The 144,179-nt window shown below is 39.0% G+C and overlaps 3 protein-coding genes and 1 long non-coding RNA gene across 8 annotated transcripts; 2 read left to right on the top strand and 2 right to left on the bottom strand.

The window, feature by feature from the left end:
* Positions 1 to 2,226: 2,226 nt before the first annotated feature.
* Positions 2,227 to 44,462, top strand: TM7SF3 (transmembrane 7 superfamily member 3). The gene is made up of 12 exons (XM_004006767.5): positions 2,227 to 2,529; positions 13,991 to 14,145; positions 18,129 to 18,279; positions 21,927 to 22,047; positions 22,978 to 23,149; positions 29,544 to 29,721; positions 34,144 to 34,230; positions 36,084 to 36,164; positions 36,785 to 36,937; positions 40,032 to 40,129; positions 41,087 to 41,249; positions 42,502 to 44,462. Exons 1-12 carry the CDS (start codon positions 2,439 to 2,441, stop codon positions 42,762 to 42,764), a joined length of 1,713 nt encoding a protein of 570 aa, XP_004006816.4. The 5' UTR covers positions 2,227 to 2,438; the 3' UTR covers positions 42,765 to 44,462.
* A 12,882-nt stretch (positions 44,463 to 57,344) lies between these two features.
* On the bottom strand, positions 57,345 to 80,154 carry FGFR1OP2 (FGFR1 oncogene partner 2). 2 transcript variants are annotated; one of them, XM_004006768.5, is made up of 7 exons: positions 79,914 to 80,154; positions 70,180 to 70,316; positions 67,512 to 67,629; positions 66,297 to 66,439; positions 63,881 to 63,994; positions 61,831 to 61,944; positions 57,345 to 59,473 (listed from the first exon to the last, which is right to left on the bottom strand). In XM_004006768.5, exons 2-7 carry the CDS (start codon positions 70,312 to 70,314, stop codon positions 59,336 to 59,338), a joined length of 762 nt encoding a protein of 253 aa, XP_004006817.2. In that variant the 5' UTR covers positions 70,315 to 70,316; positions 79,914 to 80,154; the 3' UTR covers positions 57,345 to 59,335. The 2 variants fall into 2 exon arrangements, with proteins under 2 accessions (XP_004006817.2, XP_012030535.1); XM_012175145.5 differs by lacking the exon at positions 63,881 to 63,994.
* A 176-nt stretch (positions 80,155 to 80,330) lies between these two features.
* INTS13 (integrator complex subunit 13) lies at positions 80,331 to 112,933 on the top strand. 4 transcript variants are annotated; one of them, XM_004006769.6, is made up of 17 exons: positions 80,331 to 80,879; positions 81,869 to 82,104; positions 84,148 to 84,222; positions 90,310 to 90,512; positions 90,894 to 90,974; positions 94,549 to 94,639; positions 96,203 to 96,331; positions 98,048 to 98,132; positions 102,556 to 102,645; positions 102,856 to 102,945; positions 104,255 to 104,433; positions 105,393 to 105,563; positions 105,805 to 105,959; positions 106,276 to 106,506; positions 108,074 to 108,213; positions 111,729 to 111,864; positions 112,589 to 112,933. In XM_004006769.6, exons 2-17 carry the CDS (start codon positions 81,880 to 81,882, stop codon positions 112,626 to 112,628), a joined length of 2,121 nt encoding a protein of 706 aa, XP_004006818.3. In that variant the 5' UTR covers positions 80,331 to 80,879; positions 81,869 to 81,879; the 3' UTR covers positions 112,629 to 112,933. The 4 variants fall into 4 exon arrangements, with proteins under 4 accessions (XP_004006818.3, XP_060269279.1, XP_042103307.1 ...); XM_060413296.1 differs by having other exon boundaries at positions 111,729 to 112,933; XM_042247373.2 differs by lacking the exon at positions 104,255 to 104,433 and having other exon boundaries at positions 105,439 to 105,563.
* Positions 112,934 to 137,608: 24,675 nt separating this feature from the next.
* On the bottom strand, positions 137,609 to 144,007 carry LOC132659473 (uncharacterized). The gene is made up of 2 exons (XR_009599981.1): positions 143,711 to 144,007; positions 137,609 to 140,657 (listed from the first exon to the last, which is right to left on the bottom strand). It is a non-coding gene; the product is annotated as an uncharacterized LOC132659473 (long non-coding RNA).
* Between the last annotated feature and the right edge of the window lie 172 nt (positions 144,008 to 144,179).

The raw sequence follows: 144,179 nt of genomic DNA on the forward strand, positions 1-144,179 counted from the left end.
AAATCTACCAATCTTTTTCTTTATGGCTTCCTCCTTTGCTTTTTTGCTTAGTAAGTTCCTCCACTTTCATGCTGCCAGATTCCAAGAGATTTTTGCTTAAATAAATTCTTAAAAGAGTGGGAGATCTGAGATATATAATTTAGTTTTTGGTTATGCTGGGTCTTCATTACTTCTAGCCATCTTTTCCTAGTTTTGAAGAGTGGGAGCTACACTCTAGTCGTGGTGTGCAGGCTTCTCATTGTGGTGGCTCTCCCCTTGTTGAGCACAGGTTTCAGTAGTTGCAGCACCGTGAGCTCAGAAGTTCTGGCTCTCCTGCTCTAGAGCATGGACTCTGCAGTTGTGGTACATGGGCTTAGTCACAGCTTTAGAATCCTCCTGGACCAGGGATGGAACCCATGTCTCCTGCATTGGCAGGCAGACTCTCATCCACTGTGCCATCAGAGAAGTCCCAGTTTTTCAAAACACATATATTTCCTCTAGCTCTTTTAAGATCTTGTGACAATGTGAGAGTTGTAATCCTCCCTCTCTGAAACAGTTAATCAGTTATCAGACACAGTTTATTGCATGCTCGATAGGTGGATTCAAATGCTACTCTTACAATCGCTCCTATTATCCTCTTGGTATTTCATCTATTGAGAGTTACTGGAATGAGGACAGTAATAAAAACCATAGGAATAAACAGTAGTACCGCAGCTGTGAACATTTAGACCAGGCAGAGGAAGGACAGAAAAAGACTTGTGCCTGTTAATATTATGGTGATTGCTATAGGTTTTTAGTTTGCTGCTGCTGCTGCTGCTAAGTCACTTTAGTCGTGTCCGACTCTGTGCGACCCTATAGAGGGCAGCCCACAGGCTCCGCCGTCCCTGGGATTCTCCAGGCAAGGACACTGGAGTGGGTTGCCATTTCCTTCTCCAATGCATGAAAGTGGAAAGTGAAAAGTGAAAGTGAAGTCGCTCAGTCGTGTCCAACTCTTCCTGACCCCATGGACTGCAGCCCACCACGCTCCTCCGTCCTTGGGATTTTCCAGGCAAGAGTACTGGAGTGGGGTGCCATTGCCTTCTCCCGGTTTTTACTTTAGTAGTGGATTAACCAAATATGTAATTTTCAACATGATTGTTCATTGAAATACATAACTGAAAAACTAAGTGAAGTCGCCTAGGAGTGGGTTGCCATTTCCTTCTCCAGGGGATCCTCTTGACCCCAGAATCGAACCCGGGTTTCCCACATTCTAGGCAGATGCTTTACCGTCTTAGCCACCATGGAAATCCTCAAAAAAGTGAAAGAGCAGGAAAAATAAAGGAGGGCTGCTGCTGCTAAGTCGCTTCAGTGGTGTCCGACTCTGTGCAACCCCATAGGCGGGGGCCCACTGTCTCTGGGATTCTCTAGGCAAGAACACTGGAGTGGGTTGCCATTTCCTTCTCCAATGCATGAAAGTGAAAAGCGACAGTGAAGTCGCTCAGTCGTGCCCTACTCTTAGCGACCCCATGGACTGCAGCCTACCAGGCTCCTCCGTCCATGGGATTTTCCAGGCAAGAGTACTGGAGTGGGGTGCCATTGCCTTCTCCGTAAAGCAGGGCATTCTTCCCCAAATAACTTTGAATCTATAAACCTAATTCCACCATCGTCTCGCGAGCCATTTAATCACAGGGACCATTGTTCTTTAAACAGCCCTCGGGTATAAAATTTGAGAGGAAGTTCAGATGAAGGTCTCGAGTCTTCGAGGATATTTCGCTTGGAGAAAACGAAACCTCAGTTTTAAACGTGGCGCTCATCATTATCGCAATAAGTACTACAGACACAGCATCGCCCCCACATTTTCATACTAACCTCTCCCTGGCGGCTAAGGCAATTGCGACAGGGAGAAACGATCATCTCTAGCGTTTTGAGCACCAGATTCCTCTTTTTTTCCCTTTTGCAAAGGACCGTTAAACGTGGTACCGGGAGACGTTAGGCCGCAAAAGAAAGGTTTATTTTTTTTCCTCGAACGGTGGCTTTCGTAAGTGCAAAGATACCAAAGTTGAGAGACACAGGTTACACCAGAGAACTTCCTGGGGTCGCTGATGGGTGGGAGTCTGAGAAACTCAGCCAGCCGAACCGAGGCTCGCGCTGCCGGGACAAGCCCCTTGATCCCGCGCGGCTCCCGGCCCCGCCACGGCCCGCCCTTGGCCCCGGCCCGCCCTTGGCCCCGGCAGCCCCGACCCAGGCCCCGGCCCAGGCCCCGCCCCCAAGGCCCAGCTGCCATGACGTGAAGGTCGGGAGGAGGTGCGAGGCCGCGCAGCGGGGCTTATTGCCGGAACTGGGACTGTCTGCTGGGCCCCCGGCGCGCGGGCTCTTCGGGGCTGGCAGGTGTGCAGCGAGTGCATCTGGGAAGTGATGGCGCCAGGCGCGGGCGACCCGGGGTAGCGCTGGCGAGACGGCGGGGCCCGGCCCGGGCAGCCATGGGGCTCCTTCGGCTGCTGCTTATTGTGGTGCTGGCTTCGGTAACCCCGGCGGCCGGCGGAGCTGAGATCGTCGGAAACTCCAGCGAGGGTAAGGTCGGGGGCGCCTGACTTCTGCAACCCAAACTTGGTCTTGCATTTATTGCAGGGTCAAATCCGCCCTGGGGTCAGTCCGCTCCGCGGGGGAGGCGGTGCGTTCAGAACTGGCAGGAATGGATCGAGGTCCTTTCCTGCAGGAGGCAAGTCCTATTGGCTAAGAAGGCCCTACTGTCAACCTCCTAATCTATACTGGGGAAATGGGAAGAGATAGAAAACCCGCTTGTTCAGACACATTATTCTCTCCCTTAGGGCGTAGCCATGTTTGCAGGTTTAATTTAACACCGTAAAACACCCGCTTGCTCGCAAGTGGCTCATCTGAACCTCTGGACTGCGAAGCTTGATAAAGCCAAGCTGCAGCGGTTCTTGTACTCCCCCAATCTAGATGCTTTTCAAATTCGTTATCCTCGGCGGAGTTTCAGAGGAAAAGTGAACCCAGAATGGGACTTCAGCTCATAGGTCATGTGCTTGGTGAATGGATCTTAGCACTAGTTGGTGTTTTGTTAATGTAAACTGTAAAAAGCACTAATTGTACCAAGCTGATAATCATGTGCTTTTCGGTGTCGTGAGGTCAAGCTTATTTTGGTTATGTATTGAGCTTAAGAGACTAGTAGTTCTGAAACATAACATTTTCTGAATGATGTGATTGTGCTTCTCATCTGTGAAACGCTCTGTGCAAACTGAATCCTAGAATTTTTGCCTAGGACTTAAGACCAAAGCTGAAAAGGGCAGTTATACTTTTGAAGAAGAAAAAATAAAAGCCTTGTTTCTAACAGGGCACTCGCATTCACTGCGTGCAGTGTGTGCCAGGTGCTTTTCATGGCAGTGTTGTTTACGCCTCACAACCCTATGAGATGATAACTGTCCCTCACTGGTGGAGGATGAAGCTGAGACCCGGGGTGACGCTCACTACCGGAGTAAACAGCTCAGTGGGGCACAGGTAGCTATGAGCCCCTGTGTCATGTAAACTTCATGGTCCTCCCCTTCTACAAAGCTGCCCTCCAATAAGAATGCTGTATTTAGTATGGTGCTTTACCCTTAATTCTTCTCTGCATTCTTATTCCTTGAGATAGAATCTCTTCTCCCTTCCTCATCAGGCCAGCTCCATTCTTCCAAGGAGAAGAGTCTGAGAGATTAGAGTGTGCATATGATCAGACTCGTGAAGTAATTTGAGAAATTAATGTTTTTCAGATGCTGTTTCTCACCTCTTTTCTGTGATTACAGCACTAGCATTTCCTCAGCCACGTTATTCTTCTGCCCTTGCACCAGTATTGTTGTTCTGGGTAGGAGAAGGGCAGCATGTGGGAACTTGACTGCTAAACAGTAATGAAACCTGATATTCTCCACATCTGTCAGGTAGAGATGGGAGTGGGAATTAACAGAGACACTTCAGCACTTTCCTGATCCTCCTGGAAAATGGCTGGATTGCTACTGGGAGATTCTGATAACTTGAGTGAAGTGAGTGAGTGAAAGTCGCTCAGTCGTATAGTCCATGGAATTCTCCAGGCCAGAATACTGGAGTGGGTAGCCTTTCCCTTCTCCAGGGGATCTTCCCAACCCAGGGATCTAGCCCAGGTCTCCCGAGTTGCAGGCGGATTCTTTACAGCTGAGCCACCAGGGAGCAAGTGCTATAAGTTAGAAGGATTTACCCATTTTATAGCAGGATAAGCTAACCTGACACCCTGTGTGGTGTTTTAGAAGCTAAGGGAAATTTTAAAGGTGGCAGATTGAGTTTGTAGAATGTCTGAGGATGGTGACCAGTGGGGCACAGGAGATGAATCATACATCTAAACAGTTTTCCCTTCTCTTGGAGTCCCGGTTCCCTGCTGCCCTTAACACTTTTAATTCAGTATTATTTCAGGTTCATATCCAGTAACTCACATGGAACTTACCCAGTAATTGGAGTTTAGCATCGTGCCCTTTGAACCTTCTCAAGTGCCTCGCAGGCCACTTGTGTAGTTAGTTGCAAGTGTTCTCTTTCTCTCAAAAGTGTGTATATGTTTGTGTTTCTTTTCATCTTTTAGGGCTAATGAAAATTCATAAGAAGGTATCAGTGAGAAATTGGGAGGGCAGTTGAATGCCAGCCAGCTCAAGTGGCTGAACTATTTTTAATACTCCATCTGAAGAGAATTATGAAGTGTTGACAGATCTCTCCTACAATTTGTTGTGTTAAAGCACAAACATAAAGAGATGTGTTTTAGTAAAATAGTAAAAAGGAAGAGTTGGAAAATGTTAAGCTTGCACATTTAGGTTATGATTGAGAAAGAAAAGGAAAATATTGGGATTAGGCAGCTCCTTTTAGAATGGTATTATTGGAAAGAAGGCATTCCCAGGTGGCTCAGTGGTAAAGAATCCACCTACAATGCAGGGGACGTGAGTTCAATCCCTGGGTCAGGGAGATCCCCTGGAAGAGGAAGTGGCAAGCCACTCCAGTATTCTTGTCTGGGAAATCCCATGGACAGAGGAGCCTGGTGGGCTGCAGTCCATGCAAAGTCAGACATGATTGAGCCACTGAGTACACACACACATTTTTTTTTTTCACACACACATATTGAAAAGAAAAAATGACTCTGGGTAGGAATGGAGGAAGACTATGAAAACAGAAAAGGATCTCCTGCTGTGGTTCGATGGCAAAAAACATTTTTGGCAGAAAAGGCAGAGGTACTGCTTTTTAGAGAAGAGCTACAGCCCGAGTGCTCTGTCTCCTGGTAGCCATTTGCCTGTAACATCCTTTGATGTGCCGTCTTTCCCACCCACCCCCAAGTCATAAGACCTAAATATCCCTCATAAAATGTTTCTGATGCATCCTTTTCCAGACGACTTTGAGGTGCAGTGAGTTCCTGTTAACCTCTCCAGGATGTGTTTTGTATGCGTGTCTTCTTCTGCCATATATGTTTTTATGAGTAGTGATTGAATGCAGTTTCTGCCAGGCAGGGTTGTTAAAGTTGTCTTGACTTTCAGTGTGTTTGCCTGTCACGCTATGGAAGTCACTTTCTCAATGCTGTTTATAATGGATGTGCTGGGCATTTATCTGTGTTAGACTGCCTGCATATTTTTTTTTCTTGGTGACTACATGAACCTCTGAAACATTGGAAAGCTAATGGAAGTTAATAATGATGTTTTGTTGTGCAGTATTGGATAGTTTACAAATATTTTTCCCATTTGATACTTTTAGCAGCCATTTGATGTATACAGTACAGTTGCCTGCATTTTACCATGAAGGAACTGAGGTCCAGAGGAAATAATTACTTGCCCAAGGTCACAAAATTCAGTCATCATTTACCAAACACTTATCATGTGCCAGTCAGTTGCCTGGGACTGTTTGAGGCCCTGGAATATCAAATATGACAAAGCCCTGCAAGTCAGGGCTCAAACCATAATTGGTTTATTTAACATGCAACCTTCTATAAAAATTGTGAAATGGCTGTTGGATTGCCTGTGTAATGCTGCCAAAGAATTTTCACACAGAAGTTCAAGGTAACTAAGGATAGGAAAAAATATAATTATCCTTCCCTAATTCATCAAGCATTGTGTTAGGAGTTCTCACACCTGGCAGAACATTAGAATCACCTAGAGTGCCTTGAAAAAAAGGCATGTTGATGAAGAGACAACTAGAAATTGAAATATAAAATAAAAAGCAAGTTTATAATACCATCAAGAAATATTAAATATTTAGAGATGATTATAATGGAATATGGAACAGTCTCTACACAGAAAACTATACAATGTTCTTGAGATAAATTAAGAAACTTAATAGAGGGATATCTCAAAATCACAGAAGAATCCTGCGTTATAAAGATATCATTTCTTCCTAAATTAATACTTTCAGTGCCATCCCAATCAAATTTCTACAGGTTTCAGTTTTGTTTTGTGAAAATTGACAAGTTGCTTTCTAACATTTATGTGGAAATGAAAAAGGGCCAAAAATAGTCAAGACAGTCTTGAAGAGGAAGAACAAATTTGGGGCAGAAATTAAGACTGTGATATTGATGTTAGGATAGGCAAATGGACCAATGGTACAAAGTTAGGAGTTCAGAAACCCTCACCTTGTCACTTGACCTATGTCAGAGGTGGAATTTCTGAGCAGTAGGAAAACTACTTTCAACAAAGTCTATGTCAGTAGGATATTCCTGTGGGAAATGAACCTTGGCTCTAGCCTCACACCCTATGTAAAAATCAGTTTCAGGTTGATTTTAGACTTCAATGTGAAAGGTAGAACAAAGTTCTAGCGGTTAACATGGGGAATGTGTCTTTATGATCTTGAATTATGTTGGCAGATAATTCTTTAAAATAATAAAGGAAAAACAAGAAACGGGACTACATTAAAACAAAAACTTCTGTTCATCTCAAGGTAACAGGAGAGTGAAAAGACAAGCTATAAGAGTGGAGAAGATATTTGCAACATATTTGACAGAATGCTCATATCAGTGATGTCTACAGAGTTCCTAAAATTCAGTAAGGACAGACGATCCAGTTTTTCACATGGGCAAAAGGCTTGACTAGACTCTTTCATTGGAGAAGAAAATGGCAACCTACTCCAGTATTCTTGTCTGGGAAATCCCATGGACAGAGGAGCCTGGTGGGCTACAGTGATGAGGTCACAAAGAGTTGGACACAACTGAGGGACCAAACAACAAGACCCTTGCACAGAGAGGATATTTAAATAGCCAATAAGTAAAACAAACTATTCTTACCAAGTGTTGGTGAGCATCTTGGATTACTGAAATGTTCTCTCACGGATTGATAGGGGTCAAAATTGGCAAAATGATGTTGGATAACTCGGAGAGTACCTACTAAAATTGAACATAAGTAAACCCTGTAACCTGATAATTCTACTCATAGGTTCTCCTTATAGAAATGTGTACATGCACACCAAAAGATACATACCAGAATGCCTAAATGGAGCTATTTATAATTATTCCAAACTAGAAATAATCGAAATGTTCATTAACTGAATAGATAAATACATTGTGGTACATTTATTTCGTGAAGTATACAACAATGGAAGTGAGTGAATAGTGGTTACTACAGCAACTGGGATGAATCTCACAAATAAAATGTTGATTTTTAAAAAGCTAGACATAAAAGAATTCATGCCATACGAGTCTGTTTAATTAAATTTCCAAAAGAGCCCATCTGTGGTTTTAGAAGTGAGGATCACGGTTACCTCTGGGAAGGAGGGACGAGACAGTGACTGGAAGGAGAGGTTAGAATGCTGTTTCTTGACCTGGTTGTGTAAACTTTGTGCCCTTATCTGCATTTATTATAATAAATATTTGCTTTGTAATTAATACTTGGGCCCTAACCCCAAGGATTTTGATTTAACTGATCTGGAGAGGGACCCAGGCAACAATATCTTTAAAAAAGCACCTTCAGATAATTGTAATGTACAGCTTAAAATTGCTTTCTAATAAGGATACCTCATGAGTACTATAGAAAATATGAAAAACAGGAAATGTGTAAAGAAAATATTATTTAAAGTATACCCCAGAGAGACATGCTTTTAATACCCCTACTTACTTGTCAAGTGACTGGTTTGTTAAATATTTAACCAGTTTGTTAAATGTAGTGTCTCTCCCCTTTGTTCTCTGGCTTCTGCTTGGTTCTTGCCAGAGGCATTTGACTGGGGGAAGAGGATTGGTGAGGCATCATCTTCCTTTTGGAAGCTTTTGGAAATCTGGAAAGTAATAGATGAAAGTTGTAATTGTTTCTGAAATGCTACGTGTTTTTCTTGAAGAAGTCAGAAGCAAGGGCTGTCACTTACTGTTTTGGTCCTGGTCATTATATTTTCTCACAGAAGCTGTTTGTTTTCATTTCTCATTTTCTTAAGGAGAACAAGACTTCTTAGGTATTTTAACCATTTAGGATTGAAGGTGATCTGCTACACTGTCACAGCAAAAACCTTCTCAAGTAGGTTTATTGCTGATATACACACATATATGTGTATATATATATATATGTAAAATATATATACAGTGATTTTATTTCTTGCGCTTCCCAGGTGGCTCAGCGGTAAAGTATCTATTTGCAATGCAGGAGATGCAGAAAACCTGGGTCGATACCTGAGTCTGATTCCTGGGTTGGCAAGATTGCCTGGAGCGGGAAATGGCAACCCGCTGCAGTTTTCTTGGCTGGAAAATCCCATGGACAGAGAAGCTTTGTGGATCCATGCTGTTACAAAAGACTTAGTGACTATACAACAGCAAAATTTTATTTCTTATTTCTTATTCATGCTGGAATGGTAACAGCATAGATATTTATTAATAAGGGATTAGTTGGGGACTTCTTGGCATTCCAGTGGTTAAGACTTTGCCTTCCAGTGCAGCAGTATGGGTTTGATCCTTGGTTGGGCAGCTAAGATCTCACATGCCTCTCAACCATAAAAACCAAAACATGAAACAGAAGCAGTATTGTTACAAATTCAATAAAGACTTTAAAAATGGTTCGCATCAAAAAATAATAAAAGACTGGTTGAATAATCATGGTGACATAGAATGTAATATTTTATAACCTTTAAACTAGTAAAACTAGGATTGTCTGTTGATGTGGAAAGATATCTAAGATCTAGAAGATGGGCTATACCAAGACATATTTGTGTTTTTCCTTTTCCCATTTACATGGAGATGCTTATGCTGATATCCCCTAAATCCTGAAAGATTATACCAATCTGTTAATAGTACGTTTTTTCTGCACAGTGTACTTGCTGGAGAAATTAACTTTCTCTACATTTCTTGCATTTTTGTTGTTGTGTCCGACTCTTTGTGACGCCATGGACTGCAGCACACCAGGCTTCCCTGTCCATCACCAACTCCCGGAGCTTGCTCAAACTCATGCCCATTGAGTCAGTGATGCCATCCAATTGTCTCATCCTCTGTCATCCCCTTCTCCTTTTGCCTTAAGTCTTTCTCAGCATCAGGGTTTTTTCTAGTGTCCAAAGTATTGGGGCTTCAGCTTCAGCATCCATCCTTCCAGTGAATATTCAGGGTTGATTTCCTTTAGAATTGACTGGTTTGATGTCCTTACATTCCAAGGGACTTTCAAGAGTCTTCTCCAGCACCACAGTTCGAAGGCATCAATTCTTTGGCACTCAGCCATTTTTATTATCCAATTTTCACATCCATACATTACTACTGAAAAAAAATCATAGTTTTGACTATACACACCTTTGTTGGCAAAGTAATGTCTGTGCTTTTTAATACGCTGTCTAGGTTTGTCATAGCTTTTCTTCCAAAGAGCAAGCATCTTTTAATTCCATGGCTGCAGTCACCATCTGCAGTGATTTTGGAACCCAAGAAAATAAAGTCTCTCACTGTTTCCGTTCTTTCCCCATCTATTTGCCATGAAGTGATGGCATGATCTTATTTTTAAATATGATCAGCCTTTTAAAATATGGTTATATATGATCTGAGAAAATATTACCATTCTGAGGGAAAAACATAACAAGTGACAGAAGTGTTGAGAGTGTCACCTTTTTATGTAGGTTGGCTGTGTCCCTAGTTTATAAGTTTCAGATGAAGAGTTAAGGTAGAACTTGTGTTTTGAGTGCCATCAAAGAAGGAGATTTTCTCCAAATTGTGCATTTTCTTTCTGGTAAGAACACCTCATGATCACTATAGAAATTTTATAAACAATGAAATGTGTAAAGAAAAACTGAGGGAATTCTCTGATGGTCTAGTGGTTAGAACTCTGCACTTTCAATGGGGAGGGCCCATGTTCAGTCCCTGTTGTGGAACTAAGATCACATAGTCAAAAAAGAAAAGAAAAATCAGTTAGCATACATTCCCAGAAATACCTACTTTTATTACCTCTAGTTATTTTGTTAAGTTACCAGTTGTTTAGTAATATATTTTCATTTCTATGGTTGTGTCTTTCCCTACTGTCTTTTAAATCACTGGAAGTTTTTGCTTCTCCAAGTATTTCTGAGTTGTGATAGATTCAGGAAAGGTTAAGAAAACCAAGATTTCACTAGTTGATAGCATCAATCTCTTTTAGGGTTTGTAAAGGTTATAAATGGTTTTTCCAGTAGTCATGTATGGATGTGAGAGTTGGACTCTAAAGAAAGCTGAGGGCAGAAGAATTGATGCTTTTGAACTGTGGTGTTGGAGAAGACTCTTGAGAGTCCCTTGGACTGCAAGGAGATCCAACCAGTCCATTCTAAAGGAGACCAGTCCTGAATATTCATTGGAAGGACAGATGTTGAAGCTGAAACTCCAATCCTTTGGCCACCTGATGCGAAGAGCTGACTCACTGGAAAAGACCCTGATGCTGGGAAAGATTGAAGACAGGAGGAGAAAGGGACAACAGAGGATGGGATAGTTGGATGGCATCACCAACTCGATGGACATGAGTTTGTGCAAGCTCTGAGAGTTGGTGATGGACAGGGAAGCCTGGCATGCTGCAGTCCATGGGGCCACAAAGAGTTGGACATGACTGAGCAACTGAACTAACTGAAAGGTTCTACAGAGTATTTTGATTCAAGGCTCATGTAATGGGAGACAGACATAAAGATTATCAAAAGAGTTTCCAAGACAGGCTTAGGGGCAAATTTAAGTGTTAAGTGATAATAACCTTCATGAATTTGCTTACATCAGTTTTGGTCACAATACCCAAGAGGCAGAGAGACTAGCTCAGCAGAATACTTAAATAAATATCTGTCAAATAGAGAAAAGGGTGGCAAGGCTCTGAAAACACAAGAACTGAAAATGTAACTCGAAAATGCAGGCCGGTAAATGAACTGAGTGCTCTTGACAGTTCAAGGATGGAAATCTAATTAATTCCTAGGAAAACAAACTGATCCTGCTCTTTAGTTTTGCAGACTAGAATTTATGGATAGTTTTAAGACTTGGAAGATGGCGGATAGATGAAACCAAAATTAAAGTGCAAAACATGAAAGGTTTTTAGGGCCATTTACTGAGATCCAGTTAATTGTATACATAATTTTGGTTTCCTTGTAAAGTAATCTGGAGACGGAAATGGCAACCCGCTCCAGTGTTCTTGCCTGGGTAATCCCATGGACAGTGGGCTACCATCCATGGGGTCACAAAGGGTTGGACATGACTTAGAGACTGAGCACAATAGAGTAACCATGGCGATGGGAAGGCCTGGGATATATTAAAGTGCTTTCCTTACTCCCTTTAAAAAACAAAACAGGAAACTCGCCACTTTTTCCAGACTTCCGTTGATTCTAGTAGTCACTTCTTAATATTTTTACCTCTATTTGGGCTGGAGTTCTGTTCCACATAAAAGATGAAATGTCTTTCTTGTCACATAAATAAGAAATACACCACATTCATTAAAATTTTCTCTGGATTTTTAGAAATTAAATTGTAACCACAAATAACCTTTTGTCTTCAGTTAAAAAATAAAGTTACAATGGTACTATCGAGAATAACTTTTATTCTAGGCTTCCCAGGTGGCTCAGTGTCTGCTAAGCAGGAGACATGGGTTCGATTCCCGGGTTGGGAAGATCTTCTGAGGAAGGAAATGGCAACCCACTCCCGTATTTTTGCCTGGGAAATCCCATGGACAGAGGAATCTGATGGGCTACAGTCCAGGGGTTTGCAAAGAGTTGGACTCAACTTAGGGACTGAACAATAGCAACAAAAACCTTTATTCTCACCCACTATTTATATGTTCTGTTTGGCTTTCTTGGTTAGCTTTTCTTAATAGTCTTTCTTTTTTATAATCATCCAGATGGAGTACTTGTGTTAACAACAAAAACAGCAGAAGGTATTGAAAAAGTTCGTTTTATTTGGAAATGGTACATAAGAATGAGTTAGAAAGTTATTTAGTGTCTGGAGTGTTTCTTTCAGCTCCAACTGACTCAAATTTCTTTCTTAAAAAAAAAAAAAGATTGTTCCACTCTAAGATTCTGGTGAATATAATCTTTACCTCATCGACTCCTTTTCATTTATATTAAATTGAAATCTTTTTGTTTATTTTTAGACTCGGACACCCAAGCCTGCTCATGTAATGCTTGCGAACTCTGCTGTTTATGCAGAGATACACTGACTCTAGGGCAGAGGGTAAGATGGGAACCCAGAACCACACAGAAATCAAAGCAGCCTATTTAGTGGATTCCTTGAGAATTAGGTTGGAAAAGGAAAGAAGTGGTGAGCAGCTACAAGAAAGCCACACAGAGTGAATGAAATACAGCCAGACAGTGGAGGCAGGTCGGCAGGTGGGAAAGCCTAGAGGAGGTGTTGGAAAACTTGTTATAACCTACCTTTTATGTGGACTCTGAACTTGATCCTTCTGCAAACAAACAAAAAACTCGTTGAAGTCCTGTTTTTCATGAAGTACCTGGTGTGGACCCTCAATAACACATTTTTGCCCACGTTGATGGGCAAAAATTTACAAGCTGGGTAATATAGTCCTATTAGACAGATGAAGAAATTGAGGTTTAAGGGAAGTAAGTAACTTTTCTGAGATCACATAGCTAGTAAAGGGTGGGATAAAACGAAAGCCAGATGCGTGTCTCTCAGTTCAGTTCAGTCACTCAGTCGTGTCCGACTCTTTGTGATCCCATGAATCGCAGCACGGCAGGCCTCCCTGTCCATCACCAACTCCCAGAGTTCACTCAGACTCACTCCATCAAGTCGGTAATGCCATCCAGCCATCTCATCTTCTGTCGTCCCCTTCTCCTGCCCTCAATCCCTCCCAGCATCAGAGTCTTTTCCAATGAGTCACTCTTCGCATGAGGTGGCCAAAGTACTGGAGTTTCAGCTTTAGCATCATTCCCTCCAAAGAACACCCAGGACTGATCACCTCTAGGATGGACTGGTTGGATCTCCTTGCAGTCCAAGGGACTCTCAAGAGTCTTCTCCAATACCACAGTTCAAAAGCATCAGTTCTTCAGTGCTCAGCTTTCTTCACAGTCCAACTCTCACATCCATACATGACCACTGGAAAAACCATAGCCCTGACTAGATGGACCTTTGTTGGCAAAGTAATGTCTCTGCTTTTCAATATGCTATCTAGGTTGGTCATAACTTTCCTTCCAAGGAGTAAGCGTCTTTTAATTTCTGGACTGATTTCAGAATATATTGTTTAGTACCAGTGCATTTACAACTGGTACTAACTCATGAGGGTTGTTAATCCTTAAATTCAGGGATTCTGTTCTGAATAGAGTTCTTATTGCTGCTCTGGGCTCTGGAAGCCAAGCACCTTGAACATCCTGTGTTTGCATCTTTGGAAATACCTTTCTTCCCCTTCAGTTCTCAATTCCACCCTTTCCAGATGAGCAGTCACCTTGGGTGGGGGTGGGGGGAGGTTTATGAGGGCGTGGGGGGTTGCTGCTTCTGCCTTTTGAGCTTCATTGTCCTCATTAGTGAATAGAGCGCAACAGTTTTTTCTGAGGACTAAATTAATCTTGCATGTGTGTTTAAGTATACAATTCCTGCAAATTGGTTACAGAGAGGTATGAATGTTAAAATGAAACATTTCTCCTCTTGTAGGTCTTCTGGAATTTTCTGTGGGGAAATTTAGATACCTGGAGCTCAAGAAGCCCTTTCCAGAGGAAGCTATTTTGCGTCATATTTCCAGCAATGTCACTTTTGTTATTTTCCAAATACACTCACAGTATCAGAATACAACAATTTCTTTTTCTGAGGTAAGTACAAAGAATTACTGCCATAAAAGCCATTTCCACAGTTTGGTATTTAGTGTGAGCATCAGAAATTAATGCCTCTTGGAGGTGGGAGGGGGTTCATGTTTGGGAACGCATGTAAGAATTAAAGATTTTAAAATTAAAAAAAAGAAAAAAGAAAAAAATACACGAACCCCAGTCTTCATTGTAGCACTATTTACAATGGCCATAATATGGGAGCAACCAAAATGTCCATCTACAGATGAGTGAATAAAAAAGTTGTGGTATATTAAAAAAAAAAAAAAAAGAAATTAATGCCTCTTTATGTGTTAAACTTTTAAAAGATCAAGATTGAGTCCTGTCAAGTTAGTAATTTAGGCTGGCTAGGAAGTGACTATTTCAGGCCTTTCTTGAATGGTGACCTTTGACCTAAAAGAGGGGTGATGCTGCTGAGTTTGGCAGGGGTGGCTTGTACCAAATGTCTCCTGCCTACAGTTAAGCTTTCCCCATATTTCCCACCTTTTCTTTTTCTTAACCCTACTGGGTCCTCAGTGATTTTTTACCTGAGAATTCATTTTAATGGATTTCTGTGGTCTTTTAGCCATTTAGCCTTAAAGTTTACTAAGACACCTAATAGGATCAGCTTTATTCTTTAGAGTTTCATTGAAAGAAAAGAATCCTAACTCTTAGTTTAACCAGAGCAGTGCTGTGCTCGCAGCAGCATTTGGGACCCTCTTACAGAGGTCCTCACTAAACCCCCGAGCCTCAACCACATCTCTGGGAAGTTTTCAAATATCCTGAATCAGCTGAAGCCATTAAGGCTTTGCCATTTCTGCTACCCTTTACAGATCCACTTATTTTTGGTCCATGTGACCCCTTAGACTAATACATGAATTACACTCTGTATGAAGTTGTGCTGCATTTTTATCTGTCCTCAGCCTACCTCCTGGCTTCCCTTGTAGCTCAGAATCCCCATGGACAGAGGAGCCTGGCAGGCTACAGTCCATGGGGTCACAAAAAGTCTGACACGACTGAGAAACTCAGCACAGCACAAGCCTACCTTCTAATATTCTGGAATTTGCTAAACGAAGCTGTCTTCGTCCAGTCTCTATATATTTTCTGGACATTGGTCATTGTATCTTTCACACTAAGTGTTTTATAATTTTTGTTCCTGCCTTCCTGCCCCTACCACAAAAGTTTTGAAGATGTGTGTGTTTATGTGTGTGTGTGTAGTGGTTTGATAGACTAGACATGGGGGCTTTCCTGCTGGCTCTGTGGGAAAGAATCCTGCTAACGCAAGAGACGTGAGTTCTGTCCCTGATTCAGGAAGATCCCACACGCCATGGAGCACAACTAAGCCCGTGCGCCACAACTGTTGAGCCTGTGCTCTAGAGCCCGGGAGCCGCAGCTAGTGAGCCCATGTGCTGCCGCTGCTGCAGCCTGAGCACCCTGGAGCTGGTGCTCTGCCACAAGAGAAGCCACCAGCACAAGACGCCTGTGCACTGCAGCTAGAGAGTAGTCCCTGCTCGCCACAAGTAGAGAAAAGCCCGTGCAGCAGTGAAGACCCAGCACAGCCAAAAAGTAATAGACTAGAAGTGGAAGAGCTTGATCGAGGAAAAGAGGAAAGAATAAATTCTACTAGTTGAAGATATAATAGGGTATATGACCCATTCATTGATTTTGCGGGAGTTCTTTGCAGCCAGAGCAGAAATCAAAGCATGGTGAATTTCATAACTTTCTTAGAAGGAAAAAACATTCTCATTCTTCAGGGGGAAGCCACATTTTTTTAATGGGACTAAATTCAAAGGGAAACTTTCTATTCAGGCACTTACCTAGGAGACACCGTAAAATGGCACATAGATGATTTCCTTCTTAATAACATCACAGCAAAGACAACGTTTGAAGGAAGAGACGGGATGGAGAAAAAACATGCAGTTGTATTTATTGCATGCCCAGTGTGTGCTAGGCCAGTGATCCTTGAGCTCCTGGGGCCAAAGACTTGGTGTCTGCTGAAATTGTGGACTCTCTACCTGGCAGAATGTATGACTACATCTGTATAATTTCATGGGGGTCTCTGGAAATGCATTGAGCCTCCTAGTGAGGACCCCTCGCATTTGATTTTCCATGTAGGTAATTTAATTCTTAGAACAGTTTGTCCAAGTAGTCCTAATGTTTGTCTCTACTTTTGAGGAAACGGAGGTTAGGTGAAGGGGTACCTGCGTGACTGATGTGACAAGAGTGGCCTGGATGAGCAGCATCTTGGGTCTCAGTTTTCATGCAGAAAGGATCTTAGTTATCCTTAAAGATAACCGTGTTCCTTTCCTGGGCTGCCTTTAGTTCTCGCTATATTTATACTGCTGAGAAGATGACAACCAGAACGGTGCATAATTCTAGGAGGGAGCGGTCTGCATGAAGAGAGCTGTTTCTGTTGTAACTTCCTGACGACTTGTGGCATCTTGGAGTTTTGGGGTCATCTTGGCAGTGAGTTAGTTCTTTGAAACTTTTGACCCCTAAGTTCCTTGGTCATTCTCTCTTACGCTTGTCAAATTGAAACCCACGTGGCACATTTTTCTTCCATTTCCTTCTTGTTCAGTTGCTCAGTCGTGTTTGACTCTTTGCAGCCCTCCAGGCTTCCCTGTCCTTCACTATCTGCCAAAGTTTGCTCAAACTCACGTCCATCGAGTAGGTGATGTCATCTAACCGTCTCATCCTCTGTTGCCTCCTTCTCCTCTTGCCCTCAATCTTTCCCAGCATCAGGGTCTTTTCCTTAACTTTAAGGAAACACTCTGAATCTACTACCTCTCAACTTTAGTACTTTGTTATTCAAAAAGCTTTCCCAGCCGATGGAGGGAGGGGATGAGAGAGTATGGGGGTGTAAGGAAGAGTAAGAACAGGGCACAAAGAAGATGATCTCTGTGTTCACTGTCTTGGTGATGGTTTCCCAGGTGCCTGCATTTATCAAAACATATATTGGTATACTCTATGTGTAATTTATAATCTGTAAATTATAACTGTTTTTTAGAAAACTTTTCAAGGACCAAACTCTTTGGGGGCAGAGCTTCTATTTTTTATCTTGGTAGTGGTCAAGTTAATTTGTATATCAGGACCACAAATGGAGGCCACTCTAGTGACTTGGTCCACGTCACAAATCTAAGCCTAAGACTGCACTTACAGGGAATGCCTGTCAAGGAAACCTAACTTATACCGATCACAATCCTCCAGCTCAGCTTAGCCAGCTTACTTTACCCTAGAAAATAGGACTTGCTCGTCTTCTGACTAAATCCCAACCTCCTAACCGAGCATGCTCTTCTAATGCTCTAAAAAGCTAGTTCATGCCCTACATCCCTTGGGAAGCATGCACCACATCTAGTGAGGCACTGTCCTCCCCCAGTCCATCAGTGGTGTTCCGTTGAATAAAGGACATCAGACTTGTTACTAAATTGTTTTGTTGTTGTCATTTCCATGAAAGTCCTTAACCCAGTAGTCTTAGTACTTGAAATGCGTGCTAAGTCAATTCAGTCTTGTCTGACTCTTTGTGACCCCATGGACTGTACCCCGCTAGGCTCTTCTGTCTATGGAATTCTCCAGGCAAGAATACTAGAGTGGGTTGCCATCCCTTCCTCCAGGGGATCCTCCCGACCAGGGATCGAACCCCCATCTCTTATGTCTCCTACATTGGCAGGCAAGTTTTTACCACAGCAACACCCACGAAGCCAAGTACTTGACATAGTAAATTCTAACTGAAGAGACTGAAAAGCTTGGGAATGTTATTGTGTATCTGCTATTCCTGGTCAAAGAGTGTATATTTTAAATAATTCCTCCGTGTATATTTGTGGGCACATGCACATAGAGGTGAAAATAATTCTTTCATCATCTAAGGAAAGTCGTTTTTACTCCTTTTTGGTTTTGAGAAGCTTTGGAATAGGGCATGCACGCTACATTCACTCTGGCATTGAAGCACTTTGTTCAACTGCTGATTCGCAATGACTCTTCTTTCCTCGTTGCAGACTCTCCTTCCTAATGCCTCGGTGATGGGCACTGACAAAGGACTGGTTTCCATTCTTAGACCAGAGCAGAGTATGTGCACTTGGCACTTGGAGACATTAGACCCTGAGCCTGTCCAAAATGTGGCCATTCCACTGTCCTACTCGGAAAGCGGTAACCTTTCTATCATCAACTCCTTATTACTGTCCAGAATGCAGGACTTGTGGGTGAGAATTTAGAGATAACTATAATCCTATTAAAAGTGTTTATTATAAGTATAGTTCTTCGAATTAGAAACGTTTTAACAGCGGGGGAGTCAGAGAATTAGCATGATGAGTGAAAGCCCCGAAAGGGACTAGGATTAGAAGAACACATGTATTCATTTGGAAAACACTGAAGGAGCCCTTGGAGGAACTGTAACAGAAAGACATGTCAAGAGGAGAGGTTGATTCATGTTGATGTATGGCCAAGACCAGTGCAATTATCCTTCAATTGAAAATAAATAAATTTTAAAAAAGCAATTATCCTTCGATTGAAAATAAATAAAAATTTTTAAAAAAGACAAGACATGGTTCTCACACATTAGTTGATGGTTCTAGGTCAAGGAAGGTGTGGGAGAAAAATAGGGTATTTGGCGGATGGTGGACAGTGGGTGTGGCTGGAGCCAGAGTGGGAAGGTCCTGGTATATAATGTGAGGTCTGCATTCTTTGCTGAGGCAGCATAGAGACTTTTGAAGCAGAGGAATGACCTGATGCCTTTCCTGTCTTAGAAGGTTAACCCTAGAAGCAATGTTGGGAGTGGATTGGAGGGGGCATAGCAGAGTCAAGACAACACAACTTTCAGGACTCAAAATGAGAAATGAAGATCTGAACAGAGGCCCTGAGAAGGCGGTGGAGAGGACAGGCTGGATTTGAGAAATTTGGAATATGGAATTACAAGATAACAATGACCAGTGGTTATGAATTGTTAAAAGTGGGGAGCACTGACTTCCCATTTGGCCAGCTGGGAGATGATCAGAATAGTGATCAGATGGGGTGTTTATGGTGCTGGATGTTCTAGGTGGTTGGGGCGGGGTTAGATGGTGACTTCAGTTTGGCACATTGACTCTGAGACACTTGTAGGACATCTAGATGGACGTGCATAGTAGGCAGCTGAAAATAAGGACCTAGGCTGGAGGAGTGGGGTTAGACATCCAACTGGACAGCTGAATAGCTGTTAGTAAAGTCATGGAAGTGAGTGAGGTCATCCAGGCATGAACTTAGAGATTTAGGGAGGAAAATTATAGCAAATAATTTCCTAGTGTGTTAAGTTCCTTTAATGATCCAGAGCCTGGTGGTCCGAAGTAGACGGTAAGAAAGTAAAAGAGAGAGAGAAAGAGGCTGATATTCCTGGGTTTACGCAGAAAACCAATAAAGCTCTTGGCATAGAGCTTGCATCACTCATGAAAGCACTGGGCGCCCTCTCGAGGGGGTGAAGGCACAGTGCTCCTTCTCGAAAGGGTCTTAGAAGCCCAGGCAGGAGAGTGAGCGTGATGGGTTTCTACGCTCCAGAGAAGAGAGAGAGAGAGAGAGAGAGAGAGGGAGGGAGGGAGAGAAAGAAAGAAAGACACAGGGACCCAAGCTCTGATGGAACAAGGGTGTTTTGTTCAACATAGTGTGGGTATATATACTGTCTTACAAGGTAGCTATTTTCAGCAAAGATAAAAATCAAAAGTCCAAACTTACAAATTATCAAGGAAACGTCAGGTAATCCATATCAAAGAGAGAGCATTGTAAATAATCACTTTTACCGCATGGTTCATAAAAAGGAACAGGGTGTAAATAGTTACTTATCACCATATGGAGCTAACAAAGGAAATGCATGCATTCCTCAGCCCCTGGAGCGGTTTGCCAACTCCTCTTAATTCCTGAATATTCAGGAATTAATAAGGGACAGCGGATTCATGACAGACCCCAAACAGCACACAGGAAGCCTCCTGTTAAATTGCTTCCTGACACTAGTGCCTGCCACAGTTTCTGGGGGATGCTAACTGCTGAAGAATAATTAGAAGGCTAAGGAGTAGACAGGACAGTAAGAAGAGAGACTGGATGCCCAGCATTGTAAGAAGTGGTAAATAGGACTTTGCAGAGAGGTCAAGAGAGTGACTGAAAATGTCCCTATGGTGGCACAATCCAGAGTCAGTGGCGGCCTTTAATGAGAGTCATTTTAGTGACACCATGAGGATGAAAACCAGATCGTAGTGATTGAGGAGTGAAGCTGAGGGGAGGAGATTTACATTCTCTTGAAGTTCGGTGGTAAAGGGAAGGCGAGGTTGCAATAACTAGGAAAGGAGGTAGAATTCCAAAAAGTGATGGGAGTTGAAGAAAAACATATGTAGCCAAAGGGTAATTATTTGATTAAAAAAATGACAGATGTCAAGTTTTCATCAAGGTCAGTGTACAAAGAAAATTAATGAGCAGTGGAGTATCAGTTATAGTACACATGCTTTTCTTGGGTGTGGTAAATGTTTGTAAATACAGGAAAAGAAGAGTGTGAAAGAAGAGCATAGGATTCTGAGGAGGAGTCCACTGGGAAGCAGTGCAGACTGGGTGTCTCCATTCTGGAGCTGCAGAATTCTAGCAGTTTATAGAAATTAAGAACCAGCTGTGGGAACGATTGAATGAGTTTATGAAGCTGAGATCTTAAAGTACTTTAAACTGGTTTACCTTCTTGTGTCTTGACTTCTCCTCTTGAGCCCACCATACACAGTTCTTTGCATGGAATTGAACTAATGTCAAGTGACTTCTTTAAATTTTGTCTTGGTTAAAGGTTATGAATAGGATTCCTAATAAGAGCTGTTTTAACCATATTATGAATGTAAATTAAATACCCCAAGGGGATTCCCAGGTGGTGTTAGTGGTAAAGAACCTGTTTACTAATGCAGGAGATCCCTGGGCTGGGAAGATCCCTTGAAAGAGGGCATGGCAACCCACTCCAGTATTCTTGCCTAGAGAATCCCATGAACAGAGGAGCCAGGTGGGCTATGGTCCACAGGGTCACAAAGAGTCAGTCACAACTGAAGCGGCTTAGCACGCAGGCATGCAAATACCCCAGATTTATTTTGTGTTCAATTGTGCACATGCTGTGTCTAATACATGATCCTGGGGTTCTTGAGATCTTTTATTTTTTCCTCTCTTATGTATACACAAAGACTCTTCCAGCGAGGAGGATGAGAGGTTGACACCATCTTTCTCCCTGTTGAAAGAGTTAAGTGAAAAGTGGACACCCTTTTTCTACTTACCAGGATCTAACGAAAACTTCTCAGAATCTAAAGAAAATGTGTTTAGGAAATGCACGTATTCAACAGTTGACATACAATTTCCAGGTGTTCACAGGGCTCCTGAAACCCATTTTTGGACCCCAGCTTCAGAATAGCTGTCTCTTCTGATGTTTTCAACTCTAGAGCAGAGGTTGGCAAACTGCAGAGCACAAGGCAAAGCCAGCTCATGGCCTGTTTTGTGCATAAGATCTTATTAGAACACAGACGTTCACTTACATATCATCTGTGGTTGCTTTCCTGCCACGGGGCAGGGTTGAGTAGCTGCCACAGAGACCAGAGAGTCTGAACAGCTTCTAAAACATTTACTATCTGGCCCTGTACAGAAAAGGTCTTCCACAGTCCATCACCTCATATAACTTTACCTTCAGTCCATGAGGTGGTACAAAGCCTGAAGCTCTCCACTGAACTTCTATGTTAGGTGTTATAAGAGTGGGGTTCTGTTTTTCTGAGTATGCTTTGACTATATAAGAATTCTAAGTAACTTCCTGGTTTCCCATCCAGATCCTATCCCTGGTGGCTGTAATTTGGAGTTTGATGTAGATATCGATCCAAACATTTACTTGGAGTATAATTTCTTTGAAACAACTATCAAATTTGCGCCAGCAAACCTAGGCTATGCGAGGTATGTCTGTGTCCGAACTCCCAAAACTCTTTTTAGGATAAGCATGACCCACTGTTGTGTAGACTGAGTAAATTCTCTCAAAATCCATAGTTCTCCTTAGCAGAGTTGAACTGCTTATTTTTTTTCCAAATAGAAGTAATTTAAGCTTTGTTATTAATATGTAAAGTGTAATTTACAGTTAGTATTGTTTCCCTCCTTTCTTATGAAGAGCTAGATGTTGTCCTTATTAGGAGCTTAGAAGTACATCTTAGTTTTTGTAAAGACTTTTAAATATGGAAAGCATTTTGGGACTCCCCTGATGGTCCAGTGGCTAAGACTCCGTGCTCCTAATGCAGGAGGCCGGGGTTCGATCCCTGTTCAGGGAACTAGACCCACATGCCTCAACTATGAGTTCACATGCTACAACCAAATATCCCATGTGTGGCAACAAAAACCCGATGTAGCCAAATAAATAAATATTTTAAAAAAGAAAGCATTCTGTAGCTGTGAAACATTCCTATGTTTGTAAGGATTTTATCATTTTAATTAAAACTCTGCCCTAATTTCTACTTTAAGAGTAATGATAGGTAACATTTGAACACTCTCTGTGTATCATTCACAGTGCTACTGAATATGTTCTTTGTCATTTAATCCTTAGAATTTTATGAAGAAGGGGCTGTTGTTCTTATTTTACAGAGCAGTGCCCTAAGCGTTGTTGAGATCCAGTGACTCGCCCACATACACACGGCCAACAAGTAGCTAAGCTGGCAGTGGACTCAGCCTGACTGATACTCACATCTGGTTAATTAATCATACCTACCGCTTCTCTTTCCTTAGTGATGCCAAACTGGGAATCGCTGTTGCAGAGTTGAAGTTTTGATTCCTTTTTACATTAGTAGATGAGATTTGTAGCATGAGAGATTAATGTTCAGCTTTGTTGGTTGATTTTAGAGGTGCAGATCCTCCATCATGTGACGTCAAGACGGGCCCGGACTCCAGGTGGAGGTTGCAGTATGATGTCTATCAGTATTTTCTGCCCGAGAACGACCTCACAGAAGAGGTGTTGCTGAGACATCTGCAGAGGATGGCCGAGGTGCCTCAGGTGCAGGCCAATGCTGTCAAGGTAAGTCTGATGCCTGTAATTCCGGTAGCCAGATTGTGACACCTTTGTAGAGCTGAGAAGGGGAGAAGCTACCAGGAGCTTATTATTACTATTTTTACTGTTTTCTTGGTCTTTCTGGGATTCTCATTTTATCCTCTTTGATTTCATTGTCATCTTGGGAGTCAATGCCAGTGACATCCCAGAGTAACATTGGCTTTTGAGGAGGTGCATGTAAATTTTGTTATGTTTTGTTGTAGCCCTGACTGTGGCTGGTGATCTTGAGCTATGGGTGGAAGTGGGTGGTCATTTTCTATGTACTCCCATAACTATTAGATATAAAAAGTTGGGAAATATGAAGTGTATAGTGTTTCGAGAAAAAGTAATGTGAAACTATTTAAAGATATATGCATTATCCTTACTATTTAAATGCAAGTACAAATTTGTAACTTGCAGCAAAAATTTTCTCTGAGCTTTTGAACCCCTGAAAACTCTTGCTATTCCTCAAGTGTGGGGGTACAGGCTGGCAGCACTGGCATCACATGGGAATTTGTTAGAGTCACAGACTCTTAGGTTCCACCCCAGACCTACAGAATCAGCGTCTGTATTTTACGATCCCCAGGTGATTCCTCTGCACATTAAAGTTTGAGACTCATACTCTCGATCATTTTTGTGGAGGGCAGGATTTTGCCTTTATGTCTTAAAAGGTACCTGATATCAGTCTGATAAACAAGGACATCTGTCAGTCTGGTAGTTGGTGAGGAGCATTTTTCCAGACTTATAATCTTCCCAGAAAGTTGCAGACTACCAGATTATATAGAAGGAAGCAATTGAAATAGGCCAGCTTTGGGCTTTCCCTGGTGATCCAGTGGCTTCTGATGCAGGGAATCTGGGTTTGATCCCTGGTCAGGGAACTAGATCCCATGTGCTGCAACTAAAGATTCCATGTGCCACAACAAAGAATGAAGATCCTGGATGTCGCAACTAATACCAGGCACAGCCAACAATAATTAATTAAATTAAAAAATATTGTGATTATTCGCAAATTAGGAGCTCAATTTGAAAAGTGTGCCTTTGTACACAGGAAATTTCGAAGACCACTTTTATTTTCATGAAGAATATAAAACATTACATAACAGAGTCTTTTTAGGTTCAGTTCAGTTCAGTTGCTCAGTCGTGTCCGACTCTTTGCGACCCATGAATCACAGCACGCCAGTCCTCCCTGTCCATCACCAACTCCCGGAGTTCACTCAGATTCATGTCCATCGAGTCAGTGATGCCATCCAGCCATGTCATCCTCGGTCGTCCCCTTCTCCTCCTGCTCCCAATCCCTCCCAGCATCAGAGTCTTTTGCAATGAGTCAACTCTTCGCATGAGGTGGCCAAAGTACTGGAGTCTCAGCTTTAGTATCATTCCTTCCAAAGAAATCCCAGGGCTGATCTCCTTCAGAATGGACTGGTTGGATCTCCTTGCAGTCCAGGGGACTCTCAAGAGTCTTCTCCAACACCACAGTTCAAAAGCATCAATTCTTTGGTGCTCAGCCTTCTTCACAGACCTGCCTCTTGAGAAATCTGTATGCAGGTCAGGAAGCAACAGTTAGAACTGAGCATGGAACAACAGACTGGTTCCAAATAGGAAAAGGAGTATGTCAAGGCTGTATATTGTCACCCTGCTTATTTAACTTATATCCAGAGTACATCCTGAGAAACGCTGGACTGGAAGAAACACAAGCTGGAGTCAAGATTGCTGGGAGAAATATCAATCACCTCAGATATGCAGATGACACCACCCTTATGACAGAAAGTGAAGAGGAACTAAAAGCCTCTTGATGAAAGTGAAAGAGGAGAGTGAAAAAGTTGGCTTAAAGCTCAACATTCAGAAAACGAAGATCATGGCATCCGGTCCCATCACTTCATGGGAAATAGATGGGGAAACAGTGGAAAGAGTGTCAGAGTTTATTTTTTGGGCTCCAAAATCACTGCAGATGGAGACTGCAGCCATGAAATTAAAAGACGCTTACTCCTTGGAAGAAAAGTTATGACCAACCTAGATAGCATATTCAAAAGCAGAGACGTTACTTTGCCGAATAAGGTCCGTCTAGTCAAGGCTATGGTTTTTCCAGTAGTCATGTATGGATGTGACTTTTTTTGGGGGGTGGTGGGCTGTACTGCACAGCTTAGTGCAGTACTAAGTTCTTAGTTCCCCAACTGGGATTAAACCCAGACCCTTGTCAGTGATAACCCAGAGTTCTAACCACTGGACTGCCAGGGAATTCCCTAGGTTACTTTTTAACTTTTGGTTGAGAGTTAGAACATTGTGTGCCAGAATTCAAAGAAACACAAATTGAGGACATGACAAAAAGACTATGGACCCTGTTTGAAGAGGCTCACACTGACCAACTCTGGGGCAATTCAGTCATCAAAAAGAACATGATCGATTAAGCCTTCAAAAAAGAAGAACATCTTTAGTCCATCCTGATACTAAAATAAAAAAAAGAAAAAGGAAAATTCCTCAGTTGCTACCTACCGTTGGAGCAACTTACATAAAATTACTCTGAAAATTGATAAAAGGGAAGGAATTTACTTTTAACAAAAGAAGGATGTGAATTCACCCCCAGTTGATAAGAGAAGGCTCCCCTTCACTTTTTTAGTATTCATTCATTCATTTTGGCTGTGCTGGGCCTCTGTTGCTGCACGCAGGCATTCTCTAGTTGCGGTGAGCGGAGGCCACTCTCTGGTTGCGGTGTGTGGGCCTCTCGTTGCCGTGTGTGGGCCTCTTGTTGCAGTGGTCTCTCTTGTTGTGGACCACAGGCTCTAGGATGCGTGAGCTCAGGAGTTGCAATTCACAGGTTCAGCTGCCCCGTGACATGTGGGATCTTCATGGACCAGGTATCAAATCACTGTCCTTTGCGTTGCAAGGTGAATTCTTAACCACCAGACCACCTGGGAAGCCTCAGAAAGCTCTTCTTTAAGAAGAATGCCAGCTAGTGACTGCATAAGAATAATAGAATTAGAAAATCACCATTTTATGACCCTCAGTGAAATAATTTAGACAAGGATCTCCAGGTAAAAGAGTGTTAGGGGGCAGGATAATCCCAAAATGCCTAAATAGCACCCTGAAGTTCATTCTAATTACAGAGGGAAAACTACTTTTAGAATGGAGTGATTCAACGGTCTGTACCTTATCTGTGTGATCAAAGTTAATTTTGCTGATGAACCTGCATTATGTGCTTAAAGCAATGTAGGCTGACTTTATCACCATCACTTATGGAATATTCTGGTGAAACAGGTTCAACTTGATTTCCTGTTTATAGGAGTTTCTGTTTACAAGAAATCCATGTGATGAAAGTACAAATTAGATACCCTGAGTACAATCTGATAAATTCAGATTGGAGAATAATCTGTAAAATAACTTCCTTCATCTTTGAAAGGTGGGAGAAAGGTGATTCCAGATTAGAGATTGGAGATAAACATATATGGAACTTGGTTGGATCTTGGTAAAGGGGGAGAAAAGCCATAAAAGACATTTGGGGAAATTTGAATATGGACTGTGTATTAGATAATAAGAAATTGTTAATTTTCTTAGGTGAGCTAAGGTATTGTGGGCACGTCAGAGGATATCCTTATACTTGTACTTGCTATTCAAAGTGTGGTGGGTGACTGCATAGCATTGCAACACCTGAGAATTTCTTAGAAAAGCAGAACCTTGGGTACTTCCTCTGACCAGCAGAGTCAGAATCTGCCGTGATTCATAGACCATTAAATTTGAGAAGCACTGTGTTAGGACATGCACGCTGAAGTATTTAGAAGTGAAATGTCATGATACCTGTCACTTACTTAAAATATATATATATGGGAGAGGAGGGAGAAAGAGGGAAGGACAGAAAAGCAAATGTGCTAAAATAACAACAACTGTTGAATCTAAGTGGTGGTATATAACTTATTCATTGTTATTCTTTTAACAGTTCTCAGGTTGAATGTCTCATAATAACAACTTGGAAGAGTAGAAGCTAATGTTAACGGCATTCTATTGGACTTGACTAGTCCTTTCCCCAGAAAACATTATTTTTGAAGGCTAAGCACTATATTTAAACCGTAGAAGTTTTCTAGGAAGCTTCTAATTATTCACTCCTAAAACTCTTAATATTTAGTTTTCTCTCTTCTATTAGTAGGAACCTATCTGTGTATGAGGGCTAAGTGGAGCTTTTGTTTTTATTACATGTATCCCCTATCTAAAAGAATGAAACTAGGACACCTCCTAACACCATACACAAAAATAAACTAAAAATGGATTAAAGACTTAAAGGTAAGGCCAGAAACTATAAAGCTCTTAGAGGAAAACATAGGCAGTACACTCCTTGACATAAATCAAAGCAAGATCCTCTGTGACTGACCTCCTAAAGTAATGGAAATAAAAAAAATAAATAAACAAATGGGACCTCATTAAACCTAAAAGCTTTTGCAGAGCAAAGGAAACTATAAACAAGGTGAAAAGACAACCCTCAGAATGGGAGAAAATAATACCAAATGAAATAACTGACGAAGAATTAATCTTCAAAATAAGCAGCTCATGCAGCTCAATACCAGAAAAACAGACAACCCGATCAAAAAGAGAGCAGAAGAGCTAAACAGACATTTCTCAAAAGAGGACTTGCAGATGGCTAATAAACACAGGAAAACATGCTCAATATCTCTCACTATTAGAGAAATACGGATAAAAACTACTCATGAGATCTCATGGCCTGAATGGCCATCATCCAAAAATTAACAAATAATAAATGCTGGAGAGTGTGTGGAGAAAAGGGAACCCTTTTGCATTGTTCGTGGGAATGTAAATTGATATAGCTCAGCATATAACCCAACAATCCCACTACTGAGCATATACTCTGAGAAAACCAGAATTTAAAAAAAGACACATGTACCCCAGGGTTCATTGCAGCCCTATTTACAATAGCTAGGGCATGAGTCAGTGCTAATGAGGTGGATGAACACCTATTACACAGAGTGTAAGTCAGAAAGAGAAAAACAAATATTGTATATTAATGCATAGATATGGAATCTAGAGAGATGGTACTGATGGACCTGTCTGCAGGGCAGCAGTGGAGATGCAGATATAGAAAACAGACTTGTAGACACAGTGGAGAAAGGAGAAGGTGGGACGACGAATTGAGAGAGTAGCATTCAGACATATACATTACCATGTGTAAAAAAGATAGCTAGTGAGACTTGGCTGTGTGATGCAGGGAGCTCAACCCTGAACTCTGTGACAACCTAAAGGGCTGGGAGGTGGGAAGGAGTTTCAGGAGCGGGGGACCTGTGTATAACTATGGCTGATTCATGTTAATGTCTGGCAGGAACCATCATGGTATTGTAAAACAATTATCCTCCAATTAAAAATAAATACAATTTTTAAAAAGCAACCTTTAAAAGGGAATTGTTGAAGTGAAGGACTAGAAGATAACCCGGCTATATGTAATTTTTCTTATTTCAGAGCCTGTTAGACAAAGTAAGTGGGTGCTCACTGTGAGCTGTTAACCCCCATGACCTTTGCTGGTGCTGGCTCTCAGTGATCACTAATGTGTTTTGGACCCTTACGCTGTGTGGAGTATTGACAGGAGACTCGTGAGCAGGATGTATAACGTTTCTGCCCTTATGTCTTTTATAGTCTAGCAGATGGGAAAAATTCTTTTACTTCGTCCTAACTAGCGCATTTTACTTAATCATTATATCACATTTTACTTAAATTATTAACATATGCAAAGTCTTTCGATGTTTTGTGTAAGAACTTGATCATGTCAGCACAAACAGACTGTATAGGGTAATCTTTCGACAAACCCAAATGAGTTGGCAAACTATTATATATAGGATGGATAGATAACAAATTGCTCTGTATAGCAAGTGCATGCCTGCTAAGTCTCTCCTTCAGTCTAGTCCGGCTCTGCAGCCCTGTGGACTGCAGCTCGCCAGGCTCTTCTGTCCATGGGGATTCTCCAGGCAAGAATACTGGAGTGGGTTGCCATGGCCTCCTCCAGGGGATCTTCCTGACCCAGGAATCGAACCAGTATCTCTTAAGTCTCCTGCATTGGCAGGCGAGTTCTTTACTACTAGCACCACCCAAGGTATAGCACAGGGAACTATATTCAGTATCCTGTGATAAACCAGAGTAGAAAAGAATATGAAAAAAAATATGTGTGTATAACTGAGTGACTTTGCTCTATAGCAGAAATTAACACAACATGGTAAATCATCTGTACTTCAGTACATTAAAAAAAGTCAAATGGCCTGGTGTAGGTTTTAAACAAGAATGATGCTTTCGTATTACAATTTAATAGCACATGTAGCTGGGGTTATAATAGAAAAGCTTGTGGGGTTTGATTTTTTTAACTTAAACACTAATCATGCATTATTTTTGGCTTCAGGTGGTCACCCTAACAGCTGACGATAAGACAAGTGTTTCCTTCTCCTCTCTCCGGGGACAGGGTGTCATTTACAATGTCATTGTTCGGGATCCATTTCTAAACACGTCCACGGCTTACGTGCCCACTCACACGTACGCTTGCAGCTTTGAGGCAGAGGAGGGTAATTGTTCCTCCCTTGGTGAGTATGTAGATTTCAACTGTGAACTTTCTTCTTTGGCCTTGAAGAGCTTTATCAACTAGTAAAGAACTTCAGGATATTTACAAGTGCTTTTGTCTCTTTTATTCATTCATGCATTAAGCACATGCCTCCTGAGCACCTGTGTTACTCTGCTCTCTGTTCTAGGCACTGGCATAGAGGAGTGAATAAAATGGGCATAATACTTGCCTTCCTGGAGCCTGCATTTTAGTGGTGGGGGGAACGAGGCAGACAAAAGAGATGTGTAAAATACACAGTACCTAAGATAAGTGATGAGGGCTAAGGAGCAAGAATTAACCAGTGAGGAGATAACCAGTGAGGGCGAGAGAATTTGAGAAACTAGCTAGGGAAGTCCTTGCTGAACTGGTAGCATTAGGGTGGAGACCCATGGCAAGGCAAGGAGCCATGCCCGTGTCTGCGGTGGGGAGTGGGTTGCCAGGCCGAGGAGACAGCCAGCGCAGAGCCCTCAACTGGGAGCCTGCTGGTGTAGCTGCAGGAGCAGGCAGCCTTGGAGGTCCTCCTTTGAGCTACAGCTTTTATTCCGAGTGCAATGAAAAGGCATTGGAGGGCCTGAGCAAATAATACTATGATCGGTCTCATATTTTAATGGGATCACTCTGGTGCTTTTCTTGAGAAAAATCAGGGGCAAGAGCAGAAATAGGGGGATTGATGAGGAGGCAGTCATAGTGTCTAGGAGAGAGAGGACAGTGGCACTCGGGGTGTTGTAACATCATTGTGTGTGTGTGTATTTAGCATTTTATTCTGAAACAGTTCCACAGAAAAGATGTAAAAATAATTCAAAGAATTCTGTATAATCTTCACCAACATTCCTCAAATGTTAGTTAACATGTTTGCTGTTTGCTTTTCATTCTTTATCTAGACATACACGCATATCTACATTTCTTCCCCCTGAAGCATTTGAGAGTAAGTTGCAGACATAAAGACCCTTTTGCCCTAAAATATTTCTGTTCATTTCCTTATATAGCCATAGTGACGATGTCAAATCACAAAATGAACACTGATATACTACTGTTACTTAATCTATAGATGTTATCAAATTTCATTGTTTGTTCCACTAATGTCCTTCATACCCAAAGGAAAAAATTTTTTTCTGGTCTGGGGTCCACTTCGGTATCACGTGGTGCTTTATCTTCTTCAATCTGGAATGATTTCTTAGTCTGTCTTTGTCTTTCAAAAAACTACCTTTTTGAAGCATACAAGTTAGTATTTATTTTGTAGAAAGTCCTCAGTTTGGGTTTATCTGACATTTCCTCCTAACTTCAGATGATGCGTTTTTGGCAGGAATACAAAAGAAGTGATGGAGTGTCATTCTCTGCAGACACCTGATGTCTGTTTGTTCCATTCCTGGTGGTCATAATCCTGAGTACTTGGTTAGGGGTGTCTGCCAGGTTTCTCCACTGACAAGTAACTATTTTTCCCTTTAAATATCTTTTGGAGAGATACTTTGAATACAGGCAAATATCCACTTCTCAAACTCTTCACTTGCTGGCTGGAGGATCCAGTGAACTTCCCTGAAATCCTTCCAGCGGGTTTGCCAAATGGCAATTTGCTCTATTTATCATTTCTTTCATGTTTATAGCTGTAGGAAAGGAGGGGGTCTCGGGACTGAGCTGATGGGCCAGCTAAGAAAGAGACTGGAAAAGGACCTTTGGATTTAGCAACAACTAGAAGCTACTGGTGTCCTTGGGAGCGTTTCAGAGGAGCCTGATTGGAGTATGTTCAAGAACAAATAGGAGGAAAGAAATTGGAAAAAGAGTGTGAAAAGCTCTTTCAAGGAGTTTTCTATAAAGAATAAAGTCTGTTGGTTGTGGGAATTCCCTGGTGGCCCAGTGGCTAGGACTCAGCCCTTTCACTGCCGTGGCCTGAGTTCAGTCCCTGGTTGGGGAACTAAGATCCCACAAGCTGCACAGTGTGGCCAAAAAATAAATAAGTAAATAAAGCCTGTTGGTTGTGTTCAAGCAGGGATTAATTTTTGCTCTTCTCTGCTAGAGCTGTGTCCCACCCAGTCATCCAGTGCCACATGCGAGAGCCTTGAGAGGTACAGTGCAAGAAACCAGGCAGATATAAGTTCTGTGATTTGACAGCTAGGCTAGATCTTTTTGGGTTTTTCTGTTCCTTTTCCCCTGAACTCTTTGCACCAGGGCCCTCCTGATCAGAGCACTCTGGGCCCTGTCTTTCCACGTTAGGTGGAAGAGAGGGAAGGGTCCCATCTGATTTTTCCTTCAACTCAGGGTGGAACCCTCTCGGTCATGTGGGTTCTATCACTTTCCTTTTCAAGCTCGATGCACACTAAGATGACCTTCCTGAGCTTGAAGTAAGGAGGATGTATCCACGTTACCTCATTTAAAAAAAAAAAATTTATTGGCATATAGTTGCTTTACAGTGTTGTGTTATTTTCTGCTGTAGAGCAAAGTGAATCAACCATACATATATACATGGATCTCCTCTTTTTTGCCATTTCATTAAAACCTTTGCCTATGTCATTACCTATAGCGATGCTGTGATGACTGAAAACACTGTAAACGTTGGCTCTCCTCCATCCTCCCATCCCACTCGCTATTATACCTCTCAGTTCTCCTTATGAAACCTTGTCTCCTCTCTGATTTGCTTATATGTTTGACTTTCTCTCTCTTTCCTTCCTGGTATTGTGATCGGAGATTCTTAGTTCCCCTCTGCTGTCTAATGTCCTGGAGGAACATATCTAAACTGGGTCAGTTTTTATTGGGCTGCTTGCTGTCTCTGGTGATTGTACTTGTTGGAAACTTCCGCTAGATTTTCACTTGAAAAAAATTATCCCACTAAAGAATGCATGTTTTTGTTATAATGATTGAATCGTAGAGCAGCAGTCAATCACAGGGCAGGAGGAGAAGGGGGTGACAGAGGATTAGATGGTTGGATGGCATCACCAAATCAATGGACATAAGTTTGAGCAAGCTTCAGGAGATGGTGAAGGACAGGGAAGCTTGGTGTGCCGTAATCAGTGGGGTTGCAAGGAGTCGGACATGACTTAGTAACTGAACAACAACAAATAGGTCTGAAATAAGCAGAATGTGGCAGTAACTCTCATTTCATCTTTCCTTTCATCTCTTCATTTGCAGAGAAATTGCTATTTAGGTATATTTTATGCCCTGCAAGTTCTGGCCTTCTATCTTGAGTTCTTTATCTAAATGTAGGTCTTCATGGTATCCACTGGAATGCTTGAGTATTTTATGTGTTTTGACTTGTAGTTGGTTTGTAATACCTCACATAAGTTTGTGTAGGTGCTGTGTTTTTATTTGTAGTTCAGGAATTATTTTCTTGTGTTTATCTCAGAGGATTCATGATGATGGTGAATTTAGTGGGCCTATTTTCCCCTTCAGTAGGATTTATCTTTTGGATTCTAGTTTTTGGATTTAAGTTTGCACTGCTTGAGGATCACAGGATTCGATTCTTCTGCTTCAGGGAGCACATTGTGCTTTATCATTAGTTATTAAGCTATATTTTTATGCAGAGCAACATGCATAATTGATAAGATTGGTAGTGACTTGTTCACGGGTGGCTTGTAGAATAATACATGTTCTTTTATTTCAATGTGGTTTTTGGTTAACTAACCTAACTTCGTTTGTTAGGGAAGACTTCAGTGAACTTCCATATACCATTATCCAGCCTTAACAATTTTGATTCATGGCTGTTATCTTGTTTCAGTTGTACACCCACCATGTCTCTGCCCCTCCACCCTCCTTTATCACTGGATTTATTTAGAGCAGGTACCTGATGGTCATTTTGCTTATGGAATTTTGGTATGTATATCTTAAAGAAAAGGGCTATTAAAAATAAATAGCCACAGTAGCATTAATACAAGTTTCAGTGAAAAATATTGAAGATAATTCCTTAATGGCATCAAATTAACAGCCAGTGTTTACATTTTCCCAGTCTTGTTTTTCACAGTTCATGTGTGTGAGTCAGGTTTCACATGAGGTCTGTACATTACATGCAGTTGGTATGTCTTAAATTCCCTTGACACCACAGTTCTCCCTCCCCACTCTCTCCTGTTTTTTTCTTCTAGTTTCCTTTTGAAGAAACAGAATTATTTGTTTTAGGCACACTCTCTTTTCTTCTCTTTTCCACCATTCCCTCCCCCAAAGGTGTCGCAGGTAGAATTACAGACCCTTATCAGGAAGCAGCGTTGTCTGATTTCTCTTTCTGTAGGACCTGCAGCCATTGGTATTCATCACCCACATAAAGTCACTAGGGGTGGCAAGAATGTTTCTAAAATAACTTATATACCTGTGGAATAAGTTATTACTTCATTCTACTTGTTTTTCATGAAGCTTTTGTTCTGTATTAAATAGATATAACATATCAAATTGGATGTATTATCCACTTAATTTTTACTCTTTTTAGGAAGAGTATCTACCAAAGTCTTCTTCACTCTTTTTGCCCTGCTTGGCCTCTTCATCTGTTTCTTTGGACACAGATTCTGGAAAACAGGTATTTTGTCTAAAATAGTTGCTACTTACATGCCTCGTGTTTTGTTTTTTTTTTTTCCTGAAATGCTGCTGGGGAGTTTATGATCTGTAAGGAGAGTAAGCAACTTATTATCTCCACTATTTCATTGATTTGTAGCTGGGGTCTTTTAGTAAACATTTTACTGAATTACAGTACATTTTTAATTTTTTCTCTTTTCTCCACTAGGGAGTACAAACTCCTCTTATTAAGCAGGGTATAAAGTTTGATCTGTGCATCCACCTTTATCAATTGCTAGAATGACTAGTTGACCAAAGATTACCAGTTAGAAATCAGAATGTCTGTGTACAAAATATATGTGGATTTTGGTGATGGTGATGGACGTGGTTTTGCACAAATCAGGCTGCAAATCAGTGAGGTTGAAATGTCTGCACAACCCTGGGAGGTTTAAACAGCAAATGGGAACGCCACGATCTGCTCAGTGAAACCCAGTGAAGGGAGGAGAATATGAAATGTGCTTGTTAAATTGACTTGAATTCTTTGGATTACCTTTTATATAACTAACATTTGCGTGAGTGCTTAGTCACTCAGTCGTGTCCAACTCTTTGCAACCCCATGGACTGTAGCCCACCAGGCTTCTCTGTCCATGGGATTTCCAGGCAAGAGCACTGGATCACGTTGCCATTTCCTCCTCCAGGGGGTCTTAACTCTCCTGTGTTTCCTGCATTGCAGATGGATTCTTTACCCATGGAGCCTAATGTTTGTAGTTACTGGGGAAAAAAAAAAAAATGAATCCTTCATGTAATTCATTAACAGGGGATATAATGGTATTACAAGGGGAGAGTGAATGTAATCCTGATCTTAGGAAACTGTTTCAACTGATAAATTGTTTGAAACAGCAACTCCTTTCCTTCCATTGCTACCTTTTTTATCTTGATTAAGAAGAGAGTATTGTGAAGAATATTTAATTGCTCAAAATGTAGAATGATCCTATAGTACAGAATTTAATTGTTAAGCTGTATGTAGAGTTTAAAAGATAAGGAAATGACAATCCACTCCAGTACTAATGCCTGGAAAATCCCATGGACAGAGAAGCCTGGTAGGCTGCAGTCCATGGGGTCGGGAAGAGTTGGACACGACTGAGCGACTTCACTCACTCACTCACTAGGTTTTTATGGTTAAAGACAGTAGTCAATGTTCATATTAAACGAGAGGATGAATTAAAAGAAGACATAAAAGTCACATTTTGCTTTGGAATAAATTTTTTTAATCTTTCAAATCCTATTTTTGCTCATGTAATGAAGGGCTCCCAGGTGGCGCTTCCACCTGCCGATGCAGAAGACGCAAGAGATGTGGGTTTGATGCCTGGGTTGGGAAGATCCCCTGCGGTAGGAAATGGCACCCCACTCCAGTATTCTTGCTTGGAAAATTTCATGGGCAGAGGAGTCTGGCAGGCTGCAGTCCATGGAGCCACAAAGAGTAGGACATGGTTGAGTGACTGAGCACAATGAACTGAAATCTAGTGTGTAATTTCAGATCAGACACAATAACAAAAGTACTATTTCTGTTTTAAATTGGAACTATAAATATACCAAACCAAGCTATGAAATTAACAATTAACTGATCAATTGAAACTGACCTATATACAAAAAATGTATCCAATAGTTAATACTTTAATTTGTACCCATTTAATAAGAATATTTACTCCCAATGATGTCTGAATTTTTCCTGCCTTTTAGATACTTATTTCTTTTCTTTGAATGCCCTCATGTATACATTCTGGGAACTGAAGAATGTGTTTGTAGATTAGACATTTAAATTGCATTTACTAACCATAGCTTTTTTTTTTTTTTTCTTTCTTGGTGGTCTGCTACTAGAACTATTCTTTATAGGCTTTATCTTCGTGGGATTCTTCTTTTATATACTGATTACAAGACTGACACCTATTAAGTATGATGGTAAGTGAACATAATATAGTTTGATGGAGGTTCAAAGAGCAAGGTGCTGTGTTTGCATCCCTTGTATAGGTTAACCAGTACTGAGCGTGCTATCCTCTTATGTGTGTAAAATAACTGGCCACCTATGCTCTACACATCTTTTCTGAACTACTCCTTCAAACCTTCTCTCCGAGGTTTTTAATCTGCATGGAGAAGTCCTTGGTACTCAGGGAAATGAAGGGCCATGTGGATTATAAGCCTGTGTTCCAGCTATGTGGTATATTGACAATATGACATTTACAACAGAGTGTTAGGATTTTCTTTACCTCAGAACAAACACAAGCCTCCTTCCTTGTCATGTTGAACAGAATCCTTGTCACCCCTTCTTCCACAGTCCCAGATAGAGGTTGTACCCAACCATGCCTATCACTCATCCTCAGAGGCTTAGCTCCCCAGCTGGTTTCCAGTCTCAGACCCTCCCTAGAGAGGGCCTTTCCACGCTGTTTTCATGGCACTGCTGATGCACCCTTGGTGCCCGACTCAGAGAAAGGGTAGTCTAGGCTGGCTTTGGTAACGTTAGCGTGTCTGAGCATGCATCTGAGAAGCTCTGATTTAACTGTCCATCCGCTCCCCTTGTGCAGTCCGCCTGATTGTGACAGCCGTCGCCGGAAGCATCGGTGGAATTTTCTTGGTAGCTGCTTGGTGGCGATTTGGAGTCCTCACGCTCTGCATGCTGTGTGTCGGACTGGTGCTGGGCTTCCTCGTCGCGTCAGTGGTTTTCTTCACTCCCCTGGGTAGGAGATCCATTACTCATGTTATGTGTGTGCAGTTCATTTGTCAGACTTTATTTCACCTTTCCAGGACACGTCCCCCCCCACCGCACCCCTTGTCAGGGATTTGGGGCCTCTCCTGAGAGTTCTGGAAACTTGCACTGATAATGCGCCACTTTAGGGAAAACCAGTACCAATAAGAATCCCCCTTTCCTCAAAGGCGCCCTATGTAGATGAATTCTGGAACATCTTCAGAGGTTGCCTTGGACCTACGTGTCATAGGGGTCTGTGTGTATTTCTGTTGGTTGAAATTAATGGAGGTAAAGGGAATTCTTTATATATGGCAGAACAGTGGTTTTCAGTTTTTAAAACCCTGCAACTGTTTCTTCAAGTGAGTTTTAAGCAGAAGCCTGGTACAACCCACAGATAAATTGGCACTACTCTGATGGCAGCTGAGCCAGGGAGCCTGGTGCTCTGTTGCCAGTCTTCTCTTGTACCACTAACCCCTGCTCCCACTCCCTGCAAGCCCTGAGTGTTCCTGAGGTACCTACTTATAGTCATCCTAGCCAGTAACACAGGGATGGTTTGGGGGGTTTTAAATTATTCAGTTTCTATCCATTTAAAAAATCTAGGTAATGTGTAAGTTAACTCAAAAGGGAGGAAAGATTTTCCTTTTAACCTTCTAGGTTCTTTGGCTGCTCTAATAATTCAGTTGACATAGGACAGATTACTAGGAGAAAACCAAATTTAATTCTGTAGCACTGGAGTCGAATAAAAATAGAAGACTCAAAGGCAGTCAGGCAGTTGAGGCTTCTCTGCCATCCTGAGCTAAGAATTCAGATGGAGTCTGAGGCTTCAGAGAGGTGGAGGGCACTTCACAGGAACATAAGAAGGGTAGGTGTTTGGTAACCAGGTGTCTGCCATTGCAGATAGAAAGCTGTCTCTGGTAATTGCTTTCATTCTGGGCCAGGCCTGTGATCTACATTCTTTTAGGCAGTAAAGGGAGAGAAAAGTTTCCCCCAAATCTGCTGGGTCTTGATTGCCTTCAGCTCAAAATAATCCACATGCCAAAGGGGCCCATTCTGGGGTGCCTGTTCTGCTGCCCTTCACTCTGTAGTTGTATGATAACTTACATTTCTTCAGTGGTGAAAATCCTCCTGCCAGTGCAGGAGAGACAAGAGAAGTCAATTCAGCGCCTGGGTCAGGAAGATCCCTGGGAGAAGGAAATGGCAACCCACTCCAGTATTCCTGCCTGGAGAATCCCACGGACAGAGGAGCCTGGTGGGCTACAGTTGATGGGGTCACAAAAGCCAGGCACAGCTGAGCGCACACACACTATACATAAAATAGATAAATAACAAGGACTTACTGTATAGCACAGGGAACTATATTCAGTATTTTGTAATAAGCTATAATGGAAGATACTTCAAAAAAGAAGTGTGTGTGTGTGTGTGTGTGTGTGTGTGTGAGTGGGTGGGTAGGTGTATAGCTGAATCAGTTTGCTGTACCCCAGAAACTAACACGGCATTATTAATTAATTATATTTCAAGAAAAAATAAAATTTTTAAAAAGGGTGTCTATGGCCAGAAGTACTCTACTAGGTTATTTTTTACTTCTGATAATGTTTAGTTCTTTTATTAAAATTTTTTAGATCAGAAAGAATTGGTGAACTGTGTATTTACTGACGATTCCAAGGCCCTTTGCTCTGATTTTAGCAAACCTATAGCCAAGTTCATTCCAGGCCCCCTTACAGGTAGCTCTTTATCTACCTGCAAAGTAGCATTGTTTAGATTCGGCTAAATCACAGACTCTCAGGGATGTTTATTGAAAATGCAGATTCAGAACTCTACTCTAGAAGTGCTAAACCAAATACTATTTGATGAGCTTCCTTTTTGTTAGTCTTTAGAAGATGGAGGGATGGTGGATTAGAACCTTTTGTAGTTAATATGTTGAACTCTCTTATTTTTAGTAGTTAATGTATGAACTATCTCATCCCTCAAGGACATTTAGGGTAAGTGTGACCTTAATTAGAGTGGGTACAAACTCATATTTCTAAGCACTAAAATTTGGAAAAGATTTGGTTGACTTCTAGATTTAATGAAATTACTGTTTTTCACTTTATTATGTGTCTTCTGAGTGGGTCCTGGCATCATAACTACTATTGTTAATCTCTTGTATTCCTTTTTTTAAAGTCACATGTGCATGTTGTGAAGGATAGCATTGGTGAACTGGAGATATGATCCATCCATTCACCTCACTGAAGCATGGTGCAGTTTGCTTTCTGAGAATATGGGGTCTCCAGGTCAGAGCCCCTCACTATGGACCTCCAACTCTTTCAGGATACGTGGGTCTCAAGATACAGGGACGTCTCCATTTGGACTGAGGGATGGTGCCAGTGTCAGTATTAAATAATTGTCAGATTTACATTTTTGTTATTTAAACATAATTTATAATAGAAGTGCTAATATATCCATCCTGGGTCACCCCAAGGTGCACTACACTTTAGAGAAGGGTTTAGTAGGATGGATTAGCTCACATCTTAGCTAAATGATTAGCTCACAGCTTTCCTGATGCCTGAGAAAAAGTCACATCTTCCAGTGTACAGTGGGTAAACAGGAAACGCACTGATGGTCAAAATCGACTAAACAGAATTTGCTTCTTATACGGGATTTCATATATCATATGATCACTCTGAATGCCATTTATATTTTTTACTTCACAGTACAAAATCAGGGAATTATAGAAATTTATAGCTAGAAGGGATGATTTGAAGCTTGGAGATAAAGTGGTTCAACCTTTTCATTTTAAGGATCAGGAAACAGGCCCAGCATCACAGCTGGCGAATGATAGAGCTTGGGCTAGTCCAGCCTCTTCTGAGTTATCCTGTAATAAATGCAGAGCATTACCTGCTTGATTTTTCCTCCTACCCCTCTACTTTCTTAGGACACATCCTTCAAAGAGGATTGTATTGATAGTTAAGTGAAAAGAAATCAATTCATTTCATAGTGCCTGTTTGTTACTTTAAACCTTCAGAGTATGTCTATGTTCACATGTTGAGAAAATGAAATTCCAGTTGGCAAACCTGTTGTTTACTCCTGATTTCTTTCTGCTTTTCCAGGAAACCTAAAGATTTTCCGTGTCGACGCAGTATTCTGGGTGACCTTCTCTTGTATAGCCATTTTCATTCCAGTGGTTTTCATGGGCTGCTTAAGAATAGTAAGTGTTTCATCAGGTCAGGATTCACCCTATTTTCCTGGGCCTTCCTTTGTTCACTTATTGCATCATTTTGCATTTCTTTTCCCTAGAGACAGCTGTCTGTCTGTATCAGATGATTGATTTTGAATAGCCTTGTTACTGTGAAAGCAAGGAAAGTTCTCGTTACAATGGTCACATTATTTTTTCCAATAAGTGGTGCAGGTCATCACACTTCTAACAGCAGGAGCAGAGAAGGTAGGGCTTATGGTGATGCAGCCACTTGATGGATTGTTCATTTCTGCTGTCTCTCCAGGAGATTCTTCATCTACTTAGAATTTATTATTGAAGTAATTTCAGCAGGAAGACCTTTTCTATGACGAGGGACACTGTGTTTTATGAACCATAGTTGTTGAAAAGTTTTTTTCAGTTTATCTTCTTTTTTCCATAATTTTTAAAATTTATTTTCCAGCCAAAATAAATTTTAAAAAGCACTGGGTCTTCATTGCTGCAAGTGAGCTTTCTCTAGTTGTGGTGAGCAGGGACTTCTTGTTGCAGCGTGCAGGCTTCTCATTGCGGTGGCTGCTCTTGTTGCTGAGCACAGGCTCTCAGACGCTCAGGCTTCGGTAGCTGTGGCGTGTGGGCTCAGGAGTTGAGGTTTCCAGGCTCTAGAGCACAGGCTCTGTAGTTATGGTGCACAGGCTTGGTCGCTCCAAGGTATATGGGATCGTCTCGAATCTGGGATTGAACCTGTGTCTCCTGCCTTGGCAAGTGGATTCTTTACCACTGAGCCACCAAGAAAGCCCCTAGTTTATCTTTTCAGGTAACCTTTATTCAGTTCTAAGATTTGGTCCCTTTTCATATGCCCTGAAGGAGCAGGAGTGATTCCTGGCTCCTCAGGGTTGAGGCCAGTGATGAAAGCTATAAAAACTATTATTGTTCTACCAGAGGTGATGCCTAAACACTTCTGCTTTTCCACAGCTGAACATACTGAGCTGTGGATTCGTTGGCTCCTATTTGGTGGTCTTGGCCGTGGACAGTTACCTGTACACAAGCCTTTCTTACATCACTTTGAACATACTCAGGAGAGCACTCCATGTGGATTTCCGCAGAGCTTTCGTGAATGTGCCTTTTCAAACGAACGGTAAGACTCGAAATCCAAGAACCAAGTGATGGTCAGGTAGGAATATTGGCTTACCTGTGCTAACAAGAGCTCTTCTAACCAGATTGAAAGAAGGTTAACGGGCCATAAGGAGGAAATTCACACCATGCAGATGGTATTAGAGCCCTGTGTTAATGATTACTTATGATCACAGGAGCAAAGAATTTAAATTTGTAAGGTGGCTGAAATTCATACTTCTAAAAATCTAATAAATGAACTTATTAAGAAATTTCTAAACCAGGATTACTAAGGTTTATCTAGTCATTCCCGGTTATCAGAAAAATGCTGAGAATAAAGCTGTTTGGCACCTTATGAGTTGAGGGTAGGGTGAGGGGTGAGAAGGACAACCTGATTTTTTAAGTTATTCCCTTTTTTCCTTCCTATGAAGAAGCACATAATTTGCTAATAAAAAGAGAAAGTGGTTTTCAATCAGTAGTTGTGTTTTTCCTCAATTGTAAGAGTCAACCCATTAAAGATTTTCCATTAAGTTTTTGAAGGAGAAAAATGATTACTAAATCAAATGTTCACAAAGATTGCAAGGTATGTTGGTTTCAGAATGTTAAAATAGGGAGGATGGTAAAGCAAGACTTAGAATTAAAGTTATAGAAGCATGATTGAAATTGTTATGAATATTTAAGGTCAGCTTTTTCCCTCTGCTCTCCTGAACCTGCCCTCATTGTTTAAGAGGTTGATGGTAGAGACCTTGAAATCCACGTGTCGTAGAAGTGGATTTTACTGAAAGCTCAGTACAATTTGTTGAATCTCTTCATGCATTTCTATATCTACTCTATATGAGTGGGGTGGGGTCCCATACAGGATGGAAAGCGGAAAGAAGAGCATGGTGGTCTCTGATGTTCCACGTTGTATGTCTGTGAGATCACTACCTTTCCTCTCCACTCTGGAAAAACACAACAAACAACTCTGCCTTTGAGTACTATCCCTGTAGTCATAAAATACTGGAATGCCAAGGCTCCAAACAACTGATTCCTCTATAACTCTGGACTTTCAAATGCCTGTAGTAGGAAATTCCTATCTTGAAATGTAAAACCATAGTTTCCTTGCTTATTCCCTGGCTTGTAAGTGAGGAAGCACACATATATTTGGACATACTCACCATAAAGTGTAGTATTTAACTGAGAAAAGACAATACAGATTGAGGCTATAAAATGTCTTAACATCTAGAGACCAGTTTTAAAATACAAGAGTTCAGACTGTGCTTTCTACTGTTCTGTAGACTTTATTGTCCTGGCAGTATGGGGGATGCTGGCTGTAAGTGGAATTACGCTACAGATTCGAAGAGAAAGAGGGCAGCCATTTTTCCCTCCCCACCCATACAAATTATGGAAGCGAGAGCGTGAGCGGAGAGTGACGAACATTCTGGACCCCAGCCACCACATCCCTCCACTAAGAGAGCGACTCTTCAGCCGATTAGCCCAGATCAAAGGGCTCTTCCAGAGGGAACAGCCAGCGGGAGAGAGAACGCCCCTGCTTCTGTAGATGCCAGAATGCTTGGTCAGGGCAATATAGATGTACAACCCAGGTACCATCTCAGGTTCGGTGATGCTGCCTGGCTGCTTCAGCAATCTCTGGGGCAAGTCTGCTAAGAAACCGGCTCTGCATCTGTGCTTTGTACAGTACTGTGGTCTCTTTATTGAAAGAGGGTAAGGACATGCCTGGGAGATGACAATAATTCTAAGTGAGAGTGAGAAAGGTGGTCATAATGGTGGTGGTAAGGAGGTTTTTCTTTATTACCAAATGCTTAAGAAATTACATTTTTGATTTATAGGTTATGTGTCAACTTACTCCATTAAGTAGATACACTTTTTAAAAAATTAAAAATTAATTGTTGTTCTGTAAAGCCATGGTGGGTTTTTTGTCTTCTGCTTTTTTTTTTTTTTTTTTGTAACTTCTTGAACAATTCTCTCACCTAAGTCTGTCTAAACTTGGGGACCAGGGCACGGAGGGCAGTTTTATTTAAATAAATTTTTATTTGCCACTGTGTTTGTAGTTTTGGGGATTTGGTATCACACCTTTGAACTTCAGAGTACAAAGTGGGGAGAACTAACTTATTTTCTGACTACAAGCAATCTGATTACTTAGTTGCACATAAATATCATATATTATCAAAAATTACCCTTTTGTTTATCTTTGTGATAAAATACATATTTACCCTATCGATCATTTTTAAGTATATATATAGTTCAGTTGGTACTCCTCATCTTTGCCTTTTATTGCTTAAAATAGTAATTGAAATAGCTGAACTATTTCAATCATTTGAAAAGAGGTCAATTTATGTAGATAATAAAGTTCTTATATGGATGACTTATTTATATTCCAGATAAAAAATGACTTTTTTTCCTTTCAAAACCTTTTAAAATAGTTTTGACAGCCGATTTCTAGTTTAAACTGCATTCAATGACATATAAGTTGTTTTATTTTGGGGAGATAAATTGGCCCCTAGCTTCATCTATAGTCCCATTAATAAAGAAACCTTTAAAATATTTGCGTTTTGTAGTTCTTTCTGCTAAATTAGTTATTAGAGCATTGGTACAACTTCAAAAATATCAGTATGAAGTCTTTGTCCTATCTGTGTTGTAAATTTGGTGAGGAGAGAGAAAGGATTTAGGTGTTGAATAAAGCTGCTTTCAATGAGGGCCCTGGATTCTGTAAGAAGAGTCCCTTCAGTTCTGACTTTGTTGCACCGCAGGAAAGCACCCAGATGCCCTGGGCCGCATCCTTGCTCCTTGTGGCCTTCTAACAACTGTCAGAGTCTCTGCCAGGGTTCTACCTTGTATCTGAAGCTAGTGACTGAGATGCCTGAGTAGCTGTGAGGTTGGTTATGGTTGCCCTACTCCTATTTGTGAGTTAACCACTATTTAAACGATGCTGCTTTTACAGGTTTTTCAATATACAATAGGTTTTTGATGCTTCCGGTAACTGGAGACTTTTCAGCTTTGCTCTTAAAAGTGTCATGGAAAGGCTGAGACAAAATGAAAAAAAATGTATAATAATGTCTTGAATTGAAAAGTTGAAATTACACAGGTGTTTGTTTGCTATGTATTTTGTAATCTTCACTGTTTATATAACTTCAAAAAACACTCGAACATGAAGGAAAAAAATGTGGGCTTTTTTTTATGATTCTGTAGAACCATAGAGATTCTGTATTCTGCTATATCATAAATTCTAACAAAGTGACATGGAATATTTGTGTTTTTTTTCTATACATCAAAATGTCTGCCAGTAAAGATTATAAAGACAAAACATACTTTCTTGGAGGGGGGAGACAAATTGTTTAAAATTTTTCATGATAATTTGTGAGAAATAAGCCAGTTTGTTTAATTTTTTAATAATAAGTACCTATTTTGAAACAAATGCAAAAAAGTCTCATTATTATAAAATTCTTATAAAATTTTTATCATCTGTATTTGTACAAAAGTAATAAGACATGAGGACAGTTTCATAGCTATAAACAAAAGTATTTAACTTGGGCGAATAATTCTTCATTTCAGAAAATCAGTTTAACAGCAACAGAATCACAGACTTAGAAAACAAATTTATGGTTGTAGGACAGTGTTGGGGGTAGTGGGTAGGAAGGTTGAAGCGGAGGTATAGTTAGGGAGTTTGAGATATACATGTACCCAGTGCAATATTTAAAATGGATAACTGGCAAGGACCTACTTTATAGCACAGGCAACTCTGCTCAACATTACATAACAACCTAATTGGGATAAGAATTTGAAAAAGGAGACATGTATATGTTAAAAAAAATCAGTTTAAGCATAAATGGAATGATAGGAAATCTGGGGTAATGTGTTAAAGGTTATATCCTTTATTAGAAGGAAAGCTGTTGTCTTTAACGCATTAGTTTGTGTTGGTGTATTAGCACTTTAGTTGGGTCAAACAGAAAAATAATAATGTTGTCAGAAACTTGTTTCTACCAGTTAAATGTTTTAGTTCTGATTAACCTATTATGGATTAGCTATTAGGTTGCCAAACCACAGCAGCTAACCAGTGCTATAAACCTGTTGAGTTCTATATAAAGTGGGATAGAAAACTGATTCTAACAAAGAAATTGCTACAATGTTTGAGCAGGAATGGACTTTAGATACAATAATATCTGATCTTAACATGTAATCATGTTATTTTGTACTTGAGGAAATTCTTAAGGAGTAAATTATATAAAGTCACAGTTATCAAATAATAGTGCCCAAACCAGAACTTGAGAACTCCCTATCCAAATGTGCTTTACACTCTTATTGTGATGAAAATGTAAATCATTGATTTTTTTTCAATTTTCTTCTGTTGTTAGTGAATTCTTAGGAAGCTCCTATGCTCCTAATATTGCCATGATCTCTTCTTCTAGGAAGGTGTTAATTTTGCACAGTGAAAACATGTTTTTCCAAGTTATGGTCATGGACCATTTTATGCTCATTATAAAGTATATAATAGATATTTAGTTTCCAATTCCATAAGTATTTCACCACAGCAGCATTTGTAGTGAATTTTTTGGTGTCAAGTTCACTCCTTGATGATGTACTTGATACCTGTTGTTAACCTTCATGAAAACCCTAGAATTCTTTGCTCTCATTTCCTGAAAACTGTAGGCTTTCCCACTGTGATGTTCAGTCCTTAGGAGCAAGGCTGCCTGTGTTTTCCTTTTTGACATGCACTGCATTTCTTGCCACCCACCCAAAAATTATATGTTGAATCCCTTACCTGCCAGTATTTCAGAGTGTGACTGTATTTGGAGAGAAGTGAAAAGTGAAAGTGTTAGTTGCTTAGTCGTGTCTGACTCTTTGGAACTCCACAGACTGTAACCCACGAGGCTCCTCTATCCATGGGATTCTCCAGGCAAGGATCCTGGAGTGGGTTTCTATGCCCTCCTCCAGGGATCAAACCCAGGTCTCCTGCATTGCAGGGTTCTTCCACATTGCAAGCAGATCTTTACCGTCTGAGCCATGGGGGAAGCCCATTTGGAGAAAGGGCTTTATTAAGGAGTTAATTAATTAGGTAACCGAGCTTCCCAGGTGGCTCAGAAGGTAAAGAATCTGCCCACAATGCGGGAGGCCCTGGTTTGATCCCTGGGTCAGGAAGATCCCCTGGAGCAGGAAATGGCAACCCACTCCAGTATGCTTGTCTGGAGAATTCTGTGGACAGAGGAGCCTGGTGGGCTACAGTCCATGAGACTGCAAAAAGTCAGACATGACTGAGTGTTAACACTTTCACTTAGGTGAAAATGAGGCCATCAGGGAGAGTCCTTAATCCAATCTGAAAAAGATTAGAACATACAAGGACTCTGGGACAAAGTGGGTGTGAGCACACAGTGAGATGGTGGCCACCAGCCAGCAGAGGAGAGCGGCCTCAGACAAAACATACCTGATCTTGGACTTGCAGCCTCAGAATTGAGAAAATTTCTGATGTGATGCCGCCCAGCCTGTGGTATTTTTGTTATGGCAACCCTGGCAAATGACTATACTTTACAAGTCCATTTAATCCAGCTTGTTGATTGGGAGACACTTGTGTGGTCTGGCTACTGCTTTTGCAAGGACTACTCTTTATGAAACTGAGGTAGAGAGGGGCTCAAGTTAGTGGATACTTGGACTCACCAGGGACCCTATAATCACAGCACTGGGGAGGCTGGCAGTTCTGGATCAAGCTACATCAGCATCAGGGACAAAATTTAAAAAATTGTAATACCGCAATACTCTGATTTGGACCTCACCTTCACTCATCCATGCAATATTTTGTTAAGTTCCTAAGTGCCAGGCATTGGCAAAAATCAGGCCCAGTCCCTGCTTCAGGGCTTAGCATGTGATGAGGCAGACACTAAAATAGTTACACAAAAGAAATACAATACACAATGGAAATTTACCATGGAATTGGAGGTAAAATCTGGGATGCCAGGGAAGAATTCCTTGAGGAAATGACATTTAAGTGGAGACTTGGAGTGGAGGATGATCTTTGTTTTTTGAATGTTGAATTTTACACTAGCTCTTTCACTCTCAAGAGGCTCTTTAGTTCCTCTTCACTCTCTGCCATAAGGGTGGTGTCATCTGCATATCTGAGGTTATTGATATTTCTCCCGGCAATCTTGATTCAAGCTTGTGCTTCATCCAGCCGGTATTTCACATGATGCGTATAAGTTAAATAAGCAGGGTGACAACATATAGCCTTGAAGTACACCTTTTCCAATTTTGAACCAGTCCATGGAACAATGGACTAACTATTGCTTCTAACTATTGCTTCTTGACCTGCATACAGGTTTCTTAGGAGGTAGGTAAGGTAGTCCTATCACTTCATGGCAAATAGAGGGTAAAAAATGGAAACAGTGACAGACTGTCAGGCTCCAAAATCACTGTGGATGGTGACTGCAGCCATGAAATTAAAAGACGCTTGTTCCTTAGAAGGAAAGCTATGGCTGAACATAAACAGTGTATTAAAACACAAAGACATCACTTTGCTGACAAAGGTCCATATAGTCAAAGCTATAGTTTTTCCAGTAATCATGTACGGTTGAGAGAGTTACACCACTATAAAGAAGGCTGAGCACCGAAGAATTGATGCTTTCAAACTGTGGTGTTGGAGAAGACTCTTGAGAGTCCCTTGGACAGCAAGGAGATCAAACCAGTCAATCCTAAAGGAAATCAGTCCTGAATACTTATTGGAAGGACTGATGCTGAAGCTGAAGCTCCAATACTGTGGCCACCTGATGTGAAGAGCTGACTCATTAGAAAAGACCGAAGATTGAAGGCAGGAGAAGGGGACAACAGAGGATGAGATAGCTGGATGGCATCACTGACTTGATGGACATGAGTTTGAGCAAACTCTGGGAGATAGTGCAGACAGGGAAGCCTGGCTTCTCTGTCTGCAGTCCATGGGATCGTAAAGAGTTGGACACGACTTAGTGACTAAACAACAGCTAGAGGATGAGGGCTTCCCTGGTGGCTCAGATGGTAAAGCATCTGCCTGCAATGTGGGAGACTCAGGTTTGATCGCTGGGTTGGGAAGATCCCCTGGAGAAGGGAATGGCAACCCACTCCAGTATTCTTGTCTGGAGAATCCCATGGACAGGGAAGCCTGGCAGGCTCCAGTCCATGGGGTCACGAAGAGTCGGACATGGCTGAGCAACCAATAGTTTCACTTTCACTGGAAGATGAGTTAGGACTACAGGGAGGCACAGTGCATTCCATGTAGTAGAGGAAAAACATGAACAAATCCTGGAGGCCTTCCCTTTTCATTTTGGAGATGCCCCAGTGGAATCTTACTTGTACGCCCACCAGTCATTATAGCCCTTCATTTTGGTGCTTGGCAGAATCAGCTCTCCCATTCTCAGCTCTTGTCATTTTGAGCAGCTGATCCAGACAGGATGTTGTCATTTTTTTTAAAATCGAGTTACAAATGATATATAACATTGTGTAAGTTGAAGGTGTACCATATGCTGATTTAATACATTTATATATTACTATATAATTATCATTAGAGCATTAACTAACATCTCTATCATGTCACATATTTCCTTTTTGTGGTGAGAACAGTTAAGATTTCATTTATCGGCAACTTAGAGTATTGCTGACTGTAATCATTATGCTGTGAATTAGATGTCCAGAATGTATCTATTACCTTCTCATTTGAAGTTTATACCTTTAAACATTCTCCCCAGCTCCCCTTCCCCCTACCCCTGGTAACCACCATTCTGCTTCTGTTATTAGGAGTTTGGGCTTCATTAGATTCCACAGATTAGTACCATAGTTGTTTGTCTTTCTCTGCTGACTTATTTCACTGAGCATAATGCTGTCAGGGGTCATCTGTGTTGTCACAAATGGCAGAATTTCCTTCTTCCCTATGGTTAACTAATATTTGATCACATACATATGCAACATCTTTGTCCATTCATCCAATGGAGGACACTTAGGTAGTTTCCCTACCTTGGCTATTGTGAATGATGCAATAAACACAGGCAGAAAGATAATTTTTCAATATCCTGTTTTCCTTTGTGTGTGTGTATCTAGAAGTAGGATTGCTGGATTATATGATAGTTCTGTCTTGATTGTCAGTCTTCTCTTCCTCATTACATTTTAATTGTTTTACAAAACTGCATGGAGCACACCTTGCCTTTTTTATTTACCTTTTTCCATTCCTCCCAAGACCCTAGAATTTAGTGATCATTCCCTGGCAGGTAGGTCAGAATCCCAGTGACTCATAAGCCATGACCCTTGGAATCACTCCTTCTATTCCAGAGTCTTGTACACACAAGTATAACAATATATGACACTACTTCCCCTGGAAGGAAGTTAATAAATGGCCACATTTTTTTTTGAAGTCTTTTCCCTTTGAAGTCCTTAAGGAGGAAAAACCCTATTTCACATGAGGTTTCAAGGCTTCTCCTCTAATGGATTATCTTTTGCCCAGATTAGCTTCAATGTGCTCAGCCTGCCTGTAGTCATCGTGCAGGGTCTGGGAGCTTTGAGGAGAGGATCAGAAGCAGCTGCAAACAGCAAGGAAGAAAATATATTAAGCTCCCTGCTTCTCCATGGGTGGTGTATATCACGTAAAACACACCAGTGATTTTCTTTCTACTGAATAGAGATGTTTTTCACCTCTTGCATAATATGTATGTCTAGAGTCTGCATGAGCTGGGAACAAAAACCTTACAATTATTGAGACAGGTCTTAAAATGAATGTATTCTCAGTTCAGTTGCTCAGTCGTGTCCGACTTTTTGCGACCCCATGAATCGCAGCACGCCAGGCCTCCCTGTCCATCACCAACTCCCGGAGTTCACTCAGACTCACATCCATCGAGTCAGTGATGCCATCCAGCCATCTCATCCTCTCATCCCCTTCTCTCCTGTCCTCAATCCCTCCCAGTTTCAGAGTCTTTTCCAATCAGTCAGGTCTTCACATGAGGTGGCCAAAGTACTGGAGTTTCAGCTTCAGCATCATTCCTTCCAAAGAAATCCTAGGGCTGATCTCCTTCAGAATGGACTGGTTGGATCTCCTTGCAGTCTGAGGGACTCTCAAGAGTCTTCTCCAACACCACAGTTCAAAAGCATCAATTCTTCGGCGCCCAGCCTTCTTCACAGTCCAACTCTCACATCCATACATGACCACTGGAAAAACCACTAGCCTTGATTAGACAGACATTTGTTGGCAAAATAATGTCTCTGGTTTGCAATATGCTATCTAGGTTGCTCATAACTTTCCTTCCAAGGAGTAAGCGTCTTTTAATTTCATGGCTGCAGTCTCCATCTGCAGTGATTTTGGAGCCCCCAAAAATGAAGTCTGACACTCTTTCCATGGTTTCCCCATCTATTTCCCATGAAGTGATGGGACCAGATGCCATGATCTTCGTTTTCTGAATGTTGAGCTTTAAGCCAACTTTTTCACTCTCCACTTTCACTTTCATCAAGAGGCTTTTTAGTTCCTCTTCACTTTCTGCCATAAGGGTGGTGTCATCTGCATATCTGAGGTTATTGATATTTCTCACATCTGCTGGATCATGGAAAAGCAAGAGTTCCAGAAAAACATCTAATTCTGCTTTATTGACTATGCCAAAGCCTTTGACTGTGTGGATCACAATAAACTGTGGAAAATTCTGAAAGAGACAGGAATACCAGACCACCTGACCTGCCTCTTGAGAAATCTATATGCAGGTCAGGAAGCAACAGTTAGAACTGGACATGGAACAACAGACTGGTTCCAAATAGGAAAAGGAGTCCGTCAAGGCTGTATATTGTCACCCTGCTTATTTAACTTATATGCAGAGTACATCATGAGAAATGCTGGGCTGGAGGAAGCACAAGCTGGAATCAAGATTGCCGGGAGAAATATCAATAACCTCAAATATGCAGATGACACCACCCTTATGGCAGAAAGTGAAGAAGAACTAAAAAGCCTCTTGATGAGAGTGAAAGAGGAGAGTGAAAAAGTTGGCTTAAAGCTCAACATTCAGAAAACAAAGATCATGGCATCTGGTCCCATCACTTCATGGGAAATAGATAGGGAAACAGTGGAAACAGTGTCAGACTTTAGTTTTTTGGGCTCCAAAATCACTGCAGATGGTGATTGCAGCCATGAAATTAAAAGATGCTTACTCCTTGGATTCTGCTGCTGCTGCTGGTGCTAAGTCATTTCAGTCGTGTCAGACTCTGTGCGACCCCATAGACAGCAGCCCACCAGGCTCCCCCGTCCCTGGGATTCTCCAGGCAAGAACACTGGAGTGGGTTGCCATTTCCTTCTCTCCTTGGATTCTAGGGGAAGTTAATATTTGAGAAATTCATTCATTTTCTCTCATATCAGCTTTTGGTTTGACAGGACTGAGCACTTCATCCCTGAGTGGTACCAAAATCCGAGATAAAAATCCTCTGGCATTGAAGGTAACCAAGGACGACTAGCCCCGTTCATCACCTATTTATTACAAATCAAAGCAAGGTACTGAGGTTCAGGGTTACATACAAACATGATAAGGACAAGCGCTTAGGGAATGCTAATTCTAATGAGCTTTCTTCTTTGTTTCAGTTCAGTTCAGTCGTTTAGTCATGTCTAATCCTTTGCAATTCCATGGAATGCAGCACACCACGTTTCCTTGTCTATCACCAACTCCTGGAGCTTGCTTAACCTCATGTCCATTGAGTCCGTGATGCTACCTAACCATCTCTTTCTCTGTCGTCCCCTTCTCCTCCCACCTTGGATCTTTCCCAGCATCAGGGTCTTTTCCAATGAGTCAGCTCTTCACATCAGGTGGCCAAAGTATTGGAGCTTCAGCTTCAGCATCAGTCCTTCCAATGAATATTCAGGATTGATTTCCTTTAGGATGGACTAGTTGGGTCTCCTTGCTGTCCAAGGGACTCTCAAGAATCTTCTCCAACACCACAGTTCAAAAGCATCAATTCTTTGGCACTTAGCTTTATTTATGGTCCAACTCTCCCATACATGACTACTGGAAAAACCATAGCCTTGACTAGACGGACCTTTGCTGACAAAGTAACGTTTCTGCTTTTTAATATGCTGTCTAGGTTGGTCATAACTTTTCTTCCAAGGAGCAAAAAGCTTCCAAGGAGCTTCTAACATCATGGCTGCAGTCACCATCTGCAGTGATTTTGGAGCCCAAGAAAATAAAAGTCAGCCACTGTTTCCATTGTTTCCCTCTCTATTTGCCATGAAGTGATGGGATCAGAAGTCATGATCTTAGTTTTCTGAATGTTGAGCTTTAAGCCTATTTTTTCATTCTTCTCTTTCACTTTTATCAAGAGGCTCTTTAGTTCTTCTTTGCTTTCTCCCATAAGGGTGGTGCCATCTGCATATCTGAGGTTATTTTTATTTCTCCTGGCAATCTTGATTCCAGCATGTGCTTCATCCAGCACGGCATTTTGCATGATGTACTCTGCATATAAGTTAAATAAGCAGGGTGAAAATATACAGCCTTGATGTACTCCTTTCCTGATTTGGAAATCTGCATACAGATTTCTCAGGAGGCAGGTAAGGCGGTCTGGTATTCCTATCTATTGAAGAATTGTCCAGTTTCTTGTGATCCACAAAGGCTCTGGCATTGTCAATAAAGCAGAAGTAGATGTTTTTCTGGCACTCTTTTGCTTTTTCAATGATCCAGCAGATGTTGGCAATTTGATCTCTGGTTGCTCTGCCATTTCTAAATCCACAGTTCACATACTGCTGAAGCCTCTTGGAGAATTTTGAGCATTACCTTGCTAGCATGTGCTGCCACTGCTGCTAAGTCGCTTCAGTCATGTCCGGCCCTGTGCGACAACTCCATAGACAGCAGCCCACTAGGCTTCTCTGTCCCTGGGATTCTCCAGGCAAGAATATTGGAGTGGGTTGCCATTTCCTTTTCCAATGCATGAGTGAAAGGTTAAAGTGAAGTTGTTCAGTCGTGTCCCACTCTTTGCGACCCCACGGACTGCAGCCTACCAGGCTCCTCCATCCATGGGATTTTCCATGGAAGAGTACTGGAGTGGGTTGCCATTTCCTTCTCCTACTAGCAAGTGAGATGAATGCAATTGTGCAGTAGTTTGAGCATTCTTTGGCATTGCCCTTCTTTGGAATTGGAAAGCAAAATTGACTTTTTCCAGTCCTATGGCCACTGCTGTTTTCCAAATTTGCTGACATATTGAGTGCAGCACTTTCACAGCATCATCTTTCAGGATTTGAAATAGCTCAACTGGAATTCCATCACCTCCACTAGCTTTGTTTGTAGTGATGCTTCCTAAGGCCCATTCGACATTACATTCTAGGATGTCTGGGTCTAGGTGAATGATCACACCATCGTGGTTATCTGGGTCATGAGGATATTTTTTTGTATAGTTCTTCTGTGTATTCTTGCCACCTCTTATCTTCTGCTTCTGTTAGTTCCATATCATTTTTGTCCTTTATTGTGCTCATCTTTGCCTGAAATGTTCCCTTGGTATCTCTAATTTTCTTGAGGAAATCTCTAGTCTTTCCCATTCTATTGTTTTCCTCTATTTCTTTGCATTGATCACTAAGGATTTCTTTGTTAGAAAACTCAAATGTAGCCTACTGATACTCAAGAAGTAGGCCCTGTGTTTCAAGATCAGTGCATTTTTATTTTAGGCACAATCCTATCCATTGATATTGACTTCAATATAGTGAATTTTCTGAAGGCTTTTGGTTACTCTACAGTGGCCTTACTCTTTCCCTTTTACTCATGTGGAAAAAGACTTACAAGGGATATCATTAACTGAAAAGAAAAACCAAGGCGAAAAATCAAGGCAACTTACTAGACATGGGTTTTAGGATGAGGTTGACTACTCTAAATTTTATATTTTCCATATGTTGGATTTTTTACCATGTACAGTTCTTTTCCCTTTATGTGAAAAATAAATAACAAAAGTGAACATAATCTAACAAACCTCTGGGAATTTATACACCAGACATTACAGTACAAAAGCCTATATATATATGTTTATTTTTTTATATAAATGTTTAATGCAGCATTTGTTTTAACAAAAACTGCAAACAATCTGAATAAACACCAATAAGGGAAATAGTTGAAAAAATTATAATGCATTTACCCAATGATGGTTACAAAATACTGGTTTGTAGGTTAAAGAATTTAGTTGGCTAGAGTATGTTAACAATAGAATAATTTGTTAGAATATTGATGTTATTTGCTTCTGGACATTTCTCCCATGCATTTGATTTTTCAGTCAGTTTAGTTCAGTTGCTCAGTTGTGTCTGCCTCTTTGCAACCCCATGGACTTAGTTATTTTATGTGCAATTTAGTATTAAGCTTCTTATGCAAATTTAGGCACATATTTTTTTCTTCCTGTTGTTAGAATCAAGCCACAGTATGTAATAAACCTCATTGAATAGGTATCAATAATTTAATTATTAAAAAACTAAATTTAACTCTTTTCCTGTTGTATTTAGGTTGAATGCAGTTTAACTCAATCATTATCGTAATGTGGCTTTAGCCAGTGGAAGCAGTGGTGATGCTGAGAAATGGTAAGCTTCTGATACACAGTTGACCCTTGAATAACAGGTTTGAATGGATTTTTTTTTTCAATAGTAAATACTACAGCAATACATCATCCATGGTTGGTTGATCCACAGATTCAGACCCTCACAATACGGAGGAACACTGGATATAGAGGGCTGACTCTTATACTCAGATGTTCAACTGTGTAGAATCAGCACTACTAAACCCCATTGTGGTTCAAGGGTCAATCGTATTTAGAAGGGAGATTCGACAGGATTTGTTGATGAACTTGGTGCAAGATTTAAGACGTGGAGTCAAAGATGCCACCAAGGATTTGGGCTCTACGAGTTGGAAAGATGGAGCTGTCATCAACTGAGATGGGGGAAAAATACGGAGAGATCTGAGAGTCAGCAGGGGAATTCAGCTTTGGACATCTTAAGTTTGATATTTCTCTTAGTCACAGTTGGAGGAGTCTAGAATTAATGAGGTCTAATGAGAGCTGTAAATTTGGCAGTCATCTAGCATATAGGTGGTACTTAAAGTCACAAGACTGGATGAGATCAGCAAGGAAGTGAGTTAGATTCAGAACAGGAATAAGAACCGAGCCCTGTGGTTCTCTAATTTTAAGAAATCACAAAGAAAAAAACAAAGGAGAATGAGCTGCAGCCAGTGAGTTAAAAAGGAAACGTCCCCTCAAACACCAATTAGAAATTCTTCTTCATCAACAGTTCACTAAAAATTGTACGCTTGTTTTACTCTGAAAGTCAAAAAAGGTAGTAGTCACCACAAATTAAGGATCTGTGATCTTCCATTCATTATAGTCAGTTTAGGAACACAACATTTTGGAAGATATCTTGATGTTAAAGAATATCAATTTGAGCAGAAAACATTTTATCTGTGAGCCTGTACATAAGTAGTTTTTCAGAATTGTATCCCTTTTATAAAATAACATGGTGGATAGATGATAAATAATAGATGATATATTCATTTCCTAAGTCTGCAGTGACAACTTACTACAGGCTGGTACAGGCTGCGTGGGAAGCTTAACAGAAATGCATTCTCTCAGAGTTCTGAAAATCAAGGCCAGAAGCCTGGAATCAAGCAGGGCTGATCCCTTTTGGAGGGCCTGAGGGAGATGAGGTCATTCCATGCCTCTTTCCAAGCCTCTGGCAGCACCTCATAAAACTTAAGTTTCCTTGATGTGCATAACCCTCTGCCTCTGTCTTCATGTGACTTTCTCCTTGTGAGTTTCAAATCTCTTCTTTTCCTATAAGGACACTAGTCATTGGATCTAGGATCCATACAATATCCAGGAGGATCTTATCCTGAGATCCTTAAACCTGTAAAGACTGTATCTGCAAATATGCTCACATCCATAGGTAGAGCAGTTAGTACCCGGACATATCACTGGAAGACACTTTTAAACCCACTACAGATGATCCAAAGGTCTGCAGAATCAGCAACAAGTTGCTGGCCAGTTCCTAAGGAATACAGGTAGAAGCTGTTGCCAAGTACTAATTTTGTGGGAATACCAGACCACCTGATCTGCCTCTTGAGAAATCTGTATTCAGGTCAGGAAGCAGCAGTTAGAACTGGACATGGAATAACAGACTAGTTCCAAATAGGAAAAGGAGTATGTCAAGGCTGTATATTGTCACCCTGCTTATTTAACTTATATGCAGAGTACATCATGAGAAACGCTGGACTGGAAGAAACACAAGCTGGAATCAAGATTGCTGGGAGAAATATCAATAACCTCAGATATGCAGATGACACCACCCTTATGGCAGAAAGTGAAGAGGAACTAAAAAGCCTCTTGATGAAAGTTAAAGTGGAGAGTGAAGAAGCTGGCTTAAAGCTCAACATTCAGAAAACGAAGATCATGGCATCTGGTCTCATCACTTCATGGGAAATAGATGGGGAAACAGTGGAAAGAGTGTCAGACTTTATTTTGGGGGGCTCCAAAATCACTGCAGATGGTGACTGCAGCCATGAAATTAAAAGACGCTTACTCCTTGGAAGAAAAGTTATGACCAACCTAGATAGTATATTTAAAAGCAGAGACATTACTTTGCTGACTAAGGTCCATCTAGTCAAGGCTATGGTTTTTCCTGTGGTCATGTATGGATGTGAGAGTTGGACTGTGAAGAAGGCTGAGCGCCAAAGAACTGATACTTCTGAACTGTGGTGTTGGAGAAGACTCTTGAAAGTCCCTTGGACTGCAAGGAGATCCAACCAGTCCATTCTGAAGGAGATCAGCCCTGGGATTTCTTTGGAAGGAATGATGCTAAAGCTGAAACTCCAGTACTTTGGCCACCTCATGCGAAGACCTGACTCATTGGGAAAGACTGATGCTGGGAAGAATTGGGGGCAGGAGGAGAAGGGGACGGCAGAGGATGAGATGGCTGGATGGCATCACTGACTCGATGGACGTGAGTCTGAGTGAACTCTGGGAGCTGGTGATGGACAGGGAGGACTGGCGTGCTGCGATTCATGGGGTCGCAAAGAATTGGACTCGACTGAGCGACTGAACTGAACTGAAGGATAAACAAACAGCCTTAAAAAAATACCTACAAGTAAGAATAAATGTAAGTATTGTTTCCAAATTAACTTGGAGACCATACCAATTTTAATTATTCATCTTTATTGATAAAATAGGTTCCTAGCAGTACATAGTCTCAGACATAAATTTACGGGTTTTACTTAAAAAAAAAAAAGTATGGGATAGAACACTTGCTATATAATAAAGTACATGTTTTTAAACACCAAGTTCTTAAAATAATATCCAAGTAAGAAGACCAAGAATAAATTAATTCAACCTATTTGTTTATAAAAATAATTATTTGTCAAGTAATTTTTATAATAGAGCTGCCCCAACAAATTGCCTCAGACTTAATTTCAATTGTGTAGCTAATTTTAATTCTGACTTGGGATAAAAACTCTATGAATGTGCCATCAAATTAAAGGATACTTTCCCCAAAACCAATAGAAAAGTTTAAAAATAAAATTTATTACTTGTTTACAAAATACCAATCAAGGCCTCTGAATGAGAAAATAAATCTGTTTAATGTTGGGCCCATTTTCTATTCAATCAGTCCCCTCAACTATTCCAAACTTAAGATAAAAAAATTCTGAAGTGAAAAGCAGTTTTTAATTTTACCATATATGAAATTATACATAAAAGTTACCATGTGATTATTAATTTAACAAATTATATACTCCAAAGTAGAATGTTCTATCATGCATATTTTAATATATATTCAATATAAATGAGTACAGTATATTTAATAGTATTTGACATTCCTACTTTTTCTTCTATAATCACCACAAAATATGAAAAATTTAAGATTTTGATTGATGTCAGCACATTTCTATTTCTAGTGGCTTTTAAAAACTTATATATTAGACATACATTTTGTAAAAAATAAAACAAATACTGATAAATCCAGATTTCCCCTCCTCCCCTGGCACTCCCCAACCCTTTGACTGAAAGATTACAAGAAATACCTTTTGCTTACGTTTATGAAAACCAGATGGAGCTTTAGACCTAGCAAAAAAAATTTTTAATTTTAATTTACTGTTTCTGTATCTCTTAAGAGTAATTACTTTAAAAAAACGGTTCTGAGGCAGAGCAATTCCCAATTTACTGTGAAATTACCACACCTAGCTGGCTGTATCAAACATTCCAACTGTTAGCTAAATGAGCTGCATAATATCCTTAAAGACCAACCAGAGAAGAGAAAAATCTCATTACTGATTTGGAGCCAAAACTTATTCAAAGAAGTAGTTTAACCTACTAAATATGTCTCTTATAAGCTCTTCTTTCTTAGAAAGTAGTATTCCTTCTCTTTCATTCCTGAAATGATATCTCATGTACTTACGCAAGTCATGGACAATTGTCAGCTCATTATTATGATAAATGAGCTCAAATTAAATTACCTGTTTTATTTATGGTGCATATAAAACATTCCTAACAGCCTTTTAAACTGAACTTTGACAAAAATTTAAATTAATGAGAAGGTAGATAGGCAATCATTAAAGCTGAAGTCTCATGGTACATAAGCTATTTGTTAACTTTCACCAAATAGGAAGAAAATAATTTAGTATGACGATTTTTCCACTCACAATACTGTGGCAAAATCTGTATATTAAAATTGGGATTTTTTTAAATGAATTCCAAGACATTTGTTGGGAATATTCATGTGTATCTAAATGTCAACCGAAAGCCAACAGCACCGCTGAAAGCTCTTGTTACGTTCAGTAGTTGCTGTGAAAATCTTTAATTTTGCCAATTACATTTAATTGGCAGAATTACAAAATTCTTATAATTCAAATTTTGTAATTATAAAAATTACAAAAATCTTGTTCGCCAATTAACAAAGGTTTAATTTCTGCTTTTCAATTATGTTTTGGAATAAAGTCTATGACCATTAACTATGTATTTTTTCACTGCTATCTTTTAAATGTCCTTGCCAGTGCACGGTACATATTATAGAAAAAACAAAACATAACAAAGGGTAACTTGAGATGGATTTTGCTGTTAATTCATTCACTTAACAAGCCAGTCCCAGTGAGTGTGTTGGAACCTTGTAAGAAGTTCACAGATTTAAAAAGCTCTTCAGCTCTTCCTCAGACTGAGGTCACTACTGGTTACTAACGCTGACAAAGATGTACTTTCTGACACATCCTCTTTCCTAAGGTTCAAAAATGATTCTCGAGTTATTTGAAGAATTTCTCTCAAGCCTTTATTTTCTTGCTATAAGAAAGCAAACAAAAAGAAGCAGTCAGCACAGTGGCTATAATATTAAAAATGTATCTTAAGAAAAACCAAACATATGAAGATATGATAAATAAAAGCAAGTACTGTAATTGGCAGAAATGTATTAAATCAGTGGGTCCCCAACCTTCTTGCCAACAAGGACCAGTCTCATGGAAGACAATTTTTCCATAGGCTGGAGGCGGTGGGTGGGAGGGAAGGAGTTGGTTTCAGGATGATTCAAGTGCATTACATTTATTGGGCCCTTTATTTCTATTATTATTACATCAGCTCCACCTCAGTTAATCAGGCAGTGGATCTTGGAGGTCAGGGAACCCTGTATTAAATGATATATGCCTTTACCAACTTGAATCCAGAGAACACGTGTTCAGTGTCTTCCACCACTGTGAAGACTTTTTATTTATGTAGCTTCAATTACAGAACTTCAGAAACTGCCTTATTTTATAACACAGTATATATAGCTGAAGAGGAGCTCTCCTGGTGGCTCAGTGGTAAAGAATCTGCCTGCAATGCAGGAAACGTGGGTTTTGAACCCTGGGTCGGGAAGATCCTCTGGAGTGGTAAATGGCAACCCACTCCAGTATTCTTGCCTGGGGAATTCCATGGATAAATGAGCCTGGTAGGCTACAGTCCATGGGGTCTCAAAAGTGTCAGACACAACCGAGTGACTAAACAACAACACAGATGAAGAAAATAACATCTAGATTTTTATTTGTGTAAACTCAGAAAGTCTGTGAATAATACCCTGGGGCTAACACCTCGTAGTACTTTACTACTTTTATTATTTTCCATGATAGCATGGAATGCAGGGCAAGCCTGATTTGCTTTACTTGTGAGGATTTAACAGCAGCAGGCTGGCTGAATATATTGTGCTGTTTAAGAAGGAAAATAAGCGACCAAATTGAGCACTAGTAAACGACTTTGCCCTTGTCTTCTAGATGAGTTACTGTAAGTCCATGGGGTTGCAAAGAGTTGGACATGACTGAGCGACTGAACTACTGTAAGAAATTTTAGACATTTAAGAGTAACTATCATAATTTATTTTCTACAGCCTTGTCTTTGGTCTTACTTTCTAAGTTTCAATGGTAGAAAGCAGGCATCAGCAAACTATGGCCGTAATTGAGGCCTATTATTGTAAACTAAACTGTACTGGAACACAGTTGAGTCCAATCTTATATTGTGTGCGTATGGCTGGTTTTTCGTTTCAGTGGCAGAGCTGAGTACCTACAACAGAGACTGCCTGGTCTTCAAAACTGAAAAGATTTATTATCTGGCCTTTTACTGAGCAAGTTTACTTGCCTTAGTTACAAAGAATGAGAGAACTTTGTACAGTTAGAAAAATCATTTTTGGTCCCCTATAACTAGTTTCTCCACCATGATTTCAAAATGAAGGTTTTAAAATTATAAAGGTCACCTCTTCTACCAATTTAAGCTATTCAACAATGACTTGTGCTTTTGCTACCACAAAATAAAGGACAGATGCGATAAAAGCTTTTATGTGAAGTGTTAGTTGCTCAGTTGTGTCTGATTCTTTGCGACCCCATGGACTGTAGCCCTCCAGGCTCTCTGTCCATGGGATTTTCCAGGCAAGAATACTGGAGTGGGTTGTCATTCCCTTTTCCAGTGGATCTTCCGACCCAGGGATTGAATCCAGGTCTCCTGCATTGCAGGTGGATTTTTTACCATCTGAGCCATCAGATGGTAAGAAAGTTTTTATATCCCCTAGAAAAATACAAGTGGCCAAAGAATATTATTTGTGGATTAAAAAAAACTCCCCCCTGCATCATTGTGATCTCTGATAAAATAGAGATAGTTTAACAAATTACTGCTACTGCTAAGTTACTTCAGTCGTGTCCAACTCTGTGTGACCCCACAGACGGCAGCCTACCAGGCTCCCCCGCCCCTGGGATTCTCCAGGCAATAACACTGGAGTGGGTTGCCATTTCCTTCTCCAATGCATGAAAGTGAAAAGTGAAAAGTGAAAGTGAAGTCGCTCAGTCGTGTCCGACCTCAGCGACCCCATGGACTGCAGCCTTCCAGGCTCCTCCGCCCATGGGATTTTCCAGGCAAGAGTGCTGTTCACCTGATAACAGAAGCAACACGGGATCAAAAAAAAGTCAATTTTCTCAATGACTGGTGTAAGTCTGCTACTAATCTTAGACTCCTACATTACTATATAAATGGTTTTGCATCATTCACCCAAATAACCAGTACCCAGATTAGGAAAAAGAACATTACTAGCATCCCAGAAAGTAAATATTTAAAAATGAGAGATATTTTCTGGCATAAATCTTTGTACAAATAGTTTTCACCGACATGTGCAATTTAAAACTTACTTCAAGTTGAAATATTCGTTCCTGTTCCTTGCAACCCTGTTGCTCATCAATTTCAATGGCTTTCCTCATTACTGCTGCCATTTCAGTTATCTGGTCAACATGTGCTTGTAATTCCTAGAAAAAAAGGAGATGGAAGCTGTAAATCAATGAAACATTTTTTAAAAAGCCTCTTTTTATGAAATCTACATTACTACTTGATATGAATGTTAATACCTTTACATAAATGTAATATATCAAACAGATATTTACAAGACTGTTGACTGAAGATAAATGTCCTTGTGAAGTCAGATTTCTGTTAGGACTAGGATTAAGGATAAGCAGCACAAGATATCTAAACCCACAAACAGGAAGAATACTCATTTCACATTCCTCTCACCATAAATGATAAGCAACATTTTCTTTTTCGTACCTACATGCCCCATGACCAAACTAATGGGAAAGATGTATATGCAGTATCTATTCCTTCCTGAAGTCTTCATGATTTATAAATATATCCTATGTTGCTCACTGGCAACTGAGGGTTACTTTGTTACACTAAGGCCAAAACTTAAATATAGAAGTTGATAGTTTCCCACATAAACGTTCAGTCTCTTAAATAGTTGTATATACTCTGTTTGGAAAAAGGATTTGAACAAGACCCCTCAAAACCTACAACACTAGTAAACTGTGGAAGGACTATAAATATTCAAACAGACAACAAATAGGAATATCTTTAGCAAACCACAAGTTTAATATCTTAAGTAACAAAAATACAGATCCTTCTATTATTTTAACATAATCTATACAAACCTAGTACACAGAAAGAAGCCAAAATAAATTACACTGTTCAGTACAGTGCTATTTAAATTGAAATTACTGGAAGTCAAATACATTTTAAGATATTAACAATTCAGCCCCTCAGTTGCACTGCTGACATTTAATAGCCACATGTGGCTGGTGGCTTCCAATTTGAATAGCACAGATAAAGAACATTTCCATCACTGCAGAAAGTTCTATTAGACAGCTCTGGATCAGACTATGATGGTAAGAATGATATCAAGACAAACAACTGTCATGTCCTATAACAATTTAAAAAAAAATTACAATCCCTCCTACTATAAAGGGAGCCTAACGTTTAAAAGCAAGTCAAGTACAGGTAACTGCAGCAGCAAGTCAGATAAGGATAATGAGTAAAAATTTTGAATACCAACAGCTTTCTCAGTTTATGATTTGATGTCTTATGGCAACTACAAGGAAACGAATAATCATTTGCCTCTACAATGGAAGAAAACAAGAAACTACATTTTTCAGTACAGTCTGTTCTAACAAAACCATCATAAGAAAAAAAACAACTCAATACAAACAGGATATTTTTACAGGCCTGGTTCCTGGATGATCCACTTATTACAATATGATCTTTAGGGAAATATAGAATCTCTTAAAAGGCACAATAGGGCAAGATCTGTGCTTTCAAAATGTTTTAAAAGCAAGACGTGCTAGCAACAAAATCTTTGCACCCTCGTGAAATAGCATTCGAGGAAAAAAAAAAGACAAAACACAACAGACACAATGGAGAGGTTGCTTCTATACTTAATTGTAACACCTAAAACAGGTAATTTTATTTTATTGTGAATGCAAATTAAAGGACTATAAACTATGGAAAATCTGAATTAAAACAGTTCATTTAATTGTTTGACTGAACAAAATTTTTACAAAGTCAGATTAAAATTACTGTCAAGAAAATGTCTTTGATGTCCAGAAAAAGGACAACCATTTGAAGCGTCCTAAAATTTTGCAGCTACAGTTAACTAGAACAACAAAATGAAAGGCTGGCCTAAAGAACCTTTAAAGCCTACAATTACCTAACAGGCTAAGTATAATGCAATATACAGCAAATTCATGACATAAAGTTTCTACACTGAGTATTTTTGCAAGGCTATCAAAAGCATAGTGTTTTTTAAAAGCAATTTCATTTATTTGCTGATTTAATTTGGGAGAATTCAATGTAAAAGAACTTTTTAAATGCCCCCCCAATCCACACCCCCAAAGTTGACTGTTTTATTTAGTGTACATTCTGATTTGCTTCCAAGTGCCTCCTCTCCAGTCCATGTTGAGGTGCTTCAAGGATGTGTCGAGATGCACCAAGGAAGAATCCTTCGGAGCTGTTACGATGCACCATGTCAATCTGTAGTACAGAGTCATTATAATGTTAATACGGACAATATCCGTAATTTCAAAACTGAATGAGTGTTAGTTCATGCGAGTTAGCCAACTGTTGGAAATGTTTGTTTTTTTAAGATTTCCAAAAAGGTAGTAGTTCAAAAATAATGTAAAAATGAGTGTTTGAATGAAAATGAGTTCTCCTCAAACTTTTTATTGGCTTTTAAATGTGTGCTCAAAAACTTCTAGGTGAGGGCAGAATTCTGTTACAGTAGTCTCAACAGAGCCTCTTACTCTAAAATGCTGTTAAGTGTAACTCTGTGTTTTACCCAGAAATGTGTTATAAAATTATTTTTGCGTTTAGGTGTATCAGAGCACTAGTTCTTAAACATATTCTGGAAGCTCATACTTCTCGTGCAAGTTTCTCTGCTCACCCATTTCTGCTTGTTAAGCCCCCAAATTAATTCGAGGCTAGATTTAGATGGATTTGCTAGCTTTCCTTGCCACTTTCCCAGATTCTCCTCTTGAGAACTAAACTTGCTTCCTCTAGTACTCCAGTAATAATCCAGGTCTCTATTTAGGATTCATCACATCCTACCTTATGTTAGATAATCATGTTTGTATCTGTATCTCCCAATGCATTGAAAGGTCCTATGGTAGAATAATAAAACTTAGTCATTCATCTCATTATGATAACTAAGCCAGTGCAAGTGTTAATAAATATTTGTTTGAATCAAAGCATCTCCTTTTTGGGAAAAATCAAAATCACAAACATTAATATGTATTAGTTAGAATTAATAACAAGTAACCAAACTGTTATTTCATGGAAGGCAAGAATCAGCACTTAGAAGAAGAATTTCATCTGCATAATGAAAAAGAATGGCTTACAGCTATCTTAAGATATGTTTAACTTGCTAATTAATAAAACAGCTGTAATGAATGGTAAAATCTAATGTGTTTTAGAAAACATTTGCTTCTGACATAGCTGCTACCACAAGGGACTAGTTACCTTCAGTATCTTATTCTTAAGCACTTGCTTGCCAGAGTATTCACTGTAGATCTTAAAAAATTTGTTAGGTTGTTAAACACAAGGGCCTTTTGGAATGTCTCAAGAACATACTTATTTTACCAATAATTTTAAGTCAGTTCATATTTGTACCTTAAAAAAACCTCTTAAATTACATATTCAAAATAAAATGTTTTTATAATGATATTAACAATAGATACATTTTATACTCAAAAGATTGCCACTTGACTATCCAAGGTTCCTTTTGGTTAGGAGATAAATAGCATAATTAGATAATATTAAAACTACATTTGTTAACTTATTATTATACTGTTTGACACAAGAGCTATTACTAATAGCTTCCTTAATATGGAAAGTTGAATTTACATGTTAAAGCAATTTACTAGATATTTATTTTTAGTAGAATTAATAATAAAAAATACCTAAAAGCACCAAGATGGAATAAATATTTTAAAGAATCTAAAAAGTGTTTTAATAATTAAGAAAGATAAAAATACATTATAACAGTCAATACTTCTTAAATAACACTCATTATAACTAATAAAAAATAGCTCATCATTATCCAATAGAGATAATGGCCTTGTAATCACAATCTATTCTAAAAATCAGTTTAAAATAAAATGTAAATGGTAAAGGACTATGCTATCTTTTCACAGCAGCTGCTAGCAAACACAGGGATCACAACTAGTAAGATGAACAGCAGAAACAACGTTGATTTCTAGCCAGTTCAGCTCTGTCTCTAAAAATGTTGTTGAGTGGTATGTGATGGAGGATGGGATGGGTGGGAAGGCAATATATATAGTATATTGTTTCTTTTCCTCCCCCCACCCCTTCGTGCTTCCATTAATAATCAGGAGTATCTATAGTCTGGATGAATTAGCCTCATTCAGAAGACAGTCTTAAAAACAAATCTAACTTTAGCTGTTTTGGGGTTTTTAAAAAGATTTTGGGGCATTTAATTTTCACTTTTGCAACATATACCAATATACAAGTTAGAAGAAATATTTCTTTGAAGCAGGTAACATTATAATTTTGAATAATTTGAATTGAATAGACTTACCTTTATTTCCCAAATAATGTTTACTTTTTAATACATATTTTAAGCTACTAGGGAAGAATGGAAGTTTAAAGACTAAATCAAACAGAAAATGACACATAACATGAAAAAAATAAGGAAAAGAAGAAAATGTCAAAAAGAGAAATATTCAATATCATGTAAGACACCTGTGATTTTTTAAAAATCTGAACACAAGTTAATTGATTGTTCTTTTTTCAAATTATATTTACAGAATGGGATTACCTTAGTGTGTTGCTCTTTTAACTTCATTATTATTCCTGGATCATCTTTTTTGCTAGCCATTAGCAATCTAAACATTTGCTCTCGATACTTGCTCATTATAAGTTCCAAGGCAGATTGATGTTCTTCCAGGGATGTACGTAATTCTATCAAGAGTAACAGTATATTTTATTTAAACTTGAGTTTAAAATGCACAATGTATTCTCTTCCACATCATATTTTTTAAAAAGCAACTTATAAAGGGGGTATTTCATAAAGAAAATATGAGGTACAAAAATCTAGCCATATGGAAATAAAGGACACCAAATGGAGTCCTTTATTAGTTTTCAAAATAACCATTTTAAGCTCATTTTTTTGAGAATCATTTTAACAACTACTGAACAACAACTGAGGGTCAGATCATGCTCTATATTAGGAATACCAAAAGGCCATAAAGTTCAGAGTTTAGTGGAGAAAACAAAACATAAATAATTATAACACAGTGTGGTAAGTGCAGAGTGGAACTCTACCCTAAAACATATAAACATATAAAAAGTCTGTGAGGAAAAATTGGTGGCGGCTTCACAGAAGTATAGTAGTGAGATGAATGTACATTCCTTCAGTTGAAAAATAAAGAACAGGGCAGTCTAAGCAGGGAGGCATGAAAGTGGATGGTATGTTCAGGAACCTGTTCAGGGTGGCAAGAGCAAAGGTCTCATGGAGAACGGAGGGATGGGAAGAATACGAAAAAGAAGGCTTAGAGTCAACTTTGAAGGCCTCTGGATAAGGAAACAGTACAGTGATGGTTCTTAAGCAAAAGAACAACATGACCAGATATGTTTTTGTAAAATCAGTCTGATGACTGTGCTGAAGATGGACTGGAGCGGAAAGAGACTGAAATCAAGGAGACCAATGAGAATACTTCAGGCCGGAGACTATAAACACCTAAGCAAGGGGCTGCAGAGAATGAAACTGAGTTATTTCACATGTAATAATTTAAGTGGTACAAATGGATATTGAAGGTGAGAGCCTAAGATGATTCCAAGTAAGGTAGACAAGCATTCATATGCAGGATAGGATAAAGAGAAATATATGTAATTGAAGCATAATGGACTAGCGAAAGGAACTTTAACTGGCTATTTTCCCATTTAAAAAATATTAACTGATCCAAATTCAATAGTGCAATTGGCGATTAAAGCTCACTTTTGAGATGCTATAATCAGTGATAATATAGCTTGCCTTTGTTCTCTTGTTGCAGTTCTCTGATCTGTCTGTTTTCTTGCTGGATTCCCATAACTAATGTGGACCGTGGCCGATGTCTTGCAACTTCATTAAGTTCTTGAATTTCTTCTTGATACTAATGAAAAGATTTTTTTCAAGACATAAGAGAATATATTTGAAAATACGTATCTTATATATGTGTATATATGTGTGTATATTTCATATTTCACAGCTCAACAATAAAAAGAAAAAGAACCCGATTAAAAAATGGGCAAATGACTAAGTTCTGAAGATGCAATGGACATCATGGTGTTTAAAGTTAACAATACTATATTATATATTTGGAATTTGACAAGAGAATACATCTTAAATATTCTCACCACATACAGTAATTACATAATTATGTGAGGTGACAGAAGTATTAACTAACCTCATGATTAGTAGGTAATGATTCCACAATATATACATGTGTATTGTATATCTTAAACTTACACCATGTTGTACATCAAGTATATCTCAATAAAGCTGAAAAAAATGGGCAAAGGATTTGAAGAGACATTTCTCTAAAGATGATACACAAATGGTCAATAAACACATGAAAGATACTTAACATCATTAGTCATTAAGGAAACACAGCTCAATGTAACAAGGGGATAGCACATGACAGCCACTAGGATGACCTTCAAGTATTAAAACAAGTAATAATAATGAGTTTAACAGAGGATGTGCAGAAATTGCTATCACCTATATATTGTTGATGGGAATGTAAAATGACATAGCTGTTTTGGAAAACAGATAGGCAGATCCCCAAAAAGTTAAACACAGAGGTATAAGACCCTTCTATTCTACAGCTAGGTATATACCCAAGAAAACTGAAAACAGATGTCCACATAGAAATGTATATACAAGTATTCACAGCAGTATTATACATAACTGCCCCAGAAGAAAAACAATCCAAATGTTCATCAACCAATGAATAGAAAAACACAAGGTGCTATATCCTTACAATGAATATTATTAACATTTAGCAATAAAAAGGAATGAAGTACTGATACATAATAGAACATAGATGAAACTGAAAACTTAAAAAACCAGTCACAGTCAGTCACATATGGTACTATTTATTCCGTTCATACGATACGTTTAAAACAGGCAAACCTATAGACTGACAGATTCATGGTTGCCAGGAACCAGGGAAAGGGAGACTGAGGGAGCAGCTTTATGGGTAATGAAGTGTTCTAAAATTAACAGTGATTATGGTTGCAGAGCATGTGAATATACTAAAATTCAATCAACTGCACCCTTCAAAAGGGTGAACTGTAGGGGACTTCCTTGGTGGCCCAGTGGTTAAAACTCCATGCTTCCAGCAGATGTGGGTTCGTTTTGTGGTTGGGGAACTAAGATCCAGCATGCCATGTGGTGCAGCCAAAAAAATTTTTAAACAGGGTAAATTTTATGGTATGGTTCTTAACTCTGGTTGTCAACCCCCCCGCCTTTTTTACAACTCAGTACAAGACATGTATGTTCACTGGAATGCATGAGTCAAGCTAGACAGGGAGGTATGTAACGTGTTCAGGGCAGCAGAACTGCAAAACAAAATATGGGGCTGGCCAAAAAGTTTAGGCTTTCCCATAAGATGTCATGGAAAAGTCCACATGAACTTTTCGGCTAATCCAGTAGGTAAACTTGCTTCACTTTTTCAGCAACTTTGTTAAAATCAGTACCCCCAGGTTGCTGTCTCCTTTTACAAAAGAGATGTGCTTCATGAGACTAAGCTATAAATATAATTTTCCTACAGTGATTTCCATCATAGTTTCAGAGATGCTATAGTTCTCTTAAAGTTAAAATCTTAACTTAAAGTTAAAATCAGAAGAGGGCTTAAAATAGTAGTTCAACTTCACAGCCCACTGGAAAGCTCTTATACACAATGGTAAGGATAAGAAGAAGTGAAGCCCTGTTCATTCCTTAAGGTAGCAAGTATAAACAAATAGGGCTTCTCAGGTGGCTCAGTGGTGAAGAATCCACCTGCCAATGCAGGAAATGCAAGTTCAATTCCTGGGTTGGGAAGATCCCCTGGAGTAGGAAATGGCAACCCACTCCAGTATTCTTGCCTAGAAAATCCCACAGACAGAGGAGCCTGGTGGGTTATAGTCTATGGTGTCACAAAGAGTTGGACACGACTGAGCACGCACACACACACACAAATGCAGTAACTGCAAAAGGTGAAAAGAAGATATTGCTTTGCATCATCTTCAAAAACTATTTTATTATTAAACAGCACCACCAAAATATTCTCATTAAAATATTTCTACATTATAAAAATAGGAGACAGAACAAAGAATGTGTCACTATTAGTAAAAGATATTATCTTGCCTTTGTCAAATGTATTTAGACCTAAAAAAATTAATGTACTTTCCAAACTCAAATCTGCATCACTGTAGGAAATTAAGTGATCAAATCTATGGTTTTAGAAGATATATATATACATACATACATGTCAGTTGACCTTGACAAAATTATATTTCAATCTAAAGTAAACTAAGACATATAAGTCAACTACTTTTAAACTTCAGAAAACATTAAAAATAAAATACTAGTTAAGCAGAAGTTTGTAATAAAAGCAACACATAAATGTCAGTGACGGTCTTTTAAAAATAGAATCAACAGGGGGAAAAAAAAATCAAACCTGCTTCATAGCCTCTACTCGCTTATTGAGAGCAGTGGTTTGCTCAATCAAAGATTCTGCTGCATCGTCGTGGTCTCTCAACCTTTCAACAAGGGCTTTAGCGTCAGCAAGTGCCTTCTCAATGGTGCAACTCATTTCTAAAGGAATACACAGGGTTAAAAACGAAAAACAGATTCAAAAGAAAGCTGGCATATCAATCTTATTCTAGTTCCACTTTAACACACATTATGCTTAAGCTATATTTGTTACTGAATCGTTCACTGTCTCAGGATGAAAACCATCTAAGAACACATGTGGTTTTGATCCTGTTAAGATGGAACAAACTTGAAAGTGATTTTATAATATTCAAGAAATTATACACAACATATATAAATATATATAATTATATACTACATATATACATATATGTGTTTATATATACACATTATATATATATGTATGTGTGTGTATATATATATATGTATGTATGTATGTATGTATGTATATATATATACACACATAGGGCTTCCCTGGTGGCTCAGAGTTTAAAGCGTCTGCCTCCAGTGCGGGAGACCTGGGTTGGGAAGATCCCCTGGAGAAAGAAATGGCAACCCACTCCAGTATTCTTGCCTGGAGAATCCCATGGACTGAGGAGCCTGGTGGGCTGCAGTCCCCGGAGTCACAAAGAGTCGGACACGACTGAGTGACTTTACTTACTTTACATATATATATATATACATATATACATGTATATATGTATATATATATATATATATATAAGTTTGAGAACAAAATCAGAACGTATTTAAAACACCCTGAATATACAGTGGGGACAAAAGTGTACATTCACTAAATACATTTTATGTTATATAGACTCCTCTATTCATAGGATTCTTCAGGCAAGAATAGTGGAGTGGGTTGCCATTCCCTTCTGCAGGGGACCTTCTCAACCTAGGGATCAAACCCATGTCTCCCGCGGCTCCCACATTGTAGGTGGATTCTTCAGCGCACTGAAGAACTGATGCTTTTGAACTGTGGTGTTAGAGAAGACTCTTGACTTGGACTGCAAGGTGATCAAATCAGTCAATCCTGAATATTCACTGGAAGGACTGATGCTGAAGTTGAAAACTCCAATACTTTGGCCACCTGATGGGAAGAAGTGACTCACTGGAAAAGACCCTGATGCTGGGAAACATTGAAGGCAGGAGAAGGGGACAACAGAGGATGAGATGGTTGGATGGCATCACCGACTCGATGGACGTGAGTTTGAGCAAGCTCCGGGAGTTGGTGATGGACAGAGAAGCCTGGCAGCTGCAGTCCACGGGGTTGCAAAGAGTCGGACAAGACTGAGCAACTGAACTGAATGTTATATAGAAATTGCACTCTTCGTGAGGGCAATCCCTATCTTGCCATTTGTGAAAAAAGGTCATTTTATTATTTTGTATTCTGCAGTCAGTGACTGTCAGGTCTCCGACCATATGACCCCTCCTAGCCTCCGCTTGGTCAGGTGACCTCAGACACCATCCACAAACGTACACTACTAACCAGGCAAAGCGGCCTCTACGTGTCATGCTACACTAAAGGATCAACCTCCTTCTGGAGGAACTTCAGCTTCTCATAGGAAAATTCTCAGTAATTCTAACTCTCGCACTTTCCTTAGTAAATGGCAAAGGAAGTGCTAACTTAGAGCAACACTGGCCATTACGGGAAGCTTCTGATACGTTAAAGTCAGTGACTCAAATGTATAAAAGAGGCTGAAAGGCCAGGAGACAAAACATAACACAGCCAACAGTTAGCTTCTTCAACTGATACGCCGAGACCTCAAAACAAAATTTTTATTTTAAAATCTCTCAAAAACTTTAACATTCTGACACTGATCACTCTTGAATTTTTCTCTTTCTACTGTTTTGCCTTATTTTCTGTTAATATACGAGCCACCCTTTACGATTTTCTCAAAAAATAAAATTACTTTGTAATGTTTCTATGTCATAAGCCAAATCTATAGCAATTAAATTAAAACTCATGTGTAGAACAAAGTTAAGGGCTATAATTAAGGATTTTCACCAAGTTTAGGAAGACAGAATATAGGTCTTTTTAAGATACTACTACATGGGACTCGTTAGGTTAATTGTTAGCCCCTCAGATACAGAAAAATGCAGCAAGAGATTTAAATAACCCAACTGTGTAACATTTTAAAAGAAAGAAAATACAACACATCCCACCATTTTAGCAGGCTTTCATTAAGATTATACCTAGCAAAGATTAAAAATTGCAAATTAAATAAAGATGAAAAAAATTCAAACAGTATTCTTGGTTGTACCCAACAGCTGAAGCAGAGAGTATATTGTCCTGTTTTTATAAACAGGTTCAAAGCTGAATAAAAAGATTTAATCAAAATAAAATAAAACTGCCAATTTATAAAATGTTCCCTATATGACCAGACATTTCCAGAGATCTTTAAGAATTAAGCTGGAAATTAATACAACTTCTGTCTCTCTAGATAAAACAACCAAAATATTTGTCTTCAAAGATTTAGGAGATTTAGATAAGGGCACTTCAAAATACAACAGCAAAAGGGGCCACTAAAGGAACCAATTCTTACTGTAGGTTAAAACACGAAAGGACAGTCATTAAAATCTATCTAAGATGTCCTCCAACAAGGCCTTGCCCTTCTGGAATTACCTAAAATTAGAGCTAGGCAACAGTACAGCTTTCTCCAGTATTCTTGCCTAGAGAATCCCAGGGATGGGGCAGCCTGGTGGGCTGCCGTCTATGGGGTCACACAGAGTCGGACACGACTGAAGTGACTTGGCAGCAGCAGCAGAGCTAGGCAACAGTACAGCTTTCTTATTTATATGGGGGTCACTGTATCTCTATGGAGAATTCACTGTATCTCTATGGGGGGCTTCCCTGGTGGCTCAGAGGATAAAGCGTCTGCCTGCAATGTAGGAGACCCGGGTTCGATCCCTGGGTTGGGAAGATCCCCTGGAGAAGGAAATGGCAACCCACTCCAGTATTCTTGTCAGGAGAATCCCATGGACAGAGAAGCCTGACGGGCTACAGTCCACAGGGTCGCAAACAGTCGGACACGACTGAGCGACTTCACTTTCACTTTACTTTCATCTCTCTCTGAGTGAGTGTTAGTTGCTCAGTTGTGTCTGACTCTTTGTGGCCCCACAGACTGCAGCCCTCCAGGCTCCTCTGCCCATGGGATTCTCCAGGCAAGAATACTGGAGTGGTTAGCCACTTTCTGACCCAGGGACTGAACCTGGGTCTCCTACACTGCAGATTCTTTACCATCTGAGCCACCAGGGAAGCCCCTATATCTCCATATCTCCCATCAATTCCACTAACTATAGAACATCAGATTTTTTTAGAGTAAAATTACATTTAAAAACAGAAAAAAATGTCTTACAGTAAAAATAAATGGTTGCAACAGATGTTGAAAGAAAATAAAAAAGCAAAGTCTAGAGAAAGCTGTGAAAGATTTGAGATGTTTATCTTGATTTAACAGAACAACTCAGGTATGAGGACCTTGACAGTCCGAGGTCCCAACGTGTAAACGACACTATTGGGACTAATATCAGAAGACACCTCCTTATGCTTTGCAATAACATGGCATCTACAAACAATAGCTAGGATGTGTTTCCAAATAAAATGCACTAACGTTCCCACACAGCATGAGGTGACAGGTGACCGATTACCTATACTGTGTGTAATTCAGTAACCTGCCCTCTCCCCAAAAGTTATGCTCTCAGAATTCTCTGGGCAAAGGAATCTGTAGATGAACTGAAACAGAGCCCTGAATCTAGATGCAATCTTTTCAGATAATGATAAATCTTTCTTTCTGAAATATGAAAAAGTTAAGCTGTGTCTGGGGTTACCAACCTGACAACAGGTTAGACAGGGAGATATAAGGGCTTCCCTGGTGGCTCAGACAGTAAAGAATCTTACCTATCCCCAACATTTTGCCTTTATCTTTAGTTCATTTGCTGTTTATTTGCATGTGTGGAAGATATCTAATTATATTTTCCTTTTCTCATGGAGACAACCAATTGTCCCATTTCCCATTTTTTGGACAGTACGTTTCTCCCCATCGGAATTTTAATGCCACACCAGTTGTATGTTTTCTCAATAAATGTATGGGTATGTTTCTGAGCTATTTCTGGATCTATTTATCTATCAGTAAGCTGCCTCAGCTGTTAGATTCCAACTGTTGGTAGCTTTCTGAACCGAAGGGATACAACCTTATACTGAATCTTGCTCATTGGGATAACTGTTATCCCCATTTTATCAATGAAGAAATAGACTCAGGACTTGAACAGAAAAGAGCTGACTGACAGCACCATGCAGCAAGGAAGGAGCCAAGCGAGTACCAGAAATAGAACTTCTGATCCCAGTCTAGGGGACGTTCATCAGCCAAGATGGCTCTCCAGGGCTCTGCCTGCTTCTACCTATATAAAAACTACCGTGAAAAAAAAAAAAAAAAAACTACCGTGGTGTCCTGGGTGGAAAAACAAAGCAAATTCCTTGATGCTACTCCACCAATGAGTCTTCCAAAATATTACATAAACTGCACTGCAAACCAGCAGTAGAAAATAAGTGGAAGTGTAAACGAAGATGAAAAATAACAAATTTCTAATATCCTACCTCATAACCATAAGAAGCCTAGCACTTATTTTAACCAGTCATCAGAGTTAATCTGAAAGACTGTTAAAAACAAAAAAATGAGATGATGAAAATGATCATCAAATGGAGTCACTTATGCTAAGCCCCAACCCTTCATTCTTTCTGGAGTTATTTCTCCACTGACCTCCAGTAGCATATTGGGCACCTACTGACCTGGGGAGTATCTCTTTCAGTATCCTATCATTTTGCCTTTTCATACTGTTCATGGGGTTCTCAAGGCAAGAATACTGAAGTGGTTTGCCATTCCCTTCTCCAGTGGACCACAATCTGTCAAACCTCTCCACCATGACCGCTGGATCATGGAAAAAGCAAGAGTTCCAGAAAAACATCCATTTCTGCTTTACCAACTATGCCAAAGCCTTTGACTGTGTGGATCACAATAAACTGTGGAAAATTCTGAAAGAGATGGGAATACCAGACCACCTAAACTGCCTCTTGAGAAATCTGTATGCAGGCCAGGAAGCAACAGTTAGAACTGGACATGGAACAACAGACTGGTTGCAAATAGGAAAAGGAGTACGTCAAGGCTGTATATTGTCACCCTGCTTATTTAACTTATATGCAGAGTACATCCTGAGAAACGCTGGACTGGAAGAAACACAAGCTGGAATCAAGATTGCTGGGAGAAATATCAATAACCTCAGATATGCAGATGACACCACCCTTATGGCAGAAAGTGAAGAGGAACTAAAAAGCCTCTTGATGAGAGTAAAAGAGGAGAGTGAAAAAGTTGGCGTAAAGCTCAACATTCAGAAAACGAAGATCATGGCATCTGGTCCTATCACTCCATGGGAAATAGATGGAGAAACAGAGGAAAGAGTGTCAGACTTTATTTTTGGGGGCTCCAGAATCACTGCAGATGGTGACTGCAGCCATGAAATTAAAAGACGCTTACTCCTTGGAAGAAAAGTTATGAGCAACCTAGATAACATATTCAAAAGCAGAGACATTACTTTGCCGACTAAGGTCCATCTAGTCAAGGCTATGGTTTTTCCAGTGGTCATGTATGGATGTGAGAGTTGGACTGTGAAGAAGGCTGGGCGCCAAAGAATTGATGCTTTTGAACTGTGGTGTTGGAGAAGACTCTTGAGAGTCCCTCGGACTGGAAGGAGATCCAACCAGTCCATTCTGAAGGAGATCAGCCCTGGGATTTCTTTGGAAGGAATGATGCTAAAGCTGAAACTCCAGTACTTTGGCCACCTCATGCAAAGAGTTGACTCATTGGAAAAGACTTTGATGCTGGGAGGGATTGGGGGCAGGAGGAGAAGGGGACGACTGAGGATGAGATGGCTGGGTGGCATCACTGACTCGATGGATGCGAGTCTGAGTGAACTCCGGGAGTTGGTGATGGACAGGGAGGCCTGGCGTGCTGCGATTCATGGGGTCGCAAAGAGTCGGACACAGCTGGGCGACTGAACTGAACTGAACTGATGCTAGGCCCCACATCACCAAACCAAGACTTAACTTATAGTTTTGGCCTCTTCCAGAAATGGAACCTTAAATCACTCAATCAGGAATCATTATGAGGTCATTTGCCAGACAGATCCCTGCCATCCCCTAAAGGAAGTGAGCTTGTCACATCCAACCTGCTTTTTGCTAGTATAACTTCCTTGTTCCTTTTCCTATAAAAGTGTCTCATTTTGTACAGCTCCTTAGAACTCCTTTCTGCTAGGTGGGGTGCTGCCTGATTCATGAATTGTTGAACAAAGCCAAAAAGATTTTTAAAGTTTACTCAGTTGAATTTTGTTTTTTAACAAGACCAACTAGGTTTTTTGAAACTATAATTAGCATCCACTTAAAAAAAAATTCTCTAGATTGCATAATGAAATACTCCTATCAAAATGAACTACATTTAAAATCTGTTTGTAACTATAAAAACTTATTTATTCAGGGAAAGTGTTAGCTGCTCAGTCGTGTCTGACTCTTTGCAACTCCATGGACTGCAGCCTGCCAGGCTCATCTGTCCATGGGATTCTCCAGGCAAGAATACTGGAGTTGGTGGCCATTCCAGGGGAATCCGCCTTCTCCAGGGGATCTTCCGAACCTAGGGATCGAACCTGGGTCTCCTGCATTGCAGGCAGATTTTTTACCATCTGAGTCACCAGGTAAGCCCAATTCTATTCAGGGTAAGGAATTATAAAAAGCAGGTAATTAAAAGCATACTTTTATTAGCACTTTAGATAAACAGTGACATAAAATTTCTAAGAATCTGCATGTTTCTTTCCTGTATGTGAAACCACAGAAAAGTTTAAATATTTTATAATGTGCATTTACTTTGCAACATTTTTGGAAACCGCTGTGCTTCTCTCCCTCCCCGAGTCCTCCCTTTTTGTCGGTAACTACAGTGGGAGGAAGATTTGTTTTCCCATTCTCTGACAAGTTTTAAATTAAAAAAAAAAAAAAAACTCCAATTAAAAAAAAAAGATATTCTTAATTTATCTATTTTTAAGTGTGCGTCTTAACTAGTCATACTTAACTAGTGTACTTACTTACATTATCTTCTACATGTAGGTTCAGATTGCAGGTAAAAATTTTTTAAAGCAGTTCCTGGTCCTACTCCCCTCCACCCCCCACCCCTTCATGTTAAGCACATTCTCGCCCACTCTACCAACCAAAGACATTTGCAGTCAGACTCCTGGCAGAGCGTTCAGAACATTCTGCTGCTGATAAAAACCACCACCCACCCAAGAAAGAAACTGCCAGCTGTTTACTTTTAGACTTTGGTTAAGAAAAATTTAAAGAAATTAAAATCATCCTTCTTTCTCTTTTATCCACAAATCCATTATCCTATAGCTGGAACCACAGAGAAATACTGTGACCACTGACATACCACAGATGTGTCTATAAATGTCAACAATCTAGTTTGGTTAAAAATTTTTATTGTTCGGGCAGAGGCCTCTAAAGTTACTTTGTAGAAAATATTAACTGACACCCATGGAGGTACAAAAATGAAAGGCATAGTTATGGTTTCCTTAGAAATTTACGGAGATCAAGAAGAAAACATGTAAATTATAAATTATGTACTTTTAAAAAGCACTTTACACACACACATCAGTGTATTTGAAAGCACAAAAAATTTTCACTGTCCTTGAAAATAACGGAATGAACACATTTAGAGTGTTATGAAGCAGCTTTTTGAAGAAAATGAATTTTTAAAGTTAGAAGAAACAGAATTTGAAAACAAGGACACAGGTGAAGTTTTTTTTTTTCAATTACATGTTTCCTTGGAATTGTGACTAAATATAAGTTCATATACATATATGTTCAAACAAGTATGACAATTTAAGAAGAAGCGAATCTAACCTAAACCAGTTATTTCTAACCTATGGGCAAGGAATCACTGGAAGGGTGGCACAGATGTACATGCACTAAGCATGGTCTGTAGTCTAAATATTTCTCTCATACCTATATATCCCATCATTTTTATTTTTTTATTTTTTTATCCCATCATTTTTAATAGACAGAGACAGCTAATAAAATACAAAATCATGTAAAAGCATAATAGTTTCTTGCCACGATGCACAATCTCAACTAACAGATACTAAAAATACAATTACTTGTGTGTTAGTGGTACAGAATTTCCTCATACTCAAAACTGGTCAGCATTTTTTAAACTAATATATAAGGTTTCTCTGGCTCTAAAATTCTACATTTTTTTGAGGATGCTAAGGACTCCTACTTGATATTATAAATGGGGCTTCCCAGGTGGCTCAGTGGTAAAGAATACACTTGCCAATGCAGGAGACTTGGGTTAAATCCCTGGGTCAGGAAGATTCCCCTGGAGTAGGAAATGGCAATCTGCTACAGTATTCTTGCCTGGAAAATTTCAGAAACAGAGGAGACTGGGGGACTACAAACCACAGGGTTACTAAGAGTTGGACACTGAACAACTAAGCAGGCACACACACATTATAAATAAATATACACATGTATATATTAATACACATAATGCCTGCTATGTGCCAAGCAATGAGTTAACTTTTGCTACAAAGATGAATAAGATGTGATTCCCGACTCAAGCTCAAATTGGCACAAGATTCTTGAATAAATAATGTTATACAATCTAAAAAGTTCTGTAGAAATACTGTTTCAAGTGCTTTGGGATTGCAGTGGTGCTATCAGTATCATCTGCGGGAGCCGGAGAAGACAATGGTCTATGAATTAAATTTTGATAGGAGGTTTTATAAAAAGGAAGAGGAAGCATTCAAGACAGATGGTACAGCACATACAAAGGCAGAGAGCTGTAAAAGTGCTTGGCGTGTTTGGACAAACAGCAGTCTGGCGTGAACGAATATTGAGGTATTGGCATATAAAACAGAAAAGGTAAAAATGGATTGGAACAGACAGTAAAAGGCGCTATGTGATATTCTTAACAGGACTTAATTCTGTCAGCGGTAAGGTTATTGAAAAAGTTTCAAAAAAGGATTGACATAAACAGATTTGTATTTCAGAATGGTAACCAGGGAGGAGGATGGTGGGGAAATCATCTGGTTTTGAAAGAAGAAACAGCACAGTGCAGTACAAGGGGAAATACAGTCAAGGATGAGCCTTGGGTTTCTAGTGCGGACAACTGGATGGATACCAGTACTATTATCTGAGATCGGATAGAGAAGAAAGGTGAGATGAAAACCAAGAAAAAGGTAGGATTCTTCAAAGGACAGTTTAAAGACAGTTGGTTATCCGCGAAGAGAACCAGGAAGAGTAATATTCCTTGAAGGGTGGTTTCAAGAAAGGGAATGGTTCCTATGCAAAGAGGTAAATTGAAACCTGAAAGGGAACACTCTTCCATCCCTGCAGACCACCCCCACCCCGCCCCGCCAACGGTGAGCTGCCAGGTGGGTTAGGCAGGAAGAAAACAGAGAACAGAGGTGTGTCCACACGGGTTAGGGCCAAGGCTTCTCATCGAACTTTCTGCACCTGAGTTCCGGAAAGAGGTGCTCAGAGCTGAGATCAGGAAGTACCGCGCCCAGGAAACGGCAGCCGGTGGTTCAAGAGGTGGTGCAAAAGGGGAAGGAAAGCGTACGACTCGCTACGCCCGCTCGTCTCCCTGGATTGATTCCACTTACTCTGGTCTCAATCCCTCGCAGCCGTCAGCTGTGGTGGTTAGGACTCAAAGCCTCTGCCAACGGGGACCTATGCACCCAAGGGAAGAGACTCCTCCCGCCTGTTCAGCTTCCTCAGAGAGCAGACGCAGAACCCAGAATAGGCAAAGCAGGGCTGACTGCGGGGATCCAGGGGCTCAGCCCCATCACTGGCAAGGAGAAAACCTCCGGCAACCGCCTCCGACCAGCGCTCTCAAAGCGCTTTAACCTCGCGAGACTTCCTTCCTCGCGTAGCGGTGGGGGGTGGGGGGGGGCGGACAGACCTCAGCGATTTGTTTGAGGCCTCAAGCTGAGCATGCGCAAGTAGTAGGGGCGGGCCACTTTACGTCCCTCCCCGCTAGTCCACACTCGGGCTTTTGCTCGGCCTCTCGCAAATCTCGCGAGTTTTGTTAGGGGAAACGGGCTGGGTGGAGAGACGGAGCAGGGAGATCTAGTGGGAGCCCTTTGCGCTTAGGGGCCCGTGACGGGTTTAGCCGGTGCTGTGGTTGGTACTACCCTCTTGGGGAGGCTCTCAGGTCGCCGGGATCAGTCTTCCCAATGGGTGATTGGGAAAATTAGCGGGTAGAAAATCTCGAGGGTCGGAGGCAATTTTTTTTCTTGGCTCCGCCCTCTTCCTGTTAGAGACCTGGGTGTCTGGCCCGCAGAGGGGGAAGGGCAGCTTGGCGGGGCTGTCGAAGAGGGCTTTGCGCACGCGCCAGTCCGAGTGTGTGAGTGTTTGTGTTCACGCGCAGGCGCGCGCGCGCTCCTGCATTTAGGAAGCCTGGGAAGGACCGGTGTGCTAAGAGATGAACGGGGAAAGCATAGTCCCCTGTCTTTGGTACCAGTCACTCCTGACTGTGCGCTGACCCTCCCCACCCAGCCAGCAGCCTTTTCCAGAGAGGCTGTGGTCCATAGCCTCTGTTCGTTTTCACTGCAGGACCAGGCACGAAAGTAAGCGAACCTCGATCCTGAGGTCTTCCCTATCCACTCACCTTGTACTTTCTACCCCCCACCTTCCAGCAGAGTGTGTCTAGGTTTCTCAAAGAAGAGTTTTGCATGAAGGGGAAATGCGTTTGAAAGCAGTAGAAGAAAATAGGTAGATTGTAAAAAGTCAGTTCGTTTTGATGAGCACTTTTGCTCTGTTTACCATGTGCTTTTCGAATGTGGATTGTCTATTCAGTGTAAGATTTTCTTAGCGAAGCATGGGAGTTCCTGTAAAAGTTCTTGAAGTTCCTACTCTCCATCAGCGTGATGGTAGCACCTAAGTTTTTCTGTTCTACATGATAAATTAACCGTGGTGTTTCATAAGCTAAGGGGGAGAACGTGAATTTGAGGTCCTTATCCTAATGCGAAAACCTGATATGCAGTTATCTTAGGAGATGTTTGTTATGTTTTGGACTTCCCTTTGTTGTCACTCCTCTTTCCAGTTCATTCTTTCTCCCCCTCTACCCTTCTTCAGAAGTCTTGAGATTTTTTTTTGGAGAGAAGCCCCAAAATACTGACTGAATTAAGTTTAGGGATTTATATGTAATTGATGTCAATTCACAAGGATCATCAAAAGTGTATTTGAAGAGTACTTGTCATTTATTATGTTTGATATTGTGTAAGAGAAACAATTCGATTATTTGTAAAAATATTTTCTGCTGACAAGTTTAAGTGCATTCCAAAAGCGAAAAATGTGTGCATGGATTGCAATGTTGCCTGCCTCCGGTAGAATGACAGGTTAATATGGACTAGCTCATTCCTTGAATTGATAGTTACTTTCTTGTCATGACCTCATTAAATCTTGTCCTTTGTTGGATAAATTTCATTGAATACTGATTATTTTAATAATGTTCCCTACCAAATCATCTTGAGGAAAAGAGACAGTCATTAGAAATAATTTAAGAGATTAAATGTTATATATAAGATGTTTGGCTAATATAATTTATCCTTTACAGGTTAAAACAAGATGAAGATTTTTTCTGAATCTCATAAAACAGTGTTTGTCGTGGATCACTGCCCTTACATGGCAGAATCGTGCAGACAGCATGTCGAGTTTGATATGCTGGTGAAGAATAGGACCCAAGGAATCATCCCATTGGCCCCCATATCTAAATCGTTGTGGACTTGCTCAGTAGAATCTTCCATGGAATACTGTAGAATAATGTATGACATATTTCCTTTCAAAAAGCTGGTGAGTGTGAAGTACAAAGAAAATCAAGATTTGGGGGGAGTGTACTTAACTGCTTGTTACATTTTTGATATATGAATTTGCTATCAACTTGAGTTACTGCTTATTTGCTACTTTAAAAATGTGGTATATAGAACTCCCCTTTGGGATTAATATGTTACGTGTATTTAATCGAGGCCAACAATAATAATAACAGCTTACAGTTACGGAGCTCTTCTTACATGTGCTTCATATTTATTAACTCCTATGACTCTCACAACAGTCCTATGCGGTAATTACTGTAATTAATGGGACAATATTCAAAGTATGTAATAACCAGAATGGAACAGACACTGACCACTGAGAACTGTTGCCAGCATAACCAGAAGGGATGTTGGCTGAAAGCACTTTGTCAGAATGTGTTGGTGTGTTCCGTGTGAATACTTGTTTATTACTGCCTTGTTGGAGATGCAGAAACTGAGGTCAAAAGAAGCAACTGCTTTGAGTCATATAGCTAGTTACAGGCAGAACCAGAATTCTAAGAACCAGGCTGCTTACAGTGTTAGTGAAAGTGTCCTAAACCGCCACAGGGTTTGGCCATGTTGTAAAGAAATACTCTTAAGAATGCTAAGTGGAAATTGTTTTTATCAGTAAGAAGGGAAATGTAAGATTGATAAAAATTTTGAGTAGGAAAATTATCTTCAGGTTTCAGAATCTCAACTGTTCTATTTAAGGGAAGTCATTTGGTTAGCCACAAGTGGATGATGTGCTTTCTGTCTCATTTGGAGCAACATAGGCTGGAACCTGTTGTTTAGTCACTTCAGTCATGGCCAACTCTTTGCGACACCATGGACTGTAGCCTGCCAGACTCCTCTGTCTATGGGATTTCCCAGGCAAGAATACTGGAGTGAGTAGGCTGGGACCTAGCCAGGAGGAGTAACAGTAAGGCTGAACATGGAAAGTCTAATATATATTACACATTCAGATGTATTCTAAATTAAATATAAACTGCTTTTAGTCCCTCTGTAAATTGTGTATCACGTAGGATAAAAAAAATGTATATATGAGAGGAAGCATAATGTAGCGGTCGAGGGCATAGGTTTTGGTTCAAATTCTGACATCATTAAGCAACCAGCAGTGTGACCTTGATCTTTTTGCTTCATCTCTTCAAGCCTGTTTCTTCCCTAGTCAGCATAACACCTCCTTCCTATGATTGTTGTAAGATTTCATTACAGTAATGTGAGTAAAGGGGGCCAGCAAGACATGTTCCTGTCAGATAAGCCTCAGGAGAAAAGGCTACTTACCAAACTTACTGGGAAATCAAAACTAGTATTTCACAGATAATAAGAAAAAAGAATTACACCGTATAGTTCAGTGAAGAATAAATAATCTCATCCTCCTCCCAAAAGAGAACACAGCCATATTCTGATGTATTTTCTAATATGTCTTTACTGTCATCATCTTACCTGATGGTATTATTTGGTTTGCATTTTATTTTAAAATTTAGAATGAAGTCCAAATTCGTTCTTCCGGCCTCCACTGCCTTATGTGATATGACTCCGGCATATTGTTCTGACCTTATGAGAGTACGCAGAAGCTTTTGCATTTGCAGTTTGCTGTACCTAGTATTCTCTACCTCCATCTCTTTCCCTGGCTGGCTTCTTTTGGTCATTTTGGATTCCTCTCAATTGCCACTTTTATAGAGAGCCCTTTTCTGATCAACTGATCTAAAGAAGCTAAACAATTTCTTTTTCATAGCATTTATCACTCTCTGAAATCATCTTGTTCATTTATTTTTGTTTGTATTCTTCCTGCACTGCCCTCTGTCTGTCTACATCTGAAAACCCCTGATGTTCCCCATGGTGTGAGGGGCAGAACTGTTTCCCTGGTGCTGGGTGTTCTGTGTATGTATGAATTAATCAGTCAGCAAACTAGTGCTAGAGACTGCACTTCAAGGTGTGTTTGTATTACATATATTAAAAGATATTTATAATAAAATAAATATTTTAAATATGTAATTGAGTGGAATTGGAGTTGAATACTAATTATTTCTTTGAACTCTATTAGGTGAATTTCATCGTAAGTGACTCTGGAGCACATGTTTTAAATTCTTGGACTCAAGAAGACCAAAATTTGCAGGAGGTATGCTTAAGTTTCTTTTGTTTTTTGCTTAGGTTTTGGGTTGTGGCCATTTTTGAAAATATGTGAATACAGTAATACTTCCTTAAAAAATAATTTTTTACTGGTATAGTATTTGCGTGTAGTTTTAAAACACCAACTAACACTAAAAGAAAAACAGCTATCTACCTTCCAGTCTTTCCCCACTTCGTAGAAGCAAGCTTTCAACTCTCTAGCTCATCTAGTATTTACTTCCATATTTCTAAATAACATTTTTACTGCCATTTATAGAGTTCCTAATTTAAATCTTATTTATCATTATTGTCAATGAAGATTTACCTTTTGTAGTTTCTCTTGCGTATGCCACTATGACCACCCACTTCCATTCCCCGGTTTTCTCGGTACTGTTACATCAGAAGTTTTGGTTAATTCAAAATTCCATGTTTACATTATGTCTACATAAGGGGTTATCCACTGCTAAGCCAAGTAGCATATGTGATTGTTTCATTTCTTTTGTGTTTTAAGGTTTTATTAAAATATAGTTGATTTACAGCTCTGTATTAGTTTAAGATGTATAGCACAGTGATTTGACTTCTGTGTTATTTCCTTTCTTGTACAATTTTTTTTATGTATTTCTGGAATTTGTATTTACTTTTTTCACTTTTAATATACTTAGTTTTCTGAGAATATATTGCTATTTTCCTCATGTCTCTACAAAAAAACTCAATATTTTTATTATTGGCAAATTAGAAATTAGGCGGTTTGATTTTTTTTTTTTCCCCATGAAAAACTTCCTGGAGCTCAGTCTTGGGCTGCAGTTTGAACTGGTTGCGTTCTAGGCCTGTTGCCCTGCTGTCATCCTCCTTGCTCCCTGCCTTTCAGTTCCCAATTTTTTTCTTCTTTTTTTTTGGTGTGTGTGTAATCTCTTGTTTTGGGAGGATATACCCTCCAGAATTTCTGTAATTTACTTTACAGTTTATTCGTACTAGAGGTATAAAAATTTAAGCTTGGAAATAATTTTTTCTTCAAAATACTGAGGGCCTTACTCTACTGTTATATAGCTTCCAGTCTTGTCAAGAAGCCAAATATTTTTTCCTTTGTAAAATGGAAATATTTCTTTGTAACATTTTAGAATATTTTCTTTCCTCCTTTTATGTTCTGAAATTTCTCAATTATTTGCCCCAGTGTTGGTCTTTTGTCATTCATTGAGCTAGGGTTTATATTCTTCCAGGGAAATTTCCCTGTACTGTTTCTTTGATAATGTTCTCGTCTTTGTGTTCTGCATCTTTCTGGAATCCCTATGAGTGGGAAATTGGACTTCCTGAATTAATTCCCTTACTCTTTTTCTCATTGGTCCTCATTGTTCTTTCTGAACCTTTTACCTATCTCCTTTTAACCCTTATATGGAACTTTTTATTTGATCATATCTTTCATTTCCAAGAACTTTTACTTATGCTTTAATTATGTACATGTTTGTCATTTTTCTTTTCTTGCTTTATGGGTGTAACTTTTTAATCTGAAGGTACTAGTAATTTATTTGATGTTTTCTTTTGATCTCTTTGTGTTTTCCGTGTTCTTTTTCATGCTGAGGCTTTTCTTAAATGCGTGCTGATACTTGGGTATGCAATCTTGTTTAAAAGAAAGGCACTCAACAGCAGGTGAGACGTAGGTATTGCCAACTGGTCTTTGTCATAGTTATCTAATTGCTCTCTCTGGGAGACCTCTGGATGTCACAATGGACAGATCACCTCTCTGGGACCACTTGGGGTCTCCAGGGAAGACCTTCCACTCTTCCCTCTATGCTGTAAACCTGGTTATCAGCCTTCTGGGAACCAGGGGAGAGGGTAGGTGAAATATCGAACTTCCACTCAGTCTTTCTGGTTTTGGTCTAGTATTGTGCTGTCCAGTGTACTAGCCATATGTAGCTACTATTAGCTATTAAATAGCTGCTATTTAAAATTAAATTTACTGGAAAAGACCTTGATCCTGGGAAAAACTGAGGGCAAAAGGAGAAGAGGGTGACAGAGGATGAGATGGTTGGATGACATTACTGACTCAGTGGACATGGATTTGAGCAAACTTAGGGAGATAGTGAAGGACAGAGGAGCCTGGTGGGCTGCAGGTCATGGAGTCGCAAAGAATGGGACATGACTTAGTGACTGAACAAAATTAAATGCAGTTAAAAAGTTCAGTTTCTCTGTAGTACTGGCCATGTGTCAGATGCTCAAATAAAACACATGTGGATAGTGGCTACTGTACAGCACAGATGTAGAATATTTCCATCATCACAGAAAATTCTTTTGGGAAGCACTTGTCTAGTGTCTTACCCTTATATTCTGCTCCACTTGGTGAAATCCTTGTTTGGTAACTTCCTGGATCATTTCCTCCAAGGGATGTGATTCTGTGTCTGGGGAGAGGTGGTCACTTGCATGGGTAGGGTGTAAGTTTGGGAGTCAAGTTGTACTTTATACTGACATTAACTCATTTCAGTTTTCAGTATCTTGCTCACTCTTGCTTTGTGTGCTACTTGATACCTCAGTTCCTAAACTTCTCCTAGATTCTGAAAAGCATATCATCTTGCTTTTTCCCCTGTAGGTGCTTAGATTCAGCTAATTCAGTGTTACTAAGTTGATTACTGGTTCTCCATACATTCTTGCTGACATCTCTTGTTTACTCTCTTCTCTGCTCCTCCATTCTCTTCATATTTGTGAGTTTATTGGGGTTCCCCCCTCTGCCCCCCTGCCTTTGGTGTTTGCTTTTTAAAATTAAATTCCTTTACTACAGTTTTAGTGGGGTTTTAGGAGGAAGCAGAAATAAACCCATGCTCAATACATCAAGTTTATGCTTTTTAAACATGTGTCTAAGGATACTGAGTTTGTGGTAGATTGCGTTCTTTGCTGTTGTTTAGTTGGATAGCAGACTTCAGTCTACAAAGTTCTTCACTGATGAATATGAGCAAGAGAGACAAGCATTAGTGAAATATTTCAATACATTATTTTGAACTGTTTCATGTTAAAAATTCTCTGTTAATGGATATCCTTTAATGAAAATCGCTCAGTCATGTCCGACTCTTTGCGACCCCATGAACTATACAGTCCATGGAATTCTCTAGGCCAGAATACTGGAGTGGGTGGCTATTCCCTTCTCCAAGGGATCTTCCCAACACAAGGATCAAACCTAGGTCTCCCACATTGCAGGCAGATTCTTTATCAGCTGAGCCACCAGGGAAGCCCTTCATGGAAATAATCCCATCCAAATGGGGGTTTTAAATTGAATACGTATAAGAACATGTATTTATCACAGTGTTTGGTCTTAAAATGTTGTGATTAACATAATATATAAACATTTCTAATCTTCTTTTCTTTTGAGGTAACTCACTGAAGGTGGCAGGTGGGTAGGAGGGCTGTTTTTTGGCTTGTCTTTGCATTTATATCACTCTAGAATGATCTTTATTCTTTGATTGCTTGAAAAAAATATTAAAGATTGCATTCATTCCCCCTGTACAATCTCTTAGAAATAGCATGTATTCTATTTTGTTCTTTCAAGAGGTACTGTGAAAGAAGGCTGAGGCTTCTCTAGTTGTATATGAATAAAAATAAGTACAAATTTGTATAGATTTTCCTTACCGCACCTCTGCAGTGCAGTGAAAGGTATGCATTTGATAAAGGTAGATGTACTGATGGGAGAATTATTGTACTACTTCCTTCTGCTTTCTGAAGGTGACGAAATATTATATCATACTATGTCACAAGAGTTGCTTTTAGATTATGGACTGAAGGGAAAGTAGTTGTGAATGCAACCATATAGCAAAGCATTGGTGTTTAGGATGATACAAAGTAATTGACATTTTGTATAAATTATGTATCATCATCTCCATGTTGACACATTTTATGTTTAGCTTTAGTTATCTATGTCACACCTTTCTCTAGTTATTTTGAATAATCATGAGAAAAAATTAAAGTAGGTTGATTGAAGAATGTTTAGGCTGGAAGGATTGTAGACATTTTTTGCTTTGGCTCTTCTTGCTGGTGAAGGTACTGAAGCCCAGGGGGCCAGAGGTAGTTTGACTTACATGCTTAGATTCAGGACTTCTTCTCTTACATCTCATAATGCTATCCTCTCTCTACATGGTAGATCTTACTAAAAAAATGTGTCAAATCTCAAGAGTCTTGTTTTTGTTAGCTAAATTTAAGTAAAGTCTACAAGTATCATACTAATGTGGGGCAGGTTCTATTGGTTTCACTTTCAGATTAGGTTAAAGGACTAGGAGAGATTGACCAGGATCACACAGTATTAAAAGGCAGAGCGAGAATTTAAGCCCATATTTATCTGACACGAGAAGTTAAACTTTCTGCTGCTTTCCCATGACCACAGCACCCCTCTCCTAAAAAGCAGTTTCTCCTATGAACCGGGAATTTTTATAGTTCTGTGTACACAGTATTTTTTCTTTTTTGATTATTGTTTATGAATAGGTAATACCTACGTAGTTTAAAAATAAAATTTGCATATATATTGGCCTGTGTACATAGGTACATACATGTGTGTGTAAATAAAAGCTAGGCCTTGAAGAATTTCCCACTTGTCCCCTGCTCCAGTTAGTGGTATACTGCTGCTGGTGCTGCTAAGTCACTTCAGTCGTGTCCAACTCTGTGCAACCCCATAGACGGCAGCCCACCAGGCTCCGCTGTCCCTGGGATTCTTCAGGCAAGAACACTGGAGTGGGTTGCCATTTCCTTCTCCAATGCATGCAAGTGAAAAGTGAAAGGGAAGTCACTGAGTCGTGTCCGACTACTAGAGCCTGCTTATACCAGCTTGAGAGAGCTGAGTATGTGAATCCCATCTCACCTTTGCACTCAGTGAAAGATTGAAATAAGCTATCATGGGAGTTTTTAACCACAGATACTGGCAAACACTACAAATTAGGAATTTTTTTTTGTTAAGAGAACTGGTTTACCGGCACGTCATTGTTTATCTCCATCACTGTTAGTTTTTAACTGGACCTTCGAATATATCTTTATGCATACATAGAACAAAGTCCTCACTCTTTCTTTTAAAGATTGTTTTACTTATTCTGGATCCTTGCAGTTCCATATGAACTTTCAAATCTGCTTATCAGAAAAGTCACCTGGAATTCTGACAGGGCATGTGTTTAATCCTAGTTCAATTTGGGTAGTATTGTCATCTTAACAATAGTAAATCTTCCAGTCCACGAACATAGGGTGTTTTCTATTCATTTAGATCTTTAATTTATTTTAACAATATTTCATAGTTCTCAGTATAAAATTTGCATTTCCTTTGTTAAATTTATTCCTAAGCATTTTATTCTTTTTGATGCTATTGTAGATGGAATTATTTTCTCAATTTCACTTTTGAATTTTTCTTTGCAAGTACATAGCAGTGTAGTTGGTTTTTTCTTTTGATCATGTACTTGCAACCTTGCTGAGTTTTACTATTTTTAGAAAATTTCTAATGGATTTCTTAGAATTTTCTACATGCATGATTATTTAGTCTGCAACATAGAGATAGTTTTACTTCTTCCTTTCCGATCTGAATTCCTTTTACATCTTTTTCTTTCCTAATTGCCCAGGAGAGAACCTCTAGCACAGTGTTGAATAGAAATGGTGAGAGTGGATATCCTTCTGTTTCTAATCTTAGAGGGAATGCACCTATGTGTAGGTTTTTCATAGATGTCTTTTATCTGCTTGAGAAAGTTCCCTTCTGTTTCTAGTTTGTTAACTGTTTTATCATGAAAAGATTTTATTTTTTTACCTTGGCTCATTTAATCCTCTCTCAACCCATGAAAGGATTTTAGATTTTTGTCAAATGCTTTTCCTGGAGCTGATCATGTGATTTTTAAAAAATTGTATTGATAGCATTTGCGTTAATTAATTTTTGGATGTTAAATCAACTTTGCATTCCTAGGATAAGTCCCACTTGATCATGGTATATAATTCTTTTGAAATGTTGCTGGATTCAGTTTGCTAGTATGTTGTTGAAGACACTTGTCTCCATATTTATAACATACATTGGTCTATAGTTTCCATTTCTTGTGATGCCTTTGTCTGGCTTGTGCTTATTCTTCTCAACACAATTGTTTCCCCTTTTACTTAGCTGATGGCAGCATTAGCTGCAGTTGGGCCTCCTAATCCACGGGCAGATCCAGAATGCTGCAGTATTCTGCATGGTCTCGTTGCAGCAGTGGAAACCCTCTGTAAAATTACTGAATACCAACATGAGGCTCGTACTCTGCTGATGGAGAATGCAGAACGTGTTGGAAATAGAGGACGAATAATTTGCATTACTAATGCAAAAAGGTAAGACATTAATCACAGTAATTCTTACTGAGGAATTTTTCATGTCCTATTGTAGTTTTTATTTTAAAAAAGTAGAGGCAACATGTTAGCATTTAAGCATATCACGTGTGGCCTTTCCAATATCAAAGCTGTGTTCCCAGTTCTAAAATATCCAGTTCACTTCAGTGAAACTGTTTGAATTGTTACCATGTAGGTCAATTTGACTTTTTTCCCTCACTAGGTTTTCATTCAGTTGGTTGGTTGGTATTGTGAATGAGCATGCTACAGACAATCCTTATTGCAGTAATTAAAGTGCCTGTAACATGATACACAGCTGAATAGTGTGTTTAACTTTTTTCTCTTATTGTTTATTTAACTGGGTTATTTTTTTTTATCCCATAGTGATAGTCATGTGCGAATGCTTGAGGACTGTGTCCAAGAAACAATTCATGAGCATAACAAACTTGCTGCAAATTCAGATCAGTGAGTAAAATCCATAAATGGAATAAATATTCCATTTTTATAGTCCTGTTTATTTCATTATAATTATTCCAGGAATTTAAATAGTAATTGGTAGCATTCCCTTGAATTCTCTACTGGCTCTACAAATTAGTCAAAACGTGTGTTTGATCAGCAGCTTCTTGTCCCATTTTCCCTTTCACTTTAAAATTTTACTTTTTGCTCACAGGAAAGGTGAGCAGAAGGATAACAAATAATTTTTTTTCAATATAAATTTATTTATTTTAATTGGAGGTTAATTACTTTATAGCATTGTATTGGTTTTGCCATATATCAACATGAATCCACCACGGATGTACATGTGTTCCCCATCCTGAACCCCCCCCCCCACCTCCCTCCCTGTACCATCCCTCTGGGTCATCCCAGTGTACCAGCCCCAAGCATCCTGTATCCTGCATCAAACCTGGACTGGAGATTCGTTTCTTATATGATATTATACATGTTTCAATGCCATTCTCCCAAATCATCCCACCCTCTCCCTCTCCCACAGAGTCCAAAAGACTGTTCTATACGTCTGTGTCTCTTTTGCTGTCCCACACACAGGGTTGTCGTTACCATCTTTCTAAATTCCATATATATGCATTAGTATACTGTATTGGTGTTTTGTTTTTTTTTTTTCCTGGCTTACTTCACTCTGTATAATAGGCTCCAGTTTCATCCACCTCATTAGAACTGATTCAAATGTATTCTTTTTAATGGCTGAGTAATACTCCATTGTGTATATATACCACAGCTTTCTTATCCGTTCGTCTGCTGATAGATATCTAGGTTGCTTCCATGTCCTGGCTATTATAAACAGTGCTGCGATGAACATTGGGGTACATGTGTCTCTTTCAGTTCTGGTTTCCTTGGTGTATATGCCCAGTAGTGGGATTGCTGGGTCATACGGCAGTTCTATTACCAGTTTTTTAAGGACTCTCCACAGTGTTCTCCATAGTGGCTCTACTAGTTTGCATTCCCACCAACAGTGTAAGAGGGTTCCCTTTTCTCCACACCCTCTCCAGCATTTATTGCTTGTAGACTTTTGGATAGTAGCCATTCTGACTGGCCTGAAATGGTACCTCATTGTGGTTTTGATTAGCATTTCTCTGATAATGAGTGATGTTGAGCATCTTTTCATGTGTTTGTTAGCCATCTGTATGTCTTCTTTGGAGAAATGTCTGTTTAGTTCTTTGGCCCATTTTTTGATTGGGTCATTTATTTTTCTGGAACTGAGCTGCAGGAGTTGCTTGTATATTTTTGAGGTTAATTCTTTGTCAGTTGCTTCATTTGCTGTTATTTTATCCCATTCTGAAGGCTGTCTTTTCACTTTTCTTATAGTTTCCTTTGTTGTGCAGAAGCTTTTAATTTTAATTAGATCCCATTTGTTTATTTTTGCTTTTATTTCCATTACTCTGGAACGTGGGTCATAGAGGATCCTCCTGTGATTTATGTCGGAGAGTGTTTTGCCTACGTTCTCCTCTAGGCGTTTTATAGTTTCTGATCTCACGTTTAGATCTTTAATCCATTTTGAGTTTATTTTTGTGTATGGTGTTAGAAAGTGTTCTAGTTTCATTCTGTTACAAGTGGTTGACCAGTTTTCCCAGCACCACTTGTTAAAGTGATTGTCTTTTCTCCATTGTATATTCTTGCCTCCTTTGTCAAAGATAAGGTGTCCATAGGTGCATGAATTTATCTCTGGGCTTTCTGTTTTGTTCCATTGATCTATAGTTCTATCTTTGTGCCAGTACCATGCTGTCTTGATGCCTGTGGCTTTGTAGTAGCGCCTGAAGTCAAGCAGGTTGATTCCTCCAGTTCCATTCTTCTTTCTCAAGATTGCTTTGGCTATTCTAGGTTTTTTGTATTTACATACAAATTGTGAAAGATACCGTTGGTAGCTTGATAGAGATTGCATTGAATCTATAGATTGCTCTGGGTTGTATACTCATTTTCACTATATTGATTCTTCCAATCCATGAATATGGTATATTTCTCCATCTGTTAGTGTCCTCTTTGATTTTTTTCACCAGTGTTTTATAGTTTCCTATATACAGGTCTTTAGTTTCTTTAAGTAGATATATTCCTAAGTATTTTATTCTTTTCGTTGCAATGGTGAATGGAATTGTTTCCTTAATTTCTCTATTTTTTCATTATTAGTGTATAGGAATGCAAGGGATTTCTGTGTGTTGATTTTATATCCTGCAACTTTACTATATTCATTGATTAGCTCTAGTAATTTTCTGGTTGAGTCTTTAGATAAATTTATAATGCATATTTTTAATGGCTAGATCTCATACTCTGTTACAAATCTATAAAATGCCAAATCAAAACATTACAACTAATTACATTGTATGAATTTTTTAAAAAGAAAAAAGCTACTAAGGACATGTTTGGGACAATTGTAGTGTGGAGTATATGTTAGATTGAGCTGCTATTAAATTTCTAGGTGGAGTACTGGTGTTATTGTTAACAAGTAGGATTATTCTCACTAGGAGAAGGAAGCATGCTGAGGTATGTAGGAGTGAAGTATCATTGCCTCTGCAAGTTACTCTTAAATGACTTAGTAAAAAAAGAAACAGTGTACATCTATTTAGTCATTTATAGTGAAAATGAATGTAACTAACAGTGAATATAGGTTAAGGATATGTGGGTGTTCATTATATAATTCCTTTCTTTTAATTTTTCTGTAGGTTTGGAAATTTTAAAATAAAAAGTTGGCTCACAGATACAGAGAACAAACTAGTAGTTACCAGTGGAAAGAGGGAAGGGTGGAGGGGCAAGTTAAGGGTAAGGATTAAAAGGTACAAAGTACTGTATATAAATAAGCTACAAGGATATAGTGTACAACAGGGGGAATATAGCCAATATTTTGTAGTAACTATAAATAGAGTATAATTTTTAAAAATTGTGAGTCACACTATGTTGTAAACCTGCAACTTTTATTATTGTACATCAGCTGCACCTCAATTTAAAAAATAAAATAAAATGGAGGGGCAAAAAAACAGATAAAATGTTGGGGTAACTTTTTAGTATTACAGATCCTATATTCTTGGAAATAACCAATTATAGGTAATATAGTTGCCTGATGTTGTCCTTAAAAACACTAGTATGTATGTGTATGCTCTCAGTTGTGGCCAACTCTATGTACTGTAGCCTGTCAGGCTCCTTGGAACGTGGAATTTTCAAGGCAAGAATAGTGGCGAGGGTGGCCATTTAAATACTAGTAAAAGGGAAATTAATACACAGTATATTCATTTCTCTCTATGGCAGTTATCTTTTGAAAATTATACCAGAATGTAAGAATTTTTCCTTTATTCTATCCTTCAAAAAGACAGAAAATGATCATTTTTGCATTTGAATTAAATTCATAAAAATTATTCATTAAATGTTCATAGAAGGATAACAATTATACAGCCTTTCTGAATATTTAGCTTTTATGTTAACTATACTAATCTGATTTATACACTGTTTTAGTATATTAAATGTTTTATGGTTTACCTGCCTGAATTCATTCCATAGTATGTGTTCTTATCTTTTAAGTGAAAAGTTTTTCTTTAAGTCTCATGCAGATTCAGAAATGTGAGCTAGTCTTGATCCACACCTACCCTGTTGGTGAAGACAGCCTTGTATCTGATCGTACTAAGAAAGAGGTAAGTAGAGGTCATGGAAGAAGAGGTCATTGTTAGTTATTAATGATAAATACAAGGTTTAGCATAAGAATGATCTGATTGCCAACATTTTCTGCTAAGAAAATTTGGTTTTGAAATCTACCTGTACGGCAAAATACCTGGATTGGCTCTTCATGTTATAATTGTAGATTTTGAAAGTATTTTCTGTTTTTCTTGCCTCTTGATGTTTATTTCAAATAACTTTATTGTCAAACCACACACAATTTGTATTGTTCCTCAAATTTCAATTACTATGTGTATGTATGTGTGTGTGTGTGTGAGTCACTCAGTTGTGTCTGACTCTTTGTAACTCCGAGGACTGTAGCCTGCCAGACTCCTCCATCCATGGGATTTTTCTAGGCAAGAATACTGGAGTGGGTTGTCATTTCCTTCTCCAGGGGATCTTCCTGACCCAGGGATTGAACCCAGGTCTCCCACATTGCAGTCAGACTCTATCATCTGAGCCAAATTGCTTTAATGACTTCTTATTCTGGAAAATTTTTCTTTTTTCCTCATTAGAAGAAACATACAGTCTTTAGTCAAAATATACTCCTATATCAAAGAAATTAATTTTACCTATCCAGAAGGGAAAAGACTTAATTTCCAACCTTAGTTTTACTTTTCAAATAAATTGGTACAATTTTAAAGGAAAAGATGAGTCTGTTGATTATTAAGTGGATTCGCATAGCATAGACCATATCAGTGGCCTGTGTTTAGCAATACAGATGTATGTGTTTATATAATGATATTAAATGTATATGTTCTTATCTCTGTTTTTTTAATCTAGCATATTTATTATAAACATCTAAAGTATTAATGATTTTTTTTAATAACTGGTGGGGTTTTTTTTTGATTGGTTTTTTTAGGTTATCTCTGTCATTGTATTTTAGGTAATTTCCAGTGTAAACCCATTTTTTTGCTAGCTTTTTTGTAACTCTTGATATCATGACAGTACTTTGATTTTACTTTATGATAAGTAAACAGTTTACTTATGATAAATATTACCCTGGAACAAATAAAATGTTACCTTGTTATAAGTGACTTTTGGCTGCCTTATTACATTTATTGGTGACAAAATATGACATTTGTAGTGATTTTCATTCTTTGTAATGAGTAGTATTATCTGCAGAGGTTTGTCTTCTTCACAAAATTAATTATTCTACAGTATTTCTGTGGATCACCTCAAATCAATTTTGCATATAGATAAATAGAAGTTAAACTTATAAATTAAAATGTATATTTAAATCAAAGATTATTCTACTCTGAGTTTCAAGAGGACAGAGATTTTACCTGTTCACTGCTGTATCCGCCAATAACTCACAATTTCTGGCAATCAATATAGTAAGTTCTCCTTACCTATCTGTTGACTGAATGAATGAATAAAAATGTATTACTGAGATAATGATTATGATTAACTTATGGACCTTTTGCTTCCTATCTCAAAAGTTAAAAAGTACTTAATTTTTATGGGTTGAAGTAAAGTATTTAGCCCTAAATTACAATGTATTAATGTTTTGTGGGGTTTTTTTTCATACTTCTCTTTAGTTGTCCCCGGTTTTAACCAGTGAAGTTCATAGTGTTCGTGCAGGACGGCATCTTGCTACCAAATTAAATATTTTAGTACAGCAGCATTTCGACTTGGCTTCAACTACTATTACTAATATTCCAATGAAGGTAGGCAGTTCTTTTTCTTGCTACTTTGAAAACTCTGCTTTTCTTTTTAAGTATTTGCTTGATATGTATTATTTGTTTTAATGAACCTTAATTCTTTCTTCCCATATCATATTTTCTGTTTTGCTAGCCCACATTCAGTGTCTTTGACCAGGTTAGTAAATAATGAAAAGCAACATGAAAGGATCACAGAACAAAATGCAGTATTTTTTTCCTAATTTGAACCTTCTATATCAGCTTTTTTGTTTTTAATTTTGTTCTCATTATTTTCATCAAAATATAATTTTCATCTGAAATGATTACTTTTTCTGTGATTCTTTTCCTGACAGTTGTTATTAGATTTAACTCACTTCGTGTGTTCTAGTATATCTTCTGTTTCCTTTGTTTTTGTTCTTCCCTACCCACTATCAAGGTGTTTATCACTGATAGGTCTAACTAGGGGGAGTAAGTTTATAATTTTAAACAAGTTTATTATTCTAGTTGAAAAACTACCATATGAGTCTTACGGTTTTACTGAAGGATTTTCTTAGGAATCTATTACTAACTTGTCATTTTCATTATGGGCTTCCCTGATGACTCAGTGGTCAAGATTCTGCCTGCCAATGCAGGAGATGTGGGTTCAGTCCCTGGGTCGGGAGGATCCCCTGGAGAAGGAAATGGCAACCCACTCCAGTATTCTTGCCTGGGAAATCCCATGGACAGAGGAGCCTGGAGCGCTACAGTCCATGGGGTCACGAAAGAGTCAGACACAACTTAGTGACTAAACAACAGCAACAGCATTTTCATTATATTACTTAGTTGTCTTAAGACCAGTGTGATCCCTGGCCTATAGAAAGCTTCAGATGAATTTTTACTGAGTGGAGTTAAGTTTAATTGTATTATTTATGTCTACAAACATAAAGTAGCCACTATATCTAAACATTTAAATTCATTTCTTAATAAGTCCAGTTGTATTTTTTTGCATATTCTAAAAACTAATTTGCATGAGAAATGTAATCTTTTCATTATTCCTCCTTATACCAGTGGCAGGCTCTTCAGTAGAAATTATAGCCTTAATCAGTTTGGGTGAGGAAGCAATTAAGATTAAAATAGCATAATAGATACACTTTATGTAATTTCATGAGTTGCAAGCAAAATCCTCTGAGGATGATAGATACATTACTTTTTAAATTTGACCATATTTGTGTGTTATTGGTGTGATTCCTCAATCTCTGTCTCTTTCTTGTAAATAGATAATACTAAAGTTTCTATTTACTGTTCAGTGAAAACAAGTTGCTCAACTTGTTTATTAGTCTATATTTGCTATTTTATATAATTGGTGCTTGTTTAATTTACTATAGGAATTTAAAGATGCTATTTCCTCCTTTAAACAACTATTGTACAATTAGCAAACTATTTGAGTTATGTCATATTTGTGTATAAAAATGTATTGGCAGGACAATGCATTCAGAGTAAAAAAATTCTAAATTTCTAGATTAGTCATCTATGTTAATTCTGACATAAAAACCATTACTTTATTGCTGAAATGTAGCCAGTAGTTTTTTTCATATAGTTTGTATTTAATTGGAAAATCATTGCATCTTTAAATAGATTAATTACTGAGCACATTGTCCCATTATTATTGCTAATTACTGTTGAGTATATTTGATCTCACTTTAAGCAAAATAAATAATTCATTAAAAAAAATCAAAGCCAAGTTATTTTTAATTTTGCTTTAAGGAAGAACAACATGCTAACACATCTGCCAATTATGATGTGGAGCTGCTTCATCACAAAGATGCACATGTAGATTTCCTGAAAAGTGGTAAGTAAGAGACATTGGAAAGTAGTATTTTATAAGTTCTAACATAGGGAAACATACTAACAGCTTTGAGAAGTTCTTGAGTAACTAACCTGATGACTTTAGTTCATCCCTTTGCAAACTTATCTGACAGTGTCACCCATTAATGGTCATGGAACCTAGTGTTCTTTTGAGGATACTTTGGGAAAGATGAGGCTAATGGAACAAATACAGGTATACCTTGTTTTATCATGCTTTGCTTTAGCAGATGTAGCTTTTTTTTTTTTTTTGACAAATTGAATGTTTATGACATCTATTGGTATCATTTTCTAAAGCACTTGCTCATTTCATGTCTCTGTCACATTTTGGTGATTCTCAGAATATTTCAAACTTTTTCATCATCATTATATTTGTTATGGTCACCTGTGATTGATGATCTTTGATGTTGCTATTGTGATTGTTTTGGGGTACCACAAACTGTACCCATATAAGACAGAGAACTTATCCATAAATGTTGTGTGTGTTCTGACTGCTCTACAAACTGGCTGTTCCCTGTCTCTTTCCCTCTTCTTGGGCCACCCTATTCCCTGAGATACAAAAATATTGGTATTATTAGGTTAGATAATCTCCAAGTCCATCCATGTTGCTGCAGATGGTGTTATTTCATTCTTTTTAATGGCCGAGTAATACTCCTTGGTATGTATGTACCATACCTTCTTTATCCATTCATCTTCACTGGACGTTTAGGTTCTTCTGTGTCTTGACTGTTGTAAACAGTGCTGCAGTGAAAATCGGGCTGCATGTATCTTTCCGAATTAGTTTTCTCTAGGTATATGCCCAAGAGTGGGCTTGCTGGATCATATGGTAGCTCTATTTTTAGTTTTTTAAAGAACCTCAGTACTGTTCTCCATAATGGCTGTGTTAATTTACATTCTCATCAACAGTGTAAGAGGGTTCCTTTTTCTTGTCAACCTCACCAACATTTATTGTTTGCAGATTTTTTTGATTATGGCCATTCTGATACCTCATTATAGTTTTGATTTGCATTTCTCTAATAATTAACAATATTGAGCATCTTTTCATGTGCCTCTTGGCCATGTGTATATCGTCTTTGGAGAAATGTCTCCGTAGGTCTTTTGCCCATCTTTTGATTGGATTGTTTTTTTGATGTTGAGCTGCATGAGCTGTTTGTAAATTTTGGAGACTAATCCCTTGTCCATCACATCATTTGCAAATATTTTCTCCCATTCTGTGGGTCATCATTTCATTTTGTTTATGATTTCCTTTGCTGCGAAAAAGCTTTTGAGTTTAATTATGTCCCATTTGTTTATTTTTGTTTTAATTTTTGTTATCTGGACATCTCTCACTTTAAATCAAAGGCTCAAAATGATTAAGCTTAGTGAGGAAGGTGTGTTGAAAGCCAAAATAGGCTGAAAGTGAGGCCTCTTGTGCCAAACGGTTAGCCAAGTTGTGAATGCAAAGGAAAAGTTCTTGAAGGAAATTAAAAGTGCTACTTCAGTGAACAGAGAAATGATAAGAAAGTGAAACAGCGTTATTGGTGGCATGGAGAAGGTTACAGTGGTCTAGATGGAAGATTAGACTAGCCAAAGTATTGCCAAAAGCCAAAACCTGATCCAGAGCAAGGCCTTCACTCTTCAATTATGTGAAGGCTGAAAGTGATGAGGAAGATACAGAAGAAAAGTTTGAAGCTAGCAGAGGCTGGTTCATGAGATTTAAGCAAAGAAACTCTATAACATACAAATGCAAGGTGAGGCAGCAACTACTGATGTAGAAGCTGCAGCAAGTTATTCAGAAGATCGAGCTCAGTAATCACTGAAGTTGGCTACACTAAACAGCAGATTTTCAGTGTAGATTAGACAGCCTTCTATTGGAAGAAAATGCCATCTAGGACTCTTATGGCTAGAGAGAAGTCAGTGTCTGACTTCGAAGCTTCATAGGAAAGGCAGACATTTTTATTAGGGGCTAATGCAGCTTGTGACTTTAAGTTTAAGGCAATGCTTATTAACCATTGTGAAAATCCTAGGGCCCTTAGGAATTATGCTAAATCTATTCCACCTGTGCTGTATCAGCGTAACAACAAAACCTGGATAATATAGCACATCAGTTGACACCATGGTTTACTGATTCTAAGTAACAACAGGGTCTACTGATTTTAACCCCACTGTTGAAACCTACTGCTCAGAGAAAAGGGTTTGTTTCAAAACGTTACTGCTCGTTGCACAGTACATCTGATATCTCAAGAGCTCTGATGGAGACATACAGTGAGATTAATGTTTTCATGCCTGCTAACACAACATCCATTCTGCAGCGCATGGATGAAGGAGTAATTTTGACTTTCAACCATTGTGTTTAGTCACTCAGTCGTGTCTGACTCTCTTCAACCCTATGGACTGTAGCCCACGAGACTCGTCTGTCCATGGGATTTTTCTAGGCAAGAATACGGAGTGGGTTGCCATTTCCTCCTCCAGGGGATCTTCCCGACAGAGGGATCAAACCCACATCTCCTTCCTGCCTCTCCTACACTGGCAGGTGAATTCTTTACCACTTGAGCCATATGGGAAGCCCTTCAGAAGTCTTACTATTTAAGAAATATATTTTGTAGAACTGTAATTGCCTTTGATAGTGATTCCTCTGATTGAACTCAACTAAAAATGCTGGATCATCAAAAAAGCAAGAGAGTTCCAGAAAAACATCTATTTCTGCTTTATTGACTATGCTAAAGCCTTTGACTCTGTGGATCACAATAAACTGGAAAATTCTTTAAGAGATGGGAATACCAGACCACCTGACCTGCCTCTTGAGAAACCTATATGCTGGTCAGGAAGCAACAGTTAGAACTGGACATGGAACAATAGACTGGTTTCAGATAGGAAAAGGAGTACGTCAAGGCTGTATATTGTCACCCTGCTTATTTCACTTGTATGCAGAGTACATCATGAGAAACGGTGGGCTGGAAGAAGCACAAGCTGGAATCAAGATTGCCCGGAGAAATATCGATAACCTCAGATATGCAGATGACACCACCCTTATGGCAGAAAGTGAAGAGGAACTAAAAAGCCTCTTGATGAACGTGAAAGAGGAGAGTGAAAAAGTTGGCCTAAAGTTCAACATTCAGAAAACGAAGATCATGGCATCTGGTCCCATCACTTCATGGGAAATAGATGGGGAAACAGTGTAAACAGTGTCAAACTTTATTTTGGGGGGCTCCAAAATCACTGCAGATGGTGACTGCAGCCATGAAATTAAAAGACACTTACTCCTTGGAAGGAAAGTTATGACCAACCTAGATAACATATTCAAAAGGAGAGACATTACTTTGCCGACTAAGGTCCATCTAGTCAAGGCTATGGTTTTTCCAGTGGTCATGTATGGATGTGAGAGTTGGACTGTGAAGAAGGCTGAGCGCCGAAGAATTGATGCTTTTGAACTGTGGTGTTGGAAAAGACTCTTTAGAGTCCTTTGGACTGCAAGGAGATCCAACCAGTCCATCCTAGAGGCGATCAGTCCTGGGTGTTCATTGGAAGGACTGATGCTAAAGCTGAAACTCCAATACTTTGGCCACCTCATGCGAAGAGTTGACTCATTGGAAAAGACCCTGATGCTGGAGGGATTGGGGGCAGGAGGAGAAGGGGATGACAGAGGATGAGATGGCTGGATGGCATCACCGACTCAATGGACATGAATTTGGGTAAACTCCGGGAGTTGGTGATGGACAGGGAGGCCTGGCATGCTGCAATTCATGTGGTTGCAAAGAGTCGGACACGACTGAGCGACTGAACTGAACTGAAAAATGTTGAAAACCTTCTGGAAAAGATTTACCATTCTAGATGTTGTTAACAACATTTATTGTTTGTGGGAAGAGGTCTCAGCTTAACAGGAGTTTGGGAGAAGTTGATTTCAACCCTCTTGGATGACTTTGAGGAGTCTAAGACTTCAGTGTTGTCATTATTTTGACATCTGTTTACTCCATTAAGACAAAAAGTATTCACTTATATCTCATTTATTTAACTTATAGACTTCTCATTTTATGTTTTTTCTAATAAATTTATTGGGATTCAGAAAAATGAGTTATGTATTTTAGATTCCTGAAGGTTTAGTTACATAACCACATTATTTTATCATTTAATGGTGTCAGAGGGAAACAGATGTAGAGTCTTGAAATGTAAAAAATTTTGCTGTTGATTTTTAGTGTAGTGAATAAAATGATTTAAGTTATTAATAACAAATTTGAAGGAAAATAAAGTACCTATTTTAATAATAACTAATATCCAAACTCTGGTGTTTTTCTAAGAGGCTTAATAAAAAAGATGTTCTCTCCGACTTATTTTCCTCTTATAAAGCTTAAACTCTTTCAGAAATCTTGGCACACATTTGAAGTTTGTGATCTATTTAATAATCTTAATATTTCTCTAAATTATTTTTAAAGGTGATAACCATTTAAGTGGCAGCAGTAGAGAAGGCTCATTTAAAGAAACAATAACATTAAAGTGGTGCACACCAAGGACAAATAACATTGGTAGGTACTTAACAATAATTGAAAGTGAAAAGAATAAATCAAAAGGTTCTTTTTAAGTGTTAGGTAGGGTTCACTTGTTTCTTTTTGAATTTTTGTTTTTCATTATTTTAGGGGCTCAAAGAACAAGTTTTTGTTTTTGCTTATTTTTCTCTTTTAATTGTAGAAATATTTCTTTATATTCTTTCAAATCAGTATTTTCTTCTATTTCAGAATTACACTATTGCACTGGCGCTTACCGAATTTCACCTGTAGATGTAAATAGTAGACCTTCCTCCTGCCTTACTAATTTTCTTCTAAATGGTAACTTTCTTTATTTGTTTTTACTGAGATCATTACAAGTGAATCATTAGAATATGTGAAAATGTGAATTCTGGAAAAGCTTAAATATAGTCTATAACCGTTTTATTTTCCAAAGCTGTTTGGTTTTGGTAGCGAAGTCGTGTCCTACTGTTACGACCCCATCCATGTACTGTAGCCCACGAGGCTCCTCTGCCCATGGGATTCTCCAGGCAAAAATACTGAAGTGGGTTGTGATTTCCTTCTCCAGGGGATCTTCCCAACCCAGTAATTGAACCCAGGTCTCCTGCATTGCAGGCAGATTCTTTACCAACTGAGCTACAGGGAAGCCCAAAGCTGTTTTAAAATAGTATAAATATCCTTTAACAGTTTTACTAATGTTTAAAAATAAGTTGACTTTATGTCTTTCAGACTGTTGTATCTAAGTAAATTTATTTAGTATATTTTTTGGTATTTTTAAAAATCGACATTTAGAGTCTTAAGTTGATTTTTTGGAAGATAGAATGTAGATTATCATGGCCTATTGAATTTTAAATTATAAAATGTAAATGAACTTATTTCTCTTTACTATATCATAAATAAACATTCTATTTTCAGTGATATGTGATGTGGTTCTTAGAGATATAACTTTAAATCTGTGGTTTCTTTGAGTAAAAAAAATTTTTTTTTAGGCCAAATTATTGAATTCCATTTGCCAAATCTAAATTCCAGTGACTCCTTGGTGATTCTTATAATAACTAGGTTTTGGAACCACTGTAGTAAAGAGTTACTCTGCCTTTATCATAAAGTTAATTCAATTGTTCTATTAAACACAGTTTGATTATCAGATTGGGTAAAGTCCAGATTAAATAACATTTGGTCATGTAAAATAGAAAGTAGTAACAGTAACTGTGCTGATAGGGAGGTATTGTAGAAGTGAATTAAGACTTGCTTTCTCCCTAAAATGGTTTGTAGCTTTGATAATCTGAGGGTTAACAACTCTTATATAAAGAGTTGTCCCACTTTTTTCTTGACGGTCAGGAAGAAAATTTTTATATGAACTTGAAACTGAATGAAACCAAACATACCAGAGACCACTATACTTATTCTGGAAAACTATCTTACATACCTGTGTAAGCTTGGAGTAACCAAGAGAAGGCTAAGGCTAGCATTCAAATTTTTAGAACTTGATATGCAGATAGATTGAATTAGCAATGCTAGTTAAAATATGAGGGGCAATAAGTAAAATGAAAAATCTAGATGTCAATCTTACGGGAAAAATTGAGAGCCACTTGGATTCCATCACTGATAAGAGTAATTTTGTGTTTGACAGGCCGTTCTGTTTTATTGGAACAACCACGAAAGTCAGGTTCCAAAGTCATTAGTCATATGCTTAGTAGCCATGGAGGAGAGATTTTTTTGCACGTCCTTAGCAGTTCTCGATCCATTCTAGAAGATCCACCTTCAATTAGTGAAGGATGTGGAGGAAGAGTTACCGACTACCGGATTACAGTAAGACACTAATATCTATAAATTTTGAGTTGATCATTCAGCAAACATGTAGAAGGCCTATTGCATGTTAAGACCTGTAGCAGAAAGAAGTTTAGAGAAGTTGATTTTTTATTATTATTTTAATTAGGTGAATTTCCTGCAGTATGTGCTCAAAAGAGCTATTTATCACTATGTCATCTTCCCTATGTATTCAGTGTATGCTGAGATGTATGTGGATAGCATTGACATGATGGAATTAATAGGAAAGAGTGGGAATTGATTTGAACTAATACCTTAGGCTGAATTTTAATTTCTAGTAACATAAGTGCCAAGCATAAACCTTTGAATGTTTGGATTCTGCTACTTTGAAATAACACTGTCAATGTTTGTGTTATTGATAGGTACATACAGGGCAATTGGGTCTATTTTTGATAGAAACTACATTGTTCTTATTTGAATTTTTCACTCCCTACCCATCTATTATATTGGATATTTCATGACTGTCTACTTTTTAAGGTGGTTATAACAATTAAATGTGAATGATAACAATTAAATGTGAAAAATTAAATGTAAATTACCTATAATTCCATCATTAAAGATAAACACTGTTAACATTTTGATGTTGTGTTAAGATAATTTTTAAGTAGAATGGTATTTTAATGTGACGAACTTAGTCTTTTATCTGCATATAATAGAAAAGAGATAAATTATAGATGTGAAGAAAAATGAGTGGTTTTAAAAAGTGGAAGGAACCATGAATGTATTTATGTTTGAGCCTTTCTTAATCTCCATTGAGTAAAGGCTGGGTTTCATGCTCAAAAAGAAAGGAAAAAATTAGTGTGTGGAGGGTGGTCTCCTAGAGAAAATGCTTTGTTGTATATCACAGGACAGAAGACATCAGGGGAACAGACTGTTACATGTAATCCACACTGAAACACTAGAAAATAGTTTCTAATTTTATTTTATTTGGTTATCATTAGGATTTTGGTGAATTTATGAGGGAAAACAGATTAACTCCTTTTCTAGACCCCAGATATAAAATCGATGGAAGTCTTGAGATTCCTTTGGAACGAGCAAAAGATCAGTTAGAAAAGCACACCCGTTACTGGCCTATGATTATTTCACAGACCACCATTTTTAATATGCAAGCGGTAAGTGTGAAATAGTTTGTTTTTCTTTTGGATTAATATATCATTTATAGATAACATTTATCAAGCAAAGAATAAAATTATATGTGTTTGTTACAGTTAAACAATAGAAAATGGAAATGATAGTAATAGATTAGCTCTCCATGGTGATGTTTAAAATCAATTCAAGTTCTGTCTAGATGCTTTGATACTTATTTTTCATGACAGATTTTCTTTTTCTCTCCTTTTTTTTGGAATCTGACAGGTAGTTCCATTAGCCAGTGTTATTGTGAAAGAGTCTTTGACAGAAGAAGATGTATTAAACTGTCAAAAAACAATATACAACTTAGTTGATATGGAAAGAAAAAACGATCCTCTGCCTATTTCCACAGTTGGTACAAGAGGAAAAGGTCCTAAAAGGTAAGTTTTTTTCTTTCTTTCTCATATGTCACATTTATTTGATGCTTACTGGGTTTGTTGTTTTTTTTTGAGCTAGCTTATTCCACATGTAAATTATGTGTTTTAGTGTGTATATCTACACATACATAGGATTAAGATGAAATGGTAAAAACCATAAAATAGATGAATTGGACACATTATCAGTTAGAATTGCACCCTGGAAGAGAAAGGAAGCCCATGTTTAATTATCTCTTTTAACTTCATCATTAACAAGTGACACTTGGATATTATTTAAAGAATATTTTGTAAGGACATTATTTTTACATCTTTACTTTAGAGATGAGCAGTACCGAATCATGTGGAATGAATTAGAAACCCTTGTCAGAGCCCATATCAACAATTCGGAGAAACATCAAAGAGTCTTGGAATGTCTAATGGCATGTAGAAGCAAACCCCCAGAAGAAGAAGAACGAAAGAAACGAGGAAGAAAGAGGGAGGACAAAGAGGACAAGTCAGAGAAAGCAGTGAAAGATTATGAACAGGAGAAATCCTGGCAAGATTCTGAGAGGTGATTTGTTGATATTAACATAGTCCATGGTGCCTTCTGTCAGAAGACATTATACATGCAACACATTTGAACATTCAGACCTTATTTATTAGTAATGCATTTAATGTGTTTATTTTACTTTATAGCTGTTATTATTCTTTAAATCTGGAAGGTCTTTCTTGAGCTTAAAAGAGGTCCCCCCCCCACTATTTAACAGCAAAGGTAGTGTTCAGTTTTTCCTAATTAACTTCTGAAATCATAATACATGATTTTTGTTATCAGTAATTGCTTTTATGTTTTATGCACATCAAAGGCATAGTTTTATTTCTTTATTTAGTGAATATTTTTTAAATGCCTATCACATGCCAGACATTTGGCATAAGATCCCTACCCTGGAAGGATGAATAGTGTTGTGTAGAGGTTGACCAAGTAAGTAAGCGATTTATAGCAAAGTGTGAAAGACGCTGCTATAAAAATAGGCATAGGAAAAACACTTGAAAGCACAGAAGATCATAGTCCTATTCTGGAAACCTTCCTCATTAGTACATTCTTTTTCCTCAGAAAGGTGTCAGGTTAAATTTGAAAAAAACAAAAAATAGTAAACATCTATAAATAAAAAATATCATGATGTATTAGTTGGATTCATCTTCTGCCTTCTTGCCAGAAATCAGGCAAAGAGCCAGGTAACTATCATAATGGCAATAGTTAAAAGCAGAACTTACATGGAAAATTTCAGACATATGCAGCAGTAGAACAGTCAGTCACCTATTATCTGCTTTTGATAGTTAATCAATTTGTAGCAAACCTCTTTTAATATATATCCACATCCATTCCCCTCACCATCACCACCCTTCCCTTTCCCCATGTGAATATTTTGAAGCTAATACTGAAAAGTATATTATTTCATTCGTAAGTAGGCAGAATGCTTTTATTCTCTTTGGCCTTAGAAATTTAGTTCTTCCTTAGGGCTGCTGAGTTTCTGACACAAAATTGTCTTGCTTTAAGAAGAGGAGGGAAGAGTATTCTCATTCTGATCCCATTGATCTTCAAGTACATGAAATTCAAGATAAGCTTGGAGTTAAGTTCCTAACTTATGGAACATAAATACATTTTCACAGTACATAAACTAGTGGGAACAAATTCTAGTAGATTTCTTAATCTTAGTTCTAATTTGAAATAGTGTTTTGTCTATATCTTTAGAAAAATTAAAATTGTGGATTATTTTCCAAAGATTATATTATTTCTGATCTTTTGCATTTTACCCTTCTATATTCCCCCCTGCCGCCTTTTTTTACAATTTTAGCACCATTTTACAGCTAACAACATGACGGAATAATGACACTATGATGAAGAAAAAGGAAAAGTTGTATTTATATTCATTAAGTTCTCTTACCTGATTGTAAATTGAGGGTTAGCTTCTGATTTGTTCCTGATTTGTTCCTAGGCTTATGTTGTGACAGCAGATATCTTAGTAAGGCTGATTTGCAAAGTCTAGTTTAATTACTGAGCCTTTTAGATTTCTAAGAATGTAAACTTGTTAAGTTTTTTTTTTTAATGTGTAAGTTTTAATTATTTGTCCCTCTGGAAGATTAAAAGGGATCTTAGAACGTGGGAAAGAAGAGCTGGCTGAAGCTGAGATTATAAAAGATTCACCTGATTCCCCAGAACCTCCAAATAAAAAGCCTCTTGTTGAGATGGATGAAACTCCACCGGTAGAAAAATCAAAAGGTAAGGCAGAACTGTGGTAACTATGTAAAAAGTTTTCCAATTTAGTTCTGTTGTACAGAGTCCTCTATGTTTTGTGTGAGGAAGAGCTACTCATGGCTCCTCATGTCACTTCAATTCAGTTCAGTTCAGTTGCTCAGTGGTGTCTCACTCTTTGCGACCCCATGGACTGCAGCACACCAGGCCTCCCTGTCCATCACCAACTCCCAGAGCTTTCTTAAACTCATGTCCATCAAGTTGGTGATGCCATCCAACCATCTTGTTCTCTGTCATCCCCTTCTCCTCCTGCCTTCAAACTTTCCCAGCATTAGGGTCTTTTCTAAGGAGTCAGTTCTTCGCATCAGATGGCCCAAGGATTGAAGCTTCAACTTCAGCATCAGTCCTTCCAATGAATATTCAGGACTGATTTCCTTTAGGACTGACTGGTTGGATCTCCTTGCAGTCCAAGGGACTCTGAAGAGTCTTCTCCAACACCACAGTTCAAAAGCATCAATCCTTTGATGCTCAGCTTTCTTTATGGTCCAACTCTCACATCCTTACATGACTACTGGAAAAACCGTGGCTTTGACTAGACAGACCTTAGTCAAAAAAGTATTGTCTCTGCTTTTAAATATGCTGTCTAGGTTGGTCATAGCTTTTTATTGTAGGCCTTAGTTATCTTGAAGGTAAACTAAATTCAGTTATTTCAGGGTGAATGGGAAATGGTATGACAAAGGACTGGGTTTTTAACCACTGCACCCTTAGTAATACAGAAAGACCTCAAGGCTGGCCAGGTTAGTTACTGGTAGCTCATCCTAGGGAGGTTTGTTTGTTTTTTTATGTACTGCTATTGTAATATGTATTGTAATACATCTTAATAATCTCCAGTTCATTAGTTTCTTTGAAATTAGAGATAGAGGCAGTCTTATCAAATTTGTCTGTCAGGCATTTGCCAGGGTACCTGCAAAATAATAGGCTTTAAATAAACGTCTCCCGGTAAATTATCTTGTTACTCATATGCCACTGCTGATTCAGTTCAGTCGCTTAGTCGTATCCGACTCTTTGCAACCCCATGAATTGCAGCACGCCAGGCTTCCCTGTCCATTACCAACTCCGGGAGTTTACCCAAACTCATGTCCATCAAGTTGGTGATGCCATCCAGCCATCTCATCCTCTGTCATCCCCTTCTCCTCCTGCCCACAATCCCTCCCAGCATCAGTCTCCTTTCCAGTGAGTCAACTCTTCGCCTGAGGTGGCCAAAGTATTGGAGTTTCAGTTTTAGCATCAGTCCTTCCAAAGAACACCCAGGACTGATCACCTCTAGGATGGACTGGTTGGATCTCCTTGCAGTCCAAGGGACTCTGAAGAGTCTTCTCCAACACCAGAGTTCAAAAGCATCAATTCTTCAGCGCTCAGCTTTCTTCACAGTCCAATTCTCACATCCATACATGACCACTGGAAAAACCATATCTTTGACTAGACGGACCTTTGTTGGCAAAGTAATGTCTCTCCTTTCGAATATGTTATCTAGGTTGGTCATAACTTTCCTTCCAAGGAGTAAGCGTCTTTTAATTTCATGGCTGCAGTCACCATCTGCAGTGATTTTGGAACCCAAAAAAATAAAGTCTGACACTGTTTTCATTGTTTCCCCATCTAATTGCCATGAAGTGATGGGACCAGATGCCATGATCTTCGTTTTCTGAATGTTGAGCTTAAGCGAACTTTTTCATTCTCCACTTTCACTTTCATCAAGAGGCTTTTTAGTTCCTCTTCACTTTCTTCCATAAGGGTGGTGTCATCTGCATATCTGAGGTGATGGATATTTCTCCCGGCAATCTTGATTCCAGCTTGTGCTTCTTCCAGCCCAGTGTTTCTCAGGATGTACTCTGCATGTAAGTGAAATAAGCAGGGTGACAATATACAGCCTTGACGTACTCCTTTTCCTATTTGGAACCAGTCTGTTGTTCCATGTCCAGTTCTAACTGTTGCTTCCTGGCCTGCAAACAGGTTTCTCAAGAGGCAGGTCAGATGTTCTGGTATTCCCATCTCTTGATGAATTTTCCACTGCTGATTAGGATGCAGTTAATTTAGGTTAATTCTAAACAATGTTTCAACATTGTTTGGAAAATACAACTCTAAAAATTATTAGTAGTAACAGAATGTCTCAGGCAACTGAAACATGCATTAGTACGAGAACGACTTAAATGACCATGGGTCCATAGGGTGGAATGTATAAAGCCCCAGAATTGCTGTTGTCACAAATGTCTCCTCTCCCCTCTCGCTAAGGAATATCATTTCAGATTTTAACTTAGATAATAACTACATTTTCAGGAAAGACTTCCTTTACCTCCTTTCACACTTATCTGTGTTCTTTTTGATGATAGCCATTCTGACAGCTGTGAGGAGATATCTTATTGTGGTTTTGATTTAGGATATTGAAATTCTTTTCATGTGCCTGTTGGCCATCTGCATTTCCTCTTTGGAAAAATGCATATTCAGGTCGTCTGCCCATTTTTAAATTGGGTTGTTTGTGTTTTTGATGTTGAGTTGTAAGAGCTGTTCATATATTTTGGATACTAACCCCTGATTCGTCATATCAATTGCAGATATCGCATTCAGTAGGTTTGGGTTTTATTTTGTTGATGGTTTCCTTTGCTGTGCAATCTCTTAAGTTTAATTAGGTTCCATTTGTTTATTTTTCCTTTTGCTTTAGGGGACAGATCAGAAAAAAATCATTGCTATGATTTATTTCAGAGTATTCTGTCTGTGTTTTCCTCTAGGAGTTTTATGGTTAATGGTCTTACATTTAGGTCTTTAACCCATTTTGAGTTTATTTTTGTATATGGTGTTAGGGAATGTTTTTTGCCTCTTCATATTGTGTAGGAAAGAGTTAACTGTAGCAGGCCTGAGGCTATATCATCATTAGAAAAGCCTGCTTGCATGTTTGGCCCTTGGCTGACATCTGGGAATATGGCTTTTGAAACATTCCCCAAATGATGAAGTTATATCTGAATTAAACACCTGCTTTGCTTCCAGGAGTCTGGAATTTTGGTAGTTGTAGTTAGGAAGAGAATGCATATGTGCCCAGCCTCTATTGAACTCTTGAGTCTTACTTTTTTGTGCTTTTCTGACAGAAATATTGTACACACATGGCTGCATTTTTGCTGCTGGAAGAAGTATGCACTCTGTATGAACCCTCATGGGAAGGAGAGAACATAGAAAGCCTGTAGATGGATTTCTCTGGTCCTTGCCTATTGTGTCTTTCTGCCACACTGGGCTGGCTATGTATTCTTACTGTGCTGCTGTAATGATTCTTAGCTATGACTGTAGCTTAATTTTAGTTATTTGAATCCTTCTAGAAAATCACTAAACTCTAGCAGGTGGTCTTGGAGATCCCTAAACACATAAAAATTTTAGAATAAAGAGAAGATGATATTGCTTAAATTCATATAAAGTGAACAAGAATTAGAGGTAAATTTGTAAACTTTGAAGTAATTAATTGTTCTACTTTTTTTCTCTTCTTTCAAATATTACACCAGGGCCAGTGTCCTTATTATCTTTATGGAGTAATAGAATCAACACTGCCAATTCCAGAAAGCATCAGGAGTTTGCTGGACGTTTGAACTCTGTTAATAACAGAGCTGAGTTATATCAACATCTTAAAGAGGAAAATGGGTTTGTATTATTTATTGTAGAAATTAGTTTTGTTAATTGCCTTATTTTAATAAGTTTAAAAAAAACACTGCCTGTTTTTTGTGTTCAGTAGTTTTGATAATGTTACTTAAAAGGAGAAAAAAAATCACTTTCTTAAATTTTTGGTGCTTGTAAAAGACCTGATATTGTTCATTGTAACCATGAATGTTCAGTAAACATCATAGAGGGAAAAATCATAAAGAAAACTTAGTATGTAGCACTGACCCTTATATAAAATGACAGGGAGAAAATATTTTCCTAGTATGTAGTACAGTATTAGGAATATTGAGTTTAATTGAATAAATCCAAAATCTACAAATAATTGAAAATTTATTAGGATAAATATAAAATAATTTACATGGTTATTTTAATTGCTTTTTTAGAAGAAATTCTCTTTAAAATATATTGATAAAGAAATTTTTTTAGTAGAAAAGGAAATAAATTCTTGTCTAAATGGTAAAGATTTTTTCCTTTAGTTTTAGCAATCTCTCTGGGCCTCCCTCAATTTTCACTCATTTGCAAAACAAGGACGTTAAACTAACCATCAGGAACCCTCAAGTTAGTTGTTTTCTAAAGTGTTTACGTTCTTCTGTTCTGTGACTATATTAGATTTTAATTTCATTTGAAAGTTTGATAAAGAGAAAAAATACGGGTAGTTAATGAATATTTTATTTTACCTGCACTTTTTTTCCCTCCTATTTTCCAGAATGGAGACAACAGAAAACGGAAAAGCCAGCCGGCAGTAAAGAGTGACTTGAGCAACTGAATTTAGTATACTGCATAGATATTTTGGATGGAATTTGATATAAGAACTTTTACAGCAAGATTGTATAGTTATGATGCCTGGACTGGTTTTTACATTTTTAAAATATTTCAACTAACTTTATCTTTTTTGTATTAATTGTAAAATTGGCACATATGTCAAAAATATACATTTGTCCTCCCAAATTAAACAAATTTATTTTATGGTAGAGGGTGTTCCCTCTGGAAATGTTTTTTAAAAAATTCTTAGGCTTCTCTTTGCCAAATAAAACTATTAAAATATCTAAAATGCAAAATATCAGAGTATTCTTTTAACTAAAAGATTATATTCATATAATGGCTGACAATTTTGAGAAATTTTTAAGAAATTTTAACAATTTGGGTGATATTTACAGTATTTAATATAAAATATTGCCTATGAATCTGCAACATATGCAGTGCTTTTCCAAAAACTAATGCTCTTGTTTGCTTATTTTGTATTTTATTTTAGATTATTTTGTGTGTGTGTGTTGCCCTTTTAAAAGCAGCGTTTTCAGGTAGTTTTCAATTTGGAGATGTTAACATGTTGGATGATGTTATTTATTCTTTTTCTGCCAAAAACTTACTATCCACTAACTTTTCATATTGAAAAAGAAGTATGAAGGAGATTGCTTTGCAGACTTATTTACCCATATTGGATGATGTTACAATTCTTTTTCTGCTAAAAACTTATTCATTAACTTTTCATATTGAAAGAGGATGAAGGAGATTGCTTCTGCGGACTTAAAGAAAAGTTACTGTGTCGCTTATTTTAATCCCTAAATAGAATCTTGGTCTTCTTATCTCTCAGAAGTGTCACAGTTATATGGTATATGTTTGGTGAGTCTTCTTCCTGTGCTGCTTTTGGAAGTTCATAACATGTTGCAAGAAACATGTTATTTCATTGTTAAATGCTAATTCTAGGCTTGCCATTTTTCTTTGAGTTTCTATTAGAGAACAGGAAAAGCTCTTTGTTTAAATATAGAAATTCAGTATTTTCTATTAAAAAAAAAATCCCTTGTGCTTAAACAAGGATTCAGCAGGTTATCTTGTCAATCTGGTGAAATTTACAATGTTCTCCTTTATCCACTCCTGTGCGATTCTAAGCCATTGCATCTGCCCTCTACCCTAAGCTAGTGCCATCTTAATTTCTACCACTGTGCTTAGATACACACCACTCAAATGCATGACCAGACCTAAATAGCACCTAGACTTGCAAGATTTAAGGAGTTGTAAGCCAGTACTAAATTATTGGATCATATGTACTTGTGGTAAATATGAATTCTGACTGTTTCTGCCTTATCCTTGATACCCATTTAACTTGACCAAGTTGAAGTCCCTAGTTTAGTTCTTAATTCAAAAATACTTTCTGTATAACCCATTTGAAAGAGACTCTTTTTTTACTCTCAATTTGTGCTTCTTCCTTTCCCATGTGTTAAGACAGTGCTCCTTTGTTGACAGACTTATCTACATTTCAGTCTTCATTTTTAAGTATTATTTTTGCATATATACTGCTGTTACTGTGTTCTACCAACTGGGAGGATGTTTCTGTGGCTGCATTTTGAACTGGTATTATTCTATATATTGTTGGTGGTTAATAATCTCCAGCAGACACATTCTTACCTGTCTAGATGCCTTTTGAGCACCTAAAATTGAGCTCCTCCTTCATCTCCCACAGAACATCAGGCTATGTATTATTGGTCTTATCCTGCAATATCTATTACAGCCTTTTGGTAGACGTGACTGTTTTAGAACAAAAATAGAAGAATGGTTGGTGAGTTTTTGGTTCTTCTAAAACAGGATCCATATTGAGGATTTACTAGTCAAGAGAAGTGGACAAAATACAAATTTAAAAAATTATTACCCTTCCAATACTGGAATCTAAGCTTAAGTCCAGGCTTAATGATCATGGGAATCAAAGTTACCCTAGAGAGAACAAGTACACTTTCAATTCTAAAGATTCTGATACCAGTATCATGGGAGCAAAAGATGTCCCTTATTCTTGTCCCCTGACTCCCCAACACCACCAATGAAAGTTTAACATCCATCCATGGACAAAAGTCCCTTTGAGGGAACTGTGGAGTTCTGCATCCTATGACAGCCTGAGAAGAGTCCCAGCCCCCTGTGTGTCGGGGCACACTCAGCTGTGGGCCATGCAGTAGCTCATGAAGAGGCGCCAAGCCCTCAGCTACACTCTGGGAGCCCCTGGGAAACACTATCTTAGGCAGTCACCCATGGACACGAGCCTTTGTGGAATTCCAAGTTTCTAGGTGAGAAGTTTCAGCACACCATTGAGTAAAAAAGTACATCTGGAGGTATTGGAGTAGATAAGAGAAACAGCTTGACCTTACCTGCATCACCCTTCCTCCAACGTGACAGCTTAGGGCCAAAAGAGATCTTAGTGTGGAGAAAGGGAGAGTATATAAGCACCCAACTTCCCCAGTGGTGTTAACTCTTACAAAAGTTAAAGGACAAAAGTATTAAAAATAATTATAACTACAATAGTTTGTTAATAAATATACAATATAAAAGGTGACTGTGACATCAAAAGCATGAAAAGAATAAGTGTAGAGTTCTTTGTTATGTGATTAAAGTTATCAGTGTAATGTAGACTGATACGTGTATATTTTATGTAAAACTCATGGTAACTACAGAGCAATATCTACAGTAGACTCACAAGACATAAGGAGCAGGGAATCAAAGCATACCGCTCCAGAAAATCGTCAATTCACAAAATAAGGTAGCAGGAGAGGAAGAAAGGAACAAGAGAAATACAAAACAGCCAGGAATAAAGATGACATTACCAAGTCTTTACCTATCAGTAAGTACTCAAAAAGTAAATAGATTGAATTCTCTAATTAATGACATACAGTGACTGGATGGATTTTTTAAAAATTTGAGACACAACTGTATACTGCCTGCAAGAGACTCCTTCAGATTTAAGGACACATGGGCTCAAAATGAAAGGAAAGCAACATTCCATGCAAGCGAAAACCAAGAAAGCAGGGTAGATATACTTTATATCAGACAAAATAGACTTAAAGCCATAAATGATGACAAGAGATAGTCATTATATAATGATAAAGGGGTCAATTCACCATGAAAATATCAGAATCATATATTCACCCATAATTGAGCACATTAAGCAAATGTTAACTGCTCTGAAAGGATAAATATTGTAGTATAACAATACAATAATAGCAGGGGACTTCAGCACCCTAATTTCAACAATGAATGAGTAATTCAGATCGAAAACTAATGGTTAAGTGAACCAAGCAGTTGCACAAAACATTTCATCCAACTGCAACAGAACACACATTGTCCTCAAGCACACACAGGATATTCTCCAGGATAGTTAACATGATAGGTCACAAAGCAAATCTTAGCAAGTTTACAAAGAATGAAATAATACCAAGTATCTTTTATGCCCACAGTGGTATGAAACTGAAAGTTGCTGACAGGAGGAAAACTTAAAAATTTACAAAAATGTGAAAAATAATACTGTCTTGAACAATCAATAGGTCAAGGAAGAAATCAAAAGAGAAATTTTAAAATATCTTAAAAATGGAAATTCAGCATATCAAAACATACAGTATGATGCAAAAGAGAGTCATTTGTAGCAATAAACACCTATATCAGAGAATAAAGATCTGAAGTAAACAACCTAACTTTACGCCTCATGAAACCAGAAAAAGAAGTCCAAAGTAAGAAGAAGGAAAGAAATAACAAAGATCAGAGCATAAATAAATGAAATAGACGTCAGAAAAACAGCAGAAGAAATAAAACTAAGAGCTGGATTTATTGAAAAGATAAAATTGACAAATATCTAACTAGACTAAAGAAAAAAGACTCAAAATGATAAATGAAAGTGGAGACATTTTAACTGATAATACAGAAATACAAAAGATGTTGAGACTGCTAGGAATAATTATACGCCAACAAACTATAACAGAAAAAACATGAATTCCTAAAAATATACAACCAGACTGAATCATGAAGAAATAGAATATCTGAGCAGACCAATTATAAGTAAAGAGATTGAATCAGTAATAAAAAAACATTCTCCAAAGGATAAGCCCAGGACCAAATGATTTCACTGGTAAATTCTACAAAATTGTTAAAGAAGTAACGCCAACACTTCTCAAACTTTTCCACAAAATGGAAGAAGAGGAAACACTCTCAAATGCATTCTATGAGGCCAGCATTACCCTGATACCAAATCCAGACAAGAACACTACAAGAAGAGAAATGGATATAGATGCAAAATTTTCAACAAAATGTTAGCCAAACCAAATTCAATGACAAATTAAAAAGTGTACATGCACCATGATTAAGAGGGATTTAGCAAAGATGGCTGGAGAAGGCAATGGCAACCCACTCCAGTACTCTTGCCTGGAAAATCCCATAGACGGAGGGGGCTGGTGGGCTGCAGTCCATGAGGTCTCTAGGAGTCGGACACAACTGAGGGACTTCACTTTCACTTTTCACTTTCATGCATTGGAGAAGGAAATGGCAACCCACTCCAGTGCTCTTGCCTGGAGAATCCCAGGGCTGGGGGAGCCTGGTGGGCTGCCATCTATGGGATTGCACTGAGTCGGACATGACTGAAGTGACTTAGCAGCAGCAGCAGCAGCAAAGATGGCTCAACATATAAAAATCAGTAAATGTGATGCATCACATTAATCAAATAAAAAATAAAAATCATAAGATCACCTCAATGGATGCAAAGTAGCATTTGATAAAATACAGCATTCTTTTATGATAAAAGTACTCAACTAATTGGATATAGAAGTAACATATCTCAACATAATAAAGGCTTTATATAACAAGTTCACAGTTCACAACATACTCATTGATGAATGGTTGAAAACTTTTTCTCTAAGATAAGGGACAAGACTACTCTTATTCAGCATAGTACTGGAAATCAGAGTATTAGGCAAGAAAAATAAATAAAAAGCATTCAAATTGGAAAATGAGGTATAACAGACTTTGTTTGCAGATGATATAATCTTAAATAGAAAATCCAAAAACTCTACCAAAAAAAAAACCTGATAGAACTAATCAAAAAGTTCAGTAAAGTTGCAGCATAAAACATCAACACAGAATTAAATTGCATTTATGTACACTAATAATGAAGTATCTGAAAAAGAAATAAAATTTCATTTACCATAGTATCAAAAAGCATAAAATACTAAAGAATAAATTTGACCAAGAGGTAGAAAGGTCTATATATATTGAAAGTTATGACTCTGGTGAAAGAAACTGAAGAAGACACAAGCAAATGGAAAGATATTCCATGTTTATGGATCAGAAAAATTAATATGGTTAATATAGCCATACTACCAAAAGCTATCTATAGATTCAGTACAATCCCTATCAAAATTCTAGTGGCATTTTCACTTTTAAAAAAAAGGCACTTTTTTTTTTTTTTAGAATAAGGGTTCTAAAATTTGTATGGAGAAAGAAAGAAATCCTGAGAAAGAACAAAGGTGGAGGCATCACTGTTGCTGATTTTAAACTATACTACAAAGCTATAGTAATCAAAGCAGTATGGTACTGGCATAAAAATACACACATAGATCAATGGAACAGAGTTGAGAGCCCATAAATAAATTCTCATATGTATGGTCAACTGATATTTGAAAAGGGAGCCAAGAATACTCAATAAATGGTGTTGGGAAATTTGAAATGGATTTAAAACTTAAAAACAAGACTTGAAGCCATAAAACTCCTAGATAAAGATATAGGAGGGAAACTTACTGACAATGATTTTTTGGATATGACACCAAAAGTATAAAAAAAGGGCAAAAATTGATAAGTGGGACTACCTCAAGCCCATGGTAGAGAAAATCCTTTGGAGAAGGAAATGGCAACCCACTCCAGGATCCTTGCCTGAAAAATCCCATGGACAGAGGAGCTTGGTGGCTACAGTCCAGGGGTCTAAAACAGTTGGACACAACTGAGCGACTGAGCATAGCACCTCAAGCTAAAGAGCACAGCAAAAGAAACAACCAATAAAATTCAAAAGCAACCTTTGATATGGGAGAAAATTTTGCTAATTATGTATTTGATAAGGGGTTAATATATAAAGAACTCATACTGCTCAATGGCAGAAGAGGGACTGAGTCAACATTTTTCCAAAGAAGATATACAAATCATCAGTTCAGTTCATTCGCTCAGTCATGTCCAACACTGCGACCCCATGCACTGCAGCATGCCAGGCTTCCCTGTCCATCACCAACTCCCAGAGTTTGCTCAACCTCATGTCCATCTAGTCAGTGATGCCATCCAACCATCTCATCCTCTGTCGTCCCCTTCTCCTCCTGCCTTTAATCTTTCCCAGCATCAGGATTTTTTCAAATGAGTCAGTTCTTCCCATCAGGTGGTCAAAGGATTGGAGTTTCAGCTTCAGCATCAGTCCTTCCAATGAATATTCAGGGCTGATGTCCTTTAGGATAGACTGGTTGGATCTCCTTGCAGACCAAAGGACTCTGAAGAGTCTTCTCCAACACCACAGTTCAAATGCATCAATTCTTCAGTGCTCAGCTTTCTTTATGGTCCAATTCTCACATCCATACATGACTACTGGAAAAACCATAGCTTTGACTAGATGGACCTTTGTTAGTAAAGTTATATCTCTGCTTTTTAATATGCTGTCTGGATTTGTCATTGCTTCTCTTGCAAAGAGCAAGTGTCTTTTAATTTCATGGCTGCAGTCACCATCTGCAGTGATTTGTAGCCCCCCCCCAAAAAAAAAATAAGGACTGTCACTGTTTCCTTGTTTCCCCATCTATTTGCCATGAAGAGATGGGACTGGATGCCATGATCTTAATTTTAAATTTTGAGTTTTAAGCCAGCTTTTTCATTCTCCTCTTTCACTTTGATCAAGAGGCTCTTCAGTTCCTCTTTGCTTTCTGCCACAGGGGCGGTGTCATCTGCATATCTGAGGTTATTGGTATTTCTCCTGGCAACCTTGATTCCTGCTTGTGCTTCATCTAGTCTGGCATTTCACATGATGTACTCTGCATACAAGTTAAATAAACAGGGTGACGATATACAGACTTGATGTCTCCTTTTCCAATTTGGAACCAGTCCATTGTTCCATGTCTGGTTCTAATGCTTTTTGACCTGAATACAGATTTCTCAGAAGGCAGGTCAGGTGGTCTGGTATTCCCATCTCTTTCAGAATTTTCCACAGTTTGTTGTGATCCACACAGTCAAAGGCTTTGGCATAGTCAATAAAGCAGAAGTAGATGTTTTTCTGGAACTCTCTTGCTTTTTTGATGATCCAGCGGATGTTGGCAATTTGATTTCTGGTTCCACTGCCTTTTCTAAAACCAGCTTGAACATCTGGAAGTTCATGGTTCACGTCCTGCTGAAGCCTGGCTTGGAGAATTTTGAGCATTACTTTGCTAGCGTGTGAGATGAGGGCAATTGTGCAGTAGTTTGAGCATTCTTTGGCATTGTCTTTCTTTGGGATTGGGATGAAAACTGAACTTTTCCAGTCCTGTGGCCACTGCTGAGTTTTCCAAATTTGCTGGCAAATAGAGTGCAGCACTTTCATAGCATCATCTTTTAGAATTTGAAATAGCTCAATGGGAATTCCATCATCTCCACTAGCTTTGTTTGTAGTGATGCTTCCTAAGGCCCACTTGATTTTGCATTCTAGGATGTCTGGCTCTAGGTGAGTGATCACACCATCCTGGTTATCTAGGTCATGAAGGTATTTTTTGTATAGTTCTTATGTGTATTCTTGCCACCTTTTCTTAATATGTTCTGCTTCTGTTAGGTCCATACTGTTTCTGTCCTTTATTGTGCCCATCTTTGCATTGATCACTGAGGAATGCTTTCTTATCTCTCCATGCTATTCTTTGGAACTCTGCATTCAGACCAGTATATCTTTCCTTTTCTCCTTTGCCTTTAGCTTTTCTTCTGTTCTCAGCTATTTGTAAGGCCTCCTCAGACAACCATTTTGCCTTTTTGCATTAGTTTTTCTTGGGGCTGGTCTTGATCATTGCATCCTGTACAATGTCATGAACCTCCATCCATAGTTCTTCAGGCACTCTATCTATCAGATTTAATCTCTTGAATCTATTTGTCACTTCTACTGTATAATCATAAGGGATTTGATTTGGGTCATACCTGAATGGTCTAGTGGTTTTCCCTACTTTCTTCAATTTAAGTCTGAATTTGGCAATAAGGAGTTCATGATCTGAACCATAGCAAGGTCCTGGTCTTGTTTTTGCTGACTGTGTAGAGCTTCTCCATCTTCGGCTGCAATCTGATTTCAGTATTGACTGTATGGTGATGTCCATGTGTAGAGTTATCTCTTGTGTTGTTGAAAGAGGATGTTTACTGTGACCAGTGTGTTCTCTTGGCCAAACTCTGTTAGCCTTTGTTCTCTTCATTTTGTACTCCAAGGCCAAACTTGCCTTTTACTCCAGGTATCTCTTGACTTCCTACTTTTGCATTTCAACCCCCTATGATGAAAAGAACATCTTTTTTTGATGTTAGTTCTAGAAGGTCTTGCAGATCTTCATAGAACTGTTCAAATTCAGCTTCTTCAGCATTAGTGGTTGGGGCATAGACTTGCATTACTATGGTGTTGAATGGTTTACCTTGGAAATGAATGGAGATCATTCTGTCATTTTTGAGATTGCATCCAAGTACTGCATTTTGGACTCTTTTTTTGACTCTGAGGGCTACTCCATTTCTTCTAAGGGATTCTTGCCCACTGTAATAGATATAATGGTCATCTGAATTAAATTCACCCATTCCAGTCCATTTTTGGAAAATTCAATGGCACCCCACTCCAGTACTCTTGCCTGGAAAATCCCATGGGTGGGGGAGCCTGGCGGGCTGCCATCTCTGGGGTTGCACAGAATTGGACACAACTGAAGCGACTTAGCAGCAGCAGCAGTCCATTTTATTTCATTGATTCTTAAAATGTCAATTCTTGCTATCTTTGTTTGACCACTTTCAATTTACCTTGATTCATGGATCTAACATTCCAGGTTTCTATGCAATATTTTTCTTTATAACATCAAACTTTGCTTTCATCACCAGTCACATCCACAACTGGGCACTGCTTTTGCTTTGGCTCTGTCTCTTCATTCTTTCTGAAGTTATTACTGCACTCTTTTCCAGTAGCATATTGGGCACCACTGACCTGGGGAGTTCATCCTTCAGTGTCCTATTCTTTTTGCCTTTTCATACTGTTCATGAGGTTCTCAAGGGAAGAATACTGAAGTGGTTTGTTATTCCCTTCTCCCGTGGACCACGTTTTGTCAGAACTCTCCCCCATGACCCGTCTGTCTTGTGTGGCTCTAAATGGCATGGCTCATAGCTTCACTGAGTTAGACAAGGCAATGGTCAATGTGATCAGTTTGGTTAGTTTTCTCTGATTGTTCAACAAGATGGCAGAGTAAAAAGAGGTGCACTCACCTTCTCCTGCAAGAACTGCAAAATTGCAAATCACTGTGAGTGTCCATGAGTCTACAGTGGATGCGTGGGTCGACAGTATACAAACCATAGTGTATGGTAAAATCTTCACAATCCTGTGATAATTGCATGGTTTGTTTGATGAACTATTACAGTCATAAATAGTGTGATATTTTACTCCAAAATTTTCATGTTTATATGAATATTGTTCAAAATAACTGTGTGGACATGTAAACCTCATTAATGCATATATCTATTAATATATGGATTGACACTTGTACATCATGGAATAAGACTGAAAAACACACAGCGTAGTTTTAGAGGAAAGTTACCAGTGTTTGAATTCTTGAATACTGCTCTTGTATTCCTGACTTTACAGCACTAAGTGCCCTTAGTTGAGGGCAATACAATCTACAGTAGTTTGTTCTCATTGTTTTATGAGGCACTGTGTTATTTGCTTTGTTATTTCTGTAACACTTCAATTAAAGTCACCAGCACAATTGTACATGTGTGGAGAACACTTTCACTTTTCACTTTCATGCACTGGAGAAGGAAATGGCAACCCACTCCAGTGTTCTTGCCTGGAAAATCCCAGGGACAAGGGAGCCTGGTGGGCCGTCATCTATGGGGTTGCACAGAGTCAGACACGACTGAAGCGACTTAGCAGCAGCAGCAACAGCAGGAAAACAAAAGTGTCCAGATGTTAACTTTGTTATGGAGGTGTTGCTAATGTGAGCAAATCTAGAAATGTCCATATTATTGTAGAGATTTGAAGCACTAGACTTAATTCTGAGAACTCTGAATTTATTCTTATTAGGTTTCATTTCATTGAAATATAGTTCTGTAATTAAAGTGAACATATTAGATTGAACCATATAAAACAGTAAAAACAAAATTTAATATTGGCCATTTCATGTGGTTCGACTGAACTGAACTGAACTGAACTGATTTATAGATTTGTTTTTATATTCTGACCAAATATTTGGTAGAAACTAAATTTAGTAGCTTGTGCATATTGAAACAAGTTCCTCCTAGTGAAAGGTGCAAACTTAATTTATTTTCTTATTTGTAACATTTTAAATTAATTCCACCACTGTCCTGAATCAATTTAAAATTAAAAGCTTCAAAGGACCTATGGCTTATTCATGATGATGTTTGGGAGAAACCAAAGTAATACTGTAAAGTAATTATCCTTCAATTAAAAATAAATAAAAATTTCAAAAAGCTTCAAAAGAGAAGAGCATTTTGAATTTACATGCCCCTGTAATTTCTTTCTTAGTAAGGAATGGAGTAATACTCAACTATTTAGATTTGAATATTAAAAGAAGAGAGAAATATTATCCTATTTAAAAGCAGACATCGCATTAAATTTATGTACTTACCAGGTTCAAGAACAGTCCTTCAGAATATGTTTTAAGTGGTATAAGAGAAGGGAAAAATAAAGGTCAAAGAGGTTAGAATACAAAAGTGCCACCAGAGTTGCAGAGATGTTCAGAAGACTGAAGATTTAGACAAGGCCAACCAAAAATATGCCAACCAAGATGTTGGCAATTACTTCCAAAAAGCCATTTCTATGGAGTGGTGGGAGTAGAAACTGAACTGTAGTGATTAAAATGTTGCTTGAATGCAGTTAGAAGGGGAGGATATGAATCAGCTCATTCAGAAGTGTGGTGGCCAAAGGGCTCTTGCCAGGTATGGCAGCTCAATAAGAGAACTGAGGGAAGGTTTGTTGTTATTTTTTGGTAGTCTTTAAAAAAAATCAATATCATATGCTTGTTTGTGAACTAAGGGTAAGAATACAAAGGAGTCATTTTAACAATCGTCTTCCAGTCCATGAGCATGGGATGTCTATCTGTGTCACCTTCAATTTCTTTCATCAGAGTCATAATTTTCTGAGTACAGGTGTTTTACCTCCTTAGTTAGATTTATTGACAGGTTTTGGATTTGGGGTTTTTTGCTTTTAAAATTTTTTGTCCTGTTAGCTTGCAAGATTTCAATTTCCTGACCAGGGATTGAAGCCAGGCCATGGCACTGAAACTGGTGTATCTTAATCACTCGATCCCCGGAACTCCCAATTCTCAGGTATTTAATTCTTTTGGTTGTTATCATAAATGGGATTGTTTTCTTAATTTCTCTTTCTGATAGCTTTTTGTTAGAATTAAAAAATGCATCATATTTCTGTATATCAATTTTGTATCCTGCATTCATTGATGAGTTCTAGTAGCTATTATGTTGACATCTTAAAAATCTTCTATGTAAAGAATCACGTCAATGGCAGACAGTGATAGTTTTATGTCTTCCTTTCCAATTTGGATCCTGTATTTCTTTTAATTGTCTGATTGCTATGGCTAGAGCTTTCAATACTATGTTGAACTGAAATGGCGAGAGTGGGCATCCTTATCTTCTTCCTGATCTGAGAAGAAATGCTTTAAGCTATTCATCACTGAGTATGATGTTAAGCATGGGTTTGTCATTGATGGTTCTTATGTTGGGGGAGGCTCCCTCTATTGGGCCCTCATGGCTCAGATGGTAAGGAATCTGCCTGCAATGCAAGAGACCCAATCCCTGGGTTGGAAAGATCCACTGGAGAAGAGAATGGCTACACACTCCAGTATTCTTGCCTGGAGAATCCCATGGACAGAGCAGCCTGGTGGGCTACAGTCCATGGGGTGCAAAGAGTCGGACATGACTGAGTGACTTCACTTTCACTTTCAGGTTCCCTCTGTTCCCACATCCTGGAGAGTTTTTAATCATAATGGTTATTTAATTTTGTCAAAAAGCTTTTCATTCATCTATTAAGACAATCATATGATTTTTAATTCATCAGTATATTAATGTGGCATATCACATTAATTGATTTGCAGATATTGAACAATCCCTGCATCTCTGGGATAAATCCCAATTGATCAAGATATATGATCCTTTTTACTGTATTGTTGAATTCAGTTTGCTAATATCTTGTTAAGGATTTTTGCATCTATGTTCATCAGTGATAATGACATAACTTTCTTTTAGTGTGTGTTATATCTTTGTCTGGTTTGGGTATCAGGGTGATGCTGGCCTGGTAGAATGAGCCTGGAAGCATTCCTTTCTCTGAAATTTTTTGGATAGTTTGGGGGCTTCCCTTGTAGCTCAGTTGGTAAAGAATCTGCCTGCAGTGCAGGAGACCTAGGTTTGATCCCTGGATCAGGAAGATCCCCTGGCGAAGGAAATGGCAACCCACTCCAGTATCCTTGCCTGGAAAATCCCATGGACAGAGGAGCCTGGTGGACTGCAGTCCATGGGGTGCAAAGATTTGGGCATGACTGAGTAACTAACACTCACACTTATACTTTGAAAAGGATAGGTGTTAACTCTTCTCTAAATGCATGGTAGAATTCACCTATGAAGCCATCTGGTCTAGGACTTTTATTTGTTAGTTTTTAAATTACTGACTCAACTTCATTACTGATAAGTGTTTCATTCATATTTTCTATTTCCTCATGATTCAGTCTTGGGGAAAGAATTAGTATTGTTAAAAATAAAAATAACCATACTACTCAGGTCTACAGATTCAATGCAATCCCTATTAAAATATCAATAGCATTTCTCACAGAACTAGAACAAATAATTCTAAAATTTGTATGGAAGCACAACAGATCTTGAATAGCCAGAACAATCTTAAAAAGAAGAATGAAACAGATGTATCACCTCCCTGATTTAAAACTATACTACAAAGCTACAATCATCAAACAGCATGGTACTGGCACAAAAACAAACACTCAGATCAATGGAACAGAATAGAGAGCCCAGAAATAAAATCACACTTATATGGGCCATTGATCTACAACAAAGGAGGTGAGAATATACAACAGGGAAAATATAGCCTCTTCAATAAATAGTTTTGGGAAAACTGAACAGCTACATGCAAAAGAATCAAACTAGACTACTTTCTCACACCATATACAAAAATCAACCTAAAATGCATTAAAGACTCTAAGACTTGAAGACATAAAACTTCTAGAAGTAAATGCTGGCAGTATGTTCTTTGACATCAGACTTAGCAATTTTTTTTTTTGGATATGTTTCCTTACACAGAGCAACAAAAGTAAAAATAGACAAATTAAACTATATCAAACTAAAAGGCTTTAGCACAGCAAAAGAAACCAACAACAAAGTGAAAAGGCCACCTACTGAATGAGAGAAGATAGTTCCAAATGATAAATCTGAAAAAGACTTAATATTTAAAACATACCAACAACTTACACAACTCAACATTCAAAAACCAAATAATCCAATTTTAAAAATGAGCAGAGGGCCTGAATAGGCAATTTTCCAAAGCAGACCTATAGATGGTTAACAGACACATGAGAAGATATTCAATACCACTAATCATCAGGTAAATGCAAATCAAAACCACAAGATATCATCTCAGACCTGTCAGAAGAGTATTATCAAAACATCAACAAATAACCAGTGTTGGCAAGCATGTGGAGAAAAGCAACCGTTGTGCACTGTGGTGAGACTGTAGATTGGTGCAGACACTGTGGAAAACAGTATGGAGACTCCTCAAAAAACGAGAAATATGATCCAGCACTTTCACTTCTTTGCATTTACCCCAAAAAATTGAAAACACTAATTAGAAAAAATACATGCACCCCATATTCACTGCAGAATTATTTTCAATAGCCAAGATATGGAAGCCACCTAAGTAACCATCGCTGATGAATGGAGAAAGAACATGTGGTTGTTGTTGCTCAGTTGCTAAGCCATGTTCCAACTCTTTGTGACCCCATGAATTTCACCATGCCAGGCTTCGAAAATTGCGCTTCCCTGGTGGCTCAGATGGTAAAGAATTACTCAGCTGTAATAATGAAATTTTGCCATTTGTGACAACATGGATGGACCTTGAGGGTATTACGCTAAGTGAAATTAAGTCTGACAGAGATAAATACTGCACAGTCTCACTTATATGTAGAATCTAAAAACAAAACAGATAAACAACCATAATCGAACAGAAAGAGTTATAGATTCAGAGAATAAGCAGGTGGCTGCTGGAAGGAGGTGGGTCCGGGGAGGACAGAGATAGGTAACATAGATTAAGAGGTACAGACTTTCAGTTCCAACATAATGAGTGAAGGGTATGAAATGCAGTGTCAGAAATGTAGTCAATAACTATGTGATATCTTTGTATGGTGACAGACGACAAGTACACTTATTACGGGGACCTTTTGAAATGTACAGAAATACTGAATCACTATGTTGTGCACAAAGAGTTCATATAGAACTGTAGGTCAATTACACTTCAAAAAATTTTAATAAACAAATAGGAAAAAAGATTAGATTTGTAGCTACCAGAGGGGGAAATAAACGAAGGCAGTCAAAAGGTACCAACTTCCAGTTGTAAGATAAGTAACAATTACCAGGGATTTAAGATACAATATGATAAAGATAATTAACACCGTCATACATAAACAGCCAGTTTAGTTCAGTTCAGTCGCTCAGTTGTGTCCGACTCTTTGCGACCCCATGAATCGCAGCACTCCAGGCCTCCCTGTCCATCACCAACACCCAGAGTTCACTCAGACTCACGTCCATTGAGTGCGTGATGCCATCCAGCCATCTCATCCTCTGTTGTCCCCTTCTCCTCCTGCTCCCAATCCCTCCCAGCATCAAACTCTTTTCCAGTGAGTCAACTCTTCGCATGAGGTGGCCAAAGTACGGTAGTTTCAGCTTTAGCATCAGTCCTTCCAGGACTGATCTCCTTTATTTTTTATTTTTTTTTTTGAGTGTTTTTATTTTTATTTTTTTTAATTTTTTTTTTTTTGTTTTTTATTTTTTAAATTTTAAAATCTTTAATTCTTACATGCGTTCTTTAGAATGGACTAGTTGGATCTCCTTGCAGTCCAAGGGACTCTCAAGAGTCTTCTCCAACACCACAGTTCAAAAGCATCAATTCTTCGACGCTCAGCTTTCTTCACAGTCCAACTCTCACATCCATACTTGACCACAGGAAAAACCATAGCCTGGACTAGGCGGACCTTTGTTGGCAAAGTAATGTCTCTGCTTTTTAATATGCTATCTAGGTTGGTCATAACTTTCCTTCCAAGGAGTAAGCATCCTTTAATTTCATGGCTGCAATCACCATCTACAGTGATTTTGGAGCCCCCCAAAATAAAGTCTGACACTGTTTCCCCATCTATTTGCCATGAAGTGATGGGACCAGATGCCATGATCTTCATTTTCTGAATGTTGAGCTTAAGCCAACTTTTTCACTCTCCTCTTTCACTCTCATCAAGAGGCTTTTAGTTCCTCTTCACTTTCTGCCATAAGGGTGGTGTCATCTGCATATCTGAGGTTATTGATATTTCTCCCAGCAATCTCGATTCCAGTTTGTGCTTCTTCCAGCCCAGAGTTAACTTATAACTCTGCATAGAAGTTAAATAAGCAGGGTGACAATATACAGCCTTGACGTACTCCTTTTCCTATTTGGAACCAGTCTGTTGTTCCATGTCCAGTTCTAACTGTTGCTTCCTGACCTGCATATAGGTTTCTCAAAAGGCAGGTCAGGTGGTCTGGTATTCCCATCTCTTACAGAATTTTCCACAGTTTATTGTGATCCACACAGTCAAAGGCTTTGGCATAGTCAATAAAGCAGAAGTCAGAAGTACATGTTTTTCTGGAACTCTCTTCCTTTCTCTATGATCCAGCGCATGTTGGCAATTTGATCTCTGATTCCTCTGCCTTTTCTAAAACCAGCTTGAACATCAGGGAGTTCACGGTTCACGTATTGCTGAAGCCTGGCTTGGAAAATTTTGAGCATTACTTTACTAGTGTGTAAGATGAGGGCAATTGTGCGGTAGTTTGAGCATTCTTTGGCATTGCCTTTCTTTGGGATTGGAATGAAAACTGACCTTTTCCAGCCCTGTGGCCACTGCTGAGTTTTCCAAATTTGCTGGCATATTGAGTGCAGCACTTTCACAGCATCATCTTTCAGGATTTGAAATAGCTCAACTGGAATTCCATCACCTCCACTAGCTTTGTTCATAGTGATGCTTTCTAAGGCCAACTTCACTTCACATTCCAGGATGTCTGGCTCTAGGTGAGTAATCACACCATTGTGATTATCCTGGTCATGAAGATCTTTTTTTGTACAGTTCTTCTGTGTAGTCTTGCCACCTCTTCTTAATATCTCCTGCTTCTCTTAGGTCCATACCATTTCTGTCCTTTATTGAGCCCATCTTTGCATGAAATGTTCCCTTGGTATCTCTAATTTTCTTCAAGAGATCTCTAGTCTTTCCCAGTCTGTTGTTTACCTCTATTTCTTTGCACTGATTGCTGAGGAAGGCTTTCTTATCTCTCCTTACTATTCTTTGGAACTCTGCATTCAGATGCTTATATCTTTCCTTTTCTCCTTTGCTTTTTGCTTCTCTTCTTTTCACAGCTATTTGTAAGGCCTCCCCAGGCAGCCATTTTGCTTTTTGCATTTCTTTTCCATGGGGATGGTCTTGATCCCTGTCTCCTGTACAATGTCACGAACCTCATTCCATAGTTCATCAGGCACTCTATCAAATCTAGTCCCTTAAATCTATTTGTCACTTCCACTGTATAATCATAAGGGATTTGATTTAGGTCATACCTGAATGGTCTAGCGGTTTTCCCTACTTTCTTCAATTTCAGTCTGAATTTGGCAATAAGGAGTTCATGATCTGAGCCACAGTCAGCTCCCAGTCTTGTTTTTGCTGACTGTATAGAGCTTCTCCATCTTCGGCTGCAAAGAATATAATCAATCTGATTTCGGTGTTGACCATCTGGTGATGTCCATGTGTAGAGTCTTCTCTTGTGTTGTTGAAAGAGGGTGTTTGCTATAACCAGTGTATTCTCTTGACAAAACTCTATTAGCCTTTGCCCTGCTTCATTCTGTACTCCAAGGCCAAATTTGCCTGTTACCCAGGTGTTTCTTGACTTCCTACTTTTGCATTCCAGTTCCCTGTAATGAAAAGGACATCTTTTTGGGTGTTAGTTCTAAAAGGTCTTATAGGTCTTCATAGAACCATTCAACCTCAGCTTCTTCAGCATTACTGGTTGGGACATAGGCTTGGATTACTGTGATATTGAATGGTTTGCCTTGGAAACAAACAGAGATCATTCTGTCATTTTTGAGACTTCATCCAAGTACTGCATTTCAGACTCTTTCGTTGACCATGATGGCTACTCCATTTCTTCTAAGGAATTCCTGCCTGCAGTAGTAGATATAATGGTCATCTGAGTTAAATTCACCCATTCTAGTCCATTTTAGTTCACTGATTCCTAGAATGTCAATGTTCACTCTTGCCATCTCCTGTTTGACCACTTCCAATTTGCCTTGATTCATGGACCTGACATTCCAGGTTCCTGTGCAATATTGCTCTTTACAGCATTGGACCTTGCTTCTATCACCAGTCACATCCACAGCTGAGTATTGTTTTTGCTTTGGTTCCATCCCTTCATTCTTTCTGGAGTTATTTCTCCACTGATCTCCAGTAGCATATTGGGCACCTACCGACCTGGGGAGTTCCTCTTTCAGTATCCTGTCATTTTGCCTTTTCATACTATTCATGGGGAACGTTATTAAGATAGTTAATCTTGAGTTCTCATAACAACAAATATATTTTCTCTTTATTGTGATGTATCTATAGGAGATGATGAATGTTCTCTAAATCTATCATGGTAAATCATTTAATGATACATGTAAATAAATGAAATCATTGCTTAAACAGTGCTATATGTCAACTCAGCACTTTTATTTCTATCTCAATAAAACTTGAAAAAAATTTAAAAATACAATGGAGAGGTAAGCATTTACTAATTTTTTCCTATTTGTAGTCAAATCTTAACCCATTGCAGAATTTATTATTTACAGTTAAACTATGCCATCATGCTGATGTTGTAAAGAATGTCATGTGTTGGCAGTTCATAGCATTTTATACACTGGGAAATGCTGTTCCCAGTGATGCAATTACTTTCCATAATGGATAAGTCTAGATGATTTGTTTAGATAGTGGTGGCCTGGATGACATAAATTTACAATTGATCATCAGGCTTCTAAGGAGAGGTAAGTAATTAGAAATAATTGGTAGTATGTTAATACAATTAATGCAGAGGGTGAAGTATTTATTGCTTTTTATTTTTCATTTTACCTGCTTTCTAGATCAGTCATCCCTGTTTGTCACACAGTTGTTAACACATCTGGCTTTCTGACAATATCACTCCCTTCTCTGCTGGCTAATGAGATCCACTTCATTATGAAAGCTGGTGTTTTGGAGGCTGGAAGACTGCCTGCTCTTGTTGAGAGGTAACAGTACCCTTCTCCATAATCCAGATGAGGGTGGAACTTCACACTCCAGGATAGGGGGCTTTCTCAGCCTTAGAACATACATTTCTTGGTCTGAATTACTTATTAAGTTTCTCCTTTGAAACATCTCAGAGGTTAAAATGTCTGTCTGGAATGCAGGAGACCAGGGTTCGATCCCTGGGTCGGGAAGATCCCCTGGAGAAGGAAATGGCAACCCACTCCAATACTCTTGCCTGGAGAATCCCAGGGACGGAGGAGCCTGGTAGGCTACAGTCCAGGGGGTCGCAAAGAGTCAGACACGACTGAGCAACTTCACTTTCACTTTCACTTTGAAACATCAGGGACTGAGGAAAAAGAAATGTCTTACAGTTTCTACAGAAATAGTGTGTAACACAGGCCGCTACTGCTACAGTCAGTATACACAGACTTACTGACAAAGCCAAAGGCAGATTTTTAATCTAAGGGCTATTTTCCACTGGAAAAAGCAAGAGAGTTCCAGAAAAAAATCTACTTCTGCCTTATTGACTATGCCAAAGCCTTTGACTGTGTGGATCACAATAAACTGTGGAAAATTTTGAAAGAGATGGGAATACCAGACCAACTGACCTGCCTCTTGAGAAACCTATATGCAGGTGAGGAAGCAACAGTTAGAACTGGACATGGAACAACAGACTGGTTCCAGATAGGAAAAGGAGTACGTCAAGGCTGTATATTGTCACCCTGCTTATTTAATTTATATGCAGAGTATGTCGTGAGAAACTCTGGGCTGGAAGAAACACAGGCTGGAATCAAGATTCCCAGGAGAAATATCAATAACCTCAGATATGCAGATGACACCACCCTTATGGAGGAAAGTGAAGAGGAACTAAAAAGCCTCTTGATGAGAGTGAAAGAGGAGAGTGAAAAAGTTGGCTTAAGCTCAACATTCAGAACATGAAGATCATGGCATCTGGTCCCATCACTTCATGGCAAATAGATGGAGAAACAGTGGAAACAGTGTCAGACTTTATTTTCTTGGGCTCCAAAATCACTACAGATGGTGACTGCAGCCATGAAATTAAAAGATGCTTACTCCGTGGGAGAAAAGTTATGACCAACACAGACAGCATATTAAAAAGCAAAGACATTACTTTGCCAACAAAGTTCTGTCTAGTCAAGGCTATGGTTTTTCCTGTGGTCACGTATGGATGTGAGAGTTGGACTGTGAAGAAAGCTGAGCGTCGAAGAATTGATGCTTTTGAACTGTGGTGTTGGAGAAGACTCTTGAGAGTCCCTTGGACTGCAAGGAGATCCAACCAGTCCATTCTAAAGATCAGTCCTGGGTGTTCTTTGGAAGGAATGATGCTAAAGCTGAAACTCCAATACTTTGGCCACCTCAGGCGAAGAGTTGACTCATTGGAAAAACTCTGATGCTGGGAGGGATTGGGGGCATAAGGAGAAGGGGACGGCAGAGGATGAGATGGCTGGATGGCATCACCAAATCGATGGATGTGAGTTTGAGTGAACTCCGGGAGTTGGTAATGGACAGGAAGGATGCATTGGAGAAGGAAATGGCAACCCACTCCAGTGTTCTTGCCTGGAGAATCCCAGGGATGGGGGAGCCTGGTGGGCTGCCATCTCTGGGGTCACACAGAGTCGGCCACGACTGAAGCGACTTAGCAGCAGCAGCAGGGAGGCCTGGCATGCTGGGAATCATGGGGTCGCAAAGAGTCAGACACTACTGAGCGACTGATCTGATCTGATTTGATCTGATTTTCTGTGTTACATGAGGTAAGATGACTGTTCTCAATTAACACACCATTGTCTGGCTCCAGAATAAGGCAAATTCCACTATATGTGATATTTTTAATTGTGCCAATTTTACATTCTGGGGACATAGCAGATGCAAAGTTTGGGTGGACATTTCCATCAGACCTCCTTGGTTTAAACATCATTTCCTGAATTTTTCTGTTAGGACACCTTTTCAGAGAACTGCCATTGACTACACATAATGTTCTGTTATACCAGCGTATAATAGTAGAGCCTGGTCTCAGGTGGTTAATACAATTTGTTCAGTGCTGCTGGAGTTTAGGTAGCCAGTGAGTTTAGCAAAAAACAAACCAATTAAATTGCAGCTAGCTTTCGGAACCCAAAGGATAATCATTTACTGATCTCACTGCAAGTGTCAAGTGAGTTGAGCACCTGTCTTCCTGATCATAAAAAGTGTAAGGAGGAATTGGGAAACAGGGTCTGTGCCCGGCAGTTGCTATTATCAACTGAACTGGATTAACAACTGTTGGAAACATGTTGGGTTGACCCAGAAGGAACAAACAAGAATCAAATGTCAACAAACATCATTTTTATTTAAATATTTAAGATTGTCTTGATGGTTGACTTATTTCTCCCTATATTCCCTTTTGGGGCTGATGCATGTGTGCGTGTGTGTGTGTGTGTGTGTGTGCACATGCTCAGTTGTGCTCTACTCTCTTTGACCCCATGGACTGTAGCCTGCCAGGCCCTCTGTCTATCAAGTTTTCCAGGTAAGAATACTGAAGTGGGTTACCATTTCCTCCTCCAGGGGATCATCCCGACCCAGGGACTGAACCTGTATCTCTTGTGTCTCCTGCATTGGCAGGTGGATTCTTTACCACTAGTGCCACCTGGTGGGAAAGCACATATATCCTGTATTTGGGCACCACTTACGGCACCCCACTCCAGTTCTCTTGCCTGGAAAATCCCATGGACGGAGGAGCCTGGTAGGCTGCAGTCCATGGGGTCGCTAAGAGTCAGACATGACTGAGTGACTTCTCTTTCACTTTTCACTTTCATGCATTGGAGAAGGAAATGGCAACCCACTCCAGTGTTCTTGCCTGGAGAATCCCGGAGATGGAGGAGCCTGGTGGGCTGCCGTCTATGGGGTCGCACAGAGTCGGACACGACTGAAGCGACTTAGCAGCAGCAGTAGCAGCAGTAGTAGCTCCAGGAGGCAGTGAAAGGCTCTGACTTCTTTCATCTGTTTTCAGCCTTCCTCCTTCTACTCAAGGGTCAGGTTCATCCATCATAAGATAGCTACTCTTTCTCTTCTGTTTTCTTTCTCCCACTTCTGTCTCCCTCTTCTTTACTTTTCTTCATTTTCTCCCTTATAAATAATTGGTAGATTTCACATTACAGCCTCGATGCTGCTTATTGTATTTATGGAGTTTGTTAGTTTCTAAATTTCCTAATCTTCTCAGTCTTTTTTATAGAATGGAAGAACATCTTGAGATTAGCTCATTAATAGTATCAAATAACTAAGTCTCGGTTGGAGGGCTTCAGAAACACAGTAATTGGGCAGTCGGTTTAAATTTCTAAACTGATTGTGTGTGTGTGTGTGTGTGTGTGTGTGTGATTTAAAAGCTCAACAGGGACATTTTTTAGAGTTTAGGATATAAAGGGCTTCCCTGGTGGTCCAGTGGCTAAGACTCCATGTTCCCAATGCAGGGGGTCAGGGTTTGATCCCTGGTTAGGGAACTAGATCCCACATGCTGCTAACTAAGAGCCCTCAGGCCCCAACTAAAGATCTCACATGCTGCACTGAAGATCAAAGATCCTATGTGCTACAACTAAAACTGCTAAGTTGCTTCAATCGTGTCCAACTCTGTGCAACCCCACAGACGGCAGCCCACCAGGCTCCCCCGTCCCTGGGATTCTCTAGGCAAGAGCACTGGAGTGGGTTGCCATTTCCTTCTCCAATGCGTGAAAGTGAAAAGTGATAGGGAAGTCACTCAGTCTTGTCCGACTCTTAGCGACCCCATGGACTGCAGCCCACCAGGCTCCTCCGTCCATGGGATTTTCCAGGCAAGAGTACTGGAGTGGGGTGCCATTGCCTTCTCCAACTAAAAACTGGTGCAGCCAAAAAAGAATATATTAAAAAATAAAGTTCAGGACATGAAAGTTGTTTAGTTGAACAGAAACACAGTAATAACTAGTATTCTAATATCAATGAATACACTTAAATCTCATAGAAGCTAGAGAACAATTTAAGTTTTGCACAGCAAGGTTTGGTATTGTTGGAGAAAGAAGATGAGGTGACTGATTATTGCAAAAATGGAAATATGTTGCAATATAACAAAGGCAGGTGGCTTTAGATATTGTAAGTTGCACTAAATTGGAAAGAAGAGCATCATACTAGGGAAGAAAAGAGTGAATCTAGAAGACAGAATGGGGCAACTACTTAATGAAGAGAAACACTATGTTGAAGTGAGATCTGAGCACTGTTGCATATTTCATGGGACAGCCTACCAGTATATGTTCTAACTACCAGGGAGATAAGTTCCAAACAGGTTCAAGTTCCATCAGCTTTCCCTCCTTGGCGATAGAATTGCTTACCTCGGGGTGACATGTCCTCAGGTTTCTGAGATTCAGAATGGATAGCACATGTTTTCAGCATCTTTGTTGCAGGAAGCAATTCATATTGAGCGAGAGACAAACTGGTTATATTTTGTCTAAATGATTTCTCTGAAAAGATGATGCTCTGAAAGTGCTGCACTCAATATGCCAGCAAATTTGGAAAACTCAGCAGTGGCCGTGGGACTGGAAAAGATCAGTTTTCATTCCAATCCCCCAAAAAGGCAATACCAAAGAATGCTCAAACTACTGCACAGTTGCACTCATCTCACATGCTAGTAAAGTAATGCTCAAAATTTTCCAAGCCAGGCTTCAGCGATACGTGAACCATGAACTTTCAGATGTTCAAGCTAGTTTTAGAAAAGGCAGAGGAACCAGAGATCAAATCGCCAACATCCAGTGGATCATCAAAAAAGCAAGAGAGAAGCATCTTCATGACCATAGTCATGTGTCTGAGACTCCTGAAGTTTCTCAGGAAAATCATTCATTCTCCACTCCTGCAGAGACACTTTCACCTCTTAGCATGAACGCAAATACAAAATTTGTATGGGACAGCACATTTGACTCAACTCTTTGGCTGTGGCAAACTGCTTGTTTCACCAAGTTTGGAAAGAAAGTTATGACCAACCTAGACAGTATATTAAAAAGCAGAGACATTCCTTTGTCAACAAAGGTCTGTCCAGTCAAAGCTATGGTTTTTCCAGTGGTCAGGTATGGATGCGAGAGTTGGACTATTAAAGAAAGCTGAGCACTGAAGAATTGATGCTTTTGAACTGTGGTGCTGGAGAAGACTTTTGAGAGTCCCTTGGACTGCAAGGAGATCCAACCAGTCCATTCTAAAGGAGAGCAGTTCTGGGTGTTCTTCTGAAGGACTGATGTTGAAGCTGAAACTCCAATACTTTGGCCACCTGATTCGAAGAGCTGACTCATTTGAAAAGACCCTGATGCTGGGAAAGATTGAGGGCAGGAGGAGAAGGGGACGACAGAGGATGAGATGGTTGGATGGCATCACCTACTCAATGGACGTGGGTTTGCGTAAACTCCGGGAGTTGGTGATGGACAGGGAGGCCTGGTGTGCTGTGGTTCATGGGGTCACAGAGAGTTGGGCATGACTGAGCGACTGAACTGAACTGAAAACTCTGGAGTGAATCCAAATAAAAGGGTGAGCATCAATTTAAATTAAATGTTTAATTCAAACATAGGAATTCTCCCAGAATTAAAAATCATCTGTGAAATTTTCCATGAAGTTGTCATTCAAATATGGTTCAATATGAAACAGGGTCTAGCAAATATGAGTTACCTAGTTCAGAAAAGAGAAGATGGGCAGAGATGATAACAGGTTACATTTAAAAAACATTCATCCAATGCCAGGCACTGTGCTAAGAGTATATTTCATTTTATCTTCACAACAAATATACGGGGATAATAATTATCCTCAATTTATAAATGATGAAAATGAAATAATAAAATTAAGTAGCTCCTCAAGGTCACACAATAGTATATTATAGAACTAGATTTCAAACCCTTGTTTGACTGTAGATACTGGATTTTTAATCAATGTTGCCTGTGTTTAGAGTATATGATGGGAGAGAACATGGTCTTAACTTTACCAGTTGAGATTCAATTTGTTAGCAAGACTTTTTCTAATGATGAGAAACCACAAGGTTGCAACAGATGAATAGCGTCCTTCTGAGATAATTTAAGAATAATAATAACTAGACAGTGCGGCCTAAGTGATGGTTTAACGTTCCTTCCAGTTATGTTAATCTTTGGTAAATCTGAATTGTATTTAATGTGTAGAGGGCAGAAAATGGATATCATGTCTTGTTTAATTTTTTAAAAAATTTATTTATTTTTTAACTGAAGGATAATTGCTTTACAGAATTTTGTTGGTTTCTGTCAAACCTCAACATGATTCAGCCATAGTGGATACTGTATTTTGTTGAATTTTCTCACATAATATTTTATTACAAGTTTTTCCTCCTGAAAATCACTACACTCCTTGTAGAAATATTGGAAAATACAGAAACTATAAAGAGAAGAAAACAAAACACGTATAATGTCACCACAGTTGACATCAGGCACTATATTTTAATCTTAACACTCTCTTTTAATCTGAATATGTTAACCAACATTAGCTGGTTACTACCTGTCCGTATAAAGATTCACTGAAAAATATAGCAAATAGAAAACTAAGCAACTACCACAATCTTACCTTGCATGCTGTTAACATCAGAAACAGTCCCATATCTTGTCAATAAGTTTTGGGAGGTTTATGAGTGACTTATCACCATTTCAGTAGAATCCAGGTTAAACATTATGTTGCCTGTTGAAGTCTGGCTAGTTCTGGAGAATTTGCCAAAAACTAAATGTTCTATGCCTGAATATCAGTCGCTAGGAAAATGCAGTACAGTCTTTGAGCCCATACTTTCAGGTAACTCAAATGTATTTACCAATTTGGGCAGCTCAGAAAGGGATAAATCTGATAAATGCATCAATGATGAGCTATCCTTAGAATAAGATCGAGTTCTCATAATCACATCAGATGGTGAGTCTTCTTCTAATTGGTTGTTGGTAAAACAAGCTGTTTGCCACTGCCAAACAGCTGAGTCAAATGTACTGTCCCATGCAAATTTTGTATTTACATTCATGCTAAGAGGCAAAAATGTCTCTGCAGGAGTGGAGAATGAATGATTCTTCTGAGAAACTTCAGGAGTCTCAGACACATGTCTATGAAGATGCTTCTGTCCCAGCTGGCTTGACCAGAGCAACTACCTAAACTCAAGGGGAAGATGGGAGGCTGCCCTTGCTGATGCTGAAGCTATCAGGAGGATATTAGGTGACTGGACAAAGCTTTTCGGGTAGACTGGGTCAAAGCCACTCCATTTGCAGAGCAATGTTGTCATTGAAGATAGTCCCTCAGAAGGTGAGTCTTTATCCGACATTACTTCCTCTGAGACAGAGGACCCAGGAGAATGAGACTACTGGGATGAAGCAAACGGGGCTCTTGAATACCAAGCTTGACTAACTGACTCTTCAGTTCAGTTCAGTTCAGTCGTTCAGTCGTGTCCGACTCTTTGTGACCCCATGAATCGCAGCACGCCAGGCCTCCCTGTCCATCACCATCCCCCGGAGTTCACTCAGACTCACGTCCATCGAGTCCGTGATGCCATCCAGCCATCTCATCCTCTGTCGTCCCCTTCTCCTCCTGCCCCCAATCCCTCCCAGCATCATATGCCAGCAAATTTGGAAAACTCAGCAGTGGCCACAGGACTGGAAAAGGTCAGTTTTCATTCCAATCCCAAAGAAAGGCAATGCCAAAGAATGCTCAAACTATTGAACCATTGCACTCATCTCACATGCTAGTAAAGTAATGCTCAAAATTTTCCAAGCCAGGCTTCAGCAATCCGTGAACCGTGAACTTCCTGATGTTCAAGCTGGTTTTAGAAAAGGCAGAGGAACCAGAGATTAAATTGCCAACATCCGCTGGATCATGGAAAAAGCAAGAGAGTTCCAGAAAAACATCTATTTCTGCTTTATTGACTATGCCAAAGCCTTTGACTGTATGGATCACAATAAACTGGAAAATTCTGTAAGAGATGGGAATACCAGACCACCTGACCTGCCTCTTGAGAAATCTGTATGCAGGTCAGGAAGCAGCAGTTAGAACTGGACATGGAACAACAGACTGGTTCCAAATAGAAAAAGGAGCATGTCAAGGCTGTATATTGTCACCCTGCTTATTTAACTGACTCTTAGACAATGTCAAATAAAACAGGATGCCTTTGTCTTTTTGTCCTATGGATCAAGCTGTGCCCCTTTATTCCCTACTCTGTTGAGTCTAGTTTTCCTAATAACATTGATATGGTAGTTCTACTCTGAAGGAAGTCAAAATCTGTGAATGAAGTAGCTGTTGATACCATAGAAGGAATGACCTCAGGCAAAGCAAAAGAATATTCAAGATTTATTGTCAAGAAGAATTCTCTTTAATGAATTCTGTGTTGCTACTGTATGCAGCAGCCTTGTTGTCTTTGCATACCTTGGGGTACCTGGAATAAAGTCAGGGTCAAGGATAGGAGTGATCTGTCTTAAGTGATCAAATAAGCCAGAAAATGATGAGGCCTCATCTTTAGGGGCCTTCCCAGGTGGCGAAGTGGTAAAGAATTCGCCTGCCAATGCAGGAGATGCGAGAGATGTGGGTTGGATCCCTGGGTCATGAAGATCCCCTGGAGGAGGAAATAGCAACCTGCTCCAGTATTCTTGCCTGGAAAATCCCATGAAGAGAGGAGACTGGCGGGCTAGAGTCCACAGGGTCGCAAAGAGTCGGGCATGAGTATGTGACTGAGCAGGCACAGACACATCTTTAGGAATCCAACACGTCACTAAGGTAGATAATGAAACAGAGAAGGGTTTGTTTGGTTTTCTTGTTATCTCATTTGGCCCCATCGTTGTCACTGGGACAGCCCTTAACTGTCTGGGTCTTCTCTGAGGTTTTTGAGGTGATCTCCAACCTGCAATCTTATATCCTAAAATCTGGGCAGGACACTTAGAGGAAGCATGCTGTTGAAAAACCTGCATTAGTTCTGGCAGTGTTGTAGAAACCTCATGGTCCATAGGCCAGTGGAATCGTACAAAGGGACCTTGTAAAGGAATGACGTACCTGGGATCTGCAGCCAACACTGGAAGGTTCCAAAGGTGCTTGTTTATCTTGCTTCTGAAGGAGTTCATAGTCACTCATGATGGATCCAAGTGGAAATAGTCTGCCAGTGTGTGCACCAAAAAGGGACGGTTTCCAACACCAAGAATTTCGGCAGCTGCTTTAACAGTGACTTCAGCTACGTTGGTAGAAAACTTTTAGCCTCCTTGGACCCTAACACTGAAAATTTAAAAGAACACACAGAGTGGATTGTTGCCTTAACAACCCATTACTTTTATGTGGGCCTTCAGAGTGTATTTAGAATGATATGGGCTTCCCAGGTGGTGCTAATGGTAAAGAACCTGCCTGCCAAAGCAGGAGACCCGGGTTTGATCCCTGGGTCTGAACGATTCCCTGGAGGAGTGTATATAATATTCTCACATGGTTTATTGCTACGTCCAATAACTAGGAGAGGATGGAGGACAATTATTATAATCCCTAATATATAGTTGAGGCTTCCCTCATAGCTCAGTTGGTAAAGAATCTGCCTGCAGTGCAGAAGACCTGGGTTCGATTCCTGGGTTGGGAAGATGCCCTGGAGAAGGAAATGGCAACCCACTCCAGTATTCTTGTCTGGAAAATCCCATGGATAGAGCCTGGCAGGCTACAGTCCATGGGGTCACAAGAATTGGACACGACTTAGTGACTAAATGACCAATTTATAGTTGAAGAAACAGATTACAAGAGCTAAGTGAAATGTCCAAAGGAACAGAGTAAGTACCTGATCCAAACCCAGGTGTTTGATGACTTCAAGTCAGAAGATAAGAATTTCAGTGGGAAAGTCATTTTGGAGTTTGAAAGTTTTGAGTTATTTAACTGATCTGAGTTTCAGTTTCTTCAAACAGAAAATGGGTATAGTAATTTCTCTTTCAGAGATTTTTTTTTTTTTTGAATGTGGACCATTTTTAAAGCGTTCACTGGATTTGTTACAATACTGTCTCTGTTTTGTGTTTTGCATTTTCATCCTCAAGGCATGTGGGATCTTAGTCCCTGACCAAGGATCGAACCCGCACCCACTGCAGGGGAAGGCAAAGTCTTTACCACTGACCACCAGGAAAGTCCCAGATATTTTGAATATGAACTGACATAGGACACTTCGTGAGTCGCCTGGCACAAAAAAAGCCTTTCACTCTACTGCACCTGTCCTGTTCCTTGCTGTGCCTTCTCTTTTCCGGTGACCTGTCCTATCCTTCCCATCCCTGAGCTCTGCCCTGTGTCCTTCCTTTCATCTACCTCATGTCCTTTCCTTCCTTGCATCCCTCCTTTCCTTTCACCCTCCTGTATCCCTCTTCTCCATGCACCTTCCTTTTGCTTTGCTCTCTTATACTTCTTCATCTCACCTCTTTTTCATCTAAATGAATGGGAGATCTCCTCTTAAATGGAAGTATTGACTTGTAGTTCCCGCAATTACTAAATACACTCTTTTAAGTAACAGACCCTGATTTGACCTCAGTCCAGAGCTGGGGTCGTGAGGCTAGTGTCTCTAGGAGGTCCTGGCTTTACTGAATGAAATGCCAAGTAATAATCCTCACAGATCCAGAGAGGATCTGAGCATCATATAGCCCTGGTTTACTGTTGAAATGAATAGGCATGATAAACCCAAAATTATAAAAAAAAATTTTTTTTAGGCCTTTTAAGACAAGGAAAATAGATTTTATTTCCAGGGTGAAGTGATTAGATTCTGTTCTGAAGGCTTCTGTTTCTTCCCTTCATATCTAAGACCTTCAAATGTGCCAGGGAGCCCACAAGACTTTTCAAGATCCAGGGTTTGCTAACTTCTCCAGCCTCATCTCCCGCCACTGGCCAACTCACCCTGTGTTCCAGCGATGCCAAATTTTGTGTGGTTTCCCACACGTATCATTCTGCGTAATGCTTTTGTAACCATCAAAGAGGTCCTTCTTTGAGACTATAATGCCTCCTTTTCTAACTAGCTAACTTTAACTTTAAAATCCATCATAGACATGATCTCATCCAAAAAGTTTTGCCAACATCCTACCCTCAGCTGGGTTAAGCTACTAATTTAGCCTCTATAACTTTTTTTTTTTAACTGAAGTACAGTTGATTTACAATGTTGTGTTAGTTTCAGATGTACAGTAATGTGAGTGTTTATATATTATATATACAAATACATATGTGTTCTTTTTCATATTCCTGTCCATTATAGGTTATTGAAAGATACTGAATATAATTCCCTGTGCTCTATAGTAGAACCTTGTTTATTATCTACTTTATATATATGGTGTGTATTTGCTAATCCCAAACTCCTAATTTATCCCTCCTTCTCCCCTTCATTAACCGTAACTTTGTCTTCTATGTTTTTGTTGTGTAAATAAGTTCATTTGTATTATTTTTTTGATTCCACATACAAATGGTATCGTGTGATATTTGTCTTTCTCTGTCTGACATTTCACTTAGTATGATCTTCTCTAGGTCCGTCAGTGTCGTTGCAAATTAGCCTCTACATATTTCATATGGTTCTGTTATTGCATTCGTTACACTATATTACAGTTTCTTTATTACATTCCTACATACCCTACTGCACTATTAGACTGAGTTCTTTGACAACAATTTATTCCTATTATCTCCTGCTCCCGGCTTCTTCGGGATGTGGCAAATAGTAAGCACTCACTAAATTCTTAATGAATGAATGAGTAGATAAATGAGCAAAACAATATGCCATGGTACATGCAAAGACACCTTATAAACTGTGAGTAATACACGAACACAATAAAAGAGTCAGAAGGCACAAAAATGAAAATCATATAAAATATACAATGTTCCTTTTTACCCCTTCATTCTTGTTGCCCAGTCTCCCAGTTTTCCTCCCTTACTGTTACTATAATATTCTGATGTCTTCTATGCCTACAAGGCATACGTGTATTCAGGTTGCTGCCTTTTGAAAGAGAAAAGGAGGATTGTTCTCGGTTAGTGTGTGGTCCATGAGTGTAAAATAAAATGGTGTGAGAAATAAAAACTTAGTTCCCAAGAGTTCACTTATTTGGAGAGTTTGTCTTCCAATTCAAGGAGTTATCATAATAAGCTTTGCTCTAAGAGCCTGTTTATTAGCAACATTGTGAACTGTGTCTACTTCCTTTTGTGGTGGTCTTCTATTCCTTACTCTTTCTCTAGGGCAAGGTTTTACTTCGTCATATCCTGTCTTTGCTCTTGACTAAACTCATAGGCTGAGCATCTCACACAGCTGTCCTGGTACTTTTTAAAATGAGGACACTCACCCACTTGGAGACGAAATCAAGCTTGTTTCCTTTACGTCATCTGTCCAGCACATGAAGGGTAGAGGTGATGGAGGCTGTTCGCGTTTGCTGGAAACAGAAATCCCCAGACACCAGCGCCGTGATTTGGAAATCTCTTCCTTCATCTTCTAAAGGCAGTCCTTGCAAGGTCTTGATAGAAGGGTTATATTCTAGCCATCTTGGCAGTCTAACATTATGAACCAGTGTGACCTGTTAAGTTACATGTGAAATAAAGAACTTGCCTTTAGGAAGACGTTTTACGTTTGTTTGCTTGCTCTGTTCCTGTGACAGAGTACTGAAACAGGAGGTAAAGATCTCTGCTGAGATAGAAACGTCAGTTTAATCATAAACCAGTATTTTTAAACCCTGAAAATAGACATTCTTTCATCTCAGGCTCGTAAAGTCCTTATGAAAAACAAACTTTGAGTAGAAATCATAGAACAAACACTAA

The sequence above is a fragment of the Ovis aries genome, chromosome 3 (genome assembly GCF_016772045.2).
Source record: "Ovis aries strain OAR_USU_Benz2616 breed Rambouillet chromosome 3, ARS-UI_Ramb_v3.0, whole genome shotgun sequence".
In the NCBI taxonomy this organism is placed as follows: domain Eukaryota; kingdom Metazoa; phylum Chordata; class Mammalia; order Artiodactyla; family Bovidae; genus Ovis; species Ovis aries.

Bases quoted from the DNA above. Each gene is read 5' to 3' on its own strand.
- TM7SF3 (XM_004006767.5), top strand. From the start codon at position 2,439: ATGGGGCTCCTTCGGCTGCTGCTTATTGTGGTGCTGGCTTCGGTAACC. The intron at 23,150-29,543 runs GTAAGTCTGATG...TTTTGGCTTCAG, and splicing joins TGCAGGCCAATGCTGTCAAG to GTGGTCACCCTAACAGCTGA. The intron at 41,250-42,501 runs GTAAGACTCGAA...ACTGTTCTGTAG, and splicing joins TGTGCCTTTTCAAACGAACG to ACTTTATTGTCCTGGCAGTA.
- FGFR1OP2 (XM_004006768.5), bottom strand. From the start codon at position 70,314: ATGAGTTGCACCATTGAGAAGGCACTTGCTGACGCTAAAGCCCTTGTT. The intron at 61,945-63,880 runs GTACACTAAATA...CTTTTTTTCTAG, and splicing joins ACTTGGAAGCAAATCAGAAT to GAATTACAAGCACATGTTGA. The intron at 59,474-61,830 runs GTAAGTTTTAAA...GCTTTCTTATAG, and splicing joins AACGAATATTTCAACTTGAA to CAAGAAAATAAAGGCTTGAG.
- INTS13 (XM_060413296.1), top strand. From the start codon at position 81,880: ATGAAGATTTTTTCTGAATCTCATAAAACAGTGTTTGTCGTGGATCAC. The intron at 84,223-90,309 runs GTATGCTTAAGT...CCTTTTACTTAG, and splicing joins AAGACCAAAATTTGCAGGAG to CTGATGGCAGCATTAGCTGC. The intron at 106,507-108,073 runs GTGATTTGTTGA...TCCCTCTGGAAG, and splicing joins TCCTGGCAAGATTCTGAGAG to ATTAAAAGGGATCTTAGAAC.